Here is a 144,179-nt window from a genome sequence, read left to right on the forward strand (position 1 = left end):
TATAAGTTTACAATACGTGATCTGGGATTGTTCTAATAAAACCCAATTCATGATTCTTGTATATAAAACAAAAACCAAAAAACTCATTGTAGATTTGGTAAAAAATTAAAATATGTAGTTTTCAACCACAAAATTATCATGTTCCTAAAGGATGAATGATCGTTATAATTACAAATTGGTGAAATTAACTTGCCAATGAAAAAGTTTAGAAAATACAAACTTCAAGGTGAATCATAATAAACAGCTGGGCAATTAGCATATAATAGATACCTAGATTAAAAACATTAATTAACGCCAGATGCGCGTTTCGTCTACAAAAGACTCATCAGTGACGTTCGAATCAAAAAAGATTTAAAAGGCTAAATTGAGTACCAAGTTGAAGAGCATTGAGGACCAGAAATTCCTAAAAGGTTTGCCAAATACAGCTAAGGTAATCAATTCCTGAGGTAGAAAAGCCTTAGTTTTTCAAAAAATCAAAGTTTTGTTAACAGTTAATAATTATGAACATAGCAATGATAACTCAAGTCTACACAGAAGCACTGACTACTGGCGTTGTGATACTCTCGGGGAAATAAATCTCCACCAGCAGCAGTTAAGAGAGAGCCATATCCCTTGCACATAAAAGACACTCTTGTAGATTTCGCAAAAGAGCAGGCTAATGCCGCTAAAAGGCAACACTCGCACCCGCAAAGTGGAAAGGGATTGATATAAGTTGTACAACTTGTTTTTCAATCCACTATAAATAAATATGATTAAACTAAAAGGGAAAACGAACTGAAGGGAAACAAAAGAGGGACGAAAGATACCAAAGGGACAGTCAAACTCGTAAATCTAAAACAAACTGACAACGCCATGGCTAAAAATGAAAAAGACAAACAGAAAAACAATAGTACACATGACACAACATAGAAAACTAAAGAATAAACAACACGAACCCCACCACAAACTAGGGGTGATCTAAGGTGCTCCGGAAGGGTAAGCAGATCCTGCTCCACATGCGGCACCCGTCGTGATGCTTATGTGATTACAAATCCGGTAAATAGTCTTATTCGGTAGGTCAAATTCATGAAAGGGAAGGGGATTGTAGTTACGACGTAAGGAACATATCCGATATCATTTGTGAAACGGTTATTCCATAACGGTCAACCAACTCGTGATGGCGTCCGTAAAATTTACGAAGGGATGATTTCAACTTCACCATTTGGAACTCTTGGTTTAATAGCTTCCTTGTGAGCAGTAACCCTCTATCAAGAAAATCATGATAGGAAATGCAAGCACGGGAATATCGTATCAATTGGGAGATATATACCCCGTATGCAGGTGCTGCTGGAATGTTGCTACTTAGAAATGGAAAGTTCACAATTGGAAAGCTGAAATCATCTCTTTTGTCGTAAAGTTTTGTCTTCAACCGACCCTATTGTCAATTTCTAGATGTAAGTCAAGATATGAAGCCGACTTAACTGTATCTGTAGTATCCTTTTTCTCCAATTCGATGGGATAGATGCGATCCACATAGTCACCAAATTTTGAATTGTTCAGTGAAAGAACGTCATCTATATAGCGGAAAGTAGAGTTAAAGGATATTGCTAACTTCTTATCTTTCTTCCTAAGAAGTTCCTGCATGAAGTCAGCCTCATAATAATAAAGAAACAAGTCAGCAAGTAGAGGGGCACAGTTTGTTCCCATTGGGATGCCGACAGTCTGTTGAAAAACACGTCCTCCGAACGTAACAAATATGTTGTCAATCAAGAAATCAAGCATCTTGATAATATCGGTTTCAGAGAATTTTTTGTTTGAATCAGAATGATTCTTTACAAAGTATGATTTATCCCTCCCTTAGACAAGATACTTGTATCTACGTTGGCCATTCTTTTTTATGAAGCAAAGTAATACCAACTCTTTTAATTTGTCTTTAAGTTTTGAATGTGGAATACTTGTGTAAAGAGTAGAAAAGTCAAATGTTTTAATACTGTTACAAGATGAAAGAGAGTTAGATTGTATATACTCTAAAAGATCTTTGGAATTTTTAAGTATCCACATCTGATTCACGCCACCTCTAGAATAGGCAGTTTCACAATAACTTTGAGGCCCGTCTTTGATTGCTGATAAAATGGATGTTAATAATTTTGAAAGGGGTTTCGTGGAACACTTGGAAGACCCAGCAATATACCGTTGCTTGTAAGGACACTTATGTAGTTTAGGTATCCAATACAGTGATGGAAGATTCAGTTCTTCATCTTTGGTTGAAATACCAAAGGAACCTATGATTATCCAGGATTTCCTCTTTGGTAAGTGTCGTGAGGGTATATGTTGGGTTTCCAAGTGAATTGTCTATACCTAATTCGTTTATTAAGCAATTAATGTAATGACTTTTACAGATAAAAACGATGTTATTTGGGGCTTTGTCTGCGGGGACAACAACATATTCATCATGTAGGTCAGCTAGGTGTTTAGCAACATTTGGATCTTTGAAGATTGACGTAGCATGGGCATTGATGGACCCATTCAGTTTCTCAATTCTGATTTGTATTAACGACCTCACTGCCTTAATCCATTCGGATAGAGTGTCTTCGTCTTCCTTCTCGCGCTTAGCCCATTGCCTTGCATCATCCTCGACTGAATCCATCAAAATTTTAAAGTTGTGATTCCAATTGATGGATTTGGGCTCACGATATTTCAGACCTTTCGATAACACGTTTCGTAGAGAAGTGTTATTAACAATGTTAAGGTCACCGGTAATAACGTGGCCAGCAGGATTATATGTGAATTGGGAACTAGCACAAGTGCAATCAGGAGGTTTAGACTTGAAGTTGTCAATATCGAGATCCTGCAAAACGCTTTTGTAATTGAAAATTTTAGTTGCAATAGGTTTGGTATAGGTATAAGAAGTTATTGGTACAGACTGGTCTTTGAAATAAGGAGGTATTTTCGATTGAACTAATTTATGATGAAGGATGTTGCCTAGGTTGAAGCCATCGAGACCTTTGTTGGCAAAGGAAAGATTTAGAAAAGATCTTTTCTCTTTTTCATCTTTTCCAATGCGAACTGGCTTGAAAAGTCTGTGACTAGCAATATCCGAAATTATAGCTTGTAGTTTGTATTGGTTTGAATGAGGGTTTGTAACAGTGGATTCCAAACATAAATTGAACAGAGAATGAAGTTTTGAAAGGGGTAATGAATAAAGTTTCGAGCGAATGTGTTGGATACCTAACGGTTTTTGTATGCATGGCAGCAAGTCATTAATAGAGACATCATGCAGAGAGGGTGATGTATAATGACGATGGCCATGACTACGTCTACGTCGAGGAGTCGAGTTGAAAATATTCACCACATTCACCGAGTTACACGAAGGACTAGATAGAATACCTATACCATCAATTTTGTCATTGCAGCCATACGATGTTGCAGTTCCCAATTGTCTAATCCAGTAGTCTTCTTTTTGTCTACGGAGAGTCGTTGAAAGATTAGGATTGTTCGAGCTATGGTATATTTTTTCAATAATTCGAACTGTCATAGAAACGATGGAATGATCGGTCTGATTGAAATGCTGGTATAGAATGTCGTTAGCATTGAGGTTAATGTCTGATCTATGACCGCACATACGTTTGTTTAGCCTTCCTTTCGTTTCACCGACGTATACCAAGCCGCAAAGGTTGCACTCTAATCCGTAGACGACATTTATCGATTTACAATTCAGATCATCGTAACTTCTGGTAAAATATGACTTCTTGGTCAAATTGCTAGTAAATTCAGCATCTGTAATTAAAATAGCACAAGTTTTGCAGCCTTTGGTCTCACATTTTGAAATGCGAGTGTTGTACTGTGTCATCAAAAACCAAAATGTCTTTAAGGAGAACTGAACAAGAATGTATATGTGTAATATTGCTGTTGTCACTAGGGCGATGATCTGAATGAGTCGTGTTTGGGTAATTTGTCATGTCTGGTGATGAGGGGACACCTGCCGTATTAGACGACACCGTGTCCATGGTGACGTCTGTTGCGGACCTTTTTATACTGGGCGACGTCCGAGCCAGTTTCCTGTTAGTTCTTCGTAAGTTCATGCAATTGTAGTTTTGCTACTGGGCGGATGATGTCCTCGGGGACAAAATGTCCACCAGCAGAGACATCGACCCAGTGGTAATAAAAGAGGGACGAAAGATACCAAAGGGACAGTCAAACTCGTAAATCTAAAACAAACTGACAACGCCGTTGCTAAAAGTGAAAAAGACAAACAGAAAAACAATAGTACACATGACACAACATAGAAAACTAAAGAATAAACAACACGAACCCCACCAAAAACTAGGGGTGATCTCAGGTGCTCTGGAAGGGTAAGCAGATCCTGCTCCACATGCGGCACCCGTCGTGTTGCTTATGTGATTACAAATCCGGTAAATAGTCTAATTCGGTAGGTCAAATTCATGAAAGGGAAGGGGATTGTAGTTTCGACGTAAGGAACATATCCAATAACAACTGTCATACTCCTGACTTATTCAGTAAAATAAAGCATGTTACCATTTCACATCTTTAGTGCAGTTGCAAATTTATTTTGTTTTTCAAGAAACTGTGCCAGCATCACTATGCACGTCTAGTGACTAGTGTACTCCAATTCTGGTGACGAACTTAAATATGTGTCTTAAAAAATAAGGCAATTGAGTAGGATCCCCTAAAAAAAAATTCAAATTATTACAACAACAAAAAATCAGGCCGGTTGAATATCAAATCAATAAACAAAACATAAGGTAGTTGCAAAAGGATTGACTCATCAGTTGACACGAAGTAGAAAAAGCCACCACCATTCAGAGACACAAAATATAATATTAGACTATGTATACGCATCAACCATGTTATTACAAAGCTGGTAGATCAAAGCAAATTTCAATGTGTGCATGAACACTGTGCTTAAACGGCCGTGGGTAAGTTACCCACAGCCCAAGATGGAGCCGCCTGGCATCGGTTAGGAAGTTTGCTCCTATATAATGACAATATCATGAATACAAAAGAAATGTTCAGTAATTAAAAAGTAATATAAATCTTTAAGGGAAACTCTGCAATGTAAAATGTGGTTTGTTACTACAAAATAAATGATTACAGCACGATTTTCCAACACACTTATGATGTCCGTAACTTCAAAACAACTTGTCCGTAACTTTTTTCCTTATACAAATAGGGATGTCCGTAACTTTAGCATGATGTCAGTAGCTTTTAACGAATTTTTATTCGTAGATGTAATTATAGAAAAAAAGAAATGATAAAAAACAGAAATACCGAACTCATAGGAAAATTCAAACGGGAAGTCCTTTATGGAATGGCAAAGCCAAAAGCTCAATTTAACACACCAAACGAATGCAAAACAACAGTCATATTCCTGTCTTGGTACAGGCATTAAAAAGTCAAATTACAAAAATACTGAACTCTGAAGAAAATTTAAAAAGGAAAGTCCCTTATCAAATGGAAAAATCCAAAGCTCAACCGAATGGATAAGAACTGTCATTTTCTTGACATGGTACAGGCATTTTCTTATGTAGAAAATTGTACGGCAAAATTAACGTATCTTACCGGCATTCTACTGGCTTTATAGATTGTTAACTGCTTAAGTTTTAGATGACGAGTCATGACATGCAGGTTATAAATCTCACCATTTCCAACTGTATAAATTACATTAATTGTGAACATATGAACATCACCTTAGGAGAACAAGTTCGGAGCTATAGGTTGATCCTTAGCAGAAATACATAGATAAATCAGTCCAAACCTCTAACGAAGATATGTGATTTGATACCAGATCTTATTGAATCCCTGAGGTCAATGAAACTTTTAGAAGATTTTAAATCTACTTTTGTCGTTACATGTATTCTAAACTGACACCTGTTCAACACTATAGCCTTTCATCTACTCCTAGATATTTGCATTTTTTTCTCACAATCAACAACACACCACACTAGATATAGTGAAGAGACCATACTTTTCAGTTTGGCTAACAATTCAGAAATTTTTGAAAGGAAAGGATATCATTGTTTTCCAAGGCATCATCAGTGAACAAGAATGTTAGATAATTTTTGCCATACCGTAAGATCCCGTTTTATCCCGGGAATATTTTTTAAAAATTAAACGGAAATTCGTAAAACTCTGGCTTGCCTTTTTCTCTTGTTTAGTTTGAAGCATATCGTTATTGTATAAATCTATGTCATAGTTAAGGAGTTTGATAGTGTTTATTGTCCTTTAAGTGTTGAAATTGTTAATCTTACAATTTTGAAAAAAAGTTACCCACATCCGAAAACAAAGTTAAGGACAGTCTGAATATTTTTGACTTATAAGTTACGGACATCTTATGCATTTTTTAAAAGGTTGGCCTTGCGCTAAAGTGAAGTCAAAATTAACAAATTTGTAGTGATGGTAAGTGGTTTCTTTATTCAAAACTCCTATCAATATTTACATTGATCATGCAAAACGTTGCAAAAAGTAGATTTCGTATCAATTATTATCTCCACGAGTTTAGAGTCCGCCATCTTGGGCTGTGGGTGCACGGCCGTTTAAGCACAGTGATGAATTAATAAAAAAAAATATATGTTCTCCGAAACGAAAGACTTACATCTATTTCTGTTGATACCTCGCTATGTGCCATTTTAAACTGACACTGAGGTAATCGATAATTCACACCCCTCTGACCTTCACACCACAATATGTTTATGCTTTCAATTTTTAAACAAAAGATTCCTGATGCTACTGTTATTTCAATATTTCCCCTTAAAATCTAAATGTATAATATTCTCTTCTTTTAAAATAGAATATATTTTTCAGAATAAATACATGTTTGCATTGTGATGCTCTAAGATCTAAATGTACGTTACATATGTTACGTGTCTTTTGTACTTTACTATTTGCATAAGACAATATTCAAATTTGAATATCTTTAAAACATAAAGCCTGAAAATTACAGTAAGTTTGTTGGAGCATTGATAAAGGAAAACATTTAAACAATGATAATTAATGGTTATTACCAAAAGATAGGTTCCCTATTATAAGTAAAATTTACATAACTTAATGTCTGGTATGTTAAACCAAGAAGTAATATATTTCATTTTAATTCCATGGTTATACTGTAATGAAGATTATTTAGGGGCAATGAGAACCCCTGGTCATTCAATGTCTAAAATATTCGTACATAATAAAAAAAAGTAATTGAGGGATCAGGGGATAGAGTCTAGACATCGTCCTGTGTCTTTTGACCAGATTTTTTGTCGATGTTAACAATTTAAGCCCTCCTTAGATTTCGAAGATGACATTATTTTGGGAAAATCTGTTGATACCATCTTGAAAAACTTCTAGTCTTCTATGTTTACCCTCGGTAAACATGCATAGAAGACTAGAAGTTTTTTCAACATTTCTTTTGGTCTCGTGTGTATCTTAATATTAATACTCACCTGTATAATATAAAGAAGATAGCGATATCAGGGATGGGGTCTAAACATCGGTCTTTGTGTGCCCTTTGATCTGTTATTTTGACTATTTTTAGCTGAAAAGTAACAATTCATAATTAAGCCCTTTGTAGATATCAAAGATAACCTAACTATGGAAAATCCTTTTTGATACCATCTGTATATATACATAGTCTTAAACTTCTTTAAAATTTATGTACATTGCTTAACCAGGTGTCTAACCGTCATTTAAGCGGTCTTAGGTAGGTTTTCTACATATAGTGCAAATATCAAACTGGCACTTTGATCACTCCGTAAACATAGAACACAAGAAGTTTTGTCTCGTACAATATTAAGATGATTGAGAGATCAGGGAAGGGGTCTCAGTGCCATTCAAAAGATCTCTTGTATGTGTTTTCACTATATGGGTCATTTTCCAAAAATGACGAATTTTGAAATTGAAAAATTTATTAAAAGTTACTTATTCAAACAACCTAAACAGTACTTAAAGAACACCATATTAAAAGATGCAATCTTAATAATGTCACACATGAATATCTTGAAACATTTTTTGATAGGTGATACAATATTTTGTCTCTCCTGTTACCATTTTCAAAAGAAATTTTGGGTTATTAAAAAAAGGTTTAGATAAAATATTTAAGCTTGTTTTACGTAGCCAATTAGATGTTTTTCAACAGAATAAACTTCTATATTATATATATATTCATTATGTAAAATAATAGATTATTTGCCAATTTTCCAGGTTGTACTGAAAATGCCTCTAAAAATTGGTTTTCAAGATTATAAAAATTACCACAAGCATTGCAAGTCTAAGATAGTAGTTCATAATTTTCGGCATTTTTGTCTCTCTTTCAAATAAAACCAACATCCAGTAAATCTATCATAAGTTAGTTTACTTTTCTCTTTATTTCATTGGAAACAGGAACGTACAGATGGATGCAGTCCTAACCTGTACAGCAAGTTAACTTGATGACCAGTCATTTGGACTGGTCAAAGTTAACCTGTGACCGGATTTAGGACCGCTCTGACCAGTCCTAGGACCAAAATCTAGTTAACTTGAAAAGCGGACTTGGTCCTTTGTCGTTTATGATATATCACTATATAAAAGTATATCGATCCTCTTACCGTTTTGTCTATCATGTTACCGATATAGCTATAATATAAATTCGTATAACATTAGTTTCTGTCCTATTCCCGATCTAAACTGTGATAATTCGAATATTAATTATTCTTGTCTTTTTGTCCAAACTCAGATAACACAATGACTACTGCAATTTTACTGTTAAGTCAAACATATAAAAGTGTCGCCTACCAACATTCTTATTTCAGAAATCTCGCTTATCCGAAACACCTATTGACTTGAGCATATGGAAATGCTCAAAAGCAATTGGAAGCTGTTTATAACACCTGCAAATGCTTAATTGGGAAGAATAAGACGTTTTTAACTTTCAGATGAGTTCAAACAATTCGTATTGCAACTATATGTTAAGATAAAAGATTTAACGACGTTTCCAATCTACAATTGTATATCTTGTTACTGTAACCATAGCAACCATAGTAACAGGATAGACATAACAGGATTGACAAAAGTGATTATGGTTTTCTATTGTGAATTTGATTTCAAACATTTTATTGCACTTTTTACAAGTATACTGGTGGTGTAATTAATCAAAATTGTTGGTACATGTGTTATATTAAAATTTTGTCTTTGGCAATTCACAGTTATAGTAAAATTGTGAATTGCCAAAGACAAAATTAAAAAAAAACCACATGTAACAGCATAGACTTGAAAAAAGTACCCTTTAATTGTTAATAAATGTCTTAAAATGTCTTTTCTCCACACTGTCGTTCAAGAAACGTGGTGTTTTATTAAATGTGAAGGTAACTTTGCACTTTTGAAATCAACATTGACTGATTTGATATATTATTCATAGGAAGAACAATATCACGGCTGATTTAAGTAACGGTAACAGGATGGACATGAACCTCCGGTACGCTGATTGAATTTAACATGTTTAGTTTGTAGAAAAAATGTTACATAAAATGATTAAGATGCTACACGATTTTTCATTAGAGTAATAGTGAACGTTCTAAAAAAATCCTTTTTGCAGATATCAAGGCGATCAGAAAATCGGACAAAAATCCTGTGAAATGTGTTTTTTTCCTGACACTGTACGCACACAAATACCCCTAAATCGGACTTAAATACATTTTAATCTTATCAAAATATATGTAAATCGTGTTTATTATCGATGTTCTGAATTATAAAATCGACAAGCTTTCATTTAAACCCATTACAACTGAAATTTCCTTTAGAAATACAAAACTTTAGCATGGCTGTACTGAAAATTCGACATCTTTTGAAAATGATCCATATAATTCTTTAAATTTTAGATTGGCTTTCCATAACTATTTCTATTTCTATTTTTAAATGCTACTAGAGCGATCGTTTTTTATATTTCTAGAAATATATCATATATATGAAAGTTTATCTTTGAAGTCGTTGTTGCTGGTAAAAATCTATATTTCATGAATGTGCGATTTACATTGAACATGATGATGACGTATTTGAAAACAACGATACTGAATAATATCTTGAAAGGGTACTGTGCTGCATCTTACATTTTTTGTACTTGTGAGTATCAGTCTTTTAAGGTGAGGGTCTTTTAAATATGAGTATCAGGCTTTTAATGATTTTAAATATTTTAATACGGATGATTTTAACTAAATTTGAAAATATAACAGACTTCTAGCAGCCGGTTGGATATTTAATATCAAATATTCAATGAATAACGAACTTGGCACATACTACAGAAAAATATATTACTATTACCATGATTATAGTCTCGATCATCCAGCCGCTTTATTTTTCAAAGTAGAGCGTCTGAATTACTAGTCTCGATGCACCAGAGTTATCGTTCTTACAGCCAACAATAACGTCTGGATCCAATTGTAGAGATGGATGTTATATTCATGAGCCTCGCCTTCAAGATTTTTTTCCTAATACGCGATTGGATGGTATTTACATGTTGAATAATTAACTCCTCCCTTTCTTCAATAACAACAACGTGGTCGAAGAGCACGTGTATCATGCTGTTTTATTTTAAAGAGGAGAGTTTTATCTTTTATTTAGATGCATTTAATGATTTGCGTTTAAAGCGAGATGAACAAAATATTTTCATTGAATGTGTTAAACTTCTGAAAAATCTTGAGTAAGGATTCTATCAGTAATTCCTTATAAATCATTATAATATTCCAAAATGGAAAGGGTCTTAGTAAATAATTAAACCTCATAGATTTAATCAAATGACTTTATTTTGTTTTCATTTTTGCTATTATTCTGACACGGTAGAATTGGACATAACTGCTATACTTCAAATAATGAAATTAAACATCCTGGTGCTTTTTTTGGGTATATAATTAAGTAAGAATAATTCGGCTGGGGGGGGGGGGGGGGGGGTTGCAATTGAAATTAATAAAATGAATACTTTTCACATTTACATTTATCAAGATTTAATATAACACTTCATTTATTTTTGTAAATCTTTATTTTTACACGGATTTTTTTCTTTTAAAAGCTAACATTGTATCGCTGTTTTACATGGCTAATAGTTGCATGCGATGGTAAAGGCCTCTCTATATCTTTGGGAAGAAAGAGAGGGGCATGGATTTATCATCGTACGAAAAAAAGATGCAATTGTTGCTCCTTGTTGACGGCCTCATTGGTTTTGAGAAGAAAACAGTGCTGTCCATTTGTTCGTATATGCGTGTAGTGATTAACAAAAAAAAGATAGAGAAAAAGTAATGATGACCACTAAGGCAGATTAGGGAATTCATAAACAAGGTCAAATAAATTAGTATGACCGATGTGGAAACTAAACTTGAAATTGATAGAAAATAGCAAAAAAAGTTAGTTGTAGTATATTTTAATATGACATAGAAAAACCGGAAAATTTTAGTTGAAAATGTTACGGATATTGGACGCATATATCTAAGAAATGTCCTTGGTTTAAGTATTGAAGCCCACCATACGAAATCAATAAACAAAATTATTACCGTATAGTCTAAACCAGACCCGACATAACCAAATGAATAAAAAATTAACTAGTCTCTTAAGAGCATGTATCGCTCACCTTGGTCTATGTGCATATCTAACAAAAGACACATATGGGTTCATGAGAAAATTGTGTTTTGTTGATGGTGATGTGTATGTAGATAGTACTTTACTGAACATCCTATCTATAATTAACTTGACCCAATAATTTCAGTGGATTTCTGTAATATTTCTTGTTGCACAGTCATAAATTAGACTGTTAATGACAGCTTTACACTTAAGTCAATTGGATGTGTGCTGATTGATACTCTAGTCTTTAGAAACAGATATTTTTACAAGTTGTTCTCTACTTTGAACTAGCTGTCGGTAACTGCCAGTAAATACAAAACAAGTTCAGTCCTAATCAACTGATTTTCATAGTTCAACTTCATCTATGTTACTGTTAAGTCGTTGTCCCAGGTTAGAAGGGGGTTTTGGGCTGACCAACCACTATTGAATTCTGAATGTGCCTCTTCCTAGTCGAGAACCTGTACTTCAGTGGCTGTATATCATATTTGTATTGAATTCATTTTTAACATAAGTCAGACTAAGTTTTCTCTCTGGAATTGTTACACATTTCTATTTTGTGGCCTTTTACAGCTGACTATGCAATGTTGGTTTGTCTCATTGTTGAAAGCAATATGGTCACATTTAGTTGTTATTAAAATAAAATATTCTGCACGGAATAGAACCATGAAAAAAGACATATGATGCATGCCAGCCAGACATGTAAACTTTACAATCAACCTAAATAAAAGCATCTTTGGGGTTTATTATTCATAATTACTTGTAGTGAAATGTAGTCACTTTTATAAAAATTGTAAACTCAACACAGTTTTAATCATTTTATAGTTCATAAGTTTTTTGTTTTGCACCATTGCACAGCTTTTTCTTGTTCAAAGAATTAACTGTTATTGTTGTATTAATTTCATCAATACATCCAAATTTCATCCACAGCAAACTGCAAAAATCACTCTTAGTCCTGAATCTTCTCTCTTCCACTGTTGATAGTAGAATTAGCAAGCAATAGTAGTGTAATGTAATCTTAAGGGCTAGAGTTATAGCTCTAAAGAACATTGTTAATATCAGTTTCATGTATACACTTCATGAATGGTTCTCTGCATCTTATTTCCCTACAAAGATATGACACAAGTTCAGACAACTGCTTTATTAATTGGAGACAATCATTATGTATTTAAAGAATAAATGCATGCATTTACTCTTTTAATTGTTTGGTATTTGACTGTAAGGAGCATTAGGTTTGATTAGACAGTTAAAAGTATCTTGATTTGTTCCTTTGGTTATTCTTGTAGTTGAGTTGCTGTCTCATTGGCATATATACCCACATCTCTTCACACAGTGTAAGAATCTGAATTCTGAATCATATAATGATCTAAAAAAGGTTCATACGAAAGCTTAAATCACAAAGGTTATTGCGTATAAATTATTTGCTTTATTTCTTCCAATTAAAGAAATTATAAAATTAAAATTGAGAAAGGAAATGGTGAATGTGTCAAAGCAACAACAACCCGACCATATATTGAACAATGTTAAAAACAAATAAAAAAGTTAAGACTTAAAATTATACTTAATGTTTTTTTATGGAAACTTAAGACAATACCATATACATATACATTAGTTTCTTAAAGCCTTACAATTTCAGCTTTTAAAGTCTTGAGGCATGGAAAGACTCCTGTCCTTTGATAAATGAAATTATTCTCCTTTAGTTGACCATAGAACCGTGGTAAATTTTGCGACTCCATCATGTTAAAAGGAAGTGCTAGAAAATACAATAATGGAATAATCATTAGTTAAAAACTATTAAATTTCATGAGTAACAATTTATCATTATAAAAAGTAAATTTTAATATTAAAGTATACAATGAACAATGTCTCTAGATCTGTTTTAATTTGCAGGGTTGCAAAATAATGAATAATAACTCACAGCCATAATATTGATAGCAATTACAGTGTATGAATTAATGAAATTATATTCACTCATTGCCAAATATGGTTGTGGTTAGAACAAAAAAAAAAGATTACTATGGTAATATATCTTTAATTGATAAGAGAGGGGGGATAGGACCTTTATCGGGAATCCGAGATCGGGTCTTATTATAAAACTTGGGATTTCGGGATTAACCTTTTCGTGATCCGGGGAATTCTTTTATTTAGGATTTCGGGATTTACTTTATTTAAATTCAGGACCTCGGGATTTCGTTTTTTTAAGTCCGGGAATTTGGGATCCTATTCCCCCTCATAAGATCATCATAATACATGTATCTGGCAATTTTCTATGTCAGGTCTGAAATACCAACAAAATCACTGACCAGTATGTTGTGGAATGCAAACTTGCAGACTATATAGTTCTTGAAAATATTTTCCCCTGATGGTCCTGCAAGAAAACCTGCTTACTATAATTTCTCTTAAAAAAATAAGCAAAGTCAAACATCATTCCTTTAAAATATTTGATTGTCAAATCTTTGGACCACCACTTTATACATGATTCTGTGCTTGATCACATTATGAATGATTAAATCAGCTTGTTAATGAAAGAAACTACATGTACATGTTGTTATGGAAATTCTTGGTTATTACAAAGTTATTTTAAAATAAAGAATTATAGATTCATCATATCATTAAATTTATCAAATAAAGGCAACATGCAGCTGTATACTAACTGCTGTTCAAACAATTTCCACATTCAGCTCTCATCACTTTGCTACATTCCATTTGTTTTCATTTCTCTATAAGATGTGCAAAATTGATCTAAAATAAATATTAAATCTTTAAATGACAAAATTGTAACTTTTATAATGATAAATACAAATACAATTATTTTTATTGGCACAAACTCATTAACAATAAATGGTTAAGACCTATAGCATGAGGGGGAGGACAGGGGGATACCCTTCTCGCTTCTCCTACCCCCATTCTCCTTTCTCCCATTAGAATAAAATATCTCCTTTTGAGATATTTTTTCTTGAAATATTAGATATTTTTTTAAAAGGAGAGATATTTTATTTTTTCTCCTTTCTCCAACTTTTTCTTCTTCTCCCAACCTTCCTCTCCTTTCTCCTTTTCTCCCACCCCCTTTCTCCCTTTCTCCCTTACCCCTGTCTTCCCATTCATAGCATTACATATAACAAAAATAATTGACATGGTAGAATGAAAGGATCCATGATAACATATCATGATCATACTAAATTATGAAAAGTAACAACATGATGTATCATATAAGTTCACTATATCTTATATTTAGACACTCTGATATGAAAGATGAAGGCAGTCTAAGTAATAATGTTGAGCTAGTATAATTTATACTAGCTCAACATTATTACTTAAGACTGCCTTCATCTTTCATATCAGAGTGTCTAAATATAAGATGTATAAACCAATAGAGATATTTTTCATCAACGGTTACGCTGTATTTGAAATATAACATTTATTTTATTTTCTAATATTTCTCGCTTTCAGGTAAATCTATTACATTTTAATAAGAATTGTTGTTCATCCTCAATTCCCCCAGTTTTACAGGGGGTCTCATTGGGGGGTTCCGATCCCAGATCCCGCTTACTGTTTTGTCAGATTCCCGTATCTCTAAGCAATTATCATTTTTTCGTTATTTCACAGGTCCTGCAAGATCTCATTCCCCGTTTTCACGACACAATAATTTGACTTTCACCTGTCATGCTTACAAAAAATCGGCAATCCCTCGTCACGCTTAGACCCCATTGAGACCCACTTTACAGACAGGACAGTATCTTTCCTGTATAGGAATATTAAGATGTCTTCCCCTTTCAATCAATAAAGGATGTGCACTTATGGTTATTTTGCATATTGCTGCTCTATAATTTAAATTGTTTAGTGAATCAACATATACATGTATGATGGTCTTTGACACATTTTGTAGACTTGACAAAAGAAACTGAGCTTAGAAGACTCCTGTATGTTTGCATTTTGATTTTACAAGCATTGATCATAAATTCTCTGTTTTACTTATCCCAAGTGCTGCTTTGTTAGACAACTTTTTCAACAAGTTATAAATATCATATTTTTTGTAAAATGCACCGAGTTTTTAGGATCTAAAAGGAGACTGTAAATAACAAACAGACGTATCTACAAAAAAGTAATGCACGTACTTGAGTATGCAGTGTTTTATTTCTATAAAGGTAGTTCTAATGAAGTATTTGAAAGTATATTTACAAATGCACAAAACTTCAGATATAATTACCTAGCTTTACAAATTTCAGGCATGGTGATTGCTACTTCCCCCGTTTGTTTTTATCTAGTTTTACCGCAAAGGAACGATAAGTCTAGAAACATTTCGAAAATATATCACGCTAGTGTTTGCATATTTAGCCATGCCCTCACATTACAGTCATTCGAAGAGATTGAATCCAGACTCTACATATGCATATGGAGCGTCTGGATTATCGAGACTACTGAATAACAAGTGATATAAAAATGGTAATTTATGACATTCGGAATAGTATCGGATTTTTTAGCTTGTATTTAAAGATAATGTCCAAGACGAATAACCAAGAAGTTGGTTATTGACTTCGGAAGAAATTATATCACGATAATACTATTGAAAAGCCCGAGTGTACCGATTGTTGTTTAAAGCTATTTATATTTTTTGTGACGAAAGTATATCTAGAAGATGCCAATTTGAACATACACCAAACGGTGAAAATGATTTATGCTCGATTTTTTTTTAAACAAATACATTTAGCTTATACAAATAGTTATCAAAGGTACCAGGATTATAATTTAATACGCCAGACGCGCGTTTCGTCTACATAAGACTCATCAGTGACGCTCAGATCAAAACATTAAAAAGCCAAACAAATACAAAGTTGAAGAGCATTGAGGACCCAAAATTCCAAAAAGTTGTGCCAAATACGGCTAAGGTAATCTACTCCTGGGCGTAAGAAAAGCCTTAGATTTTCGAAAAATTCAAAGTTTTGTAAACAGAAAATTTATAAAAATGACCATATAATTGATATTCATGTCATCACCGAAGTGCTGACTACTAGGCTGGTGATACCCTCGGGGACGAAACGTCCACCAGCAGTGGCATCGACCCAGTGGTGTAAATAGTTATCAAAGGTACCAGGATTATAATTTAATACGCCAGACGCGCGTTTCGTCTACATAAGACTCATCAGTGACGCTCAGATCAAAACATTAAAAAGCCAAACAAATACAAAGTTGAAGAGCATTGAGGACCCAAAATTCCAAAAAGTTGTGCCAAATACGGCTAAGGTAATCTACTCCTGGGCGTAAGAAAAGCCTTAGATTTTCGAAAAATTCAAAGTTTTGTAAACAGAAAATTTATAAAAATTTGTAAGGGTTCCGCGGAACCCAGTGTCTCGCCTACTTTTGCTGAAAATCACAGGCTCAACAAAAATGAGGAAAAAAATCAATAAAAAATTTCCTCTTGATACTATCTTTTGATTGTAAGAAGATTCTGTATAAGTTTGGTAAAAATCCAGGATAGTTAATGAATCTAATAAATGTTTAAAAACTGCAGACTGTATGTAATGTTAAATGAAAGAAAAACTAAGTCCATTTATAAGTAAAATACAGATACACAGGTACAAAATATTAACAAAATTTCCTTCTAAATACTAGCTTTTGATCATAAACAAGCTTCTGTCTAAGTTTGGTACAAATTAAAAGTAGTATAAGAAAGTTATTAATTTTTTTAAAAATTTAACCACAGAGTGAATGTGTTGTCTTCTGGCAGAAAATCTAAGTCCATTCAAAAGTAAAATACGGAAAAAACAGATTTATTTTTTTACATAATTTGCTTCTGTATATTATCTTTTGATCATAAACAAGCTTCTGTCCATGTTTGGTACAAACCCAGGATAGTTTAAAAAAGTTATTGAAATTTTAAAAACTTTAACCACAGAGTGAATGTAATGTTTCCCCGCAAAAAAACTAAGTCCATTTATAAGTAAAATATGGAAAAAATGGAATTTTATTTTTACAAAATTAACATTTGGATACTATCTTATGATCATAAACAAGCTTCTGTTCACATATGGAAGTAATCCAGTACAGTTTAAGAAAGTTATTAAAATTTCAAAAACTTTAACCACAGAGTGAATATTTGTGGACGCCGCCGACGACGACGCCGACGACGACGGAAAGTAGGATCGCTTAGTCTCGCTTTTTCGACAAAAGTCGAAGGCTCGACAAAAATGACCATATAATTGATATTCATGTCAACACCGAAGTGCTGACTACTAGGCTGGTGATACCCTCGGGGACGAAACGTCCACCAGCAGTGGCATCGACCCAGTGGTGTAAATAGTTATCAAAGGTACCAGGATTATAATTTAATACGCCAGACGCGCGTTTCGTCTACATAAGACTCATCAGTGACGCTCAGATCAAAACATTAAAAAGCCAAACAAATACAAAGTTGAAGAGCATTGAGGACCCAAAATTCCAAAAAGTTGTGCCAAATACGGCTAAGGTAATCTACTCCTGGGCGTAAGAAAAGCCTTAGATTTTCGAAAAATTCAAAGTTTTGTAAACAGAAAATTTATAAAAATGACCATATATTTGATATTCATGTCAACACCGAAGTGCTGACTACTAGGCTGGTGATACCCTCGGGGACGAAACGTCCACCAGCAGTGGCATCGACCCAGTGGTGTAAATCATATAAGAAGTGGGACACGTTGTTATAAAAAGTAATTTAAATATACTGTTAGTAAACAAAGTCTGGACTGGTCAACTGGACAAAACTTTTTTTGCACTTTTAAAAGGAATTTTTTCCACACTCAAAAAAATTCATAAAAGAATACATGCAATGTTGTCGGTGAATATAAACCAATTGGCTTTCTAAACTTTGAAATAAAACCATGGCATGAGGGAAACACTGCAAATTCGATTTTATGCAAAACAATAGATCCAGCATCAATGAAAGGAGGTGTCAATGAGGCAACAACCGGTGATCTCAGTGATATACATTAGCAAAATTAGACATCAACATGATTAAGAGGGCAAACTGTTGACTTAAACAAATATTGAGAATAAAAGTACCAAAAGGTCAACATTATACAAATAAGAATATGCGGTATGAATACCAATGAGACAGTAAAATATCCGGCCCAAGTTCAAACGAGGTGAATGTGAGCACTTATAGGCAACTGTATGGCCTTCAATAATGATAAAAATTCATGCATTGATAGAGAATACAAACAGGGAATGTGTCAAAGAGACATCAACCCGACAAAAGAGCAGGAAACAACCCAATGCCACCAATGGGTTGTGTCATCAACATAGCGAGATAATCACGCATGCCGTAGCGGGATTCAGCTTGCACAAAGACATTTTAAAATGTAAAATTGAGAATGGAAATGGGGAATGTGTCAAAGAGACAACAACCCGACCATAGAAAAAAAACCAGCAGAAGGTCACCAACAGGTCTTCAATGTAGCGAGAAATTCCCCAACCCGGAGGCATCCTTCAGCTTGCCCCTAAACAAATATATATACTGAGCGACAAAAGAAAGGATACACTTTTATTTTTTTTATAAGTTTTTAAAAAGTAAAGATATAAAAATAAAACCTAATACACGCGTTATTAGGTAAAACTACGTCCCATACATATTGATTTTTCACCTGTACAACAGGTGAGTTCTTCAAAGTTTTTAAATTCTAAATTTGGAAAATTTGCACGTGCAGAGAAATCTGTTGGTAAAATTCGACTTAATTTGATGTTGTTCAACACCTGTTACTGTATCCAGTCGTAAGTTCACAAAATTTCAAGAAAAAAATTCAAAATGACCCGACTTACGCCCGCACTACGGGAAAGTGCAATTGGCATGATTCAAGCAGGCATGGGTATGACTGCTGTGTCAATAGCAATTGGCTGTAAACGTTTGACATTATATCGGCTACATCAGAGATTCCAAGTAACTGGATCTACGGCGGATCGACCTCGGTCTGGGCGGCCACGAGTAACAACAATTGCTGACGATAGATTCATCCGTATACGACATTTGAGGGATAGGTTTATGCCTCCTAGGGCATCAACTGGTGTTGTTCAGGGCAGACGTATCAGTGCACAAACAGTCCGTAGAAGACTTCGTTCTTTTAATATTCTTCCTAGACGTGCTTATAGAGGACCGACACTGACACAACGACACAGACAAGAGCGGTTAAGATGATGTCAAGCTCGTTTACGATGGAGACTCAATAATGAATGGAGCAACATTTTGTTTTCTGATGAGTCCAGATTCACTCTTCAACATTCAGATGGTCGAGCAAGAGTCTATAGACGATCAGGTGAACGATTTTCAGATTGTTGCGTCCAACAGCATGACAGATTTGGTGGTGGTAGTGTCATGGTTTTGGGTGGCATATCTACGCGCAATCGTACTAATCTCGTGGTAGTCAATGGAACACTAAATATCCAACGCTATAGAGATGACATTCTGTCAACGGAAGTGGTTAATTTCATTAACAGATATGGACCTGGAATAACATTTCAGCATGACAATGCCCGTCCCAACACTGCTCGTGTTTCAAATGCCTTTTTGCAGCAACAAAACATCGATGTATTGCCATGGCCATCGAAATCTCCAGACATGAATCCCATCGAGCACATATGGGATGAACTGAACCGCAGAGTTTGTGCAAGGCAACGCCAACCTGTTATACTGCAAGAATTGTCCCAAGCATTACAACAGGAGTGGAACAACATGCCTCAGGCTAAAATTTCCAAAATTGTCTTGTCTATGCGACGTAGGCTCATAGCAGTTATTAATGCCAATGGTGGACACACGAGATATTGACTTTTCAAACTGTAAACATTTAATGAAGCGTACTGTTATTCGAGATTTTTGATCTCATCTGTTGTTTTTGAAACTGTGCCAAAACTGTTACTCCGCTGTACTTTATTGTTTTAGTATGCCTTATTCATTGTAAGTCATTCATACATTTGTTATTGTTAATTATATTGTAAAACCTATTTCTTGAAAATTTGATAATAAATAAGTGTATCGTTTTTTTTGTCGTTCAGTATACTAGTTCAGTGATAATGAATAGTTCAGTGTCAGATAATGTATATTTATAAATGATGTTTTTTTCTAAACATTTTGTTTTTTATATATGCTATGCTGGTTACCAAAAATTAATACGATTTTAACATTTACTTTCTTTTGTAGACAAACCAATGAAGTGTTCTTTACACAGATATTATGTGTATAATGTGAAGAATTAAAAAAAATCTATAATACTTGAATTTTCATTGTATCATAAACAGCTCAAATTTTAAAGAAAAAAAGATTCAAAGATTTGTATTTAATTACTGAAGCTGCCAGCAATAATTATAATCACAGTATAAACAATATTCTGACAGCAACCATAAAGCGAAAAAAGGTACACAGACATTTATTAAGTAAATAAAACAAAAATCAAGAATCACATTATTGTCAGATATGTCAGAGAATTAAACAAATTAAAAATCATATAAAATATTTAACAGTTTTCACGTTTGAATTGTATCTCATTTACATGTCTGGCCCTTCTAAGTTATTTATATGGTATGGAGTTTTCTTAATATTGAAGGCCGAGCAGTGATTATATTTGCGAACATCCATGTCATTTGAACTCTGCTAGGTTGTTGCCTAATCAGCAATCATACCAATCTCCTTATTTTATATAAAGGTCCACATGTACAGAAGAATTTTTGTGAAGCTGCCCTTTAATACATGATGGATATTGGAATCAAATTCGTATTACGTGTGAACTCAGCATAATAGTTTGTAGTAGGAGAATACACTTTTTAGTAAAAAAAAAATACAAGTTGTCATGCAGTTTGGGATAAATCCCATTCCATCTTTTCCATGTGATTGATTCAAACATGTATTCAAAGAGTATTAAATTGGGTTTCATGAATGACTGGTTAACTTGTGTTTTTTCTTTATGGACACGGAGACTGGCAAAGTGGTATTATGTGAAGATTGGTCCCTAAATGGTTTCTTCCCAAAAGGATAAGCCGATATAGCTATAGATTGTTGTGAAACTTTCAGACTATATTCTGTCGTTTTCTATTTTAAGATCAGTTAATTTTGTAAATACAAATTGAGTTCGCTCATTGTATGATCTCACTGATTTGCCAGAAATAAGTTGTTATGGAGGATTTTCTACATTGAAATCTTAGTATTTGTATGAGTTGTTTTTTCTTTCCATAAACGTAACTTGACGTGTGCTTTTCGAGTAAGGTAAGTGCGTCAGATATCTGAAAGATTATATAAAAAGGAAAGCATAAATTATAACAAGGATTTACAGAAATAAGAATAACGAGACAAAACTAAGAAAAAAGGGGGAAAATAAAGAATACAGACTAATGTGTATACAATATAGATATCCCCCATACACAAACAGTGGCTGAACCTTGTTATAAAGAGGGCACTATATATATTTTATTCTGAAGAACCTATGTTGATACAATGGTATACAGAAATATATAGACATACACAATCATATTATAAAACATGGTGAGGTTACAGCAAAAAGAGAAGAAAAGAATGCATAGTTTGGAGGCTTCCATTTTATCAGAGAGAATCCATTTTTGTATTAATGGTTCTAATGAGCTTACGCAGCTTTTTAAGTTTTGATTGTTTTGAAAAATTCATAACTGCTTTAAACTTTAGAGTATTAATGTTAGTACAGAAATTTTCATCTATACATTCTTGCCTTTCTTCAGAAAAATATGTACATTCTAAAATATAATGAAATTCATCTCCAATTTCATTACTATTACATAAGTTACAAGTTCGATTTTCTCTGGGTATGTTTTTCCATCTACCAGATTCTATTGGGAGCTTGTGATTTACGGTTCTAAATCTACAAAGAGTGAAAACGTCTTTGTCGTCTAGCTTGTTGATATAGTTTTCGAAAGCAAAACTTTCTTTATAAATGCAATAGTTAACCGTTGTAATATGATTTTGACTAATTTCTTTGATCTTTTGTGTGCTTTAAAATCTGATGTTTTGGAAAGGAGTGCATTAACTTCCCGATTTGAACGTTGATGCACTGTCGTAGAATTATTCAACAATCTCCCATTAGAAAACCATTGGTGGGAGGAGCCAAAAAAGCAGTGCATTAACTTCACTGAAAGTGCACAGTAAGGATCCACCCTAAAATTCGCACTAAAATTAAACTCTTGTGTAGAACCTCGCATGGAATATCTCTGAAAATAGCAAAAACTGAATAAAATGAAATTTTAATTACTAGTACTGTAATTTATACATTCAAGTGAAAATATATAAAAGCCCACCGTTATGCTTTACATTAAATAAAACAAATTCAAAGTTAGTCAGTTACTAACTCGGCAACATATTAATTCAATCTTCATGACCGATATATAACCAGTCTCATAATCGGTCTTGTATGTTCGAATGCCTTTCGTAGAGCGTTGCCCAGTCCTTTCCATAATCTGTTGCTCATCTGTTCCTGTTTGATATAGCGCAGTAGCACGTGTTCTTTTTCCCCGAGTGGTCGGTAAATTTGCCAATGCAGCCCCCCCCCCCTTATCACACATTTCACGCATAAAACCATTTAATTTGTTCACTCCTATCGCGGACTTTCCGTAGCGATGCTTATCTTGGACATCAGAAATAAGTGGTTTGCGATAAAATACGCCAGATCCAATTGCCTTCAAGTATGTTTCTTAGAAGTCAACTATACATCTTTGACCTGCAAAAGAAGAATTATGAACTTTAAAATGTATTTTCCTCCGCTAAAATAATGTTGCATGTATAGAAACAGAAAGAAATAACAAGTGGTATTTATTAATAAGTTTAAAATTAATATAAAAACTAGAAAATTCGACTGAATAGTTAGAAAGGGTCTCCCACCGGCAAATTTTTAAATATTTTAGTGGAAACAGCTGAAGATTCAGAAAATGATATAGGCCAGTCAGCAACCCCGTCCGGTCTCTTCAGATGAAGCGCCTACAATAACTATCCGTTTGGAGGGGCGGACAGACAAACAAACAAACGGACGGACGGATGGACAAAGTGAAAATAAAAGACAACCACATGATTTTAATATGGGAGTCTTCAGATTTCTACAAGTTTATACGATTTAGCCTGAAACAAATTTGTCACGGCTTTTGTTTAAAAATACATAAAACGTGATATGCTAATTGCCGTTTTAAAAACATGTTTTTTTTTAAATAATTTGAATACGTATACACTTACCTCTTGCATAGGGTTTGATATCTTTATTATCCAGCCGTAAATTGCCTAAACCATCTTTGAACGTCTTGATGTTTCGACCAATGAATCTTATAAATCTTCCAGTAGCATCTTGTTCGGAGATTTGAGAGAGGACACAGATTTCTTAATCGTCGCCTAAAATATCAACCATTGCCTCCGACATTTCAGTTAAGCTTCTAGACAGACAAGAGCTCGTGCAGAATTTTAGCGGGAATAACGTCATTTTAATGGCCACGCCGTAATAATTAACATATTCAATGTCTGTATAATATAGCATTTTCATTGGTCATATTACAAATCATATATAGCCACGCCTTACTCATTAAAATTGTTAATGCACTCAAACGCTACGCGTTTTCGATGCATTAAAAATCTTAATTCGTAAGAGCCGTGCTATATATATAACTTTTAGGACTGTTATTAATATTTGCACTCCAAGTTTGGATAAATTGGTCTTGGAGAATAGTTCTAATCGTATGTTTTAGCCAATCATAATTGTAAATAAGTTGATAACTCCATATGTAGGAGAGACCACATTCATTAAAAATGTTGGAAATATAATTTAGCCATGAAGATTGAAGTAGAATCATTTTCTAATTTCAGCAATAATTTAAACACAATGAAACATAGTTTTTCTTGTTTGCCTTTTAATATTCTTATCCAATATGATATCATTCTGATTTTTATATCAATATTAAGAGGGTATCGACCGAGTTCCCCATATATAACATAGTTAGGTGTAGTAGGTTTTAAATGGAGAAGGAGTTTACAAAATTTTAAATGAACTTTTTCTAGGATGTCAATATTTTCATATCCCCATATTTCACAGCCATATAAAAGAATTGGTTTTATAAGTTTGTCAAAAAGATCAAGTTGACAGCTAATAGAAAGATTATGTTTTCTTCCTTTTCGTAAGACATCGTACATTGCGTTAGTAGCCTTTTCTGCCAAATGAAGTTTGCCCGTTTTAAAACTCCCAGTTCTTGAAAAATATACCCCTAAATAATTAAACTCTTTAACAATATCGATATTTGAGTTATTGTATTTAAACATTATATTCTTTTGTAATCTTCCCTTTGTAAAAACTACTATCTTTGTTTTTTCAACGTTCACCTTGAGACCCCGTATGTTACAATACGTATTAAATTTATCTAAAGAGGCCTGGAGATCAGTCGTTTCGGCAAGTATAATCGTGTCATCCGCATAAAGTATAGCAAATAAATTTAAATAAATATCTAACTGTGCACTATACAGTCATGCTACATTGTTTCTATATATAATCATCCAAATTTTTCCATTGAAAAAAAATCCCGTCTTAATTCTTATTTTTTTTTTTACATGCGCCTCAAAATTCAGGAAAATAGACCACCGCTAATTACAGTTTTTGATCGTTCTTTTAAAATTGCCCATCTGCAAGTTAGGCAAAATAGGGTCAACTACAAAATGTCTTAATAATCACATAATTTTAATACATGTAACCTGAGACTACTATAACACAGTGTTATAGTAGTCTCAGATGTAACGTTACACTGTTTACCGTTTGTGTTAATTGTTTTTAAATATAATGGGGATAACGGAAGTGCTATTTATAAATATGTTCTATATTTAATTAGTTTTTACGCCCCCTATAAATATCTGACCAGTCCGGTTAATCACCCCAGACGCTATATTTAAATATGCGTCTGGGTTATCGAGACTACCATGATTACAGATGGAAATGTTAAACTGTCTGTAGTGAAATAAAAGTGAAAGTAAAAGTAGATGTAAACAAACTTATTGTGGTGTGCAGGTCATGCTAGTGTGTAGTATTGATTGTGTAGTCTAAGAGTAGTCTGTAAAAATGGCACAAAGCGAGATCACAAGGAGGAAAAAGGTAAGTAACATGATGTATGCATTTATTGATATCAGTTTTGTACTAGATTTCAGTAAATATAGTAACTTGGAGTACTAAAAGGTTGATCTTTGTGACTAGTCTTAGTCATATTATTGTTAGTTGCACAGCTGTATGCTTCGTGTCAATCGATATATAAGTCAAGCCATTTCTAACTGTCTGTTATCTTTGTTTTTGTTTGTTCCCTTTTTATTAATCGAACCCTTTTTTTTGAGTAATTATATTGATTTTCGTTTTTTAATCGTAGCCTTTTATGACTATGAAGTTTGGGGTTTGCTTATTTTTAAAAGCCGTGCGTACCATATATATCCACGTCATTTTGAACTCATTGGAAATCATGAAACAATTTATATGTGTAAAAGCCGGTTTCTTGAGGCTTTTAGTAAATAATAACTAAACTTCTGAATAGGGTTCTGTAACTTTTATTTCAGACTAACGAAGTAATGGTAATGTAAATAAAGCCCTGTAAAACATAAATGTACTTATAAATTACAGAAAGATAAATCTGTTTACTAAGTAATAATAATTAAAACTAATGTTCGTAATTCATTATCATGCAAACTTATTTAGCTGCATACATATGTATCTGATCACAAAAATATATAATGTGGATACCATAGCAATTACTTGTCTCAATTACAATTATACCAATTCGACTTTAAGTTAATATAGTACATGTTCTCATATGCTGTCTCATACCAAAGTCTATTGAACAATACTTGTGTTGATAATCTAAACTACACAAAACGTAAGCAGCATGCTTGTTAAATCAAAAAGCAACTAATCACAAAAAGTAACAATAAAAACAAAGCAAATATTAAAAACTAAAGCTAAGCGAAGCAAGTGAAGAATACAAATACACTTAGCTTACCTCACATATCGTGCAAGTGGCACATTTCCATAAAAACCATATTATACACTACATCTTTAGTACAGTAAGGTTTGAATATACCTGTATAACAAAAATGATTATTATAAATCTTGGTTAAGCAATGTTTATTGTTTATAGTGAAAATCAATATCAATCTAGATATCTATTTTTAGTTCTTATATTGATTTACTTAAAGTCATAAGAAACCTCAAATAAAAAAAAATTAATGCATATGATTTTTATAACTCAATGGATAGTTTTCATTATAAAACTTATGTAAATATACTTTTTTCTGAAGAAAATTCTTTAATTTATTCATATTTAGAAGAAGTTTACTTTATTTGAATAGCTTCCTTCCAGCAAGCAAATTCCCCCGACATATTTTCCGTATGCAAGGTGACCTCAGTGTGACCCATCTCGTAAAAATCCGGTGACCACAATACGCATGGATGTCCTTAAAATAAACTATTATCTGAATTTACATGTTAAACACGTGCTCAATTTCCATGCTTTTTGTTTATTTTTCGTCAATTGTTGACAAACAGGTGACAATCGTTAAACTTCATCTTCAAAACACGAACTTTAATTACCTGCCATATTTTCACAACAACACTGACCAATTGAAAAAAAATAATTGACAATTATACGAAATTTACACGAAAAAAATGATAAATTCGAGCACAGAAGACTAAGTTTATGATGTTTGTATGCATTGGTTCAAGAATTGGAAGAACATTATTTTTCACCGGTCACTCGTTTCTTATGACTTTAAATTCGATTTACCTTTAAACATTGCAACATTCTTTCGGTCTACTCGACACTCGCATTCATTCAATTTATATGTAAACTTTATCTTCAAATCATTATACCAGATTTAATAGGTTATTGAAGTATTATTTTATATGATCGTAAAATTCAACTGTTCTTATGTTTTAATATACATTTACGATCTCCTTTGTTATGAAATTTAACTCTCGTTCTCGACATTCACTCTAACATGCATACGTGTAAAATATGAACTATTGGACAGTTACTGCAAATTTAATAAAGAAAGATATAGAACTGACCTTATAAATGAAACTCCAATCACAGAATTGTTATAGATTAATTTATAAAGTTGTTAATTTGCAGGCAGGTAAATATAGGTGTTGACCACAAGATGTCTTCCCATAAGATATAGAACAAAAGAATTAAACCGCCAAAAGTACTGACCAATAGTAGAATTGTCCGAAAGCGGTCAAATCAACCGTGAAAATAAAGTGATAACTACAGTGAAATCAGACTTAACCAAACCATAAGAATAGAATTCGTCCGTCAATAGTCTATGTCAATAGGTCAAAATAGAATAACACATAATACTAATCCTTAATTACAGAATGTAATTAATAAGCTAACAATATAATTTTATTCAAATATGTACTAATATCAATTACTAAGAATAATATGAGGAAGGCGCTACCTTAAATGCCAGCTTTATAATGTCCTAGATATTGATTGGTTGTTGGTGGTTTAATGTTCAGTGGCAAATATTTCATGCATGTTCAGAACGAATGTCCAAGGCTACAATAACGTTTTGTTTATATCTAAAATAAAATTATAAGTTCAGATGGAAAATGCTATTTTTCTTGAAAAAAATATTCTGATTCCCAAATTGATGAATAAAAAAGCATAGGACAAAAAAATATTTTGAATCCAGATCTTTGCCTAAAATGATTTTATCTTTCAGATATGCAAATTAAATTTAACTTTTATATATCTAAAAACATAAAAACTTCCCAAACCGCACATGTCAGTCTGTACACAGTATTTTTTAGGTGATAATAAGACTGTATTTGCCAATTTGTTATGATAAACCTTAATACTAGTGTTAAATTTTGACTAAATAATTTTAAATGATAGCACTGAAGGGCTTCGGTAAAAAAAAATCTGACTCGAATAAAAACATTTGTATTTCTGATCATCTTCAGTTTGTGAGTTCTACATCAATATCTGACATGTACTATGTAATTCAGAGTCAGTTTTATGTCATTTCTTGCATATATTTTTTTTGTTACATGTACATAATGTAGCTTAATTTTCAAGTTCTTATATGATAGCAAAAAAAAATTGAGAATGGAAATGGGAAATACAAGCATGTTAAAAAAAACACATTTGGTTTCAGACAATAACTTGAGTTAAGTAAATGGAATTCCATGAAATTTTACCAGGAGGTTCATACACAAAACTCAAAATGGAAGATAAGAATTGATTTTGGGGTTATAGTTCATTATTGGAGGTATTTTTATTTTTATATTTTGGGTTTTTCTTCCAAAAATTACCTTATTTACATCAATTATACTCATCTAGTACAGATTTGGCAGGACTCAAAATATGGTGTTTTAAACATTTTATCTGTAGTCTGTGCATTTTTCCTATGATGTACATGTACTTCTTGATAATGTTGATGTGAGTATCATGATAAAGAAAATATATTTGGTAACCGTAAGTATATATTCACAATTGACATGCACCAGGGCGAGAAAAGGATCATCTTTCCCTTTAATTCCAAAAATTGAACATGATTTGTTTTCTCTCACAGAAACACATGAGTTATTTGGTAAATAAAACATTTGTCAATGTTTGAAACTTTCAGTAATAAAAATTCAGTTTAGCTTGTTTGAATGTTTCACTGATTGTGTGAAAATTTTAACAGCAATGTACAAAACACTTGAATAAATTACATTATCTGCAGAATTATTGATAACTTTCCTCACAACAAATTCACAAGGACATAGAACTTACACATTGTCTATGCTATTCTGATCTGAGTTTTATACATACATATACTGGCATGGCTGTGCTGTTTCAAGTTGTCTTCTTTTTCTGTTTCCTAAGAAGTATTTGTTTAACCTGTTCAGTCACTATAAAGTGTTACAATTCTTATTTAGACGCAACACATAAATAGTGACCAAAAAGGTTCTGTTTTCACACGAGAGGAGCTAGAAAAAAATTAAATGTACACATTTTCAATAGTTAGTAGGACTTACTTTCATATGGAATTAAGGAGATATGTACATGTAGTTCGAGACTTCTGCTGAATAGAAATATGTGGGTCTACCTGTGCCTGTTTTCAAATTAGTCCATATTGATCTAAAGGATCTAAAATTAAAATATGTTTGATTTCAACTGACATAAAAAAAAAAATGGTGTTATTTATATGCGCAATATACATCTGCAGTCGTATCAGGCTGTGCATGGCAAAGCATTTTATTGCCTTTAGGTTTGCACTTTTTTTTTTGGTCATGAAAATAAATTTGCTAACATGAGAATACCCTAATTTTACCTAAATTGTCAGGTTTTTTTTAACAAACTTTTTTTTATGTACCAGACAAAAGTTTATTATGTGCTTATTTTGTAGACTTCCCTTGTTTACAATAGAGTTATACCAATTTAATTTTGAGTCCATGTACAGTCATTGAAAAATTAGTTTGAAATAACATCCAAACAATCCATGATCCTGTAATGAGACAGGAACCCAAATTCCATACATCTTTACATGTATGGTTAATTTCAAATCCTTTAAACTGGGATATAAAAAGAGATTTTGTTTTATTTCATGCTGTAACTATTATTTTTGGAAGAAAAGGATGTTCATGGTAACACATTTAATTTGCTCATTTTATTGGAACCCAATTGAACCTTTCCATAGATTCACCTGGTAGTTACCTGTCCATTTACATTTTTTGCAGTTCTTTTGTCCCATTGAACAAATACAACAGGTATTGTTCTCTGTATAGTTTATAGTCACTCAGACCTTTAAATTTCTTCTAAGAGAAATCTATCACTTATTAATTAATGTACCAGAGTAAAAAGATGATAATAAGATAATTTCACATGGTGAAACAAAACTTGTAAGTTTTTTGCAGGTATTTTTTGTTGAATAGGTGCAATTTGGTTACTGAGTACAATTTTTGTACTGTGATGTTATATCATAAGTGTGTATTGCTAAATAGGTTGAAATGTGAACCTGATAGTGATATAGTCATAAAGTACTTGGTAGAGTGAAAATGTTTTGATCAGGGATAAACTGATGCATAAAATATGCAGGCGACTGCTGCAGCTTGAATTTTAAAGGATGTAGCCCACATTCTTCCAAGTAACATGCCCTATATACACATCATGGTTTATTCTCATGGGTTATCATAATAACTCCATCTTCCCATAAAATCCAATTTTGGACAATATTGAAGCATACAATATATACAGTAGTCAGTTCTAAATGTACTACTCAGACTCAAGTCTCCTTTTATGATTAAACTTAGAGAGAGAAAACAAAACAGTTTCCATTTCCTGGGACTGTATAAGGTTTGACATAATCAATGAAAAGATGTCTTGAGAGTTTGCCATTTAGAAAGTACAGAATAAGAAGATTGTGAATTATTTGAATGTTTTATTAACTTTTGTTAAGTTTTGAATTAGTCTGTGGACTACCAAAGGATCCAGAGGGAGACCCTTTTCTTTAGGGAAAAAAATATGATTTTATAGGGAATAACTGAAGCATGACTGGAGCGCACCGTCAGACCCCCCCCCCCCCCCCCCCCCATTTTATGAAAAATGCTGGATTCGCTATTGACTACATGAATAACCGTGATCACATCCAACTGTATAATTATCACTGTTCCTTGGTGTGGGGAATAATGATATGTGGCAGATAAACATAAAGGAGTCATGGTCAACCAGTGCACCGGAGTTTACCCCGCATACCCGACATGGTCAATTTGTAAAAAGAAATGCGAAATATATTGCTTGCAGAGTTTTTTTCCTGTGTTCCCATGGCTGGACGGAACTTTTACGCTAAATATGTTTTCGTTAACTATGATTTTGTGACTTTTGAATGAAGTACCTGTGATTATTTAGGACAGTTAATTTGCTTTGACCTCACTGATAATAGAATGTTGAAGCAGACGAAACATGGCGTCGGATGTTGTTGTCATTACTTCGGTAATTTCCGTGGTACAATAAAATTTAAATAAGCTACACAAGTAGCCAACATTTCTGAATTCTTGTTTTTGCAAACAAATAAAAATTCATGTCGTATTTAACATCGAATTTGTTCCGTTCTGCCTGTTTTTACAAGATCGCGATTAAACGAGAATTTTGGCAGCCATTAATAAAAAATAATCGTACGAGATTTAACGAGAGTGACGAAACTTTTCAGATGGGTCGTCTAGCAAGAGTTATCGTTCTTTGTCCCAAAACGATGCTTCTACCATAAGTGCCAGCTAAAGCTGGCATATAAAAATATACAAATTACATAAAATAACAGACTATCACATATGAATAGAATAGAATAGAATATTTTTATTTCCCAAAGTACAGGGATTATAAAGGGCATAAACTCAGATACAATTGATTTACATGATTGGTAACAACAGCAATAATAAAGGCATATAACATATAAATTTGGAATATAAGCATTTGTCAGAATCAAGCTACAATCAACAAATATAAATGTGAATAAAAGAATAATAAAATTACATTATATATGTATTTGTTCTCAAATTATTTACTTGACTAAGTGTCAGTGTTCATACTTGTATGTACGGTGCAGTCCGGTGTATCCGCGCACCTAAGACTTGTGACCTCTCTTCGTTCAACTGATAAAACCTATAATTGGATAATATTGTGTGAACAAATTCATAACATACTTTTATTTCATAAAATTTTCTGTTTGTATGGTTTCATCCTAGTAAGATCGATTTTCTGTAATGTGTGTCCAAAATCCCTGTTCTGAGAGTTTCTCAAATGTCCCGGTGATTTCGCGCATGCCTTCAAAAAATAGCTTATAAGTTTGACTTTAATAAAACAAAAGTTATCTGACGATGTACTTTTTTAATGGAAATTCGGCAAATCACGGGATTGAAGTTATTAATTAACTCTTGAACTTATCAATTTGATTCTTTTTCATTCCATTGAAAGGCTAAAACAATAACAAGAACGATTTTGTGTGTAACTGTGTTAATACATGTATGACAAAATCAGCTAATGCGCGATATCACAGGCCGTGCGGACACCGGCGACTCCACTGTAATTGCATTAATTAGAAGACATCTTACTAGGTACATAATCATTCGACGTGTATGAGGGACTGGATGGGGGGTCTGTTATTCTGTAAACATTAAGTTTATCACCCATTTTTTCTCTTAATTTTCAAAACATTAACGTCTTCTTTCTCTCTAATCTTCAATAAATTAGACCAAGACCACGCATTTCTCTAATCTTCATTTTTTCCCTTTATTCTCTTATCTTCATTTTTAAGGGCATTATTCTTTAATCATTTAACCCTATCCAAACCCTCGTGTATATAGTGAAGTCGGTCTTTTTCAGAAACAAATTTGATCAGCATTTTCATTGAATAGTCTATCTGAAAAAGACACTAAACCATATTTTACTGGGACGGTAATTTACCATTTTGGACATATTAAGACCATTCATCATTCATGAACAAGAATTTCTTTTTTGAAACACGATGTTTTTTTGTTTTTTTACAATAATCTTTATTGGGAAGAAATTATTTTCCTTTTCACTTTTGAAACAAGTTATTTGTTTTCAAGACTTTTAAAATCATGATACATAAACCGACAATAACTGGGACAAAAACGAAAATAAAAAAACATGCTCCACGTTCGGCTTGTGTAAAAGATTGGTGAAACAGTAAAATTAAGAAAATTATTAACTCAAATCAAGTTTAATAAGAAATTCGAGAAACCTATAAAGATAAGCAGAACTTTTACAATTTACATAAAACGTTCTCTTGGTTTCTGGTCTTACTCTGATTTATTAATTCAAACCAAAGAGATTTGGGTCAAATTGTACAAGACGATGGGAGGTGGTGGTTTTCTGGACCCATACTATAAACTAGTGGTCATCAAATGTCTCTTATTAAACCTGATGTGGGCTACTTTTCACATTTCTTTTAACCATAACAAGGGCGTTATTTTGCACCTGTCCTAGGTCAGGAACTTGATGCTCTGTGGGTTTCGTGTGTTGATTTGGTTCATAAGTGTTTCTCGTTTCTGGATTTTTTATAAAATACAACCGTTGGTTTCCTGTTTGAATGGTTGTACACTTTTTTCGGGGACCTTCATATCTTACTGCATGCTAATCATTTTATAAAATCTGTTTTACATAGTTTACACAAACAATGCAATTTAATTGAGAATTTCTATGAGTTAACACATGGCATGGGTAAAATCTTTTTGTTCCTACTGTGCTATAATCTGGATAATGTATAGCAAAGATGTGCATAACTTCCTTAGATATAAAGCAAAGTTCAAATTTATTTTTACCTTTAGGGGCGGTTCCTGGATTTTGAAAGGGGTGTTATTCTATCAAATAAAAAAAATTATCACCGAGTGTAGCAACACTAAAGACAGTATTGGCGATTTTAAGCTAATTTAAAAACACGATACTTTGTCTAATCCAAAGGTTAACGAAATGTTCGCCTCCACCCCCGAATCCGCCAGCTGCCTTGAAATTACGACAAAGTTGAACTTGGTACACACATCGTAGTTTCCAAATAGGAAAACAAGATTTCTCATTCCTCTTTTTTTTATTTATCTAAGCTGGGTTATTATATTTTGTGTACAACGTAAATCTTAAATCAGTGTTTTAAAGTCAGAAAGATAGTTCAAACAATAAATGGTGATTTCTGCAAAAAAAAAAGGAATGCATCTAAGAATATCCGAATAAAAGAAATCTGATTTGGATTAGTTTTAGACTCAATGGAATTTATAACGACTTTTTGAATATCTTTTCCTATTTAATAGTGACGATTTTAAGATTGAATTTAATGACAATCATATCTAAATTTGTTTTAAAACAGGGGAATTAGCTGGAGATCAATCAGATTTCATTTAGATGGACGTGTCTTAAACAGTAATATACATTTTTGTGATGTAGTAGATAAAAAGAAAATTGTGTGTGTGTGTGGGGGGGGGGGGGGGGGGGGGGGCGGAGAGTAAAAGGTTTTGAAAGAAAAACGTAAACGTAGTTTCTGTTTCTTTAACATTCCATATTTAAGTAATATAACATCTTCCTCTCTTTTTTTTCTCTAAGCATATCATAGAGGGAAAGAAATTCAAAAGCAATTAATCTAAATTCAACAACCCTTTCAGTTATGATTTTTTTTCATACACCGATTTGAAAGTACACAATTTGTCAAAGACTTAATCGTCACCAATTAAATTAAAATTGGGAATAAATTAAACGGAAACGATAATAAAAAAAATGCCATTAAATCGTAATTTTACAATAAGTCTAAATTTTAAAAAAATATTAATTTAAAACTGATCAAAGTAGTAATTCCTCCTTTCTTTATCCTACAAAAAACTTTCCTAGGATCCGTGGATTGCGGAATTTCTAAAACGTTCACGTAAACTGATTGCGTCATGTGTTAAAACAGTTATTGGCCAATCAAATCGGTATATGTAATTTAATCTGCACAGCACGAGATGACCCAATAACTCGAACTCCTACGTCATTCGGGTTAAGCAGGGTCACTCGAACTGTGCAGATTAAATGACATATATCGACTTGCTTGTTTAATAACTATAACATAATTGAGAAGGTTTTTTTTACAGAAAAAAGACGACAAATGGAAGCCAGATGTTGAGGGGCATCATGAAGACCATCACTTTAATTTGAATGCTGACGAAGAGGCAATTAAAGACTACCAATTTATTATACATGTTGATGATGATCCAACCAAAGATCCTATGTATGATCAAAAACAAGATTTACTGGACGAATGTAAAAAATTATTAGGAACCACGTTATCAGGAAAAAGGCCTCTGAATATTGCAGTTTTAGGGCCCCCTGGCTGTGGAAAATCTGCATTCCTTAATACAGTGTTTGCTAGTTTAAGCAACGATCGGTGGAGAGAGCATGCCAAACATGGAAGTTTTAGTTCCATTGGTAAACAAGTAACTAGACGACTTAAAAGGTGAATAACTTAAAATTATTTGACCTTAGTAGGCTGTATAGAATTGTTGTTCATAATTTTATTATTTTTCGAAATTGTCTGAAAAGTCTATTGACCGGTAAATAGCTTCAAAAACTATTTACTGGATATGAAAAATAGGAAGATTTGGAATTATTGCCAATCAGACAACTGCGGGTATCCATCAGAGACCAAATGACGTATAGAAGTTTACAGCTTTTATTCATGTAGGTCATTGTACGCCCTTCAACAATGAGTAAAATACTTGCGGCGCAGTCAGCTATAAAAGGCATCAAAACGACAAAGTTAAAACAATTCAAGCGAAGACACCAACGTCCATTTATGAATAAAAAAAATATAACGATGATATACAACAACCACTAAATTAAAGGCTCCTGACCTCGGCACATCCAGATTTTGAAAATATAAAGACACATATTTTTATTTATACGACATATTTCCATTTTTATATATTTATGTATTTATTTTCAATATTTCAGCTATAAAAAGGAAGTCTATTACAAAGAAACGGATACAGTTTTAATGCCTACGTTTATAGATATGACTGGATTCGAAAACGAGGATTCAGAACTGAACAGAGAACTTTTAAACATAATTTTGAAAGGAAAAATGAAAGAAAATGAACTCCTCTCAGATGTCATTGAATACGGAAAGAAATACGGAGGAAATGCCTTAAGAATGAAATACAGTTCCAGACTTGTTTACAAACGGGTAGACCGTATTATAGCTGTCTGTTCGTGTAACCCGTTGTCTAATTTACCACGTGCTTTGTTTGAGACGATAGCTGAAATCGCCAGTAATAAAGGTAGGTTTAATATGTAAGTCAGATGCTTGCAAATTCTGGACGCAAATTATTGCCCCTTTCAATTGGAAGTATAGATACCATGCTTACATATTCTATTCTAAACAGCGTAGGCTAATCCAGGGGACCTGGTCCCCCCCCATTCGTAGAATAAATAGGGAATTACTGAAACATGACTGGAGCCCCCCTTTTAAAGTAAGTCAGTGGACCCTCTAATGAAAAGTGATCCGCCACTGAACAGTCATGTTCATTGAACTTTAGTTCCAATATTGAAGTCAAATTTCGTTTGGTGAACATCACAGTAACAAGTACTATATATACCATGGTTATTACGAGTTAACATATTTAAACAAACGAATCCGAAGGATGAGTTTGTTTAAATATGTTAATGAGTAAGACACATGGTATATAAAATTTGTAATATAAATAAAATGATTGACAGCTTCAAGACCTTCAACTAATATCGGAAATTGATCACGTTACAGTTTTATCCAATGAAATGGAAGCTCGCGCAAGTCACTTTTGCGCCTCGTGTATGATCTTCTGTGTAATTCATGTAATAGAACCCCTGAATTTGCAAAAAGGAAAAAAAATGTCAGATTTTCCCGATTTTTATTTAGTTTTGCGCCCCGTGTATGATTGTATGCGCAGGTAATTTCATAATGTCATCAGACTGAGGTAAACAAAAATATCGGATTCCAGCGACAAGGATTAAATAATTATTCTAATGACGGTAAGAAATGTTTTTATACGACCGCAAATTTTGAAAAAATTTTCGTCGTATATTGCTATCACGTTGGCGTCGTCGTCTGCGTCGTCGTTGTCGTCGTCGTCGTCGTCGTCCGAATACTTTTAGTTTTCGCACTCTAACTTTAGTAAATGTGAATAGAAATTTATGAAACTTTAACACAAGGTTTATGACCATAAAAGGAAGGTTGGTATTGATTTTGGAAGTTTTGGTCCCAACATTTAGGAATTAGGGGCCAAAAAGGGCCCAAATAAGCATTTTCTTGGTTTTCGCACTATAACTTTAGTTTAAGTTAATAGAAATCTATGAAATTTTGACACAAGGTTGATGACCACAAAAGAAAGGTTGGGATTGATTTTGGGAGTTTTGGTTTTAACAGTTTAGGAATTAGGGACCAGAAAAGGGCCCAAATAAGCATTATTCTGGGTTTTCGCACAATAACTTTAGTTTAAGTAAATAGAAATCAATGAAATTTAAATATAATGTTTATGACCACAAAAGGAAGATTGGTATTGATTTTGGGAGTTTAGATCCAAACAGTTTAGGAATTAGGGGCCAAAAAGGGACCCAAATAAGCATTTTTCTTGGTTTTCGCACCATAACGTTAATATAAGTAAATAGAAATCTATGAAATTTAAACACAAGGTTAATGACCATAAAAGGAAAGTTGGTATTGATTTTGGGAGTTTTGGTCCCAACAGTTTAGGAAAAAGGGGCCCAAAGGGTCCAAAATTAAACTTTGTTTGATTTCATCAAAATTGAATAATTGGGGTTCTTTGATATGCCGAATCTAACTGTGTATGTAGATTCTTAACTTTTGGTCCCGTTTTCAAATTGGTCTACATTAAGGTCCAAAGGGTCCAAAATTAAACTAAGTTTGATTTTAACAAAAATTGAATCCTTGGGGTTCTTTGATATGCTGAATCTAAAAATGAACTTAGATTTTTTATTATTGGCCCAGTTTTCAAGTTGGCCCAAATCGGGGTCCAAAATTAAACTTTTTTGATTTCATCAAAAATTGAATAAATGGGGTTCTTTGATATGCCAAATCTAACTGTGTATGTAGATTCTTCATTTTTGGTCCCGTTTTCAAATTGGCCTACATTAAGGTCCAAAGAGTCCAAAATTAAACTAAGTTTGATTTTAACAAAAATTGAATTCTTGGGCCTCTTTGATATGCTGAATCTAAACATGTACTTAGATTTTTGATTATGGGCCCAGTTTTCAAGTTGGTCCAAATCAGGATCTAAAATTATTATATGAAGTATTGTGGAATAGCAAGTCTTTTCAATTGCACAGTATTGTGCAATGGCAAGAAATATCTAATTTCACAATATTGTGAAATAGCAAATTTTTTTTTAATTAGAGTTATCTTTCTTTGTCCAAAATAGTAAGCAAGAAATATCTTATTGCAAGAATTTTTTTTAATTGGAGTTATCTTTCTTTGTCCAGAATCAACTTAAATCTTTGTTATATACAATATACAATGTATATTCACTTTTTACTACCAACTGATAAATTTAAATAATCTTTACCATTCAGTGATAACAAGCAGTTTTTTTTTACATTTTATTTACAGTTTATTTTATGATGTATTTAAATGAGTAGTTATTGTTGCAAACTCCATTAGAATATTTTAATTGAGATTAGTTTTGGAATAAGGGAAAGGGGGATGTGATTAAAAAATTGGGTTCAATTTTTCTCATTTGAAATTTCATAAATAAAAAGAAAATTTCTTCAAAAATTATTTTGAGAGGATTAATATTGAACAGCATAGTGAATTGCTCTTAGAGAAAACAAAATTTTTAAGTTCATTAGAACACATTCATTCTGTGTCAGAAACCTATGCTGTGTCAACTATTTAATCACAATCCAAATTTAGAGCTGAATCCAGCTTGAATGTTGTGTCCATACTTGCCCCAACCGTTCAGGGTTCAACCTCTGCGGTCGTATAAAGCTACGCCCTGCGAAGCATCTGGTTTGTTTTGTTTTCAAGTATCATACAAATTAATAATATTTTACAGAATTTTCATCTCATTGAAAAATGCATATTTATATATTTCTAGTTTTTGTACAAACTGCTTTCTTGAGGGAATAGGACCTTTATCGGGTGTTTTTAAGCTCGGGATTTCGGGATTGACCCTTTCGGGATCCGAAATTCTTGTTCTCGAATTTCGGGATGTCGGGATTTACTTTATTTAAATTCGGGACCTCGGGATTTCGTGTTTTTAACCCCGGGATGGCGGGATCAGGACCCATCCTATCCCCCTCTTTCTTCCGTTATTTTATTAATTCGATTATTAGATTATTTTTTAAAACACAATTTTAATGATAAAACACTGTATTTAAACAGTAGCGGATCAAAGGAGCGTAGATAGTGTACCCGTTCCCCTAATAGATCGAAAAAAAATATCATGTTTTTTTCAGAGATATTTATAGCCGATATTTATCCCCTTTTCTATAGGAACCCCCTTTTAAATCGAAATTTGATTGGATTTTCGCAAAGGAAATGATAGTTTCACATTTCATTTTTTTCACAACTTAAAGAAGAAACATTTAGTAATAATATTTTTACCGAAATTAGGGGAATTCGTAACAATCCTATATAATTTGAAAAAGGTTTCTTAAGATGTGGGTACACATAATTTATTGCTTTTTGTTATGAAATAAGAACAAATGAAGGTCTTGAACTTTTAGTACGTTTAACAGTTTCCTACATATTCAAGAGGCGGATACATTTAAAAAAAAAGGTGGAGCTTCAGCCATGGAATAACATAAACATGAATATGTTATACCATGGCTGAAGCTCCGCCCTTTTCCCTTTAGATTCTAGTTGAGTTGCATATTTAATTAGCAAAGTATGGTACAACATCAATTTGAATATAATATACCATGGTTTTCCCTCACCACACTTTTTAAGCAAATTATTTCATAAAAACATCAAAGGAAAAAATCCAATTTATGTTACAAATGTTTTTAGACCTATACACTAGGCATCACTAGACTGATGAATTCATAGACATGAAAAATACATGTAATTTGTGTTCATGATTATTTTTTCGAAGAGCCACACAATAGGGAAAGAAATTGCTTATTGTATCTGACTACTTCAAACAATTTACAATACAAACATTCTTCTTGATTTTGTTAATGTCACACAACTATGATAATGTACAAATGGTTTAACTTACTAATATGTGTTTCAATATTTTTAGACATAACCGTGTATGGTGTCATGACACATGCGGATGCATTCTCAACAGAGGATACCATTACAGAAAAAGAGGCAAACTTTCGACATTTACTGGGTATACCGGATACAAGGTTTGTTCGGATTAAGAACTATTGTTCTGATGTGGACCCTACTCATGCATTCCTTAAAACTGTAATCCCAACGTTGGATGTTCCAGTCCTTAAGCTGATGACACAGGTATATTTATCCAAAATTATTTTACATTAGTTGAACATCAAAAAAAATTTTAATGTTCGAATAATATTAAAAGTAATACAATTTTGATTTATATTAGTCATGCCCTTGAGTTGTTTATATGTGCAAATTTATATGAAGATGTATGGTATGATTGTCAACGCGACAACTATCCACTAGAGACACAAATGTTGTAGATGATATAATAAATGTAGGTCACCTATGAGCAAAACCTATACAGCAACGCAAACTAACTCAATCATGTAAAAGGCCCCAAACTGACAAACGTAAAACAGTTTAAATGAGAAAACTTATTTTTATGGTCCATTTACTGCTAGTCTCTTCCTTTTGTTCAAAATGTTTTTAGAAAAAAAGCGATCTACTTGTTTATTTTCATTTATACCTTTTACATAGTTTTCGTATTCAATAAAACAATGTTAAGTTTAGAACGAAAGCAATTCACGAAAATTATTCGACTCTTTTAGGTTTTACCACGGGAGGACAATGATGACGTTGAACCCGAGCCCGACCCTGAATATATTAACCTAGACTACGTTTACAGATATTGGAAGCATGCATCGTTACTCGTAGTAATAATACTAGTGTTTCTGTTTGGAATTACGTTTAGCATTAAAATTATTATTTCGCTGATAATTATATTATCGCCAATTGTATTTTTGGAAATGAGTTATCGAAGCCTCTAGACACACCATAAGTGATAAACAGTGTTTATTTCTGCTTATATTATTGTTAAGGGTAATATGAATGGGGGTTAACAGGATAGAGAGTAAAGGGAAAAACATAAAAAGAAAACAGAATTATAATAAATTTAAAAAAATAAAGAATAGAGAACGTATAATACAATTGAATTGCATGTCTCTATGAGGATAATTTGGTGCTTGAATATAAGAATTAGAGAATAAAAGGTCAAAAAAGTAAAACGAAAATAGAAAATGGCATAAAAACTAAAGAATACAGAATTAAGAAGCCGTCCATCCAGACCCTCTTTGTTGATCTGGTCGAAATGCCATTGTCAAAACATAAAATATCCATCGGTATTTGAATCAGTCAGTCATTAAAAATAAAACCTCTCAGCGCTCCCGTTTCTGATATATGTCGCGTGGAATATCTGTTCTTTGTTTTTTGTTTGGCTGTTGTGATAGTGGTCGTTTGTTTCGTAATTTTGCTTTTTACTTTCTGACTTTGTTTTTGAACATGTTAAATTGTAAGCCTTTCGCACACCACTTCTTGTGTCATTCGATTCTTTCTGTAACGATCTTACCATACAGCTCTTCCTGTAGTTTTAACACTTTCTCAGTGTGTCTATAACATTTAATGCATATGTAAAAAAAAAAAATGTTCCGGCGTGACATTTGTTTCGCCGGAACAAATTTCATAGGAAATATGTTCCATCGGAATTTATATCACAGAAAATTTGTTCCAGCATTGTAAAACTGATTTTTTTACCAAATGTAAAATAAGTTCTAGAACAAACTCATAGCTCCTTTAATTATGTTCCAATTAATATCAAAAGTTTAAAAAAAAGTTTGTTTTTTTTTAAATTAGTTCCTATATATATGACCTATATACTATTAAACGAGAAGACCTCATTTTGTGTGTCGCTTCTCTTCTTTCCACAATAAATTCATCAACACGCCTCTGTGTCCTATAGGTACAGTGCATAGTCGTATTTGTCATCCATTCATATGATTATATTCAGATTGAGTTATTTTGGGAAAAAAACGAGAATAAAGGTGTCAGACCACCAATTAAAAATCCCTATCTGTTCAACCAAATTTTGCAATTTTCACAGCTTTCTAAATTTTTTACCTTAAGTTTAACTTCGAGGAAACCAGGTATATCCTGAATTGTACATGTATCACCTTCCTACATGCCAATTTTCAACCAATGTTTAAAGTCTTGTAACAAATTTCTGATTTTGAAAAGACAGGTACTACCAAAATAGCTCCCGGCTTTTTGGAAATCTTAAATTAGTGTACTATGTAGCGCATTAATCCTGAATTTTTAATGCAAACTCATAGACAATATTTACTTACTTAAATGTTCATAACATACTAAACGTATGTTCATATTGAAATTGATAGAAAACCAAAAATTGGGAACTTTGGAAATAAAGGTGGAGGGATAAAAAAAAACATTTTCCTGTCCCAAATAACCTATGAATTATGATACTTTTGCTGAAATTCTCCAGTCATTCAGTATTTTACAGTTACAAAATTCTTCCAACAATACTTTACAGACTTTAAACTACGCTCTGAATGCCCGTGACTTTTCGGGTGTGTTCTAGTTAGTTTTAAATGAACATCTTCATATTTCATAGAAATCAACGAATAAGTCCTGCTCAAACCTATTTCACAGAAAATAAGTACCTTTGCAATATATTGTAAAGAAAAACATTTTCTTGTTCCTACACTTAAATTATGATGCAAAGTAAATGCTGTGCTGAGTGACTGTGCTCGCATGGGATCCATTTGCAATGGAAGACATGACTATAACTAGGATGAAGATACGAAATAAAATAAATGGTAATTTATCATACTTTGTATTTAAATGTGTAATGTGATATTTCTCCTTGGTCCCTGTTACTGTGGATTTATTTCATTAATATTCGTTGGATACCAATTTTCGTGGGTTTCGTGGGTTCAGGTGAACCACGAATTCAAATGTTCAACGAATACATGTAACATACTTTCAAAAGACCTTGTATACAGAGATTTGCAAAACGAAGAAATCAAATATCAACGAAAATGAAAGTGTTCAGCTTTCCACGAAAATTGATACCCACGAAAATAAATGAATTCACAGTATTTGGCATAGCCCTGTGTTCTAGTCATACATGTATATATGTGTTATGACGAAATTGTGTGATGCATTGTGAGTGGAGTGTGAGGGCCTCAAGGGAGAATAGCGTCTTTACTAATTGAGCATACTACCCTCTTTTATTATTATAACTTAGGTCTTGGCACAGTTTCAAACGAGTGTTTCGTTTGTTCTACATGTCTTTTGAGATAATTGATCAGTCACTTTGTCATTTTCAAATTAGAATAGTGCATATGTTTATCTTAAACTTTACAATTATATGAATGATTTTTCTTATTCTTCTCTTTTCTGACTCAGAAGTGTCATATTGATATGTTTTATAGAGTATATAATTAATCATTTGCTATACTCCCCATGATCCCGATTGGATGATTTACACTTTTTGTTTAGTATGTTACAAGTATAATCGTTCATATAACTATACAAAGTTGATTTCCGATGCTTTATGTATCTTATATTCTGTACATGTTGTAATTGATTACATTAATGTTCAAGATTTATGAAAGTCAACAATAAATTATGCTTTTAGTTTTCTAGTTTGAATTGTTTTACGATGTCATTTCGTGGCTTTTTATAGCTGACTATACGGTAGGGGCTTTTTTCATTGTTGAAGACCGTACGGTAATCTTTTATGGTTAATTTCTGTGTCATTTGGTTTCTTATTGAGAGTTGTTTCATTGGCAATCTTACCACATCTTTTTTTTTATAATCATTGTCATTTTACTTATAATTATTCTGACATTGGACTCGAACTTCTTTAAACTGAGCTCTGCTGTGGGTATTGCTGTGTGTTTGTTTCTTTTACATTGGCTAGACGTATAGGAAGAGGGTTGATATATCACAAATAAAAGTGAGAAATGGGTAATATGTTAAAGAGACAACAACCCGACCCAAAAGCAGATAACACATGTTAAAACCCGCCGCATTCCTGCGCCTGCTCCAAGTCGGGAGTCTCTTGTTTTTTGTCGAGTCTGTGGCTTTTGTCGCAGAAGGCTCCACATAGGGGAAATGATCATGCGGCGGCGGCGGTGGCGGCGTTAGCTAACTTCTTAAAACTTACGTGTTTTACTTATTTTAGAAGGTGGAAGACCTAGATGCTTTATACTTTGTATATAGATGCCTCGTGTTACGAAGTTTACGTTAGTCACATGGGTTAGTCCTTGATCTCATTTCCATGGTTTCAGTGACACCTTGAAAAAAAGTTAAAAACAATTTTAATATTAAATTCTCTCTTATTTTAAGGAATAGGATAAATATATTTGGTATGCGCGTACTTTGCAAGCTCCTCTTGCCGGTCAGACAGTTTTCACTTGAAATGGACCTCATTTCATGGATCAGTAAACAAGGTTAAGTTTTGGTGGTCAAGTCCATATCTCAGATACTATAAGCAATAGGTCTAGTATATTTGGTGTATGGAAGGACTGTAAGGTGTACGACATTGTCCTACTGTCAGGTGTCATCTGACCTTGATCTCATTTTCATGGTTCAGCGGTTATAGTTAAGATTTTGTGTTTGGTCTGTTTTACTTACACTGTATTCAATAGGTCAACTATATTTGGTGTATGGAATTATTGTTATGTGTACATGCCTAGGTGGCAGGTGCCAAGTGACCTTAACCTCATTTTTATGGTTCAGTGGTCATAGCTAAATTTTTGAGTTTTGGTCTTTTTTTCTTATACTATATGCAATAAATCAACTATACTTGGTGTATAATAATGGACATATTTCATAATCTATATATGCCAGTCGCTCATGTTTCATTTGACCTTGGCCTCATTTTAAGTGGTAATGTTTTGTGTTTTGGTCTGTTTTTCTTAAACTATAGGTCAACTATATTTGTTGTATTGAAGAATTGTTAGCTGTTCATGTCTGCTTGACATGGTTCATCTGATCTTGACCTCATTTTTATGGTTCATTGATCAATGTTTAGTTTTCTTGGTTAATGTTAAGATTATGTGATAGTTGTAGTGAAGCTTTGCATTTAGCAATTTCAACATAATATCAATGATTAGTAAAGAAGGCGAGACATTTCAGCTTGTGCACTCTTGTTGAAAGTCTTGTATGTTCTTAATCGTAAGTTAATTTTAATGTTTTGGAGTTTGAACTAGTACAAGTTTTGTTTATGGGCCATCTAAAGCCCACCTCCGGATGAGGGATTTTCTCTCTTTGTTAAATACCCATTGGTGGCCTACGACTGCATGCTTTCTGCTCTTTTGTCATGTAACTATCACTTTAAGGTAGCACAATACAAATATTTTCATCCCCAATCAGACATCTTTAAACTGATGTAAGTCCACTCATCTTTCTTTAAATTTTATAAATGAGGTACCAAAAGAAAGAAGAAGGATTAATCTTTCAAATTGTGACAATTTCATTATGACATAATTATTACATAATTGATTGTTACGTAATTAGTTGCCATATTGTGATGTCCACACTTGAATGAATTTAGCGTCTTTATTCTTCATAGCATCCCAACATATTTTATAGATTCTTGTTCAACACAGCTTGACCTCCAAAACTGTCTACGTTACCGCTTGCTCATTATGGAAGTGGGATATCAAAAGTACAATTACAAATAAAACAAAACAAAATATTTGTGTACATATTATTTGTACTAATTAAAAGTTGGCTGGTAGAATAATTAAAATGGAGATATATATGCAATTTATAAGAATGCATCACTATGATCTGGACAATTAACGGCTTAAACCCAAAGACATCAAGAAATTCGGGACTAATGCTAATTGGACGAGTAACTCTTAACTTCTAAATTGTAGTTTTAGTACTACGTTAACGTTGGTTCCCTAAATTGGAAAGTCAGTTGGATAACTTTATGTGTAGTATAGTTACCACAGTAAGATTTCAGTCTCTTACTACATATTTGTTTAAATCTTAAAACTTTCGTTCTTCTAAAGAAAATTCAAACCATAATGAAAGAAAGAGATGTCGTGTAATTGGCAATTAATCAACTTTCCACCAAAGACGAAATGTCGGAAATGTTAGCTTCCTTACATTGCTATTCCATTTAAGATCTCCAAATTACCATTTCATTATATGAATTGTATATTCAAAGATAATTATGTATTGTCACCAAATTCCTAATAGAGCATGTATCATCATATTGTTTAAGTCATGTTCGTTCGACAATCAACCCTGCACTTGTTACAGCTGTATATACTAGTACATAGGGTTTATACGGCTATTTACATGTATTTATGACTTCAGTAGTTTTGCTTCAGTTTTTAAAATATGTTCTTGGTGTTACTGCTCATTTAAAAGGTGCGCATATCGTCTGGATTTTCTTTATTTGTTTCATAACAGGTTCCTGGATTAGTCATTTTGATAAAATATAAAGGCAATCAGAGTACAGACGCCGACTTACATCTCCTTCATATGGAATGTCAAGCTGGAACTTTTATATTTTGCAGTTTGTTTTACTTCTTTGAAGAATGCATACATTTGTATATGATCTCAAGATTTGTTTTGTAAATAATTTTTCACAAGTGACGGAATGTTACACTTTGTGAAATTTTGCATAGTATTACAGTTTGTAAGGTTTGTCCGACTTGCTGAACAGACAACTCGCACATTTTCACCACGCAGAATACACTATACTAATGTATGTATCAAGTCAATTTTATGGCAACTGATTTTCATTTTGTTTATGATTTTGAGCTTATGATTTCGTCATTTGATAAGGAACTTTTTTTTTTAATTTTTCTTGGAGTTTTGATATTTTATTTTTCCAAATGTATATTTTATCAGGATCTTTATTTTCCCTCATAATTTTCACAACTTACAAAATGTTCAACCTTTTTGACTGGTGCATCAAATGTGTCTTTTATAAACTGTATTCAAAATTGTTTTGTATCGTCCCGAAAATGCATGAACTATTTGCCACTGCACTTTAAACAATCATCAAACCGACCAATTAAAAAACTGTTAACTGAATCAATTTTTTTAAGTACTCTTTTTATGCATGGATGCAGCCATGACACCACCATTGTGTGACAAATCAGTAATTTGAATGAAACTCGCGTAAAATTTTTCATGTTATTTTCACGTAAACTTGACAAAACTATGAAGGTATATTTGATTTTAATTAGATATTAAAATAAAGATATTATCTAAATAATTATGTTTCAAAAAGTGACGTGAATTTAACGTGTACAAAATCCGGTGATTTATGCATGAACTATTAACCTAAGAACCGCGTGGAAACCAACCAGTTCACTCAAGTTTCAAGTATATGCTCGTTGATGTGAAAATCAGACAAAATAAAAGTTATCTCGTTAGAGTGAGATTTCCCTTTGCAGGACGAAATAAAATTATATCGATAGAATTTTACATTGCATTACTTGGAAATATACCAACCCAAACAGCAAAAATGAAGACTGAAAAAAAATCATTCAGATCCCGACACATATTTTGTTTTCCATATCTCTTAGTAGGAATAACGTTATATTCTGTATGCTATTTTTAAAACGTCACACGTTTTCGGTCAAATTCTAGGCGTATCGATCAACTTTGTAGCCATTTATCTCAAAAACAAGGATGGTGACATATGATTTTCTATACGTGTATGGATTCAGTATGCAATCCTGGATATTATGTTAGCTTTTTGTTTTCCTCCGTTTATAAGATCATAGCCATTTATTGGAAAAAAAATTAAAAGTTGGCCGAAAAAAAGGCATTTTTCCTATTTACAAACATTACGAGCATGATTCCTTTATCAAAATTTGGCTTCATGTCCTACAATTAATATAGGAAAACTAATCACAAGTACTAATCAAGATATCTAAAAAAAAAACTACCAACAATTTGTTAAATGAGAATCAGTAAATTTTTGTTATCTAAAAAGAAATCTAAACCGTAAGTGATTTTCATACAAAGCAAACGATGATTTGTAGATGCAGTATGATTAGTCTGAATAAATTGGTCAGTGAAGGCAATGAATGATTGAAAAGTATTTCTTGTGTTTAGTTTAACACCACGAAAGGGCTACTTACATAATTCAGACTCTGAAAGCTAGGTAGAAGGAAACAACTCGAATCAGTTAAATAGGACTTTAATGTTATTCATAGGTAAAATTTACAAACATTATTAGTCAAAGAATGGCCCTCTAATACACATATTTCTGAAGCGCCCACTCACCCTGGACCCGTAACTGGCATTGCAAGATACATGTTTGGACACGAAGTAATGTCGCGTGGGGAAATACCTCAACGAAACAACAACCAGGTCTACAACACAAATATATTTGCACCTGTCATTTTATCAAACTGTAATTCCGAGTTCAGAAAAAATGTTAATTAATAAAATACTAGACAACCAACTATCTTCCATAAAAGTAATTTTTCTCATCACGTTCGTCGTCGTAAAACTTTTACAAAAATCTTCTCTGAAACTACTGGGTTAAATTTAACCATAATTGGCCACTATCATCTAGTTTTTAGTTTAAATAGATGACTGACGTGGCTAAAAATAGAACATAGTGCTAAAATGCAAGTTTTATCTATTATTTTTAAAACCATTATAAATAGAGTAAATCTGATGGAGCAAACATGTTTGAAAAAGCTCCATATACAAATTGTTTTCATCTTTGGCTATTATCTTGAAAACTATAATATAATCTAAATACAAAAATGATCAGCAAGACAAGATATATAAATAAGTCAAAATCAGTCAGTCAACTCCTTACTAGAGTTATTTTTGCGTTTTTGCCTTATATCATAGAAATTATAATAAAGTTGAATATAAACTAAAATAACCAAAAATTATCAGCAAGACAATATCAACAATTAACAGTCCCGCGATACCTTATTGGAGTTATTGCCCTTGAATGACGATTTTTACCATTTTTTGCGTTTTGTCACATATAATGATACATTTTTAAAAATGAAAATAGATAGATAGACGCTTTAAATCACAAGATTTATCAGGACGGGAAACTCTAAAATATAGTTCAATTTTGCCAAAAGAGAGAGTAGACTATACATTTACCTGAGATCACCCCAACCCAGTGTTTGGTGAGGTTCGTGTTGCTTAGTCTTTAGTTTTCTATGTTGTGTCTCGTGTACAATAATAATTTTAATTATTTGTCTGTTTGTCGTGTTTTCTTTTTAGACATGGCGTTGTCAGTTTGTTTTCGATCAATGAGTTTGAATGTCACCCTGGTATCTATCGACCCTCTTTCATAAGAGTGATTGCCATTAAAATATCGAAAGGAAATCCTCCAATATAACTTTGCACATGCATAAAATGTATTTACAGGAATGTTCATATCATATACATCAAGCACTCATATTACGTTGGCCAATATGTAAAAAATGTAGATTTGATATTAAAAGCAATGTCTAGCTAACTACAATCTATAAACTGTCGGCACTGATTTTAAGTATAAGTATCTGGTTTCATTTTCAAGGCGATGCTGTAAAACTGGATGATAGTGGCCAATTATGGTTAAACATACTATCCACACTGATCTGTGTCAACACTTGTACTACATTTTATTTTAAATAAAAACGAATTCAAAACTGTATTTGCTGGAGTATGCTATTTTTTTAATACATTAACTGACATTCTGATCCGAGCATGCTTCAAACTAAATATTAAACGAATACCCCCCCCCCCCCCTTTTATGCAATTTTTACATGTGCTTGATACTAGTATATTCTTCAATCTTCAAGTTGACTCTCGTGAAATCCTCACATAAACAATCTGACGTTTACATGTACTTGACACTAGTACAATGCTCCCCTAAACAATATATTATCTACTTGATATATTTTAAAGTACAATCCTGTATACAATCGGACATTTACTTGACACCAGTACAGTCCTCTCAAAGACAATCCGATATCAACTTGACACTTATACGGTCCTCTCCTTTACAATCTGACATTTACTTAACACTAGTACAATCCTCACCTAAACATTCTTACATTTACTTGACACTAGTACAATTCTCCCCTAAACAATCTGACATTTACTTAACACTAGTACAATCCTCACCTAAACATTCTTACATTTACTTGACACTAGTACAATTCTCCCCAAAACCATCTGACATTTACTTAACACTAGTACAATTCTCACCTAAACATTCTTACATTTACTTGACACTAGTACAATTCTCCCCTGTACAATCTGACATTTACTTAACACTAGTACAATCCTCACCTAAACATTCTTACATTTACTTGACACTAGTACAATTCTCCCCTGTACAATCTGACATTTACTTAACACTAGTACAATCCTCACCTAAACATTCTTACATTTACTTGACACTAGTACAATTCTCCCCTAAACAATCTGACATTTACTTAACACTAGTACAATCCTCACCTATACAATCTTACATTTACTTGACACTAGTACAATTCTCCCCTGTACAATCTGACATTTACTTAACACTTAGTTTAGTACAATCCTCACCTAAGCATTCTTACATTTACTTGACACGAGTACAATGCTCCCCTGTACAATCTGACATTTACTTAACACTAGTACAATCCTCGCCTATACAATCTTACATTTACTTATCACTAGAACAATCCTCGCCCAAACATTCTTAAATTTACTTGGCACTAGTACAATTCTCCCCTGTACAATCTGACATTTACCCGACACTTGCTTGGTACTACAAGATTTACAGACACAAAGTTTATTTGTTTCAGCTCCCTTTCAGGTTCTAACCTACTGCCATAAGTATCATGATTATTATTGTACTGAGTACAAAAATCACAGTAAAGAACCAGAACGAAATAAAGTCGATTGCAGAAGAAACATCATTCCAGTCAAATGCATGAACTTTTTTGTCAAGGTCAATGTTCTCCTTTGTCTGTTTGCTCGATTCGTTTTGTACCTGGTTTTCATTTTTACAGCAACGCCTTGAAAATGAAACCAGATACTTGTACGCTTTGTTTGGCCCTCTGTCCGGATCTCTGTGACGAATACGCAACTGTATCGATGAGACGACAAGAGCGAATATACCCAAGCAAATTTGGATCTGTATATAAACGGACAACATGGAAATATTATCGGAATTTGCTGGTAACTGAGTACTTACTAATGTCAGGAATACCATAAAACCAAGCGCGACGGTAATGGAGTAAGACATTTTTTCTCCTGCATCGGCTGGCAAAACAAATACAAGTATATTTAAAATTCCAAGAAAAACAACAGGTAAAATAATGGTGGAAACATAGTAGCTTGGCTTACGTTTGATATTTAACGTATATGTAATTAAAGAACGTGATCCCGTGTTATCAACGTTTTGGGAGGTTGACTCTACCGTCCACAATGCGTTTGACGTGTATTCATTCATTATTATGTTATCTACAGTCGGATTAATACTAACTTGAAAAGTAAAATGTGACCACATTGTAAACACAATATCACAGGTTTGGGAATCAAAAGGAAAATAAGTCACATCTAAGGCACATTTGGTTTCAAATACTTGATAAGGATTCCAGGCCACATCTCCATCGACAGTAAGAATGACGTTATAAAACGAACCTCCTAATTCCTTGAATTCGGTGAATCCGTTGCGCAGTACAAAATCTGGTTTCCACACTAGGGTCTGCGGAAGTGTAAATCGTCCTATAGGATAAGTCGAATAATCCCATGTCAAGAAATCATCACTCCAAGCAAGACCAAGAAAAGCCGTACAAACCAATTTTCCCTCCAACTCGTCAAATTTATTGATACTTAGGAAATTAAATTTGACATCCAATGATATATTTTGCGACTGATCATTTCTTGGACGTAACGTCTTGTCATACGATTTGGTTTGAAATAATTCAGTTGTTAAATTTGACAGAAGTTCAAAGGAATATGCTTGCACATCGTGAATGTCATATATCATCAGGTACACTAAGTACAGCATGTAACATTTCGCCATTATAACTTATTCCAAAGATTTCCCCAATACCATTTAATCAACTGTAATTTTTGTATTCCAATAACTTACTAAATGTTTTCTTAAAACTGAAAAGGTTATCAAATATATGGATTTAGTGTCAATTTCAGTGGTTCGTTATAATGAATCAAACTTCTTTAAATTCTTCACCTGTAAATTAAATCCATTTGTTTTGTACAATACAAGTCATAATGCCAGTGATTTAAATGAAGATTTACAATGGAAAGGATTAAGAATAAAAAATATAATTTCTTTTGTTTTTTGTATCATAAACGTTTCATATTTTTTAACATGTTAAAGTTACTTTATTAAAGGCAATAAGTTGACACGCTAACATAGATAAACTATAATATATACCACTTTTGTTTATCTATATCAACTGAAAGTACATGAGAACTATTTATATGAAAACAAATGCACCAAATTGACCAAATTCCTGTTCCTCACATTATTTGATACCACAAATTATCTTCATTCTAACTGTTATATATAATTATATATGTTCTATACTCAAATCATTTATGAACGGTCGTCCTGCGCTCAATACATATTATTCCACTGCATGTTGATTTTGATGGTGAAATCAACATTTGATTGGTTGTAACTATCACACGTGACGTCGAACAAAACTTCATATTCCCCTCTGAATATCATATTCCCCTCTGAACATCATATTCCCCTCTGTAGATCGGGACCTCGAGAAAACAAACGTATACAAATTAATATAGTATACTCAGTAAGTAAACGAAGCATAGACAGTGGAATAAAACATTCATTTCCCTAAGCTTCGAGAGATATGAAGATTTGTTCACCCTCGAAAAATCACATTTCCCTCGGGCAAAGCCCTCGTAAAATATGAATATTCTTGGGTGAACAAATCTTCATATCTCCCCCAGGAACGGGAAATAAATGCATATTATATAGTTACAAGGCTAAACCACATAATCCAGGAAGAATACTAGTAGTAATGAAATATTTTATATCGGTTAAGAATTAATTATTTTCTCTTATCTGATAACAAGGGCAACATGACATTCTTTATTTTTAGTAAACAAATTCATTAGTCTATTACAATAAAAAAAAAAGCGGGCAAAAAAAGTGGTCCTTAACGGACTTTAACATGTTCATGACCAGTCAGTGGGGCGTAGTTTCTGTGTTTAGAGTGATGGCAATTTTGTATTTAAGTTGTTGAATTATTTACCAAATTTTCTTTAATTGTAAAATTACAGAAAACATTAAATTGTATTCATATACTAAAAAATGGCAGTGACTTATAGTTATCACTATGACTAGTCTTAACTCTTTCCTATAGAAATCGTACCATAATAACTCAACTTTCAATTGCTTTGGACAATTTGAATTTATGAGAATTTTTAAAAACATGGTTCCTCCCATCTTCGTTAGCCAATGGTTACGATCCACTCCCTCCTCTCCACACTTGGAGGATTGAGATAGAATTTCGGATACACAAGGTAATGATTTGCATTGGCTGCAGTCGAAACTCGCCGTGCATCCAATCAAAAAACGCTTATAACATGATCACGTGTAAATGTAGAAAGTGTATGTAAACAATTGCCACGTGTGTATTGTGCAACAAGTCTTTACATCTCTAAACATAAGACTATATTTAGTGACAGTTTGAATGTTTTTAATCAACTTATAGAAGTTCCTGTGTATGTTTCTTGTACAAATGCATGAATGTCAACGTTATCCTGGTTCCCGGGACTACGTTCCCGGTATTAACTATTAGCATACTTTCTCACTCACGAGGTTATATTGGTATATGTGTAACATACTTAATATTGCGATCGGGAACCAGTCAATGTCAACGTTAACATGTATGTTCGTTTCCGGTTCTACAATGTCAAACTCCGAAACAGCGGTTACGTCCTCTATGCTAGTTTAGCGAAGCAACGTCACCACTGTTTCGGAGTTTGCTACAATATGTGTAGAATTTAGACGCTACCGTGTTTTGACCTCCAAATTGAAGAGTTCAATTGCTACCATTGAGCAATAATAATGTATTCGGAATGGACGTGACTTTAATCTACCGATAGATGGCACAACATAGTTGTCACAAATGTTGGCTTAATCTGCCAAGGGTGGGGAGGAGGGAAGTGGATCGTAATCCTTGGCTAGCGAAGATGGGTTCCTCCATGAAATAAACATAATAGTTATTGGAGAACAGGTCATTATCGTGATACATGGACTGCACTTTGAGCAGTGATATTATCTGCGACAGCGATAATGACTAGTTTTCCAATAACTATTATAGCATGAATAATTAATATTTTAACGTTCATCATTGATTAACAGTTTTGAAATACTGTAAAAGTAAATATGACAATTTTAATTGGATATTTGTGGCATAATAAACGCGAATTCAAATTAAAAAAAATACTTGTTTACAAGCAACCATTACATTTTAATGAACTCGTCGAGCCTTTAGAATATAGCTGCATTGTTTGAACCATTACTATATCGTGTAAATATCTGTTTGTGAAAGACCAACGATTTTTACAATTAAAAAATGTATATATCTCATGTTATGAATGACTACACAACTGTTAAGCCCTTGAATGCCAAGATGAAAAAGTATCATAAATCTATTGAATAAACATCATATAGAGGTTCAGAAGACATATTGGTATTTCAGATAACAGTAACATCCTACAGATATGAAGGAAACATAACAATAACATTCCTATAGATGTCTCGGAGACATATTGGTATTTCAGATAACAATAAAATCCTACAGCTGGTAAGGAGATATATTGGTATTTCAGAAAAAAATGATATCCTATATTTGATCAGCAGACATATATGTATTTCAGATAACAATAACATCCTACAGATATGAACAGCAGACATATTGGTATTTCAGATAACAATAAAATCCTACAGCTGGTAAGGAGATATATTGGTATTTCAGAAAAAATGATATCCTACAGATGAAAAGCAGACATATTAGTATTTCAGTTAACAATAATATCATACAGATGATCAGGATATATATAGGTATTTCAGATAACAATAAAATCCTACAGATGTTCAGAGAAATTTTGGTATTTCAGATAAAAATGATATCCTACATGAACATAATTTATGATCAGCAGACATATTAGTATTTCAGATAACAATAACATCCTACATATGTTCAGGTGACATATTAGTATTTTAGATAACAATAACATTCCTACAGATGATCAGGATATATATTGGTATTTCAGATAACAATAACATCCTACAGATGATCAGGTGACATATTGATATTTCAGATAACAATAACATCCTACAGATGCCTAGGAGACATGTTAGTATTTCAGATATTAATGTCATTCCAATAGATGTCTATAGGAGACATATTGGTATTTCAGATAAAAATGATATCCTATATTTGATCAGCAGACATATTGGTATTTCAGATAACAATAACATCCTACAGATATGAACAGCAGACATATTGGTATTTCAGATAAAAATAACATTCTACAGATGATCAGGTGACATATTGGTATTTCAGATAACAACAACATCATAGAGATGTTCAGGAGACATATTAGTATTTCAGATAACAATAACATCATACAGATGTTCAGGAGACATATTGGTGTTTCAGATAACAATGAAATCCTATATATGTTAAGGAGACGTATTGGTATTTCAGATGAAAATGATAACCAACAGATGATCAGCAGACATATTGGTATTTCAGATAACAATAATATCATACAGATGTTCAGGAGACATATTGGTATTTCATATATCAATAACATTCCTACAGATGTCTAGGAGACATATTAGTATTTCAGATAACAATAACATTTCAAAAGATGTCTAGGAGACATAATCTGATGCACAGAAGTTGTCGTTTGTTTATGTAACATATACGTGTTTCTCGTTTTGTTTATATAGATTAGACCGTTGGTTTTCCCATTTGAATTGTTTTACTCTAGTAATTTTGGGGCCCTTTATAGCTTGTTGTTCGGTGTGAGCCAAGGCTCCGTATTGAAGGCCGTACTTTAACCTATAATGGTTTACTTTTTAAATTGTTACTTTGATAGAGAGTTGTCTCATTGGCACTCAAACCATCTCTTCCTATATCTATGTATTGGTATTTCAAATAACAACGAAATCCTACAGATGTCCAGAGACATATTGGTATTTCAGATAAAAATGATATCCTACATATGATCAGCAGACATATTAGTATTTCAGATAACAATAACATTCCTATAGATGTCTAGGAGACATATTAGTATTTCAGATAACAATAAAATCCTACATATGTTCAGATGACATATTGGTATTTCAGATAACAATAACATTCCTACAGATGTCTAGGAGACATATTAGTATTTCAGATAACAATAACATTCCTATAGATGTCTAGGACACATATTAGTATTTCAGATAACAATAACATCCTACATATGTTCAGATGACATATTGGTATTTCAGATAACAATAACATTCCTACAGATGTCTAGGAGACATATTAGTATTTCAGATAACAATAACATCCTACATATGTTCAGGAGACATATTAGTATTTCAGATAACAATAACATCATATGAATGTTAAGTAGACACATTGGTATTTCAGATAAAAATGATATCCTACGGATGATCAGGATATATATTGGTATTTATACTTACAGTAGTCTTAACTGTTTGCTCTTACCTCACAGATTTATATGAGGGTTTCAAAAGTTTTGAATTATTAAAAGCTGCAAAAAATGCAGATTTCATTTTGAGGTCTTAATTGTTATATTTTTTAATACGTGTAAAAGAGAGGCAAAAGATTCCAGGAGGTCATTCAAACTCACAAGTCGAAAACAAAATGATAACCCCATGGTATTAGAAGAAGGCAAGAAAATAGTCATCGAAAAAAAGGGTTTTATCAGTTTTGAGAATATATAGGAATTACATTTTCCTGTAGCGTAAAATGGATTCGTAACTCATATTGCCCAGCCATGGATTCAGCCACTCATATTTAGAATTTATTCGTTTGGTTTTTAGCTGTGTCAGCCACTCATTTTTAGAATTTTTTTGTTTGGTTTTTAGCTGTGAGTGACAAAAAAATAATATAAAAAAAGAGTAACTGAGGCTAGGGCTGGTCTATCATATCTTTCACTCTAAGGATTGGGTAAAGGTGGAAATCAGCAATACCATTAGCCTTTTTCGATATCACATTGTAGATCATACATTTGTTGAGGGTGAAACTCCAATACCGTAAACAATAATATATGAACTAGAGCCATTCGGAACATTGAAATATTTGGTAGATATAAGAAGATGTGGTATGAGTACCAATGATACAAATCTCCACCCAAGTCACAATGTGTAAAAGTAAACCATTATAAGTACGACTGTTAACACCGAGCCATCAAAATTGGTTCACACCAAACAGAAAGCTAAAGGACCTGAACAATGATTAATGTAAAACTATTCAAACAGAAACACCAACATTATAATCTTTATAGAAAACAAGATAAATACATAGGAACTACATCAACAAACGACTACCACTGAACATCAAGCCGATGTGTATCCTGATGCCCCATCATGTCGCACTTCGTTTCAACGTAAAGCGATTATCTTTGCGTTTACTCCTTTTTTTACGTCTGCACTTAATTTGACAATTCAAACATGCTGTACGGAATGAACTCACCCTCGAGCTCATAAGATAACTATGACCGCCAAATAACTATGACTGCCAAAACATTCAAAATTCAAAAAGAATAAAATATAGTAACAAGCAGTTATCTATAAATAGCTTTTCGTAAAGTTTGATTCTGTACCGGATTGAGGTTGGTCTGGTTTGGTGCATTTTTAGGACAAAACAAATTCATAATTTTCATTTCATTTTAATAAAGGTGCAATAAAAATAAATTCAAGAACACATTTTAGCTTAAACCACATAATTCTATTGTGTATGATTAAACTCAATGTCTCACTCAATCAACTCACTAGACTTCACGATATGTGAATGTAGCTACAAATCATAAGCCTGTTGCACATTTATAAAAAGTAAATCTTGTCTTAACTACAAAATGTAGCAAAAGAAGTAAGATTATGCAACTGATACAAACGATGATATAGATAAGTACTGGTTGTTCTGGCATGCCTGTTGAAAAGAATAAAAACAGGAATTAAATGCATGGTTTACTTAATACAATTGTATGTTTAAATTATATAATTTTTGTTACACATTATTTCAATCAATTAAAATCCTCATTAAGACAAGGTTGTAAAACCAGAAACTAGTGAAACGATAAAAGCGTTTCAGAAAATGCATAAGCATGCATATGTCTGTATCCACCCAACCGGGAGAATATCAAATTTCTACCCATTGAAATGCATACTAGTCTCGGCTTTCTTACGTTTGCCTTTAATTGGGAAGGCATTTATTTACCGTTCGTTTCTGTAATTCGAAATATTGGGATGCCACATTTTTTTTTAAATAAAAGAGTTGCCTAGTTTCTTACTAGTAATAATCAACGCTTTTGCATGTTTAGAATCCTTGCGATATTGTTTTAGTGATCCTTAGGTGGTCTGTATAGCAAGGTTAAGTGCTTTCCATATCAAATATACTCTACCTTTTTTTAACTGGAATTAATATTTTTCGCCATTCATTTCTTTCGATTCGCTATTGAGGAGTCACCTTAATTATTGATAATACAAGATTGCTTCCCTTAGAACATGTGGTAGATATTTAATCAGCGAAGGAAATACTTGTTTAGCTCAGTCGGCTATAACGCCTTGTAACACATGTACAGAGGTCTGAAAACTGTACCTATACGCCTTATTTTTAGTCCAGATTTTTAGTATTCATATCGTTATCTTAGAAAGTCTTACTGATTAAAATACTACAATAGGTAACAATTTGACAATGTAGTAGTGTCAACCCTCTGGTTATGACCCGTGTATATAGCATATTAATCCTGAATACACCGTTTGGTGGTGCGCCTGTTAGATGCGGAACGTACAGATAAGGTAATAGGTAACAGGTGAATTAATATACTATTGGTACCGGTATCGGACTCGTCCCGGAACTTCTTAATTATTGGCAAAATTAAGTACGTGGAAAACAAAAGGACCTGGAGTGGTGTAATTTTTAATCTACACCTTTGTACTAAATTAGTTATAAATAAAGTTGAATTCTTTGATTCGTCGTTTTTACGTGATGACGGCTGACATATTGGACCTCGTTATTTTAGTATTATAGATTTGAACAAAGAATATTGGATATCCATGCATGACACAAAATCAGTACATTCACAGGAAAAAAAACCGACATAAAAGCAAAAGAGCAATGATTGGCTGAGAACAAAGTCCGTTTGATATGTTATTATAACACATCGTATTGATTTCAACCAAAGGCCATAATTGTTATATAATTTATCAAAACCTATTGCAAAAACAATGTCAAATTGGGGATTTCTAGAATGTATATTTACCAACATGTTGTATGTCTTGTGAAATATTCTGTTTTTGGCATACGTAAAGCTTACCACAACAGTATTGGCGTACAATCTTAGTAAATACAAATGTACTTGTGATAAAGTTTTAACGAATCACAAATCCTTAAAAAAATTCTACGATTGACATACATTTATAAAGATTATAACCTAATTCAATGTCGCAACCAATAACATATAGACACGTATTTACAACGAGTGTTTTAAGGAACGGCACAAATATTGTAATCATGTTCATCATCTTTCTCACTTCTTTTTAATGTCTGATAAGGATTAATATAGTCATCATCCGTCTGAACTGTTTGTGTGTCTTCATTGTCGTCTGACGAACTTGTTTCAGATAATTCAATCAAGTTTGACATCGATTCAGTGTTTTCTTTTCTTTGGACGAGTAAACGATTGTTTTCGTCGACTTCATATCTTTTTAAACATTCTTTGATATCTTCACCTACACTATACTTGACGGATATATCGTCTGCCGGATCAATTTGAATTTTGATATTCATATCTGAACTTTCTTGAACTTTAACTTTGTTATCATTGTCACTCGACTGGTTCCGATTTTGTCCTGCACAACAAATAGTACCAGTATCTGGTGATGCTACTTGATATTCCGGCGAAGAGATTTTCTTCAAATTATCCGTTTGTTCTTGACCTTCAGTGGTATGACACGGATTTAGATAAATGTTGTCACCATCAAAAACTTCGAAGTATGGCTTATCTGAAGTTGGAGAGTTGTTCTGGAACTTCTTTTCAAAAACAAGAGATTGTTGTAACGCAGCATTCGAATTGAGTTTGATTTTTTCAAATGGAAGCATTTCACTCTCGCAGATTAACTCGTAAGTGGATGTGCTGTCTTCCGGTTCTAAAGAAGGCTCTTGTATTACAGCGACGCTGTTTACATTCGGAACATTGTTTTTTGTCGCCAAATTTTCTGTTCTGCATTTTCGATTGATACAAATATTACACACAATAGACAAACAAAGCACCAACACAAGACCGGCAGCAACAAGTCCATAGAATAAAAACTTTTCATCTGATGAAAATCCTGTTGAAACATGATTGATTATAAAAATTAATTGCTTGTCTAATTTTTATTCTGATTTTATAATTAGATTAAGAATATAACCAAAAGACAAAATCAAGACGATAACTTCTAACACCCGAATCATGAAAACTAAATGTTTGTTACTGTATTCTTTTTCACTTATTTTTGCAGATATATATAATTTTTATATATGTACGAGTCTAAATTGAAAACTACGTTCAAACCTATGATTGCGTTGGATAAAACCCGCAATTTATATACGTGGGCATGTAAAACAAATTTCGTTGTAGAAGGGTCTAAAAACAGCACAAACAACATTTTAAATATATATATATATGTATATATATATCTGTATTGCAATTGTTAACAGAAAAATTGATATGTAAATATTGCCTGTAACCATCGGATGAATAAGCATATGAGTTATGTATTGCCTTATGCTATGATTTTAGACTTGTACAACGCCTTCTTCTTTTTTTTACAGTGAATCAGACACGAGTGGATAACTTGAGCCTTCGATCCATTAACTATTACTAATCCATATACATGTATATGAATTAGTTCTTTTTGTCAGTAAAACTTGTCGTTTTACAATGTTCGAACATATGGGAGGTATATGGTTCGGAAATAGCAGTTCCATATGGTACTTTGATTTTCTTTTTCATAAGCTTTAAAAGGAAGTATTTGTCGTCTTACAATGTTCGAACATATGGAAGGTATATTGTTCGGAAATAGCAGTTCCATATGATACTTTGATATTCTTTTTCATACGCTTTTACATGAAGTATTTGTCGTTTTATAATGTTTCGAACATATGGGAGGTATATGGTTCAGAAACAGCAGTTTCATATGGTACTGGATTTTCTTTTTCATAAGCTTTAACATGAAGTATTTGTCGTTTTACAATGTTCGAACATATGGGAGGTATATATGGTTCGGAAATATCAGTTCCATATGGTACTTTGATTTTCTTTTTCATAAGCTTTAACATAAAGTATTTGTCGTTTTACAATATTCGAACATATGGGAGGTATATATGGTTCGGAAATATCAGTTCCATATGGTACTTTGATTTTCTTTTTCATAAGCTTTAATATGAAGTATTTGCATGCCCATGTCTCATAAAAAAAAAGTTGTATTTTTCATTTTTTGTTAAAAGATAGACGACAGGCGAAAGATAGCAGAGGGACATTCAAACTCATAAGTCGAAATTAACTGACAACGACATGGCTTAAAAAGAAAAAGCTCAGTAGACAATAAAGGCAACAGTAGTATACCGATGTTCAAAATTCATATATCGATGGAGGAAAAAAATCAGGGTTACAAACTAAAACTGATGGTAACGCATCAAATATAAGAGAACTAACAATACAACACAAAAAATAACACAGAAAACTAAAAAAAGCGCAACACAAACCCCACCAAAAACTAGGGATGATCCTATGTGCTCCGGAAGCTCAACATATGGCAACCGTCGTGTTGCATTTTTTTTTGTAAACTGCAACAGACCGACAGATATAAACATTGAAATTTTAGTCATAGTATCAGTATATCAATATTCATATAATAAAAAAAACTTTTCAGATGTGAAGCGTTTATCTGGACGATTTAGTGGAAATAATCTTTCAAATTTGACTCGCTGACACGAAAGAATTGTAATTTGTAGCAGTAGATTCTTCTGAGACTCTGATTAATATCTTTATATCAAGAGTTATGCTATGTACATGATGTATGAATAAAATCAGTGCATTGTCTTTTATTTACTAACGACATGACCATTGGTATATTTTGCCACTTTTTTTGCGAGGTCGATCTTTATAATGGCGAGATATTTAATTATATTTTCTTTTTCCACCTTCTCCTATTTTCATGTTGTTAATTGTGGTATGACTTATTTCGAATATTTAGAGAAGAATGGATTCGAATCAATGCACGTTATATTATTTCTCTTATGCATTTTTGTTTTGACTGTTTTCTTTTACGTATTTGTTATTAAATATGTAGGACTTAAATCTATGGTGGATTCAAAATCTATTGCAGATCCCTAATCTATGACAAATGTGACGGCATGCCATCCCAAATCTATTGCAGATGTTTTTACAATACTAATCTTTGGTAAGTTTTGTAGTTTGAATTGGTGTGCCCCGTAAAAATAAACATTTTATGATCTAATAAGTCCGTTAACCAACAAAAAGATTTTCTTTTTTATTTAAGAAAAATAAACAGTTTGAATTTTCAAATGATATTTATTTCAATGTTGATACATCTGTTTTCATTTGAAGACGATTTAAATCTAATTGATATCCGGTAATTTTATCTTTCACTTTACAAAATTTGACAGCCGTAGACAGTTAACTATAACTCCTTTTCTAAAAATATCATGTACTGAAAAAGAGGTACCAGTGTTAATTGCGGGGTTCGGACGGCACAACACATGTTGTCCCTCTTCCGGATTATAGGTCACATCTTCCTGTAAACCTTCCTGAAATTGTTTTCGAGGGACATATGTTCATCTGGAATGATGCTAAAATCTTTGGGTTCCGCCATCGTTAGCGGCAGCGACGATATAATATGGCGTTTTTCAATTGTGACGGTTATGTGTTAAATCTACCATAGATTTGGAGAAAACAAAAATCCGCCATAGATTTGATGTGTTTGGCGTTTGTAACGTCATATTTGCCAAGAAAGATTAGTAATCTGTCGCCATAGATTGGAAATATAACAAAAATGAGCAAGACAAACGTTTCTTAAATGGTTATTTTAGTGATACAATTTTGGTTTCCCCTTTCATGATAAATCAATTTAAATATTTATTCTAATCTGATGCACTTATCATTATTTAAAGTTAATACCTCTGTCCGGTCTTGTGTCTTCATTTTTCTTGTCGATAGAGCTTGTTGATGAAATCTCCATTTCTTCATAAGAATAAAATTAATCTATTTGTTCAAATATTGTCTTGTCTTTGTTTACTTCATATTATATTTGTTTAAATGTATTATGCTTTAATTTGAATATATATCATATACAATGGTACATTATACTATTCCTTTGTCTATATTTATCAATGAAAACCAACAGAGCTATCATTTATAATTATGCTATACCAAATTTGTTTAGGATGAAAATATGTAGAACGATTAGTCCAATGCTTGAACATGCCAGAATTTTGTGATGCCATACTGGACGTATTAATGATAAAACTTCTGATCACATTCTTAAGAAAAAAGTAAAATCAAAAAAATATTAAACTCAGAGGAAAATCTAATCGGAAAGTCCATAATCACATGCCAGGGGGATTTAAAATTATGACGAATTGCATTATCAGCAATATATACTGTCTGAATGATTGGATTTAAAAATGGATGGTCTTATTTCGTTGCACCTTATGGAAAGCAAATATGTCGTTATGAAACAAACAATCATTGTGTATCACTCTTTGTGTACGGTCATAGATATAAAACAACAGATTAATTTTTAATGCCTTACTTTCTCCTTTCTATTATTATAAAAGAGAGGCGAAATATACCAGAGGGAAATTCAAACTCATAGATCGGAAATAAACTGACCACGCCATGGAAAAAAGAAAAGGACAAGCAGACAAATAAAAGTACAAAAGAAACAACATAGCAAACTGAAGACTAAGTAACACGAACACTACCTATGTTACCTATTTTTCACTTAAACCATTTATTGTACCTCTTTAATAGAAGAAATGATTTACCATACACATCACTTGATGAGGAGATGTGGTATGATTGCAAAGAGTCATCTATCCACCAGAGTTCAAATGAATTGATAATAAGTTATTACTGGCCACCGGAAAAAATAAACAATGAGAAAACCTATCCCGGATAGTCGACTAACTAACGTAAAGTATACTTCAATAGTAGACAGGTACATTGTACCGTACGTTCCAATTCTGCCTGTGCATGACATTCATATTCACAGATATGACGGTATCAAAAACTGGCATTTTCAAGAGATATCTTGTTTTAAATACGATCAAAATAAAAATAACGCTATATGCACTTCATGCGTTAGAAGTGTTTCTCTGGATTTATCTTTATCATGAACACTCAAACCATATAGTTTTAAATAGGATTAAAATAAAAATAACACTTCAAGCACTTCACGCGTTAGAAGTGTTTTTTTCTGGATTTATCTTTATCATGAACACTCAAACCATATAGTTTTAAATAGGATTATATAGAATTTAAGTTCATCACTATCATAAATTAACGATGAAACATATAATCAAATACAAAATTAAGTAACTGTTACACACTTCGGCATTACTTTAAAGAATAATCTTGTTACATGTATCTACAAGGGCAAGTTATATATCCTAATCAAATTTAACATTTGTTGAAGGGAAATAAAAAAGAAAAGTAATAACAAAAAGACAAACCAAACCCTAGTTATATAGAATTAAAGCTGAGCATTATCATACATTTACGGTGAAAACATATAATCAAATACAAAATTAAGTAGCTGTTACACACTTTGTCAGTACTTTTGAAATGAGCGTTGTTATCTTCAAGGGCAAGTTATATTTTCTTACCAAATTAAACATTTTTTTAAGAGAAATTAAAAGTAAAATAATAAAATTACCGAACTCCAAAATTAGAAAACAACTGTAATATTCCTGACGTGGTACAGGTATCCCTTATGTAGAAAAAATGGTGATTAAATCTGGTTGTATAGCTAAACATCTCACTTGTATAACAGCCGCGCACAATTCTGTTATATTGACAATGTGTGAACAAAACAAACAAGACATGATAGGTAAAAATATAAAAAAATATAACAGTCAACATTCAATCTGTGTTATAATGTTAAATAAGTACTAGTACTATAAAAGCAAACAAATGACATATAGACAAAGCACATAAGCCAAAAAAAAAAAAGAAGTCAAGACCACATTAAAAAATTACCACAGCAAAGCGCATTTGCGGAATGCATATGTATGCCAAAAGATTATTACAAAAAGTTGTTTAACAGTAGGATTGATAATTTATAACGACAAAGAAAAGAACACCTTAGCACTAAAACTAGCGTCTAAAGAAACACTTTGTGACATCTATATATTTAAGGTAATTTTGTAGATAGTATGTTCAATGTTGCCTGGCTGTTTATGACAAGTACTGCTGTGATAGGTGACGAAGTGAACAATTCAATTTCAATCAATAGATATATAAAAGGAAAAAATAACCTTCTGATGATTCAGGTTAATCTCCCAGCTGATAAAGAGAGTAATTCAAGGTAAATACGACAGTTCTGCTATTTTTGTATAATTGTGTTTATAAGAGACGTGGGATGTAATAAGATTTTTCAAGCTTTATGTTGTAATAAGAAGGCGTCTCAGAGAGCAGAAACTCTAATCGGCTGTTATAAATTCACCATACGCATGTGAAATAAATAAATACAGGTATGGCTATTCGTTCCTTTTGATTTCATAACTGTACATTACAAAAGTGTAGTTGTTATAACGTTTTGAAAACTACCATTTAACCATAATGTAAAATTAAAATAAGTGTATTTATTTTAAACTAATTAAAGACGGCTTATTTTGAAAAAGAGCATGGGTCAAAAATATCTGAAATAACTTTGAGGCTTTCGTTTATAATTGTTCTGCAAATGAACAGATTGCGAAAGTCATGACAGGTAAGGTTATTAGTTTGTTTTCAAATATAAACGTTTTGCTTTCCTCTATATAATGCAATCTAAATATTTTGTCAGAAGCACATATTAACTTTAAATGTACTTTGCTTGAATTTTTCAACACATCTAATGATATTGTTTATGATCCTGCTTATATGTCTGGATATATTATCATTCGAGACCTTCCGGGAATTACAAAGTACAAATAAACAATCAAAAACAATTACCCTAAACTATGTTTTTTTATTAAATATTTCCCGTTTGAAATTATTTAATTTCGATACAATTTATGTAATGACTGCTACGAACCTGTTGACATTTCCGGCTGAACAGACAATGCTGATTCTTCATTTAGATGGTTTGTACTGATCACACCTGAAAAATCCAATAAAGGGATTCAATTCTCTCATATAAAAACCCACTTTTTCATGAACTTTCTCAAAACTCTTTTACACGTTTACAGCAATTGTTCAATTAAATGTTCGATATAGTACTGTAAGAGAAGGATGCCAATTACGTGGAAAAATTGAAAATAATTCACTGAAGACAAAACACAAAAGACGAAAAAATACAACAGCAGGAAACAAAGTTTACAGTTATATTTAACTATAGACGATTGACTTGAACATGTTGAATATTATGATGATGTGATTCATAATTCCGTTCTACTGTTCTCATCCGTCATTTTCATTATTAGACAACCAATTCCGTGATTGGTTATATTCTGTAGTTTTGCTGGTTGACAATTCTTTTTACACTGCTATTTTACATGAAGTTATGTGCCTTATGTAACAGTTTTTCCCCCATTTTTCTCCCTTTTAAGATAATGAGATTGATAAAAACCAAATCATGAACTAAAAGATTTTAGAATGGATTAACATCGATACACTTTTACTCCACGTTTTGGGAATGCAAAATTGAAATAAAATATCTTATTTTGTGCATTTTTCCTATTTTTTGTGGTATTTTTTCGATTGAGATGGAAAATACCGGTTGAAACTAAGGAGGCACGTGTCTTTGCTAATGAAATTGACATAAACAACGTCGTCATTGGTAAAATAGCTATGAACATATTATCATTGGTCATCTCATTTTTTTTTTCGCCGTACCGGCTCCAGCGAGAAAATCAATCAGTTGAGATGATCAACGATAATCTATAATTATTAAGCCATATGAACCTCGTGACATTGTCTTCTTTGCGGATGATACACTTTATTAGCAAAAAGGGAAGATATTCAGTGCAAAACAATGTTATTGACATCACTGTTGTTAATATTAGTTTTACTTAAAATCAATACTCTAGAGCTCATTTCTGTAAATTTTGTAGTAAGTTAAGGGAATTATGAGGTAAAAAAAGAGAGATATACATTTTATAAAGGTAACTGTAGGTGGTGTTGGATCGAATCTCTGATACTGGTCATAACTATAGATGACCAAACCCGTAATTCATAAATGCAATTGTAAATCCCGATATATAAAATATGTGCGAAATGAATACATCTTATATGTCGATTATCTTTGAATCGACTGAATTGTGCTATTAATACAATAACATCATATATTCAAAATAATGAATAATACAAACTCAGTGGTGTTGTAGATTTGGCAGTCGAAATCGTGAATGTCACAGATACATAATTGGTAGACACATCATCTAAAAAATAAATAATCCATTTTTTTAATGTATATGAATGCACATACGAGATTTATTTTTTAAATACATATACATTGTTTTCACATGTGCATTATATTTTGTATCAGTTGCTGATGTAATAATTTCTCGACATTGACAGTTTAAAACTACAACTGTTGACAAACCGGCTAATGATGTCACTGAAGGTGGGGTGAGGAATTTCTATTCTACGGTTTCTTCTCTTTTCTTTTTACTAAGTTTCTGTGACATTTTGGTGTCCACTCGGAACTAAATGAACACTAGTTGATGGAACTATAAAATCATGCTAACAACCATATACAAATGTGTAATTGGGGGTTGATATTTTCAAAATTGCTCACATTGCCATGGAAACAGCAAAAATGCAAAGAAAAGGGAAAGTGTTTCAGACTAACTTTAATCTTACAGAAATGATAATTGACATGTTTAGAGTTGTAATTTGACTTTATTTCTTTTAAAGACTTCTAGTACAATGAAAACCATGAAAAAGTATGCGAGGTGCTGGAGATTGATTAAATGTTAATTTTTGCCGTATTTGGCAAAACTGTTCCGAACGTTTAGTCCTCAAAGCTTTTCAAATTCGTACTCTATTTTGGCTTCTTAACACTTTTTTATTCGAACGTCACTAATGAGTCTTTTGAAGTCGAAACGCGCGTCTGGGGCAAATACAAAAAACAATCAATCCTGGTATCTATGATTGGCTAATTTGCATGTGTAGATGTGATATTTGAATGCGGAATTTTAAAAATGGCAGTCGTTACCATGAAAACAACAAAAGAATTAACAGCCTTATCATATATTAAAAAAATGAAACATTACTTCTGGATATTATCTTATGATCATAAACAAGCTTCTGTCCAAGTTTGGTAGAAATCCATGCTATTTTGAGAAAGTTATTAAAAGTAAAAAAAAAACTTTAACCACAATGTGTCTTGCATGCTGAAAATGATTTTAGGAAGTTCCAAAACCAAAAAAGTGAAAAAGTATATTTAAACAAAACGCATTTGACTAACAGGTCGAACAATTGATGTTCTTTAACCTTGCTGACTGCCATTGGCGATTGCCAACTAAAATAGATCACAACATGTAACAAAATGGATCTTAATTTAAATTTTATACTTAACAGAAACAAATTTAACTTGTGGCCACGATGTTATGCCACAAAAATACGGTGTCAATATTTTTTTAGTACACCAGATCCGGATATATTCCAGCGTTCGCTTAAATTGTATAAATTTCAAGATTTTGATAGAGTCTTAACTTGAATTGACATCATTCATTTGTCATCGTACAATTACCGAGGAAGGATATCTGTTATGCGAAATATCTAACATATTGTTCGTTTTATTGTGTTTTTGGTGATGTTGTACCCTTTTAGACTTGTTATTTATTATATTTTGTAGTGTTCTGAATCATGTTTATATGATCCATCGTTACGTAAGATTTATCGTTGACTATTTATTCGGTAATTTAATATTTTTACCTTTTTTGTGGTTTGCATTGAGTGTGCTCACTCGATCCGATATTCTTACTGCTTGTTCCATCATGCATTTGCACTTTTATTTTAAGAAATTAAGATCTTTTACTATCAAAATTATCAAAACAGAACATCATATTTCAAATTAAGAAACGTCCATTGATCAAGGAATTATTCTAAAAAGGGTTATTTTTAAAAGCTTCGCCACTTACAACAGGCAAAAAGTCAAACAGATTTTTACATACAGTAGATGGAACAATATTCTATACAACAGTTCCTTTAGCCTGATGGATCTTTTACGTCAAGAAGCAGTTCATCAAGATAATAATCTATACAAACTTAGTGATAACTTGCACTACCGATCTCGTGACCATTTATATGGTCTTGAACTTGACGAAATTCAAGTACGGCGTAGTGATATCAAACGTATTGAATCACATAAGCTTCACGTCAAGCAGATAAACGTGAAGGTATGAATGTTACCCACTCTTTAAACAGACCTTCAAAAAATTCTAGTAAAAAGCCTCGCAAACGTAGATTTCGAATAAAAGTTCATATTACGGCCAATCCCAACAACACAGTTGTCAATTTGTCAACAGTCTCTTTAACTGAGGATGAAATTAAAGTCTTATATAAGGGTTTGATTTTTTGCCCTACTCCAAGTAACATAGATGATATAAAACTGGAGGATGACCTCAATAACTTTGCCAGAACCCTCAAAATTAAAGAATACTTTGGTAACAAGGATTCAGAGGGGGATGATGAGGAAGACACAGACACGTCCAACTCGGAGGACGAAATCATAATTGGCGTTTTAAAAAGAAGAGTTAATGGATTCCAAAGCCAAGCAAATCGGCTACACTAGAAGAGGTTTATTGACATAATCAAATCGGATGTTGTTCATCTAGCCAGCAACAAGTACTCGTCGTTTTATAACACCTCTTCTGACGAGGAAACCATACAATCGCTGAGAAACCGAGATGACATTGTTATAAAGCCAGCAGACAAGGGAAGTGCCGTTGCGATATTGGACAAAGTCAACTACACCGCGTCAGCTCTCTGGTGAGAGATCTTATTAAGAAACTTAACTATGCCCCTACTTCCGAGTTTAGTTTTAAAAATTATTACTGCGTTACAAACCACGCACAATGACGGTCACATAGATGAGGATACAATTGGATATTTAAAACCAGAGAACGCCAAGCCTGGTCGACTGTATCTTCTTCCTAAAATACACAAGGTTGGCACGCCCAAGCTGATCTTAAAAAACTTACCATCACCATCATAGATCACAACGAGGATTGGTCGAAGGCCGACAGACTTGCTCGGGAAAGCTTTTGGATTAGAAAGCTCAGGAGTTTCCCCAGAGAGCATTAATGAAAAAACATAAAAGAATCACTAATTTTCCCTACCATCACTAATTTCCTGCCACCACTTGTGTCCAGTAACTCCGGCTTCCGTACTGGACTCTTACACTTTTCAGGAATTTCTTAATTATACTGGATGTTTTAATACGTAGTTTCTGTTGAAATTGCTCTACCGTTGTCATATTTTAAATATACCAAATTAGATCGGTCAAGACTGTTTATTGGGACTGTATTTCCACGCAGTTGTTTGAAATCTCAACTGTCACTACCTTTGGGAATATAGAGTTTGTGACAGTTCACATCGTAAATAACTATTTTTATTTTGGCATATCTTTGTAGTTTTTGCGCCGTGGTTGGAAATTTTAAAATTGTTCCAGTGTTCGCTTAAATTGTATAAATTTCAAGATTTTGATAGAGTCTTAACTTTAATATACATGATTCGTATGGCATCGTGCAATTACCGAGAAAGGATATCTGTTATCCGAAATATCTAACATATTGTTCGTTTTATTGTGGTTTTGGTGATGTTGTACCCTTTTAGACTTGTTATATATTATATTTTGTAGTGTACTGAATCATGTTTATATGATCCATCGCCCCGTAAGATTTATCGTTGACTATTTATTCAGTCATTTTCTATATATCTGTTGTAGAGTTGTCACGGACTCAGACATACTTATAAATATAATTATTTTCTGTGACTGTATCTTGCATTAAGTTGTAGGATCCTTTACTATTGATAATTGAGCTGATCTGTAACAATAACATCTCCATGCCTTATATATCACGATATCTCAGAAGCATGGGTTCGAATCCCGGCGAGGGAAGAACAAAAAGTTTGCGAAAGCAAATTTACAGATCTGACATATAAGAACGTCTGAGCCAGTGACAACTCTACAACAGATTTATCCATCGGAATACCACCAGTGATGGTGAAAAATGGCTGTGTACATTATGTATATACAACTCGTCTAAACATCAACGCAACAATGTTAGATCTGTTAATTTGCTTTCTCAATTTTTGTTCTTCCCTCGCCGGGGTTGGTATCCATGCTACTGATATATCGTGACACCAAATCGCCTGCACTGTAGCCGTCCCGATAGACCTCACGGCCATCTGGGCTTCATAAACATGAAGCTTCCGGTGGCCGGGTGTTACCTTTCCACGTCAGTTTTAATCTAGCGTCGTACTACAGTACATGCTATATATGGCATGGAGGTGTTATTGTTACAGATCAGCTAAATTATCTATAGTAAAGGATCCTTCTAATTAATGTAAGATAAAATAATATGTATTCATTTGTTCAATACTTACCAGTACCTTTATCTGTGCTTTGTTCTCTGTATACCTCAGTTACAACTGTGCTTTTTGCATCTGAAATATGAACGATATGAATGTTAAGACATTGTTAACCTTAAGCTGTATTTTCTTTTTTGCCTTTCTTCTGGTTGTTGTCTCTTTGACACTCTCCTCGTTTCCATTCTCAATCTTATTTAAAGTCATATGACACGAGTGAGTGGTGAAAAATAATGTTTGTCCAATTCTTGAACCAAAGTATACATCATAAACTTAGTCCTCTTTGCACGATTTTATCATTATTTTCGCAAATATATCATATACTAGTAATCATCATTTTTTTTCTCTCTGTTTGTTATGATTTAACAAATATGGCTGCTCATTAAATGCCGTGTTTTAAAGTCGAATTTTACGGATTGACACCTTATAGTAAACAAATCACAAAAAGCATGGGTATTGAGCACGTGTTTAACATGTATAATCAGATATTTTTTTATGTCAACGACAGATCCATGCGTATTGTGGTCACCGGATTTTTACGCGGAGGGTTACGCTCGGGTCACTATGGATACGGAAAATATGTCGACGAATTGCTTCCTGGAAGCAAGCAATTAAAAATAAGTAAACTTCTTCTAAATGTGGACAAATGAAAGAATTGTCCTTAGAAAAAAGTGTATGTTCATAAGTTGTATAATGAAAACTATCCATTTAGCTATAAAAAACATATGCATATTTTTTTTCTTTTTTAAATAGAGGTTTCTTATGACTGTAACTTGAAAAAAATGCAGAGATTCAATAAGAAAAAAAATATATAGGATATTGATTTGATATGTCAAGCTAGCGTTAGGACGACAGCATACTAGTTAGGGCCTCGAATCAAAACAGTTGAAAGTTCAACTTATAACTAAAGATGAACATCATTAAACCCCATATTTTTTTATAGGTTGAACCAATTCAAATAAGGCGAACTATGTACATGATGTAGACAACTAAATTTCATCACTAAGTGACTATCTGATTACAGTCTGAACTGAAAATTCTAGCTTTTTTACGATTAAATAAAATTCTTAAATTTAACAGCCAAAAAATAAACTACCAAACAACCTGGCATTCTTTAATTAGATCAATTTATAATTGAAATAGCTCTATATATAGTTTTATGATTTGAAAAGCATATAGAGATACTCAAAGACGACTATTTGAATTTAATCAAAACTGCATATTTTAGCTTTTTTGTTAGACATATTAATTATTAAATCTTTAACTTGTTAGATGAATTGAATTAGACTAGTTGAGACTAAATAAATTTAAAGGTCAAGACTGAGATAAGATAGGTTAAGATAGGTCGAGACAGGAAAGGACTGGTTGAGACTAAGTCAAAACTGGTCAAGACTGGTTGAGATTTAGTCAAAACTGGTCGAAAGCAAGTCAATACTTGTCAAGACAGGTGCGATGAGTTGAGACTGAGTCGTGATTGATTGGGACTGAGTCGAGACTAGTAGAGCATTTGTCGAGACCATTTCAGACTATACCAGTATCAAATACGACTTTTTAAGTAAAGTGGAGACCAGAGTCAATTACATTTTAGGAAAGTTAAGATCTGTCGGGTTATGTTGGGTCTTGTCAAGTAACATAGTAATATTTGTGCACAAAATAAGGTCTATTCATATACAGGGAAGCACATCCCCACCCCTTTAAAAAAATTACAATAGAGAATGAAAGTTGTCCTTTTTGTCATAGTTTGTTGCTTCGAGTTTTTCGAGGACATGTATTGCTATCTAAATAAGATTTGATAAAAGTAAGTTACTTTTTGTTTAATGTCTGCAGTTCATTCAGAAAATTCTTGATAATATAACGAATTCATTAAATCAACGCAACAGTAAGTTGTGATTAACTTATCAATGAAATGTAATTTACACGGATCCGTGGTGAGTTTCGCTATAAATTTGTATTCATAACTTCACAGAATTCTGCTATTAATGTGGCGCAATTGCTGTTCATGAAAATACCGACAACCTGTCGATACAGTTTACACTGTCATATAGAGATTATCAAAGTGTAACTTACAGCTCTAATCTTTACTCATGCTTCCAGTTAGAAGATGTTGAATATTGACCCTTCTTACTTTAGTAGAAAGGCCCATATGAGTTCAATGTACTTATTTTTAATACATTATTTTTTTCTTTTACTGCAGACAAATATTATATGCTTCCCAACGTTCCACACAAAATTGGAAAGTGCACATTAAAAGTAACAAAATATCATTTGTTGCTCACCTGCAAGCTTCAAAACAACTTTTCTCTGTACTGCAGTATTTTGAATCTGATATTCACACCAGTACAAGCCCAAATCATCCTCTGTTATGTTTGCAATTTCCAAATTGTACTCTCCTATACTTTGGTTGCCAATTATTCTGAATCGTTCTTTTTCGTTGATGTTAATGTTAATGAGAGAACCATCTGATATGATAATATTTTCATTCCTTTTCCATATCAATGTGGATACACGAGAGTCTTTGAATTGAAGAACTGCTGAATCACCAAGACTTGCATAAACCGTGTGTTCTTGATAAAGAACACAGTTAGAAATGTCTAAATAAAATATATATCAGAACGTTTCAAAAATAATATTTGATCTTACATAACTTACGAATACGTTTTGTTCGTATCCTTTACCCTTTGAAAATATCAAATCTATCTTGTTTTTTTAGATTCAAATATGAAAAGCAAAATTTGTATGTGCAACATTCAAATGTAATTGCTTTTGCATAACTACAAAGACATCAAAAATTTGAAACTACTTTTTGTATATCTTTCGCTGTTTTTAATGCAATATAAACTCCAAATGCTACATATGAATAGCTGTCTATCATGTTTATTGTCTTTTCGTACAAAGATGGAAATAAATTGTTAACTTTTGTCCACAAATTTTGTATATATAAAAGATAATATTTGGTATGCTAGCAAATGATACAACTCTCCACAAGAGACCGAATGACACAGACGACAATATCAGCTATATGTCACCATACGGCTTTCATCAATGAGCAAAGCCCATGCCATTCATTTAGATATAAAAGGCCAATAACAAATATTTATAAATTCAAACGAGAAAACTTACAGCCTGATTAATGTACAATGTAATAAACAAAAAACAAATATGTCATACAGCAACAAGCGACAACCTCGAAAATACAGGCACCTGACTCGGGACAGGCACATATATACAGAATGTGGCGAGGTTGAACATGTTAAGGTAACAGATTCATCAATATCAACATATTCGTAAAAGAATTTGTAAGTATATATATTTAGAGAAACATTAATCTTAGTTGCCGATTTTTGTTCGACAATCACGACATTTGATTTTTTTATTTGGCCTCTTCTATGTTCCTAAAAATTGCATGTCATAACATCCTATGGAACTGCCCTTTTTTCTTAAAGGTATCTTAAATTCAGGGGTTCAGTTTGAGATATACAAAAGTCAAATATTTAAGGGTTGTATGTTCTTCACATTTTTGTTTTTGTTACATCTGCGTATGTCTCACAAATCTTTATTCATATTAATTACCTTGCATCCAAACTAATACGTTAATCAACAAAAAGCATTTCATTTCTCTGATTGTTTTCTGTAAGTATTAAAACATTGTATGCAATAAACATAAAAATAGGAAATGAATATCGAACCACTGCAGTGACATTCGGTTGTTCATTAATCTTGTTTTCCCTCGAACCGACGGTGGCTACATTCATAGCAAATTGCTTGGTGGTTTCCTTTTTGTTCACAACCTTAATTCATCATGTTGCTAAAATGTAACTTTTTCTTTGCTTTTGCAACTACTCAGGTTAAAGTTATTAATATGTCACTGTTCATGTTACTGTTCATAAAAATAAACCAATTTATTTTTATTATTGTTGGTTTATAATTATGTTTTTTTCGATGCATATTTAATTTGGTCTAAAAAACAATGAACGAAATTAGAGAATTAGATTACATATTTTCTTTTATGAGTTTGAAGGGCATACTATTATGTAAATTGTTTTCGATCTAAGAGTTTGACTGTCACTCTGGTATCTTTCGCCCCTCTCTAGTAGAAAATACGTTAAAATAACCTTTATCTTTGTCAAAATAGATTGATGTATGCATTATATTGCTTAATTTATTAGGTTCATATGATTTCATTTGAATGTTCATCTACGATCAAAATTGTTGTAAAGACTAGTCGTTGGACATTTTAAAGAATATACTGTGGTGTTTTTCGCTTACTAATACAACGGTTAAATTCATAAAAGAATTGGTAACGTCTTCACAGCCAAAGTATAAATACTAGACACAAAGGAACAAGGTCACTAACCACCAGAAGGCAAACATTTAAGGTTTAAAACTCACATATATAATCATTTAACTTCGGATTTCAAACTATTTTAACTTGTATCCTTCCCGGTCAAGACAATGTTGTTGTTAATATCCATAATTTACAGGACCTGGTATAATAATTTCACTCGTTGTAATGTGATTTTATAAAGTTCATGCTATTGTACATACGCAAGAGATATCATATCTACGAAAGAACAATATGGATGCAAAGGTATTTATATTTCTCATTTCGAGCTTAAATAAAGCCAACCGTAGTATACCGATGTTCGAAAATCATAAATAGATAGAAATATATACAACGCATATTGTAAACAAAACAATCAACATACCTACAGGTTTTTTTTTTACATATATAGATTTTGCTAGATTCATATACTAAACAATTTCCACGATTACGTAGATATATGAAATATGATATGTACAAAATGAATATGTAAAGTGTTTTCACTTCCGATTTCAAAGTACAAAAGCTATTGTCTGTACCATTGAAATACAAGGAAAATATTATAAAATTTGTAAATGACCTATCTGCCCACATAATTCATTTGAGAGATCAATGTACCTACATGAGATAAGCTGTGCCATCATTTCTTCCTGGTCAAATATATTTACACTATTCTACTTTTTATGTTTTTGTTTTCTTATGTAAATCAAAGAGTGAAAAAAAGACAAAATAAGAATGTGCCATTAAAGTTCAAGTCCAGTAGATAATACAATGCTATATAAATATCATAGTTATTCAGATGAACAAACGCATTGTATTAAACCAGGGGAAATATAATTTTGATATATGATTGGCATCTTTGCATATCCACCACACAATATAAGATTTTAAACCTTCAGCCTTCTCCCTTAACCATAACACTAACCCATAACCAGGACATATATTGTTACGTATACTTTTTGTTTGGTTGATCTACTTCTGACATTTTAAGATTTATTAGTTCAAAAGGTGTAACAGGTGCTGTATATATAGGCAGGTTTCATACAATGGCTGTTCGACAACCAACATCAGATGTATGATCACCAATGATACAACTTTCTTCCAGATACCAAAATGATTTAAATATAAGCTACTCTAGGACACTTAACACAATTATAAAACTCAATTCGTATAGCAATCTATAAAAACAACGACTTGATAAAATGAATAATTATTCAAATAAGATAACTCATTGGTATTTGGCACAACCTTTTTGAACTTTTGATCCTCAGTGCTGTACAACTTTGTACTTGGTTCGACTTTCGAACTTTTATATCTTGGTGTCACTGGTAATTCTTGTGTGGACGTGGCGCTTCTGGTGCATTGAATTTCAAATCATGTGCATTTTGTTAGCTATTATTCATGTGTTTCTTTGTCTAATATGTTCTCCTATTTATTTGTATTGCAGTCCTGAAATGTTATGTCGTCATTTTAATGTTGTATTTAACATTGCAATTAAAGCGGGAGGTTTGGCATGCCACAAAACCAGGTCCAACCCATCATATTTTTCTTTTTTAATGAATGTCCTGTACTAAGTCAGTAATATGGCTATTGTTATATTATAGTTCGTTTCTGTGTGAGTTACATTTTAACGTTTTGTCGTTTGTTTCCTCTTATATTTGAGTGTGAATTCGCATTACTATAAGACGTGTCACGGTACTTTTCTATCTCGAATTCATGTATTTGGTTTTGAGGTTATATTTGTTATTCTCATCGGATTTTGACTAATGCTAAATCCGTTTCTGTGTGTGTTACATCTTAATGTTGTGTCGTTGTTCTCCTCTTATATTTAATGCGTTTCCCTCAATTTTTTACCCTGATTTTGTTTTTTGTCCATCGATTTACGAGTTTTGAACAGCGGTATATTACTGTTGCCTTTATTCAGTTTAGTTAAGCATTGAGGACCTTTTTGAAATACAGCTAGGGTAATATATTTCTGAGATTGAAAGGCCTTAGTTTTCAAAACTAAAAAAATGTATTTAACAGTAAATTTATAATATGACCTCATCAATAATAACTCATGTCAACACAAAAATGTTGACTCTTGTGATACCTGCGGGGAATAAAAACTCAACCAACAGTTTTATAGACCCAGTGGTTGTAAATGAAGTCATTATTGATACAAAGATTGAAATTTACATTTGCATCAGACACGCATTTCGTTTACAAAAGACTCACCAGTGACGCTTGAAATCAAAAAAGTTAAAAAGGCCAAAAAAGTACGAAGTTGAAGAGCACCGAGAACCCAAATTTGTCATTAATACAGAAGCCGTTTGGTTTTCTTTACAATCGCACAGAGCTTATTTCCTATCCCTTTCAAAACTGTGTTCGCTGTATAACTCATGTTTGGAAACTACTGTTTAAAATCCGATTCAAACTTTTCAGACTTATACTTTTCATTTCGGAACTTGCCGGTAACGGCTCTTCAGAATTGTTCAAGTCTGAAAAGACGAAGGGAGAAAATGTATTTCCTTTGCTTACAAAAGTTTTGATGCCGCATAATCCTTATGGCCACCTTTTTTCGATTAATATGTACATTATCAATAACACTTCTTCAAAATGTGTTAGAAAAGTCCCGACATACCATGATTGGGAAAATATTTTTTTTTTACATTTTGCAACACACAATCACAATTAGCACACTATATGTTCTCTTTTTTCTTCCGTTTTGCTCCTTTGTTCAACTTTACTTCTTATGAATATAATGACAAGAAGCTACTATTACCCTTTAACGTATTTTTTTTTTATTTTACTCTCATATATTGTTTTGATGTCCTATCACTGAAGAGAGCCGTGGTGTAGTGGTTAGGGCAAGTTATGCTTGATCATTTTCACACTATGCAAACTTTATATACAGGAGTGTATTGCAGAAATAGCTCCAACAGAGTTATGAGGAGGAAGATAAAAATGACACTTCGTAAATTTTATAACACCTTCACAAATTCGTTGATCTTTACGATGTGTCTGCTTTAACTAAAACGAAATTTTAACTAAGTTTAAGTGTATATGGTTTAATCTATTATGTCTGTCTGATAAGTACCGAATGTGACCTAATATGATTGTTTTGTCGATAGAAGTAGGAAGATGTGGTATGAGTGGCAATGAGACAACTCTATATCCAAGTCACAATTAATAAAGTAATCCATTATAGGTCTTGGTATGGTCTTCCATACGGAGCCTTGGCACACACTGAACAACAAGCTATAAAGGGCTCCGGATACATACTAATTTAAGACCATTAAAACGGGAAAACGAACGGTTTAATCTATATTTACATTGCTATACACCGTGTATTGGTATGTATTCATCCATACAGTTATGATGTTTCTTTTGTAGGTGTTGATGAATATTATGTTACGTCTTATCGTTTGTTTTAGCTACTGTATTTCCGGTACATTTCGCATATAATTTGTTTTATTTTTCAGTATAATCGAGTGAATTTTCAATTTCACTGGACAGTATTATGTTAGACGACGTGTTTAATCATGACGTGTTTACATCATTTATTTGAAATAGCCTTTGAACACCGTCCTAACCGTGATAATCGTTTGAACTAGTATTGTGAAAATAATTGTGAATTTTGAATCTTGTTCCATAATATTGTATAAATTTCAAAGTAATGTATACACAAATGTACGTCACTGTTTGTGGTGTCCTGTGCTGTATTGAATAGAAGTTGTCCGTTGTTATTCTGTAGTTGACATGTTGTAATGTACTATTGTGTTATTTATTAATAATGCGCTTCTCTGTGCTAGTTTTCTTGCGTTTATTTGTACTGTATTCCTGTTTCTTAGTGTTGTCATATTATCGAAATAGTTTTTAAATTGCCATTATAGCCCATATAAGCAGAAGGTTTAGCAAACATAACAATCACGTTCAACCCCCTTTTTTTTAAATATCCTGTATTCGAAATTCGTACCAAGTCAAAAAAATTGAAGCAGCTATCAAACAGACTATTTCTGTGTATGTTAGCGTTGTATTTGTTGCATTTCAGTGATTTGTTTTCCTTTTGTAGCTGATGTGTTTTCCTTGGTTTTAGTTTGTACCCCTGATTGGTTTTCTCTCAATCGATTTATGACATATCTGCAGCGGTATACCACTGTTGCCTTTATTTACATATCGTAATTCAAAGTGAGGGTACTTTATAAATGGTTGCTGTTTACAAGGAATTTTTTAAACCAAGAGTTCAAAGTGGTGAAGTTTACGGAGCACCTAAGATCACCCCTAGTTTTTGGTTGGGTTCGTGTTGTTTATTCTTTAGTTTGCCGTTGAAAAGAGAACGTTAGTACAGATACGGACAGAGCAAGCATGTTAAAAAAACACATATAAATACCTCGAAAGCAACATCCGCACCAAAAAAATATATACGAACATCGTTCATTTTGTGTCCAGTTAAGAAGGGAGTTTCAACTGCGAAACTCAAATATCAAAAACCAAGAAAACAACAACAATTGCTTTTCATATTTGATATAATTGAATGTATAATTTTATGTAGCAATTTTCATAAGAATAAATTAAGAACCTTGCTTAAATCTGATTCTCTATCTTTTGGTGTTATTAACCATTTTTCTTTTAATATTTTGGCTGTAAATTGTCATCTATTACAATAAGTCAACAATTCTGCTTTTGCAGGGGTGCTTATAATATAAGTCTTTACACTTTATCACCAATGAAATGTAGATAAAGCCATGGAGAGATTAATAGTTTAACGCATTTCATTATAGTTCGAGTAGGTATATACCGGTATAGCAAATGTACATTATGTATATGTTTTAATAACAGATGATAGCTTACAATAACTTGCAGCAAACACTATTGCAGTATAGTTTTCTGAAGGATTCATATCATTATTTAGAAAATGCCAGTTACATACGATCGTGGGAAATTCTAGTATAGAGCTGATAAGTCATAAACTATTTCTCATCAATTGCGTTATAAGTTTGATATTTGAAATCAGATGTATATATTAAAGTATCGCACGTTCGAAATCACCACCAAAGAATAACGTCAAACTTGCTAAACAATTTATGTACAGAGATATATTACATTTAGCGTTTAACATGATTTTCGTTTGTATGTCAACCAAAAACTTTTCAAGGTAGTACCAAAGCATAGCAAAAGAACTATCGGACTATATAGCTAGTGTGATTTTACTAACTTCCTCCTTACCAGCGCTGGTATAAAAACATGTACCCTTATTTGATACAAAATATCGAGTTAAAAATTTGCAAGATAAATGAATATTGTAATAAATTACGAAGCAAGAAATTTCAAATCATAAACTTGAAAAGAACATTTGTTTGTCGTGTAAAAATTTTCGTAAATTATGTGATTCTTTTTAACATCTTAATTTAATCATTTTTTTTCACAGATAGCTGGAATGTCTTTTTATCGGTAATTCGTATATTTTCCCTTTGATCTTACTGCCTAATATTTTCGAGTATCAACGTACTGGCTGTATCACTGAAAGTATTAGGCAAAACATTGCGTGACGTCATAGTTACCGACCAACAGAATAATAGGTAGTTTCGTTTTTTATACTGACTATAATATGTTGAATATCTTAACTCGCCCTAAAGGGCTCGTATAGATATTCCACATAACATATTCAGTATCAAAAACGAAACTACCTATTATTCTATACATATTCAGACCTGAATATCAATAATATTTAAAATCCCACGAACCAAAAAAAATATATATTTTTGCAGACATATAACGAAGATCAAGAAAGAAAAGTGCTGCCAACGTAACGCTTTACTGGATGTTAAACCAGATAAATCAACTTCATTTTAGCCTATGATTGAATGAAAAATAAATCTAAAACATTGATAGAACTACACAACTTGATGAATTTATGAGAAATTAATGTTCTCCAAATGCTGATACCACCTCTGTGATCTCGTTTAAGTGTGCTCGCCTTGGAGGTAGATTGCTTGATCCCGAGCTGGTTAAACCAAATATTTAGAAATTGGTATTTACTGCTTCTCCTAGTATTCATGACGACTCAGAGTCAGAATAATATGTCTTGGTCCGCTGACATGTCATCCAATGGACTCTTGCCTTGAAATCTAACACGTTGAACATTCGTCTCAGCATGTCAATTAATAGTACAAATCGAGGTTCATATTCATATTACAGCATTAATTTCATCTTCTGAATATGCATAATTTCAGTATAGGAATCACCCATTCATCAAGTACTGTTATACCAATACCGAAGTAAAGCACCAAACTAGAGGAACACGCTGGGATTCACAGAGTAACCAACAATTCCAAAAAGCAAACACAAAATTACAACATACAAATGGTAATTAGCCGCTTTATATGCGCCCAGATAAAACAAAATTATGATAATCACGATGTCGAAAGATTGGAAATTATAACAATAAAACATCTACAACTGCAACTATGTATTGATTTCGATTATCATAATATTGAAAAACGTCAATTAGGTATACGCAGGCGCATATTCACTTTTAAAATTAATTTGAGATTCCAATTCTATTCCGATGACAGATTTTGTCATACTGTTAGGTGTGATAATTTTGAAAAGTAAGCGTAGTTGAAAGACAAACATATCCATCCTTTTACATCCTTATTAACGAAGATACAATAAATACAAGGCTCAGTTCAAAACATATTCGTGATATAAACAACAGATATTCATTTTTCAAAAATAGTATAAGTAACTAAAAGTGTTCTGCAAATGTTCATTTTTTAAACTGGTTTCTGAAGGTATCTATAAATCATCAGCTATGTTTGCATTTATAAAAAGTATATCTTGCCGTTTGTAGCAAACACAGAAAACATATGCAACTGATACACACGATGACGTAAATTAATACTGGATGAACTGGTATGCCTGTTAGGGAGAAAAAAATATATTTGAAATAAGTACAATAAATATGTTGGTTTTCAGACAGAGGAAATTTGTCTAACAATAATAACAGTGTTTTTGTGATACATGTGTCTATTCTTATTCCTCTGTAATCACAAAACAGTTTGTAAAACGTTTAGTTTTAACTATTATATTTGGAGTCTATAATAAATGCACCAAACACTTGCGTTATATGAAATTATATAAACAAAAAGATAATTAACGTTTGAGTCTAACTTTAACTAAATGTTAACTGGTGATTTGTTCAAACCTTCCAGTTGATTTTGCAAATATTCGTGAACAGCATTAAATAGAAGATAATTCTCGGAATTGCATTTCCAGTAAGTTTAACTTAATTGATCACCATATTGACAGATTTCATGAACGAGGTTAATTTAAGTTCTCAGTTTTTATAACTAAGCTATGCACACTTTTTTCAGCATAAGGCACGGTAAAGCTGTGGCATTGAAATCAAAAAAGCAAATGGTTAACTGACTTTGTTTGAAACACACGTTTTGCATCACTTGCTCAATTCAAATTCAAGATCAACAAGCACTCATAAATTTTATAATTGCATATGAGAGTTTACTCTTATCACCCTTAAATGTATAAATATGATGTGCAGCTAATTGTAAGTGAAAAACTGAAATCAAAAACAAAGGAAATAAAAAAACCTGCAGGACAAATCGCCTGCAAGATTCATAATTTTTTTTAATTAAATATCGAAATTGATTAATGCCGTACACGCACATGTCAAAAATGTATTTCTTATTAAATGTGTTCAATATTTACTGTAGGACATTTGATAGTACTTAGCTATGAAGAATATCTTTCAAAGAATAGATTGATCAGAAACAATTTTTCAACATTGAACATCAACATTTATCTATTTTGTATTTTTTTCCGTTTTTACATTGTATTGTCTCCGTTTTTCATAATTCAGACATATTTATGTCTAATTGTCTAATTTCATTGATAACAGCATGACCTTGCTAGTAAATATGTAGGAGTCAAATCTAAAGTGGGTTCCAAATTTATTGCAGTTTCATAATCTTTGGCAAATATGATGTCAGGCCATCCCAGATCTATGTCATATCTTTTTACAATCCTAATCTATGTCAACTTTTGTAATTTCCTTATCTATGGTGGATTTTTGTTGTTTCCAAATTGATGACAATTATTTTACAAATGAAGAACAAGGTCGAGTACATATACACTCACTGACTTGTCTTAAATAAGTTGAAATGTACGACAACGGGAGCATTTCTATAAACATTTGTGAAATACAAATTCCATAATGGTCAACCAAATCTTGATGTCAACCATAAAAAGATGTAGAAGCGATATACCATAATACAGAAAGCAGGATTTATACGATCTTCTCTGGAAAAAAAAAGCATTACCTATCTGTACATGATACCTGTTAAATCCATTAATTAAAACGACTAGACAAAATTGAAGTTCCTTATTAAACAAGAAAGCAGTTTCAAAACACAGTTTGAATTTTCACATAATATTTATTTCAACGTGCATATCTTTTTAACTGGTGACGATTTAAGTCAAGGTGGAATCTTGTAATTTCATTTTCTCATTTTAAACAGCCATAGACGCTACAATATTTATTTTAAACTCCATTCCCAAAATATCAACTTCTATAAACTGTGCCTTTCTTGGTTGCAAGATTCGGACGGTACATCACATAATTATTGTCGCTCTTTTCTGTGTATAAAAGAACACACCTTCCTTTAAATAATCGGTAAATTGCAATTGTTCTAGAGGGAAAGCGGAAAAGGTGTTCCGGATTATTTTAAAAACAGGACCTCAGAAGAGTTTAGAGAGTTAACTGAAGTCGGCGATGACTTATAAGGAGTTATGTTATTGTGACGTTATAGTTTACTCTTTTCCCTGGAAATATACGTACTACCTTAATCTGTCATAGATTTGGAGAAAACTAAAATCCGCCATAGATTTGATTTGTTTGGCGTTTTTTATGTCATATTTGCCAGAGATTAGGAAGCTGTCATAGATGTGGAACCCACCATAGATTTGGGTCCTACATATATGTAGGAACTTCGTCATTCAAATCGTTAAAGGGATCTTAACAAAGACAAAAAACAATAATAAATACACAGTAGTTTCAAATTAAAGTTTTTCGAACAAACCGTTTTTCATTTGATCAATGTGAGCATGTCAATTTCTCAAAACTGATACAAACCTGCTGATATTTCCGAGTGCAACCCCTGTTTACTTTGTGTACTTATATCATCTAAAATAAAACATATTCTGAATAGATTAACATAATTCGTTCTAGATATATATAAACGTTTTCGTGCTTTACTATCTTACCTGTAAACTATGTGTGGCCCTTTCGTTATTGTATATACTAAGTTAAAAATCGATGAAAACTTCAAAAGATAATTCAAGTTACAAGACAAATATTAAAGGCGTGCAACACAAAGGTCCTGTGCAAAAATATTGACAAATTACAGTCAATACAATTTTACACAGACATCTTAAGCTGATGCAATTGGAATCTCCCTTAGAAATTTAGTGCACTAACAAAAGGTGCTTCGGACGTTATACCAGATTCTTCCTCACTATTGTCACCTGCCATTTTACATTTTGATGCATGTTATCATGAATATGAAAACTAACACTGAAAAAACACCGTGCTAAGTGTGCTAATTATAGATAATTTAAACTTAAGACCACAGTCTTGCAATATTCTTGTAACATTCTTTTTATTTATTTTGTATTACTCGTGTTACTTGAAACAACTAATAATACAAACTCAGCAGTGTTGTTGGATCAGCATTGTTAGTCTTGGATGTAACTGATACATATGTTTTGGACGCATCATCTGGAAAAGAAATAGCATTCATTAAATATAGTTTAAAATACCAAGAATACCAACTTTAATAAAAAATCTAAAAGGAAAGTTTTTTTAACATTCAAACCAAAAGCTCAAACACATTAAACAAATGTAAAATAACTATCATATTTTTGACTTGGTACATGCATTTATTAATGTAGTATATGGTATAAAAGAGATACGTTTTATCAAATAAATATGAGTTCTGTACACATGATCACAAGATTCGGTATCAATCACTTATATATATAATAACAATATTGTTTTTTTAGGAAAATTCCATGTGTGTACAGATTTTTTTGCGAGCATGATTAAACTTTATTAGGTTGTTGCAGCACTCGTTTGCATCGTTGTTTTATCTTAGCCATTGTGTTAATCAATGAAAATTAAAATAAAGTTGAAGTCAATTTTTTTTCATGTTTAAATCCGGGTTGTTTGTATGTTTTATTTTTCATGTTGTTTTTTTTAACAAAAGCTGCATAGTTTAAATAAAGTAGAGCATTAGTTTTATACATTATTTTTTGTTCTAGCATTTTGAATAAACAAAATATAACATACAGTTATATTTTCCTGTGTAAGAAATTTTATGATAATTGTTCAAATATCATAAATCCATTAGGGAGATATAAATTGAATTAACAAACAACGAAGGGCTTCAAAAAAACTCCAAAAGGAGTGATACTGGGTGTTTCTGCAGGGTAACCTCAATGAATATCGGGACACTCCTTTTTTTCTAACTTTTCGTAAATAAATTAAACAGATGCGCCGATTAAAAGTGTATGGTATGCCCTCATTGTGCTTAAAATTGGATATTTCAATTGAAGATTATTATAAGCCAACAAAATGCTACTGCAGAAACACAAGCCTTACGATATCGCTTTTTAAATCGAACAGTTTTTTATGTTTACTAATTCTGACTGCAACAATTTTACTGAATCGATCCGAGCAAACTCAAGCAATGGTTCAATATGAGAAAAATATGCTTACATTTGACACTTAGAGTACAAAAATTATGAAGCGATAAGCCGGAAAATTCAAAACGCAATACAGACAATCCTTGAATCAATCCCCACAAATAACGCAAACTTAAGAGTAAAGCAATCAAGGAACACTTGAGTAAGTGTGATATTTGTGAACATTTGTCTTAACAGTAAACATTACATAACTCTGGAACAAAACACCAGATAATCAAAAAACAATCACATGGTAGCTTATTCTATGAACATATATCGTTTAAGGAAATCCACTTCAATAATACTGGATTTAGTTTGCGATTTGACAAAGTAAATTGTCAAATTTTCGTCACTCTGAAATGACAATCACAAATAACATATATTAGAAAGTATTCCTTATAATACCTTTAAATGTGCTTTGTTCTCTGTATACATCTTTGGCAACTGTACTTTTATTGTCTGAAATTTATGCAGTTTGTATGATAAACCAAGAATCACCGAACCGTAATTTAAGAATTTACTAGCATAACATTGAGAAAGGAAATGGTGAATGTGTCAAAGCGACAACAACCCGACCATAGAGCAGACAACAGCCGAAGGCAGCCAATGGGTCTTCAATGTAGCGAGAATTCCCGCACCCGCAGGTGTCCTCCCGCTGGCCCCTAAAATATGCATACTAGTACGGGGATAATGGACGTCATACTAAACTCCGAATTATACATTAGAAACTAAAATTAAAAATCATACAAGACTAACAAAGGCCAGAGGCTCCTGACTTGGGACAGGCGCAAAAATGTGGCGGGGTTAAACATGTTTATGAGATCTCAACCCTCCTCCTATACACCTAGCCAATGTAGAAAAGTAAACGCATAACAATGCGCACATTTAAATTCAGTTCAAGAGAAGTCCGAGTCCGATGTCAAAAGATGTAACAAAAGTAAATAAATATAACGACATAAATAACAATAGACTACTAGCAGTTAACTGACATGCCAGATCCAGACCTCAATTAAACTTATTGAAAGATTATGTCTTCATCATATGAATATCAGGCACAATCCCTCCCGTTAGGGGTTTAGTATCATACTATCATAAAATATATCAGAAGAACATAACCCGTAGAATGCATATTTTAGAAATTATTATTATTAAAATTATAAATTATTTTATATTTGTTATTCTAATAGGATTTTGTCTAATGCTTACTGTTTCTGTGTGTATGTTACATTTTAATGTTGTGTCGTTTTTCTCCTCTTATATCTCATGCGTTTCCCTCAGTTTTAGTTTTTTACCCCGATTTTGTTTTTTGTCCATGGATTTATGAGTTTTTAATAGCGGTATACTACTGTTGCCTTTATTTACGGAAACAAATGTTGGCAGATACAAGACATAAGTTGAAAATGGAAAATGTTAACCTACGTACATATTTTAACCTAAATGTTCATTTGAAGTGTGAGAACTATTTGAAGAAAATTCAAGAACTTAAATTTAAAAACAGACAAAACTAAAGTTCAGAATAAGTGATTACAAATGAAAAAGTGACACTGCGATATATTAAGCCAAATGTGCCTTATAGGGAAAACATATGTGACAGATGTTTTTTTTTTCTGGAAATGAAATAACCTACTTACCTGTACTATAATATTAAAAAAAGGGGAGGATATGAAATTCATCAAGTTCTTAATTGAGAACAAAGGAACTAACGGAACAAAAAAAAACATTATGGTTTCATCCCGTCATGAAAAAATAGTTGCTTTGTAAAGAACCACACCGATTAAAGCAAAACTTGAAGGATACTACCATTAAAAATTTAAAATGCAGGACTTGTTTTATACAACATATTTGTTTAGGACGTTTGATTTAATTAGTATTCAAATTGTGCACTCCGGCTTTTGTTCTTATATGAAGCAAAATGTGTGCAAAACTTTATCAAGACTAGAGTCTTTTTTGATGTTGAGATGTACTTCGAATTGTATCCATCTGATGAGTTAGTTTTTATTTAACTGATTTTTATAGTTTGTGCTAATCTTTTACTGTGACATCACTGTCCAAGGATGGAGGAGGGTTTTGGAGCCAACGAATTTGTTAAACCCGGCCATATTCTGTATGATCCTGTCCCAAGTCAGGAGCCTGTGATTCATTTGTTGTCGTTTGTTGCTTTGTTACATTATTGTTTCGTTCATTATTCTGGACATGAATAAGGCCGTTAAGTTTCTCGTTTAAACTGTTTTACATTTGTCCTTTCGATACGTTTTATAGCTGACTATACGGTATGGGCTTTGCTGATTGTCGATGGCCGTACGGTGACCTTCAATTGTTAACGTTTGTGTGATTTTGGTATCATATGGAGAATTGTCTCATTGACAACAATAACACCTCTTCATTTCTTGTATAAACAATGCGGGTTTTTTTTAAATTTACTCATATATATATATGTTGTAGATATAGAAAGATCTGGTATGAGTGCTAATGAGGAAACTCTACATCCAAGTAACAATTTATAAAAGTAAACCAGTATAGGTCATGGTACGGCCTTCAACACGGAGCCTTGGATCACACCTAACAGCAAGCTATAAAGGGCCCCAAAAATTACCAGTGTTAACCCATTCAAACGGGAAAATGAACAGTCTAATCTATATAAAAACGAGAAACAAGAAACACGTATGAACTACATAAACAGACATCAACTACTGTACATTGTGTACATTTTATTATTTTGTTTAGGTTATTACATGTAAAAACTTTTTTTAAATAATTACGTGTATGATGCAATCATGCAAGTATTATTTTTAAAAATATGATTGTACCAGTAATTACTTGTACAGTTCGTATTTAGAAAAAGATAACTTGTACAACTCATTATTCTACCATGGCCTAGTTGATGTTCACAACAAATTATTACATTGACCTGATAATGAGCCATTCCAGTTAATATCTGCTAAAGGGGAATGGGTGGTCCTTTCTTAGGGGTGTAAGATCTATACATCTTAGGGGTGTAACTTGGGTTTTTTTTCATCTGACACGTACAATTAGTCTAAGGTTCTTGCAGCAGTAAATAGTTCTCAAGGTAAAAGTCATTACATCTAAGGAAACTATACATCTGATAGGTCTTAATTATAAGATCTGATACGTAGTTTTTCATGATTTGCTTTTTCTGATACGTATAAAAAATATCTCCCCATCCACCCCCATCTGTCAGAAATTAATTGAAATGGCCCAATGTATTTGCCAACTATTTCTAAGCCTACCAAATCCAAATAGTTTGACATTGGAAATAATGGTGGCATTGTAGTATTTCCAGGACAATAGGGATAATGATAGCTTATCTAAATGAGAATTGTACAAGAGTAACTACTGGTACATTTATATTTGTATGATGCATTATACAATTGTTTGTACAAATAACAGACTGTACAAGACAAAAAAAAATGTAAACGACATAAACATATTAATATTATGTCGCTCAATAGCCCATATAGCAGTGAGTTTTTGCATCTCATCGATCTTATTTAACTGATAATAAGATAATAATATTATCGAAATTAGAAGGTCGTCTATATGTCTTGGTGTCTTCCAAGCATATTAACACATGAGCTGCATCGAATTGAAATCGACCTTATGCAATTGAATATCAGTACACATATTTAATTGTTTTGGTTTGAAAAAATTCTCAATGCAAAGTCTTTAACAGTTGGAAAATCAAGGCGATATACCTGATATAAGACCCCTAGCTTCCCAATTTAATTTTTTCCACTTTGTCAGTAGTAACATACCCTCTGCCCATCGTATGACTTTTATATATCTCAATTGTTCAGTTACAATAATGTATGTTCGCACAATAGATGTTATTAGAAAAGATGCGCTTCTTGTACAAAAAAACTTAAACATGAATATGTGTATAAACGACTGAAAATGGACATTATTTAATTTTAGTGCCAGTCTTTGTAAGAATCAGGCAATTTAAAAAAAAATCAAAACTTGGCTGTAAAAAAAACACCTACCTAAGCATCCTACTTTGAAGTAACACTCATTCTGAGGTAGAAATGGTAGGTATTTAGTGTCTGTGTGTCTGATATTTAGAAAAACTTTGGTAAGAATGATAGCAAATAAAGAGTTCGCTCCCCCTACTTGTTAATTTATAGTGCATTGTAACCAAATTGTATCTCCAATTATCAGAACAGGACAATGAAACGAATGGTATATTTTTGCACAATTATACATTTTGAACTTACATTAATGTCAACCTGAGTGAGTTTTTGTTTGTCATGTTTTCACCACTGTCTGATTCTTTAGGTAGACTAGCACTTTTTAAATAAAGTTCCACAGTCAACATAACGTATCGGTTAACCTATACGATTTATAAAGGCAATAGTAGTATACCGCTGTTCAAAAATCGTAAATCAATCGGGGTAACAAACTAAAACTGAGGGAAACGCATTTAATATAAGAGGAGAACAACGACACAACAGTAAAATGTAACACACACAGAAACGGACTACATTGTTATATGTGTGTTCAAAATTGCATGTTTTCGCAGTGTTAGATTTTTTTATGCCAGAAAACTCGATCATACCAGATATTTTCCGTGCAATATTTTGACTGAGTGTGTACCCATACGTGTCAAATTAATAATCATTAAAATCTTTCATTGAAATGGTAATAGTGAAATGATTAGTTATAGCTATAATTATCATGTGTAGCCAGGCATAGCAACATTCATATAAATTTTTTTTCTCGTTTTATGACCTACAGCGGAGTATTTTAAATAATTAAAGGATGATATATGAAGTAAATTTTAGTCACTTGATTTGATATTCACAAAATATCATAAACGTGTGAATAATTTTGTTCATTAATAAGAAATTCGTCATCCGAGTGTATCATACACAATGGAAACACTATAACGAAATTTAATTCCTGTCTTACCTGCCAGCTTTAAAACAACTTTTTTCTGTAGTGCATTGTTTTTTGCTTGAAATTCACACAGGTACAGGCCAAAATCACTCTCAGCTATGTTTGAAATTTCCAAGTTGTACTCTCCTTTCGTTTGATCGCCTACTACTCTGAATCGTTCATTTCCGTTAAAAGATTTGTTAATGGTAAACCCTTCCGATATAAAATACTCATCCCGTTTCCATATTACATTGGTCACGAGTGAGATTTCGAATGGAAGTATTGTTTTTTCACCAAGCCTGGCATAAACTACATGATCTTCATGGTTGTCGCAGTACGAAACGTCTAATTAAATATAAATCATAAATTGTCAACAATATATGTGCAAAATGACTATTATTATAGTTTCAATGAATTTTCATGATAATATAGGACACAATGTTGATCATACTTTTTCATATTAAACATATCGTATCTAGATTTTACTTGACATTTTGAAATATGTTCAGATTGTATAATTCCTCTGTTAAAAATTACGTTTTCGTATAGTTTATTTTATGTGTGCTGCATTGTCGTTTGGTTTTTTGTTGCACTTTAGTGTTTCTATTGTTTCGTTGTTTTCCTCCTATATTTGATGTGTTTCCCTCTGTTTTAGTTTGTAACCCTGATTGTTTTTGATTTTCGAACAGCGATATACTACTGTCGCCTTTATTTTTCATGACAAATGTTTGATATGCCCATAAACCAAGGTGAGCGACACTTGCACTTCAGATCCTCTAGTAATATTAGCAAATTAAATACACGTGTTGTAATTTTGTTAGTGTCTTTGTTACTTCAAAATTAACTACAAAAGTTACAATTAAACATTGATTCGAGCGTCACTAATGAGTATTTTATAGTGGTATCTATCATGAGTTTATATGATTTTTGTTTTCATAGTAAGTCTTTACTTCACAAAATAAACCAAATAGAACAATCTACAGATGGAAGTGCAAATATTTGAGATGCATGTACATGCAGATATTGCTAAAATATCGAAAATTTTGATTCTGAATTGTTCTCTCTTACTGATAACTGTTAATGTATTCATCATTCGAATGTATGTTATCTATTGTACTAGTATTATATATTAAAACAATCCATATGGGGGATTTCGATGTACAATGCAGTCAAAGTGTTTCGTTCGCTTAACCTATTTGGTGTTTTCTTTTCCACTGTACAAAATATTCAAATTCTAGTGTCCAATAATTTGTCCTTTTCAGATAAAATTCGTAGGATGATATTTATAAAAATGATAATTAAAAAAAAATATTTGCTGATTTTCTTATGACAAATTTACAATATTTCGATATATTTGTATGATCTGTAAATGTGTACTCTTATTTGGATCGCTCGGATATTATTCATTTTAAATACCTTGAATCCATACCAATAAATTCACAATCAAAAAGCATTTCATTTCACTGGTTTTTGCTGCAACTATCAAAATAAATATGTTGTACATGTAAGTGTCATTAGAAATTAAAAATGAATATTAAATCACTGATGGGTTAACAATTGGTTCTTAAATCAATGGTTGAAATCATATTCAAATGTTTGCTTTATATGTTTGATCAATTCAAGATTGGATTATCTGATTTGCAGATTTCTACTTGAAATAGGGATAAGTATTAAAAATTGTCAACCTGATTACGAATACAATGACGAAACCTATCGGCTTTTAATCGGTTTATATCATAATGGCGAATTTTTTAATACTTCGTGTATATCAATATAATACGGTACAAAACGATGTTTTAACGCAGATATGGTGCCCAAAGTATGGACTTAACGTTTTAGCAATTCTGTACTTTCGCAAATATACGGTACAGTGACTAAACGGTATAATTTTTGCATACTGATAAAGCCCGTACAGTGATCTAAAGTTGTTTAAATCCGTGGTAAATTGTTGTCTTATCGGCAATTCTTTTCGTTATTAATGCTGCTTCGATATTTTTGCAATAAAAATATATCACTATGAGTATTTATTTGATTATAATCGAATGTTTGATCTTTCAACCTAAACATTGCTTATGTGATGATTAAGCATTGGTATCACTACAAAAGTCAAAAAGTCTGAAAAGACCAGTTTTTGTCTGAATCTGCATTAATTTTTACTTGACATTCTTAATTTGTCTGCATAATTTTTGAAAATTCTTGACATAGTATTAGTTTGTCTAAAAAGGTTCTTGATTTTTCTTGACAAGTGTCTTGACAGTATTAACATTGTCTTAAAATTTCTAAACACTTCCTGTATCATCTGCTAAGAGTCTGGAATAGTCTCGACCAATTCTTGACGGTCTTAAATTTGTCTCGATATGTCTTGACATATTCTTGACATTCTTAATAATGTCTGAATTTGTCTTGACATATTCTTGACATTCTTAATAATGTGTGAATATGTCTTGACACATTCTTGACAGTATTAAATATGTCTTGACACTATCTCAACAGTATAAATTTCGCCTGAACGGTTTATGAAATCTTTTGGGTTTGTGTGGCTAAAAAAAGAGGAGGGGGGCTTTCGTGTTGGTCAAAGAATTTGTTCTCGTCTTGATTCAAACTCTATATTTTAGAACAACCCCAAAACATTTTTGTTTAATATTTGGGTGTTGAGTTTTATAATTTTCTGTCAACAAAAAATTGTGATAAAGGGATCCTTCCTGAAAAAAAAAATGTTTAGATCTATATTATGTATGTTTGTTTAAGACCAATGAAATTATTGATTAGAAATTATAAAATTCAACACTCAAAATTGAATAGTGAAAAAAAATCAGTGATGGGACCCATTATGAATACTTTTTTATTATTATTCCTGGAGTAGATAATAATTTTCTTTTAATCTTTGGAATGTTTATGGCAGCTCAACTGATAAGTTGTATGGCTGATTACAGGTAAATTAGTAATTTCTATTTGACAGTTGCGTGTATTCTGGGGTGTGTTATAACTTAATTTCATGGGGAACATCCTGTCCATGTATAATACTTAATATATATTCCAACAGATGGCATTATACAATTTTTTCTTCTGTTAAATGAATGATTTTATATCATCATAATTTGCTATTTATATAAACCTCATTTTTGTACAATAATTATTTACCATATTAACGTTGGATATTATGAATGTAGAGTGAAATATGTCTACCATATGATTGGTTTTAATAATTTAATTAATAATTAAGATTTAGGAATCAAAATTTGTATTTTTTACAAAAAACACATTTAAATTGTTTTATATCAACACAACCTCATTTAAATTATTTTATACATTAGATTTCGTAGCCATATTTGCATTTGTGAAACTATTTAAATACCCAAATTTTCAATTGTTTTGCATGCGAAACTTCATATTTGTTGTAAGGAATGTAACTTAAAAACAACAGTATATTATGTAAAAAGAAATAAAGATTAAAGTTATATTATGAATATTGGTCATGATTTGTAAAACTCAGAACTGTCAAGTAAATTTAAGACACAATTCAAAATGTTCAGACTATGTCAAGCCAAACTGAGAAAGAATAAGAATGTCGAGAATACGTCGAGAAATTTCAAGACAGTATTCAAATGTCAAGAATTTGTCAAGAAATTTTAAGACCATATTCAGAATGTCAAGAATATGTCGAGTAAATTTCATACAAATTTGATATAAATGAGAATTTGCCAAGAAAAATTTAGACACGAGTCATACTTTTGGAGAATGTCAAGTAAAAGTTCATGCAAATCAAGACAAAAACTGGTCAGACTTTTTGACTTTTGTAGTAATACTTACTTGTTCATATAATACCATGAAAGTAAATCGAGAACTATAATAAATTACTTTTCTATCAGTTGCATTATGTAATAAATAGAAAATAAATTCGGTAGAAAATACTGCTAACAGCAATTCGGAATGCTGCGAACAGCAATTCGGAATACTGCTAACAGCGATTCGGATATCTGCAACTGTTCTCCCTAGTTTCTACACTAAAACCAAAACATGCAAAAGAAATTTAGTACTTTTTAATCACAATCTGTATTATCAAAATTTTATTTGCGTAAAATTATATGTAAATAGCTTATGTGCAGAAACTTTGATGAGCATAACAAAAAAGAAGGGTCTAACAAATCAAAAAAAAATGTAATTTTGAAAAGTCTACACAGCAAAACTTTAAGTGCGAGACCAAGGGACCATGTTAAACTTTGTTGACATCAGCTTAAAAAGACATACAGATTTGTAACATTAATAAAATAAAAAATCGTTTTCAATTATCTTCCCATGTCCGGACAATGTTGCAGCGTTGAATTGCTATTTTCATTTTCTGGTTAATTTATCCAATTTTTGATAGACATGATATATCATAATTTGAAGAAAATCAAACGGTTATACTCTTTGTAACATTGCTCGTTTGTTCCATATCTAAAGCCGAATGATAACCTTAGCTCTTTTCACTAGTGTCATTTTGGTCTTAGGGCAATATTGTCTCATTAGCAAACACACACCACTGACCATTTTCAATGCGTCTGCCGTAAACAATTGTAAGCTTAGCTGGTATCTTTGATATGTTTAATTGTAACAAGGAATGCATTTAAAGTCGAAAATAAATTCCTTAAAAATTTTCAATTGTCATTCTTTTATTTCTAGATTCTTCTATTTTCAACAGGACTTTCTTTGCGCATTGAACTGGATTGTTTTCAATTATATATATCATTATTTGTGACGTAGCTAGAACGGGAAGAACTCAATTTCGATATTTAAATATTGAAGAGAACATGTGAATGGAGTAACCATAGAAATGATTGATATTGCTTTATAATCAGTATTATGTTTTGTATAGTTGTCACTGATTTGCTTTGTGCTATATATATATTATTTATATAATAAATTGTTGTTGGGTTTTTGTCTGCTTTGATTTTAAATGGAGTTTTAAGTGTTTAATTCGAACTTGATGCTGTCGTGCATTTGACATTAGATTGAAAAATTAGAAACAGATTTTTAAAAGAAAAAAATATGTTTACAAAAAAACGAAGACTTTATGAAATAACACAATCCAGATTGCATTTAAGATACATGTAGCTGCATGTGTGTTTTCTGTGAAAGTATATTTCCATATACCGCTATGTGTAAAAAAAAATCAACATACCTAAAGCTGTGCTCATATACAGATGATAATATAAGGTCAACATTCTTTATTGGTTTATCTAACAATGTGAAATATAACAACAATTCAATTGTTTTCATTTCCGATTTTGTGGTACAAATACTATTGTTTGTAATTTTGACAAACAATTGAATACAAGGAAAATATCAAAAGAAATTTCATTGTCTAAAGCCTCGGTCACACCTTACCGGATAGCACGAACGGACGCCTAACGGATGAAAATAAAAGTTGTCCGTTGACAGAATTGTTATCCGTTGGGAGTCCGTTGATGTACTGACCGAATATAACGGACGTGTAACATATGCATAACGGACACACACCGGATATGCAACGTACGAGAAACGGACACGTACGGCCGGACAGAACGGATGTCGAACGGACAAGTACCGCATAAAACGGACACCTAACGGAAGCGTACCGGATAAAACGGAAAAATCAAAGGCGACAACAATAATACATGTAAATCGCATAAATATTCAAAATTTTCTATATAACTGGTTTTGGTTTGTTCTTCAAATTCCGCCAAATAGCAGTGTCTGACCTGAATAAGAACTGCTTGATTGTGAAACTGACGTGTTATACTCAAAGATCGATTCTGAATAATAAGAATTCATGAATCTATGAAATTTAACATACCAATAATTGGCATTTCTGACGCTAAATTTTCAATTGGCATTTATCCGTTTCAGCTCCGTTCATCATCCGTTGTATCCGCCGCTATACGTCCAGTGGAAGTCCGTTTCTCATCTGTTTTATCCGTTAAACGCCCGGTAGAAGTTGGTGTTGGTGAATTTATCTTCCAGACCTCAAACGGACGTATAACGGACACGTAACGGATACAAAACGGAAACGAAACGGACGAGTACCGTACAAAACGGACGCCTAACGTCCGTTCAACGGACATTTCATCCGTTGGACGTCCGTTCAAAGTTTTGAACATGCTCAAAATTTTCCACCAGACAGAACGGACGTCGACGGATAAAACGTACGCTTAACGGAAATGCAACGGATATGGACGGACGTCTAACGGATAAGAACGGATGCCTAACGGACATAAACGGATTGAAAAAAAATTATCCGTTAGGCGTCCGTTCGAGCTATTCGGTAAGGTGTGACCTAGGCTGTATCCCCTCATCTTATTGATATGAATAAGGATGAATTTACAATTATTTCTTGAACTGTGCCATCAGACCTTCGCGCTCAAACATATTGGTGTTTTGAAATCATAGACCACTTTTTAGCTCACCTGGCCCGAAGGGCCAAGTGAACTTTTCTCATCACTTTGCGTCCGGCGTCCGGCGTCCGGCGTCCGGCGTCCGGCGTCCGGCGTCCGGCGTCCGGCGTCCGGCGTCCGGCGTCCGGCGTCGTCGTCGTTAACTTTTACAAAAATCTTCTCCTCTGACACTACTGGGCCAAATTCAACCAAACGTGACCATAATCATCAAGGAGTATACGCATTTACACAGCTTAAACAAAGGTAATAATTCCTGTGAACTAATAAACTATTTTATTGAGAAAAGTTAAACTTTAAATTGGCTTATTGTAAAACCTTAAAAAAATATGAATTTAATAAATCACTTATTAAACAATGTCTCCGAAACAGTTTTCTCGAGAATTGGAAAGTAATCACAGCTTATTATTTACAGGATAAAGGTAGACAGAGTATTTATTTCAAATTTAAATTCTCATTTGGTAAAGAAACCTATCTATCATCCAAAAAAATGGCAAGTGTCAAATTCTTACTGAATTCAAATTAAGTAATTACAAATTAAGAGTTGAAACTAGTCGTCATGAACGCAGGGTGAACATGTCAGGTAAATTAGAGAATATCTCACGATGTAAAAGACTTTGTCAATATTGTAATTTGAATGTGACTGAGGATGACCTTTTTTTTTTTGTTATCATGTCCTCTATATGTTACTTCGAGAACCATTTTACTTGATGATTTATTTATTAAATATCTAAAACTAAGAATGCTTGATTCGCAAAATTTGTTTATTGTAATTGGATTATGAAAAATGATGATGATAATTTTATTAAAACTTATGCAAATATTTAACTTCAAACTTAAACATGTTAAAAAGTGAGAAATAATACAAGTAATAATTAAAAACCAATTATTCAGAGAACAATTGCAGGTCTCCTCTCCACCTCGATAATAAGAATGAAATTTAAAAAACGATGTTAGAAAATGTCACTCCGTGTTGTTATAAAGTGGTAAATCAAACTGATATAAAAATATCTGTCATTCAGATTAATAGGTTTATGCAGAAGACTTTTAAAATTGGTTTTATAATGAACCAGAAAGAATTTTTAGCAAAGTTCAAAATCTAGAACGTCAAATTGACCTTAGCCTCAATTTTGAGGTCATAGTTCAGTGATCTCAAATCAAAAGACCCCAGGTCAATCACTTTTATGGTTGTGGAGAAAATTTATACTGATTTCAAAGACAAAAGGGGAGAAAATTCCTACAAGGGTTAACTAAAACTCTTCGACTTGAATAGGGTGAAGTTGCGCTTTTTTGTAAACAGTTATTTGACAAACACATCATATCATTTACTGTCACAGTTTCTTTGGAATTACAATAACAAGCAGAATTAAAAAATTATTACATGACCTTGACCTTTGACCTTGACCTTAATTTCCCTCAGATGGATCAAGGACTTGATATCAAAAGACTGTAGGCCTCTACGACTTATAACGTATGAATTTATCCAACAAATTGCCTATCTTAAATTTTTCAAAGGGAAATAACTCCCATAAGATGTTTTTATATCACTCAAGACAAAATTAACCAAATCATTCGTAAGAGTAGACAAGCAATTTGGTGAAAACAGTTTGCTAAAATCTTTTAAGGTTTTAGAGATAAAGCGATAACAAGAAAAGGGGGCGCGGGGAGATAACTCCTATCAGAATAACTGTTCAGTCACACAGGGTGAGTTTTGAAACCCCCATTATATATACTGTACAACATCATTGGCCAAAAATCCATTCGATATGTTGTAAGACAAAAAGCATCTTAAACGGCTGAAGAAAAAAAATAATCATAAGAAAAACAAAAGGTCTTTCCACGAAATTGATACAGATTTTAATGATAACATTTGGTGAAGAGTTATCTTTCTTTTGCCGAAATTGACGATGTCTTCTAAACTGTTCTTTTGTTTTTATAAGACTCATATTATAATGTATTGAATTTTATTTCTAAACATGCATATATTTATGTGAGTCTATTATGAGTTATTTGTTTGTAATTGATATGCCTGTATTAAAGGGTCCATTGATTAGGAATTCTAATATGACGTTCTTCTTTAGCTTTGTGTACAAAGCCATGTTCTAATTTGAATAGAACATAGGCTTCACGTGATTGACGTCACAATTGAAATTGCAACGTCAGGTGAATTTTGAATAACGCCAGAGATCAAAATGGACATTTTTTGTGGTGTTGCTCGCTAGGAAATTAAATAAAAACATTCTAAAAGTGAGTTTAAATGAATCTGTTCTTTTTTCATTGATAAACTGTTGATTTTTCTATAACGTTTGTGTTCATCAAATCAATATGGCGACATTTCGAGCGTCTACTATAGGTCCGCTTCGAAGTACAAAAGTTAAAAATATTCCTATATATATAACGCTTGGTATTAAGATATTAACAAATATAATGCCTACTCATGTTAAAATGAGCATAGAGCATGGCATGAAAGAATTATTTCTTAAATAAACATATTTTGATTTGATTTGATTTAATTTGTACGTTCAGAAAAATCATCACATAACGTTTGTGTTCATCAAATCAATATGGCGACATTTCGAGCGTCTACTATAGGTCCGCTTCGAAGTACAAAAGTTAAAAATATTCCTATATATATAACGCTTGGTATTAAGATATTAACAAATATAATGCCTACCCATGTTAAAATGAGCATAGAGCATGGCATGAAAGAATTATTTCTTAAATAAACATATTTTGATTTGATTTGATTTAATTTGTACGTTCAGAAAAATCATCACATAATTTCTTATCTTCCAAATGCCCTTAAAAAAATTGTGGATACAGTGGCAGTGAAAATTTACTAGTATGTCGATCGCTTTTCAATGATACTGACTGGAAACTTAGTCAATAGATAAGATATTCAGTTATGTTGTTGTCCAAATTATTTTACACATATTGAATTTTTTTTTTTTTGGGGGGGGAGGTAACAGGAACGGACAAAGGCAGTAGCATGGAGGACAATGTACGTGTTAACAGTAGAGACAAAACATAATTTAGGTCACAAAAATTAATAACCAAAACACTCGATTTTGAATTTCTTTAGTGATGCATTTTTTTTTTTGTACAAACGAGAGATATAAGTATTTAAACATTATACACTAACCATTTATATACGTGTATTATTCCTGTCCGGTCAGTGTCAAAAGATGACATACCTTTCTGTAAATTACCGCTTTTAAGATCAGGTTCAGCATGTTGGTTGTTATTCCTTTATTATATTCTCTACCTGAATATGCCTGTTAGTGTCCATGCACTTGAAGCTAACCAATCAACAGAAAAACCACACATCGCAACGTCTTAGAGAAGGTTGAAGATGTAGGCGTAAAAAGCAAAACTAATTTCAGATGTTTAAAAACATGAGGATAATTATGTTAAAGAACACAACAATACAAATAAAACATGTGTTATTGTCAATGATTCTGACACATTTTAACACTGAATACATTCATTCTTGGATTTTCAGATCAAATCCATAAGTTCACAAAGAGCTTCTGATTTGTTTGGATTCGGAATGATATCCAATTCTTCTCGAAGTTGTAGCAGCTTTTGTTTTTCAATGATTTTGGCAAATAAAAACACAAAGGCGTCCAAAAAAAAGGGGGGGAGGGGTCTGTCATTATAAAAATGAATAACACACAGAGATTGTCGCTGGTGTGTGTATTTATATTTGTAATGGGAAAAATGGCAAATATATCAATGACTATAATTGGCACTTTAACAATATATCAGTAGGAAGAAATTTTTATCTCAATTGATGAGTCATATGTACATGATGTGCACCTACAGTAGACTAAAATTTGTGTTGTAATCTCTTTATCTCCTAATATCATCTCATTTAAGTAAAATAGAGGTAGCTGTGAAATATATTTGTTAAGGAGAAAAGATTTTCACATTATTAATTTATAGAAAGGATAGGGGAGTTCAAACCACAACCGGCGGGGGTATAACAAACCCACATTTATATACTTATAACTGTACATCCCCCTTTTTGGCCGGAATAAAAGACATTATTTTGTGTCATAACTCGCAAGGTCTGTATCTCTACTTTCCGGAAACAATAAAGTATCATTTCTCCAAGAAATCAGTGCAAAAGATAGCAAAATATGATGATATCTTTACAACCAAAGCAGAACAAATTAATAGATCAAGGAACAAAATGAACTAAATTAGGTTCAGCTACAAAAAAAAATCATTTAAGAACAAATTGCAATGGGTAAAGCATTCAAAGAGTATTCAGTGAAAAGAAAGCATGGGTATTCTATTTGAGACTCTTGAATAGTAGCTTTACATAACAAGTTAAACATGTGGAAAAAATATTGTTGAAAGTGAATAAGTGCTTTGGCCAAAATGAAAGTAGAGTAGAAATTAGCCTTTAATAGTCATTTATACAAGATTCAAATCCTAGCTACCATTGACAAGTTTTATTTTAAAAAATGTGTGGTTATTTATATTACTAAGGTGCATCAATGTGCCAAATATGAACTCATTTAGCAAAAAAGCACCGATGGATTGTCCTAGAGGCATATTTTATTCGATTAATAATGGTCTATATCTATAAGCAGATACATTTATTTCATGTTTGTAGCGGTGCATGCAATTTTTTTAATTTAGTTTGACTTTTACCAATAAAAATGCATTGTAGCAAAGGGGAAGAATAATTGTGGTCTGAGGCCAGAAACGTGACAATAATGGAATTTAACAGAAAGAAGACAAATTAAAGGACTTTGGAAAAAAGGGGAGAGAGTTTTGATACCTTTTTCTGAAATTCTCCAGTCAGACATAAAATCTTTTACAAAAATTCACATTCTTCAACATTTAACAAGCTGTAAATCACGCGATTTCGCGGGTGTATTCTAGTATATAAATATTAATTATGTTTTTAACAAAAAATCAATGATTACAGTACATGTTTAAAGATTGCCGGTTCGGCGAATTTCCTGAAAATTCCGGTTCGGGTTCGGGTTCGGGTTACACCTTTTATATCAACCATTCTACTTTCTCTTTATAATAATAATTGTGAAAGTAATCTAAAAAATGGACAGCAAACTTAATCTCTTGCCAGGATCTAAGGGTATGTTAAAGAATACGAACATACATTTATTTGATAATACTTCTTATTAGTGTAGATGGAGTCTGGAGTCTAGTCCAAATAATTATATCGTCTGGCAAGGCTATTTTTCTTTTCTTTCTGGGACGCCTTAATTAGTCCAAATAATTATGACGTCTGGCAAGGCTATTTTTTTTCTTTCTGGGACGCAATAGCCTTGCCAGACGTCATAATTTTTTATACTATCTGGAGTCCTGTCTGGACGTCAAAATAAGGTGTAAATTAAATAAATGATTCATTTGATAAGTGACCTGCAAAGAAGTTTAAATGGTAAATAGAAGTAAAAATATATTTTGTAAATGACGGATAGCGTTTATTCCAACCCAAAACATCCCTTTTAAAACAAGTAGGAAAATGCGTTGCATTCCTGTCGCTTCTCTCTTCGAGAGAATCTCTTAACTGTGATAGTCGACTTTGGTATATTTTTACCCCCTTAATTATTGCATGTATTGATAGGATTTCAAACTCCTGTCAATAACGGTGTATAAATATGTCAAACTCAACTATTACAGTAGAGCTTCTTTCGAAGAGAGAAGCGACAGCAATGCCACATATATTCCAACCAAAAGGGATGTTTTGGATAGGAATAGTTTTAATTTAACTAGCCACTAAAACTACTTTGCGGATCACTAATCATTCATCTTGGCAGCTTCTGTTTATTCCATGCAATGTGAAACAAGCAACAGGGTGTATAAGTTTCGTGGAACAACATGGACCCGTACTCAGGGTTGATAATTTTGGATAATCATTAATTCCTTTGCGTCATAATTGTATATTGTTACATTACTCATAAGTCAGTTTGTTAGTAATTAATCGGTTCCTTACCCAACCTTGCATTCCGACAATTGGTTTCCAATCTAACAATATTTTATTTATATTTTTGTTATATTTCCATGCATTTATGCCATGTTAACCTTAATTGACATTTTTATGACCGCACCTTGGCAGAGGGGGCATTAAGTTTCACACTTCAGTCTTGTCCATCTGTTACGTCTGTATGTATGTATGTATGTCCGTCTGTCCATACTTCCATATCTTCCAAAGCTGGTTTCTGTTCTCTAACTTTAGTTCACCTCAACCAAATGCTTTGAAACTTCTACCCAATGCGTATTACCACATAACATAGATCTAGTTTGTAAATGGGTTATGCGTCACTTTTACTGTTTGAAGCTGTGCCCCTTAAATGTAAACATCAAATTGCTGATTTTTTTGTTTCTGTTCTCTTACTTTAGTTAACCTCAACAAAATGTTTTGAAACTTATACACAATGCATATAACAACAAATCGACAGAATGAGTTCGAAAATGGATAGCAACACTTTTACTGTTCTTGAGTTATGTTCCTTTATTACTTTATATCATATTTGCAAGTGGGGCATCATCATCCTATGGGCACATTCTCTATTAATTTCCTCATAAGCTACTGTCAAATTCACTGTTGATTCATTTTGTAACCAAGGAGTCGCCATGTTGACTTGTTGATGATCAGATAATGTGCAAATAATGCAATAGAATAGAATAAAGGAACACACCCGTACGAAATTATAAGGCGTATTACGCCTGGAAATAAGACGTAAACCAGGTGTAAGTGGTCATGGTGGTAGTTATGTGTCTAGATCCAGGCTTAAGGGAGCAGGAAATGTAAATTTGTAATCCTTACGGGTGTAGAAAAAGCAATAAACCTAGCTGGTCATGCTGGAATAAATTGAAATAAGCAAGGCATAAATTTCCTTATGGGCATAAAACTGTTGGTATGGCCATAAATAGAAAAACCCATAATGCTTTGTTTAAAGAGTCATATTTTTTTTTCTTCAAAATTTGGCTCTTTGGTTTTAGTTTGCAAGGGTTGGACTTATGGCAGCTTCATTATATTCAGGAATAATTAATTTTAGCTTGTTATTTGATTTTTGGAAGAATTCATGGAATTTGAAAAATTAAATACTGAATCAAATTGATTAATGAAAATTGTGAAATAAAAGGAAAGTAGTATACATGGTACATTGTGGTAAGTTCATTGAAGTTATAATAATGTGAGTATAACTAAGTTTTATGTTCTATCAGAAATTTTGAAATGCCAATTAAAACCTTTATCCTTGGATAATAACATTAAAATCTTTAACTTTAAGGGGTTACCCAACACTAAACACCCAAAAAAACCTGTTGTTTAAATTTTCTTGTTTTTATCCCATTGATAAACTAGGTTAAGCTAAACATTTTATAAAAATTTCGAAGGATTTGAACCATACGTTACAAAGATTTGGCAACTGGAATATGACATATTCTACATGCTAATATAAAGCATAATTTTGAGGTTTCTGAAATATGGGTATAGGGGTATATATATGTTAAAAAAAAGGAAAAATGATCCTAAATTGACAAAAGCATAGTTAATCATGTTAATAGTGAAAACTAAGGCACCAGCTCCTTTTGCTTGTAATTTTCTTGTTCTGGAAATAAATTTTTGTCTGAATTAAAAAAAGGGGGGTCTTAAATTCCGCCCGCAAAAGTGACTTTTTTGTGTCCAGTATTTGAAGACAAAATTAAAAAAAAAAATGTGTCGTTTATTTTTTTTTTAAAACTAACCATTTGTACTGATTAGTTTGTTAAATTTGTGAAATATTATAAACTTTTAACCACCAGATTTTTTAGCTCACCTGGCCTAAAGGGCCAAGTGAGCTTTTCTCATCACTTAATTGGCGTCCGTCGTCGTCGTCGTCCGTCGTCGTTAACTTTTACAAAAATCTTCTCCTCTGAAACTACCAGGCAAAACTAAACCAAACTTGGCCACAATCATCATTGGGGTATCTAGTTTAAAAAATGTGTGGCGTGACCCGGCCAACCAACCAAGATGGCCGCCATGGCTAAAAATAGAACATACGGGTAAAATGCAGTTTTTGGCTTATAACTCAAAAACCAAAGCATTTAGAGCAAATCTGACAGGGTTAAATTGTTTATCAGGTCAAGATCTATCAGATGAATAGGACAACCCGTTGTTGGGTTGCTGCCCCTGAATTGGTAATTTTAGGGAAATTTTGCTGTTTTCGGTTATTTTCTTGAATATTATTATAAATAGAGATAAACTGCAAACAGCAATAATGTTCAGCAAAGTAAGATCAACAAATAAGTCAACATAACGAAAATGGTCAGTTGAGCCCTTTAGGAGTAATTGCCCTTTATAGTCAATTTTTAACCATTTTTCGTAAATCTTAGTAATCTTTTACAAAAATCTTCTCCTCTGAAACTACCTGGCCAAATTACTCCAAACTTGGCCACAATCATCATTTGGGTATCTAGTTTAATAAATGTGTGGCGTGACCCAGCCAACCAACCAAGATGGCCGTCATGGCTAAAAATAGAACATAGGGGTAAAATGCAGTTTTTGGCTTATAACTCAAAAACCAAAGCATTTAGAGCAAATCTGACAGGGAGTAAATTTGTTAATCAGGTCAAGATCTATCTGCCTTAAATTTTCAGATGAATTGTACAAGCCCTGTTTGAGTTGCTGCCCCTGAATTGGTAATTTTAGGGAAATTTTGCTGTTTTTGGTTATTATCTTGAATATTATTATAGATAGAGATAAACTGTAAACAGCAATAATGTTCAGCAAAGTAAGATCTACAAATAAGTCAACATGACCAAAATGGTCAGTTGACCCCTTTAGGAGTTATTGTTCTTTATAGTCAATTTTTAACCATTTTACGTAAATCTTAGTAATCTTTTACAAAAATCTTTTCCTCTGAAACTACCAGGCCAAATTACACCAAACTTGGCCACAATCATCATTGGGGTATCTAGTTTGAAAACTGTGTGGCATGACCTGGCCAACCAACCAACATGGCCGCCATGGCTAAAAATGTAACATAGGGGTAAAATGCAGTTTTTGGCTTATAACTCAAAAACCAAAGCATTTAGAGCAAATCTGACAGGGGATAAAATTGTTTATCAGGTCAAGATCAATCTGCCATGAAATTTGCAGATGGATTGGACAACCTACTGTTAGATTGCTGCCCCTGAATTAGTCATTTTAAGGAAATTTTGTTGTTTTTTGTTATTATCTTGAATATTATTATAGATAGAGATAAACTGTAAACAGCAACAATGTACAGCAAAGTAATTAAGACCTAAAAATAAGTTAACATGACCAAAATGGTCAATTGACCCCATAAGGAGTTATTGTCCTTTATACATTGTTATAGTGCATTTTAAACAATTTTCATAAACTTTGTAAATTTTAACTAACATTTTCGACTGAAACTTTTAGGCCAAGTTCAATATAGATAGAAATAATTGTAAGCAGCAAGAATGTTCAGTAAAGTAAGATGTACAAACACATCACCATCACCAAAACACAATTTTGTCATGAATTCAAATGCGTCCTTTGTTTAATATTCACATAGACCAAGGTGAGCGACACAGGCTCTTTGGAGCCTCTAGTTTCAATTTTATTTTTTTATAATACCACCACCCTCAATAAATAAGAGCAATTTCATTCTGATAGAATATTTGGGGCATAGTTTTCGTCTTTTTACCTAGGGCTTAGATATTTTGTATGTTGATGTATCATCTGATAGAGTGTCACATTTCATGATGACTTCATGTGACCTTGTACTTTGACCTCAAGGTCAAATAAATGTATTTTTTGATGGAATTAAAAAGACAAGGCCATATGCGTTTTTTTGTCTTTTGACATAGGTCTTGCATCTTTTGTATGAGGATGTATAATAATGAGATGGAGTGTCCTATATTGTGATGATCTTCATGTGAGCTTATATTTGACCTCAAGGTCAATTTTACTTTTAAATATAAACACTTTACCATGCCTTGTTGTCATTTGACCTTGGCTTTAGATCTTTGGTATGTAGATGAATCATCATCAGATAATGTGTGTTGCACCATGATGAGCTTCATGTGTTCTCAATTTTACCATAAAGTCAACTTTACGTAGTTTTATTGGCATGAAAATGACCGAGCCATAACTTTTGACCTTGACCTTACATCTTTGGTAAATCAGATGGGTTATCATGAAGTGGTGTGTTCCTTGCAAATTTGACCATAATGAGACTTTAAATTTTGGTTCTTATCTTTTTTAGTAGCTTCAGAGAAATAGTTTTTGGCATATCTATATGATAGGGTATAATATCCAACCACTAGTAATAAGAATGTTTGACTTTGGCCTTCATTTTTTCTGCAGACGAAAAATGGCAAATTCTTTATTATTCAGTGTCAACTGAACTGGGACAATAACTCAAAATATAAAATTATAATGCAGGGAATCATTTTTTTGTATAACTTTGTTCTATGTACACCATTATTGCATTCATACCACCTTCGAAGTTTCATTTAATTCTGTTTTGCCACTTTTAAGAAGTTGAACTAACAAGAAAAGGACAGACAAACTGACAGACTGAAAAATCTTATCCCTGGCAAATTCATTGTGTTGGGAGAATAATAAAACAAGTATAGGGTAGACACAGTCAGGTTATAAGAAAACGCAGACATATATTTATTTTTTGGCCATACAATATTCATTCTTCAGGCTGAAAGTAGTCCTGAATGCATTTCACACTTTTTGGTGGTATCTTATAGTCCTGTAAGACAAATTTCAATCCATTTACATCTCGTACAGATGCCAGTTTGAGGTGTTTCAACGATATACCATCTTTTGCTAGTTGCATGCAAACTGGCCTTGAAACAATTTTACTACTTAGTATGTCAGAGTAGGAGTCCATGCAATTGTGGTATGAAATGGTAAATACATCATCAGATTTCACTAGTAAAGCAAGTTTAACCCACCACTTTTATTCCCCATTAAAAGTGTCCTGTACCAAGTCAGGAAGATGGTCATTGTTATAATATTGTTCGTTTCTCTTTGTGTTGCATTTTAACGTTGAGTCGTTTGTGTTTTCTCTTATTTTTGAGATATTGAGATAAGACGTGGCACGGTACTTGTCTATCCCAAATTCATGTATTTGGTTTTCATGTTACATTTGTTATTCTCGTTGTGTTTTGTCTGATGATTGGTCTGTTTCTGTGTGTGTTGCGTTTCGGTGTTGTGTCGTTGTTCTCCTCTTATATTTAATGCGTTTCGCTCGGTTTTGGTTTGTTACCCTGATTTTGTTTTTTGTCCATGGATTTATGAGTTTTGAACAGCGGTTTACTACTGTTGCCTTTTTTTACTGTCATATAATGTTTTTAATGAATCCATATCCTCTATTGCATTGTGGGCGAGGTAATTTTCTCCTACAAACTGTTGGACAAGAGTCTGCTGCTTATAATTTTCTACATCATGTTTGGGAATATACTTTCTAGCCACTTTCATTGTGTCAATAAAACCTTTCACTGTTTCAGCAAATGTCGAAAACAAATTATAGTCTTTCAATTTGTTAACAATTACAGGAATGTCAAAGTTACAAATGTTATGACCTAATATTATTGGCTGATTCTGTTCCTTTAAAAATTGTTTGAAATCCAGTAGAGCTTTATGAATTGACACCGGTTCAACTATTTGGCCTCGAACGTACATTTTATTCGTTCCGTGGCTGTAAGTAATACCAATTATCTTACTGGCCTCAATCTGTATGTCCACTCTTGGAACAACATACCTATTAAAATTATTTGAATATGACTTAGCTGCTATTTGAATGATGTCGCTTCCCTTCCCAAGCCGGTTGTTTCCAAATAAAAAAAAACTTTGCATTCAGTGCCATCGAGATTGAAAGGAAGAGGAATTTCTGTGGTAAGCTCAGGGTCCTGCTGTTGATCAAACTCCATTTGAGATCCATAGGTTTTACCCTCTCTTACAAGATGTTTACGTTCATTTGTATTACGGTTCCTTTTCTTTTGTAAACGGTTGACTTTGTATTCCTTTGAATTTTTCTTTTCTTTCCTTTTTTCCATTTTTTTATCTCTTACAGCCGAAATTGCCATTGTAAATTCCCCTGGAGAGAGGTTTGCTGCTTCATTGATCTAAAAAAAATTGCAACATAAACAAAATATAATACACAGATCTTCTTTAAGGATGTATTCTACTGACTTTTCAGTCTCGTTCAGTCTCGTTGAAATCTCGTTCTTAAATTATTTCCAAAACATATGATAGAAGTGGAAAATATCAATGAACTTTAAAAATATTATAATCAAACATAACTCTGTGAAAAAATTGTGTATTTACCATGAGCGGTTTTTGAATAATCCAGTTTTCAAATTTTACGACCATTCAAGTCAGTATTTTTATTCAAAATTTTGAGAAAATGGATGAGGGATACAAAAAATGATTTTACAAGAATAATATACATCCCATCTCATTTTGGTCTTTTCTAATTTCTTAGATATGTATTTTTTCAATCATTTATAACAAAAAAGTTGAATTAATATGCATTTTGTTCTTTAAAATGAGTAAAATCATAAAAATACAAAATTGGCAGTATGGTAAATTTTACACAAAAAAAGCATCAAAATATGATAAAACTTTCTTATATTAACACCTACCTATTGTTTTTGTAAGTTAAATTTATTCAGATTGGTCCACTTCATCTTAATGGAAAGTATGAAAAAAAGTTTAATTGTGGAACTGTGATTTTTTTCACGATAATAGCCCAAAAATAGGTAAAAATCGATGAAAAGTGAGAAAATCATCAAAATTAGGCATTTTCAAAGGGCCGTAGCAAAAAAAGAAGCACACCACCATATGATTTTTTCTTTACCAATTGTTTTGTTACAGTCTTATAAACCTAAAAATCAGGTTAAGAAAAAAAGTTTAATTCTAGAAATTTTTGGCTCCTCAGAGGTGTACATCCTTAAAACAACTTACATGACATAACTAGTTAAAATGCTACTTTTATTTCAAGAAAAATTAATTGTCATAATTCTAATTTAAACTTCAACTTATTTGAGCCAGTGTCTGTCTAAAATGTATTTATTTATATATTAGCTTCTTAAATGGTTAATATTCATGATATTTCAAGGTTTTTGTCAAACGATGAGAGATAAAAGCAACAGTTCAGAAGTCTTACATAATTAGAACCTTCAATATATATATGCAACTCCAATATATACAAATATCTTACCTCATATGTACACAATGTCATAATTTAATACACAATGTATATATATACAGTCCTGGCAATTACTGAAAACTGTGATATTACATTAAAATGTAATAATACATTTGTAAATCTGTAATATTACTTTTTTCTGTAATACAACATTTTTTAAAAGGAAGTAAGAGTTATCTCCCATCCGGTACTACAAATAATTACATTAATTTTATTGCAGAAAACCATTGTCTTGTGGTTTATTTTCTGTCTTTCAAAGACTAAAAGTGTTAAGAGTAAAATTAAGAAATTTTATCAAATTGAATTTATTATGTTCATTGTTTACTTGACAATGAAAGATTGAATTAATTTATAATACATGTATATATATATAGAAAACACACATGTTTGTACACATGGACAAATAGATTAAAAAAATGTCACTGATTTATTCCAAATGGATAAAAAAGAAATTACAAATGTTAACCAACAAAAAATTTATTTAGGTTAAGCCGGACGCAGTTTTTCTTCTCTTTCTATACATAGACTGACGCACATATTTTAAATCATTCTTTTCTAAATTTTCTTCTTCAATTTTGAAGATCTCTGAATTTATTATTTTTGAAGGTCGCTCTAAAAATATATTGGTTGCTTTTCTTATGCTTGCAGATCTCAAAATTTTACGTTCTAATTTCTGAAGACTGATTTAATTATATTTCTTTTTACAAATGAAAATGTGGTATTGTTTACTGCCAAAATTTGCTATGAAATTTTCATAAAGCGAAAATGTATTTTATACTCGTGAAAGTTAACTGTACTTGTCTGCTTGTATTATAATTTTAAGAAACATTGTTTTATAGTCTCTCAAAACTCTTTATAGAGTGACTCATGTTGTTAAGCTGTATATTTTATATGTAATAAGTGGTGAGACTTTCATAAAGTATTTGTCTTGTCTTGTCTTGTTTTGTCTTCATATAGATAAACATGAACAGGTATGCTATAGGTAAAAAGTATTAACAGGTAAATGTGGCGCAATTTCATTTGTTGGCGCAATTAATACCATTAAAATAAAAGACAGTGGCGCAATTAATACCTTTTCAAAACTGCAATTGGCGCAAATTAATTCTACCCGATATACGGATGATAGATTTATTTATTGCCTATTACTTTTACAATACATAAAGTGATTCTGTAAATTATGTCAATGAATTAACAAGATCTTTTATAAAAATGAATATAAATATGAATATATATAAAAGCTATTCAAGTAAGGCCTATAATTTACTTGATTAATTTCTAATAATCATCTGTAATTAATTAACAATTTAGATTAGTTCACTTTTTTATCATCAGGAATTGACTTGAAAAATTTTAAAACTTTTAATTTAATAAAACAAACATGATTGTTTAGTAATTTATTCCCCATGCATCAATCATTATATGTCTATTTTAGTCATTTGAATTTTTATTAAAAGTGAATATATATTTTTTCAATCAAGAAATAATTCAAATTCAATATAAAAAAAACTTTTTTTTAATTTGTTTACATCGAAAAAAAGTACATTTTCACTGCCCTATTTTGAGAAATTTTGCCCCAAAACAACTTATTTAGATTTTTTTGTTGACACTTTAAAGTTCTTTAGTATATATCTGTTGGTCTAAATTTTATGTTTAACAATGATAGTTGGTAGCATTTTGTAGAATTTTTTATTTGCATTGTAATTGTTTTTAGCTCACCTGGCCCGAAGGGCCAAGTGAGCTTTTCCCATCACTTTGCGTCCGTTGTCGTCCGTTGTCTGGCGTCGTCTGTTAACTTTTACAAAAATCTTCTCCTCTGAAACTACTGGGCCAAATTAATCCAAACTTGGCCACAATCATCTTTGGGGTATCTAGTTCAAAAATGTGTCCAGTGACTCGGCCATCCATCCAAGATGGCCGCCATGGCTAAAAATAGAACATAGTGGTAAAATGCGGTTTTTGGCTTATAACTCAAAAACCAAAGCATTTAAAGCAAATCTGACATGGGGTAAAATTGTTTATCAGGTCAAGATCTATCTGCTCTGAATTTTCAGATGAATCAGACAACCTGTTGCTGGGTTGCTGCCCCTGAATTGTTAATTTTAAGGAAATTTTGCAGTTTTTGGTTATTATCTTGAATAATAGATAGAGATAAACTGTAAACAGCAATAATGTTCAGCAAAGTAAGATCTACAAATAAGTCAACATGATCAAAATTGTTAGAGTACCCCTTAAGGAGTTATTGTCCTTTATAGTCAATATTGAACAACTTTTCGTCATTTTTGTAACTTGTACAAAAATCTTCTTTTCCAAAACTATGAGCCAAATTAAACCAAACTTGGCCACAATCATTACAAGGGTATCTATTTAAAAAAAGTTTCTAATGACCCCACCTCAACCAACCAAGATGACCGACATCAGTAATTACAGTAACAGGTGAGCGACACAGGCTCTTGAGAGCCTCTAGTTCTAAAATTTTAGTATTCTTTTTAAAAAATCTTCTTCTCTGGAACTACTGGGCCAAATTTAATCAAACTTTACCACAATCATCATTGGGTTATATAGTTCAAAAAGTGAGCCTGATGACCCCGCCTACCAACCAAGATAACCACCATGGCTAAAAAGAGTACATAGGGGTGAAATGTAGATTTTGGATTATATCTCTGAAACTAAAGCATTTAGAGCAAATCTGATAGAGATTAAATTGTTTATTAGATCAAGATTTATCTGCCCTGAAATTTTCAGACAAATCAGACAACCTCTTGTTGGGTTGCTGCCCCAAATTAATAATTTTAAATAAAATTTTGCAGTTTTTATACGACCGCAAAAATTTAAAATTTATTGGTCGTATATTGGTATCATTTGGCTTCGTCGTCGTCTGCGTCATCGTCGTCTCAAGACGTTTGCTTTTCGCACCGTAACTTAAGTATAAGTAAATAGAAATGTATGAAATTTAAACACAAAGTTTATGACCACAAAAGGAAGGTTGGGATTGATTTAGGGAGTTTTGGTCCCAACATCTTAGGAACTAGGGGCCAAAAAGGGCCCAAATAAGCTTGTTCTTAGTTTTCACACTAGAACAAAATGTATAACATTGTATATTAACTTTAGTTTTTAAGTAAATAGAAATCTATGAAATTTTGACCCAAGGTTTATGACCACAAAAGGAAGGTTGGGATTGATTTTGGAAGTTTTGGTTCCAACAGTTACGGAAAAAGGGGCCAAAAAAGGACCCTTTAAGCATTATTCTTTGTTTTCTCACAATAACTTTATTATAAGTAAATAGAAACACAAGGTTTATGACCACAAAAGGAAGGTTGAGATTTATTTTGGGAGTTGAGGTCCCAACAGTTTAAGAAAAAGTGGCCCAAATAATAGATATTAGAAAGACAGTTGTCAATTGGTTCAAATCAATATTTTCACTAGGCTCAAACGGTTCTTTCTGTAAAAATTGTGTCTCAAAGATCATCTTTAACTACCTGAACTAATAATTTATTACTGTTGAAATGTTTCCTTGTGACAACTGAATTATGTTCCTATCTAAGTTTTGATTTAAAAAAAACACATGCATTGCAGTCTATAATTAACTAGTATGTATGTGATGCACATGATGTATAAAGACATAATACAGCCTTCAACAACGAGCAAAGTCCATACTGCTTAGTAAGCTAAAGTAAGTTTTACAAGCTATATAAATGGCATCCAAATATAAAACAATGCAACAAGAAAACATTGGCCTGATGTACAAAACAAATATGATATATACAGCAACAAATTACAACCACTGAATTACAGGCAACTAACTTGGGACATATGCAGGCACAGAGTTGTCTCATGTGAAATCATTCTATATATCTTTTTATTGGGTAAAGATTGCATGAAATGCAATCAATACCAATATATGTTACTAACTTGATATCTAAATCTTGCAAGGCTTAGACACTACCTTAATTTTTGAGGCACAAAATATAGTGTATTGATCAAACAATTTTTACATCCTATCCATGAACATTTCCAGAAATTTATCATTGTAATATACAATATATATGCTTAGATATTCAAGTCACGAAATGAGGTTACACTGTTCAAGAAAATTACATAACTTTTTTGTGAATTAATGGATGGAGAGTTGTCTCATTGGCATTCATACCACATCTTCCTATATCTATTCATTAGACAGATACTGAGCACAGAAAAAATTACACAAACACAAAAGACACACAGTTACTAAATTTTAGTTCAAAGCCAGTAAAAAATAATGCAAATATCTAAGATTTATCATGCTTATGTTGTTGAAATAACTATGTAAACTTTGCAATTTTATATTATAAAGATGACCTATTTTTTTTCAGAATTTGATACATGCATTTGTTATGACATGAAAAAATGGTAGAAAACATTCTATTGGTTTTTGTATTGATGACTTTCATTCCATTTTGGTCAGAAGCTAAAGGTATGTTTTGAAAGTATTCACTGTGATTTTTATTCACTAGATACCTGTTTTTCTGGATATGAACGCTGGTATGCAGACATTTGGCAAAATCATGAATATCAAACATCCACAAATCTACATTTCTTTCTCAATCCACGAATATTGGTACCCACAAATTTATATAAATGAATCCATGGCACAGTATATGTATGACACGGTTATATATAATTGAATTCAGTGGAACCTTTTGTTTAATGTTTTATAAAATCCCGTGCCAGCCAGATATATTATTTAAATAAGCTATCTATTTACACTGATTTACAGCTTGAAAGTATACCAATGCAGCTTTATTATGCTACCAGCTTTTTATCAAACTTTTTGTATAAATGTTAGTGTTGTCAACGGTTAACCGGTGAAACTCACCCCAGTGTTAGAACAAAGGAGCTGGGATGTAAACCTACATCTAAGGCTTAGACTTACTTTAAACAAAATGCTAACTAAAAAATTGTGAAATTCTTACCAATGTGAATATACTCAATGTATACGTATTAGTACAAGTAACATGATAAAAGAAACATTAATTAGCAAACAAAGTCATTGTCTGCGTCAGTTTTGTCGTCTGCGTCGTCGTTTGAAAAACGCATTTAATTTTCAGACAATAACTTAAGTTTGAGTGAATGGACCTCTTTAAATTTTTACCAGAAGATTCAATACCACTAAAGAAAGGTTGGGATTGATTTTGGGGGTTATGGTCCCATCAGTTTAGGGATTACGGGCCAAAAAAGGGCACATATATGCATTATAATTTTGTAGTTTTCAGACAATAACTTGTTTTTCAGACAATAACTTGTTTTACTGTTCTTTGGTATATTTCAGTTGTTTAATAGTAACTTGTGTACGTCTGTGGTATATTTAGAGTTTTCTGTGGAGTTTGGTAAAATGAAGATCTGCGCTATCTGATCTCAATTAGGAGCCAAGTCGGCACTGTGTGAAAGCCGCATTAGTCTCAGCAGTATAGAAATGCAACGTTTTTGTAAATGTTACAAGTGTGGTTAGAGATTAAATGAATTGTTTCACGACAAAAATCATCTAAAAATCGTTTACTGGGTTCACATTTTCGCCTTAAGACCTTTGTGCAACTTAATAATCCGGTATGCTCAATTACCTCATGTAAATCAGGTATCAAATTGTTCCAACCATGGCATTAAGAAGTATGGAAAGCATGAATAGTAGATCTTTGATTGAGGATCAACCATGATTTGGTAAAAAAAATTCACCAAAATATGTATTGCGAGTTTGGCAGTACAGTTTCATGATAACCTTTCTGTGATGGTTTTACCATCTGTTACACTAATATTTTTATACTATTCTGTCTTAAAGGGTATCACCAAACCAGTATCTAGCAATTTGGTGTTGATATGAATTAATAATTATACAGCAATTTTTATAAATTTAACTGTTTGCAAAAGAATGAATTTTTCGAAATACCAAGTATTTTCATATCCCTGCAGGTATAAATAACCTAAGCTGTATTTTGCACAACTTTTTGGAATTTTGGGTCATCAGTGCTCTTCAACTGTTCACTTGTTTGGTTTTCTCATTATTTCGATCTGAGCGACAATGATGAGTCTTATGTAGACGAAACAAGCATTTAGCTTATTAAATTATAAGCCTGGTATTCTATATGCATTTTCTACAAATGAGAACATATAAAGCAGGGATTTGTTTGTGAAGCAAATGCTTGAGATTTCAATGGCAAAACTTGTAAAGATAATTGAGAAAAAACAAAAGATCAAGGGAAAATGACATGAATTTGCTGGAGTCTCATGCTACTGACAGCACTGGTAAAGTCTATATGTTGTAACTGCAAAATTGAACAGTAATCATTTTGATTATTATTTCAGTTGAATGGGAGGTAGAGAAAACAATATCAGAATATGGTCAAGATTTGGAACTGTTTTGTACGGCTGATGATTATGAATTGTCATCACAAAAGAGTAAAAGATGGTATAAGGGATCTAAACAGAAGTTGCTTACATTCAATGATGGATCAGAAAATATTACAAAGTACAAGGCTTCCATTGAAAGTAATGGATTCAGGTTGCTCATCAAAAACTTGACAAAAAATGATGTGAATATAACATATATGTGTAGTTATTCTTTTAGCAAATCTGAAAATTTGCTACTGCTGGTTAAAGATGTTTTTAAAAATGGTATGTATTAAAATCAATCTTTGGGTAATACAAGTAATATTAACAGATTTAAAGTGGACAAAACTGACACTTACATTGCAAAGAAACAAAAAGACAACAGCAGTTATAAAAAAAACTACATTGAAAATTGAATGAGAAACACAAACATCACCTCAATATCATGTGCTCCATATAGCTAAGCATATCCTGCCTAATTAGATATGCTGCTCAAGGTAAATTGATGAGCTGAGAGTAAAATATATATCCAAAATGCTGTACAGTATGTTTTTTTAAAACTTTCACTATTGTCCTTCGATCTTCACATTAAATGTATATAATGTATACATATTTTCTTCATTTTCAACAACTTACCTATTCCGATAAGTAACAATGTGTTATTCAAATTCTTTAATCCTCTGTCTTTTCATTTTCTTTCAAGTTTCAGTTCATATATTAATATAGAACCATATGACAGGTTTATATACATGTGAGTTCATTTATTTTTTTTAGATTTACCTGAACATAAAGGGGAGCTTCAAGAAAGGGATGGTAAAATTGCTGTAATGTAAGATTCTGATATTTAAGGACATCTGCATGGTTAATAGTATTTCATTCAAGTAAACAAAACAAAAAACCTCTTTATACATGTATATATATATATAGACTTAATTTACATTGATATTTAAACAAGAAAATGAAGTACAACATATATAATAATATACCTACACTCAGAGAGAGGGTATTCCTATTCATATTTTGTCTTCAGTCTCAAGTAATGAACTAGCCTAACTTCTCTATGAGGGACGAAGCTAACATGTAACATCTCTGTTTAAAGAAACAAACTATAACCACCAGACCATAGCTGGCCAGTGATGTTGACACAAGTATATAAGCACCTGTTCCATAAAAACGTCATTATCTTTCTAGAGGATGTGCAGTGAACACAACATTTCACTTGAATTCTTTTTATTTTATTGTTCATATAAGATTTAGGGGAAAGTTACTTAACTTACATTTATCTTGTCTACGATGTAAGACAAGTGCTAAATTAATGTTAATCAGACATAATAATTTCTTGTTGGACAAGGGTTGATGGAAATGAATTAGAAATTGTTCTGTTATTAATATTACTCTTACTGTTGGATTGTTTTCTGTGATATACATTTTATGTGGCTCGGTACTTATACATCCTATCAATATGTTTGTATTATCTTTCATTTTTTCCTGGGGTATTTTGTAAATGCAACTTTTTGTGAAATGGATGAACCATTTGTGGATTCTTATAAATTCTTTAGAACTTTTGGACTATTATTAATCTCGGACTGTTTCTTAAATTAATCTTACATACTTTTGATGTTTTAACCCTAGCTGTATGCTAACATTGCCCACGTGAAAATTTAAAATTGTTTGTATATACATTGAACTGCAAAAATATGTGACGTATATATTTTCTGATGTCAGACACAGCAATGAATGTGTTTTTAATTTGATAGATGCTTTTGTGTTCTGTTAAATTGTTTCTTTTAAAATTGTAACACTATGATGACTGCTTTGCACATATTTTGACTATTTTATTTGTCTGTTTAGTTTACACAACATTGTATATGTTCAGGACCATATGAGTATTTGTACCATACGCGCATGGTCATGACCATATTAGTATACTCAAATGGTCCGACCATATCGGTCGGACCATATGAGTATAATACTCGTTTGGTTATTAACAGGCTGTACCATATAAGTATTTAGACCATTCAGGTATTTTTTCAAATTACATTATAAACGTTTCAATAATACAAAAACTTTATCTAAAAAACAATGATGGTTTCATGACAGTTTGTTAATTTTATAATTAAAAAATTACGTAAAAATTAAATATTGATGACATTATAAGTTAGTTTTCATCACTAGTTACATTCTTGCATGTAGACTTGGTTTGACATTTACTGCCACACGGTATCATGGCTTTTTTGCATTTGCAAGACTTGGTAGTGATCGATCCTTTTCAGTTGCACCTTTTGTTTGCAAGTGAAAAGCTAGCCTTTTTGCAGCTGCCTACAGTGATATCGAGGTATTTGGTCATTCTGATCTCTACAGTGTTTTTAGAAGCTCTTACTAGATCAGATAAATAAAAAAAAAGTCAAATATCGCAAAATGACTGCAATACACCATATGAAAATTAAGTTACTTTCTAGTAACTTCTTGTGTAACAGTTCATTAAGAACTTTTGGAATTTAATAATTTAGGTCGACATATCACCATTTATCAATAAAAACAAATCGGCAATGGTCATCGGTAATGGTCATTGGTAATGACCATCGGTATAAAATGTGTTTATTATAGTCTTGACAAGTAAGTAAATATAAACATTGTGAAGCTTCTAATGTTTTTTTATCTAATCTTTTTATCATAATATTATAATAGAATTACCTATATGATAGCGTCTTTTTAGTGAAAGGTCATACCCAATGAAGAGTTTAGAAGTATTAAAAGTAAGCTGTAACAACATGCGTTTGGTCGGACCACATGAGTTTATATCCATATGGTCATGACCATACACGTATGGTCCAAATACTCGTATGGTCCAGATCATAAATATAATGGTATTTGAAGACACTGTCATACAAAGTGAGAGGTTTAGCACTATAAAACCAGGTTTAATCCACTATTTTCTACAGTTGAAAATGCTTGTACCAAGTCAGGAATATCACAGTTGTTGTCCATTCATTTTTTATGTATTTTGTCATTTGATTTTGCCATGATTAGGGACTTTCTGATTTGATTTTCCTCTGAGTTCAGTTTTTTTGTGATTTTACTTTTTTCTATTGAAGACATTATGACAACAGCTTAGTCTGGAAATGTGCTAAAACTTTTATTCTATTACATGGAAGTGAATAATATCAGTAATTTTGGAAGTTGTAATTACTTGATGATCTTTTGATTTTTTATGCTTTATTAAATATGGCATTTGGTCCGAGACCACAATTGTCATCCCTTAATTTTTGTTGTTCTCGAATATAGTCCCTAGTGTTGACAGTGGGTTACCTGTCATTAATTGTTATGCCCCTTCCAATTTTATTTCTCCATGTTTAATGCCTGAAATTGCAAGATTTGGGGTGAAATTACACTGTAAAAAAATTTGTGTCCAGAATTTTAAAGGAAAGTATTGATTGGTTTGGTACAGCTGAAAAAGGTTAGAAATTAGCACTCCGGAAGCTGTCAAAAGATTTCAAGACGCCCTAAACATAAAATTGTCCAAATTTTGAGTTAGAGCAGATAAAGTTTTCTATAATTTTGATATGATTTGTCCCAAAAGTAGTACAACACACTTAAAAAATTTCATTGAGAAAGCGCACATGTTTTTTTTTAAATTTTCATTTATGTTCTTAAATAAGATGCACTACAAAATAATTGTGGTCTTGGACCATTTGTGTAAAAGTTTGTTTTTAATTTGTGTCTTCACTTTAAACAAGCTTATTTATTACTTGAGACCAAAGGCGAAATATGAATAAGAATGATCCTTTATCCAAGCATATCTTGGATCATCAGGATGAAGGTCATTCTTAGAATATGAGACCGAGGCTCAAACGTCTGAATAATAGTCAACGATTTTTCCCACGAGGGCGCTGGATCGTTACAAGTAACGATACATGTACACAATAAAATAAATTATATAAACGCCTAAAAAGTGTACATAACAACACCAATAACACAAAAAGGAACTATAAATGTAATTATTTATAAATATTTCGGATAACAGATATCCTTCGTCAGTCAGATTCTGATGTTAAATGAATCATCTTTAAGTCTTCTTAGATTAAACTTTTACTAAATCTTGAAATTTATACAATAAAAAAGGCAAACCGAACATCAGTTAAGACGCTTGCACCATTCCAAAAATATGTTGAATATGAAATAGGTTATATGACTAACTACATCAGAGAGTTCAAATAAATGTTTTAAATAAAAATAATAATGTGCTATATGAACTAGCACAATTCTAAAGCTTTTACAGTGTCGCTAATTATGATGTTACAAGAAAGATTGTGTCAATAAGAATTCCAAATAAACAGCATTGCACGGTCTTATTTCTAAATAAACAGCACTGATTGGTCTAAATTTCAAAATATTTCAGATTTGACAACTGTAGTGTAGTTACATTAGAGTCTGCGATGTTTAAAACAAACGGCCGTTTAAAAATAATAACAAATTTTGACTAAAGTAAAATAGTTGGACGTGGCTTGGTACTTATACATCCCTCAAAAAATTAAGCAATTTAGATTGTTATATTCAACAGATATATTTTAGAGATGAGTAAGGTAAAGAAATAAAAACGGAGACTGTAATAATAAGTAATATAACCCAGATGTGAAGCACTGCATGGTGTCGAATTACATCTTTTCATTTATCCCATTTGGTGCCAAAGTTGTTAATTTTCTCATCCAAAATCTTTCTCGAGTAAGTCTATCCTCCCTAGACCAAGCAGAGTTGTGGTCAATGATAGTAATGGTCAGTCGATTGAGATCTGCCTTAGTGTGGCCCGGGGATCTCTATATATATATATACAGCTTATATTTTCTGAAATAGAAGATAGTTCCAAAGGACACATATTGGCATATGTATATTTATCATTAATCTTTGTTGTTGTTTAAACCAGATGCAATTTAGTAAACAGCCACAATCTGATATGCAGAACTGCACATTCATGTATGTTAAAGTAAAAAGGTCATTGATATGGTATAAAAGCCAATAGGACAAGTCTGCTCCAGAGACTAAAAGACGTAGACTTAGTAAGCAACTATATAGCTATAAGACACAGCAAATCTTGATACCAAAATAGACATGGGTTTTCAAATCTATTGAATGTCTCATGTCGTGCTGGATTTAGGGATTTGACTCTGTAATTGTTTATGTTTATTGCTTAGTTTAAACCTTTGTTTTTCAGACTTGGCATAGTTATATTTATTGTTATCATGGTTATATTGATAATTGTATTTGTAATATTGTACAAAAGAGGTCGACTTGGGATGGTAACTAAAATTTGTTTCAATAGAGACCCTCAGAATGCCCCAGGTAAGTTTGTTTGAGGATTTTTGGTACCATATAAAGCACTGAAGCATGGAAACTTTTGAAATTCCTCTTTTATTCACAATATTACCAATCAGATTACAACGGTTTTTTTTAAGTGAAAAGATAGATGTGGTTTAATCAACATGATCAAATAAATAAATTTGGTGTATTTACTGTCTTCTGATTGGTTAAAATTATTAGTTTTATTTTCAATGTTGTCAATTTTTATGGCGACACGCCCACTCTGACGTTGTGTATTCATACGCCAACATGTGTGTACGTTGTTATTGTTAATATAAATAATATAAAAAGTTCTTTGAGCTTTATTATTGATGAAAATTTATTTATAATGAATGGCAATAATTAATTTTGATTTTATTGAACCATAAAACTAATTTTTGACTCTTCACATGTTACATAATCCGCTTTGCGGATTATTCAATGTGAAGAGTCAAAAATTAGTTTTATGGTTCAATAAAATCAAAATAGATAATAGCCATTCATTAAATATAATGCAATCAAAACCCTATGATACTGGCTTGATTTCTAATAATACCAAGGTTTATCACCACTTTTGAGATACACAAAATATAATACATTGATCATAACATTCTAAACATCCTATACATGATCATTATTGGAACATGAAGCACTTAATTTTCCTATACTGCTGACCAGGAAAAAAATGAAAAGTTTTTTATGGTTTTGAACTTTTTACATATGAATGATAACCAATTGCTATTAACATGATTAAGGAGTATTGTGGGTACAAAAATTTAAGCAAAAATTTAAACATTTGTTTTTTTCATTAGACATTTTATTTATTACACTATTAGTTATTACTTCATGCTAGTATGATACAAAAATTAACCAAAAAAAAAATAGATTCAGTTTAACCCCAGATGACTTAAAATGTTTATATAATTGAAAAGTTCCAAATTATCTCCCTTTGGTGCAAAAATGCTAGTTTTTGGCATTAGAATTGAAATATCTTTTTTTTAATCATCATCTTCAGTGTACTTCAAACTTGGGGATTCCATTGTTTTCATTTTTTTCCATCAAAATAATAGCTGACACAATTGTTTGTCTGTTTATGAATATGCAATTAATTTATTGTTTCTTGTAGCTGATACAGTTACATTTACTGATTATGTATATTAACGGCTTTAAAACTAGGATTTGTTTGCTGGGTATATCTCTGAATGTTGTGTATTCAATTTTTTACAGTAAAAATCAATGTTACATTTATCATATGTCCATGAATAATTGTTTATAAAACTTATAATGTAAACATACACCTTTACCCCTCTTTCTAAGCCAAAATTCATGTAAATAAAGCTGATGGGTTGTTTTATAATTCAAGTACAGCAAACAAACATGTGGTGTTTCATTGATGTTTGTTTACTTAAAATGCACATGTGTGTTACTACATACATAGAAATAACAACTTTGTTATTATTTCAAGCTACCAAGCCACAACTCCATTATGTTATGGTGCCTGGAAACAATGAACCGGTTATGTTCATTGTTGAGGTTTAAAAAGTGCCAACAGCCTCATTATATGGACTCTGGTGGATAGTTATCAGACTGATACATGTCCTTTCATATTTTTTTTTTTATCTGTTCATTGGTCCATCAAATATATTTCTCTGAAACAGTAAACTCAGGCAAATTGGATACCCAAAATGTCGGCAAAAATATCTCACTCCCTAATACTTATAATAAGACGATAAATGTAGATTCATTGAATATTCTGAAATAACGAGTAGACCTATAAATACAAAAGTGTGTGGTATTTCAGATCCATATGGTGAGGTACAATATGATGCTGTACCACCTAATGAGACAAATGGTAATGACAATCAACCAACAAATATAGGTAAGTTTCCCTGTTAAAAGTATCTTAATTCTTGATTCCTCATATCTAAGAAACTGTTCAGTTTAAGATCCAATATGCCGAATTTTATTATACCCCCGCTTTAAAAAGGGGGGGTATACTGTTTTACCTCTGTCTGTCCTTCAGTCAGTCCGTCCGTCCCATGAATATTTTTCGTCGCATTTTTCTCAGCAACTAAAATACAAGGATTTCTGAAATTTGGTTTCAGGGTTTATCTAAGTCAGCTATACCGTGTGATGCGTTTTCAGATTGATAACTTGACAACTTCCTGTTTACCGAACACTTGTATGATTTTACACATGATAGCCAAGTTCAAAATTTTCGTCACATTTTTCTCAGGAACTACATTACAAGGATTTCTGAAATTTGGTTTCGGAATTCATATAAGTCAGCTATACCGTGTGATGCGTTTTCAGATTCATCACTGGACAACTTCCTGTTTACCCAACACTTGCATATTATACACTATTAATATAATCCACTTGCATGGGGGTATCACCAGTGAGCAGTAGCTCGCAGTTTCACTTGTTTTAACAGAATAAAAAAGAAAAACAGAGGATATAAAGTATCAATCCAATGACATCAAATCAGTACATGCACAGCACATTAAAGAAAAAAGGAACATGCAGTTAGTCTTTCAACTAGGAACACAAAAAACTCATCTCACTGCAAGTTTAAGGTGTAAATATCAAATACTAAGTAGAATATGTTTTTGTAATTAAGATTTGCATAGTTATATAGATTTGTATTAAAAGGGCCCAGTTTTAAACTTTTCAGTTTATATACCCCACTTATATTATGTATCTTGTTCTGTGCATTAAATCATCTTCAAACTAAGTACACATATTCATTATTATTAGTTTGAAATACCTTTGATAAATTAATATTTTTACCTAAATATCACATATGGTTTTGTTTAAAAAATTGTGTGTCTCATCAACTTGAACAAAAAATAAAGGCAGATGTATCATATGATTTCAAATAACACTATCCACTAAAGTCAAATGCATGTGACGTAAATAGCATATAGCCTTCATAAACAAATACTATAAAATAAGCTATTAAAGGTATTGTGTAATTTTGTGGTATTTCAGATCCATCTAATGGGGTACGATATCATCATGTAAAAAATGATGTACAACCTAATGAATCAAACGTTACTGACAATCTGGAGACAAATATAGCTTATAGATTTTGTCATCACCCCTCAAATGAAGGTAAGTGGTCAAGTTTTATAATCATATTAAGTTGTGGGTGTACACTCATAATTGTCCATGTCTTTGTGGATAATTGTAAACTCCTGTTCAAAAATATAATACTTAATTGATAATATGATAAATAAAATGCCTCCATAGAGTGACATAGTTTTCTTGATTTAATTCTAGGTGTTAAAAATTCTTTTTCATTAAAATCACACTGTGTTAAAGTAATGATTAGGACACTTACTGAAAAGTTACAGAATTTTTCAAACTTGGCACTGACAAATAGTTCCATGCAATTTTAAATATCAAAAGTAACAGGGAATTAATAAAATAAGTAAATTGCTAAAATAATAACAATCACTTATTTTGATATAATCCTTATATGATTTGAAACATTAGAGAGTATGTTTACATGATTATACAATTGGTCAAGAAGACTTCTGGTAGTGGCTCTTGACCTTATTTATTTTTCGATTAATGATGTGGACTGAACTACCTTTTGAAACCAATGTAACCTAAATGGCGATGTAATAACACTATGATTTCACAATATGTGGCTCAAAGTTAAAAATATTTATTTATCACTTCATATTTATTGTTTAAATAATAATATTACACACAATACATTCATTTGAACGATGATATGATATTTTTGTAGTTTACTTTTTTTTTTATCAAGTAGCTGATTAAATGCATATTATTTTTTTCTTTTTCCGCAAAAAATATTCATGTGCCAGGCCATTTCAATGACACAAATATATAATTTACATATGGTAAAGTGGGGGAATTAACTTCATAATCTCCATTTGTTTGTTTAAATTATAAGAAATAAACACATTTTTAAAGGTGTTTAAACTGAACCAAGTCACTTTGAAACATATCATAAAAGTCCTGAAGGACTTTTACTTGTTTATAAGTAAATAAGTCGGGTTTAAACATCAATAAAAACCTTTAAAAAGACTATTATTTCTGTTAAAAAAGAGAGAACCATTAAAGTTGCTTTGATTGCACTAGATTTCATAAATGATTCTTTTGAATTTTTATCTCAGTTGTTTTATCTAATATTATTACAGTACCATCTGTAGATATAGAAGCAACTGGTACATCACAAACATCTGATAAGTCTTTTCAGCCAGTAATTGCCACAAGCTTTTCAAGGATTGGTGCTTGTAAAACACCACAACCACAACAATCTGATGATGCGTATAATGAAACATCTCATGCAGCTGATACAGAGAGATCTATTGTTACCTCCCCACAGGAGGAGGTTGTTATTTCAAATAATGACTCTCAAATTTCAAATAATGACTCTCATATTTCAAATCCAACATTTCCAAATCAGGAGGAAGAAATTATTATCAGTTCAGCAAAATTCCCAGCATATTCTAAGAAAAGAGTTAGAGAACAAAGTTTTACTGAATGGTCCCTAAGGGAACCATCCAAACAAAAGATGGCCAGTGCTGGATTCTTCTATAAAGGTATAGCTATCATGATGCTTTGCTCATTTAAATGTTTTAAATGATTTAACGTTTAAGTTTATCTTGTGGATAGTTGTCTCATTTGGAAATATACCACATTTCTTTATTATTATATTTTTGACTGTCTTATGTTTATATATCCATCAAGAACCTTATACTTTTCTCTTCCATTTCAGATTTACATTTGATGACTTGTCGATTAACATTGTTTCATTCTACACAAATTATACTGTCTTATATCTGTTCTTTGAATTTTAGTGGTTTTTTAATTTTTGTTATCTTCTGCCATTATTATTGTGGATTGTGTTCAAATATTTTAACAAAAATCTTCTCTGAAACATAACAAGACATATTGCAACCACACACTTATTGAATAATACATAGGTTATGTAGTATAATTTTGAGTTTGTTTACATGTGGTACTGTTACACCACCTTATCTACTGAGGGGAGGGTAAGAATCTAACTAACATGTTTAATATAAAAAAAGAAGATGTGGTATGATTGCCAATGAGACAACTATCCACAAAAGACTAAATGACACAGACATTAACAACTATAGGTAATCGTACAGCCTTCAACAATGAGCAAAGCCCATACCGCATAGTCAGCTATAAAAGGCCCCTATAAGACAATGTAAAACAATTCAAATGAGAAAACTAATGGCCTTAGTTATTTAAAAAAAATAACGAAAAACAAATATGTAACACATAAACAAAAGAAAACAACTGAATAAACCCCATCACATTCTATATGTCATAAGTCAGGAGCTTGTAATTTAGTTGTTGTTATTGCTCTATAATTTATTTGTATTATGTTCATTGTTTTTTAATTAACATACGTCAGGCCATTGGTTTCCTAGTTTAAATGGGTTTACATTTGTCATCTTGAACCCTTTTATGTGGTAAGGGTTTTGTGTAATGTTGAAGGCTGTATGGTGACCCTAAGTTGTTAATTTCTATGTCATTTGTCTCTGTTGGAGAGTTGTATCAAAATCAATTATACAGCATCTTCTTATTTTCATATACATTTGTATATCTTTTTTTGAGTTAATGTGTTGGTATTTGATTGCTTACTTTGATTATTTCCAGGATGCAATACCTATGCACAATGCTTCTGTTGTGGATTCAATAAGAAGTGGAGAGAAAATGATGATCCTTTAAATGGCAGTTCACATAATGATAATTGTTTATATGCTCAAAAAGTAAATGTCAGTTCTGCCAAGGTATGTAAATTCATTTTAAAATATTGAAAAAAGTATTATTATGATAATTTTGCTTTTTGAGGTCATTGATTTTAGTTGTAATAGTTCAAGATTTGCAAACGGCTTAAAACTCTGTTAACCTGATTTTATATGTATTGATATGGGTTCAAAGATTTTCTAGTAAGCAGATGATAGAAACGGAAATTCCAACTTAAAGTAATAGAAAATAATTTAGACAAGTTTCAATTGTTGAAAATCAAAATGTTGCTTGACAAATGAAATGAATAAGCTGAGTATACATATGTATAATAATTAGATAATATATAAGATTAGAAAACAAGCATGTTGTCTGTCCTTTCTAAAGAAGCCCTAGTCAGTTAAAAGTAATGTTTTTAAAAAATATATCTGCTGTCTGTTGATTTAAAAAAAACAAGCATGATTTTACTGCAATAATGTAAAATATAACCCAGAAATAGGGAGTAAATGTTGAAAAATAAAAAATAAAATTAAATCATATTTTCAGGATAGTAACTCAAGAAGTCCTGCTAATGAAGAAACAAATCCCAAGTCAATGGAATAATCTCAAGTTTTAAGATGAGTTCAGAGAGATTATTGGTATGGCTACATGAAACCCAATTGACTACATCATTATATCTTACTACTGTGGATTCATCATTATTCATTGGATACCAATTTCGTTGACATGGTGTGTACAGGTGAAAGTTAAATGTTCAATGAAGAATGAATTTTTCTACAGACTTGTTTGCAGACTTTGACAAAACCATGAAATTAAACTTAACTTTTGTCCATTTAATATAGGAGAAAATTGGTACATGTACCAACAAAAATAAATGAATCCACAGTATTGATTTATGATATTCACCTCACATTGTTTTTATCAAAATTTGTTAACCTGCGTTATATAAGATCTTACTTTTGACATGATAGCAGAATTGTTAATGAGATTATAGTCACCATTACTTAATTTGGATTATAACTTGTTATTTTTAAGATAATTTGATAATGACATATATAAAAAAAATGTTTATCAATTATGAGTAGAGTCATGACAGTTGAAAATAGTCATAAAACAATTGATTACAAGAAATGCTTGCCAGGGCTTCCATGTTATTTTTTTAAGGTCATATGTGTTATGCAATTTTAAATTTGTTACTGGGTAAAAGTTGTCCAAGGCCAAATATTATGCATGAAAGGGTAAAATGATTTGATATGAAATATACAAGTTATTTAGTCAATTTCTGCAATAGGTTCAAAAAAGCATTTTAAAACATAATACTCAAAGATAGCTATTTTAGATTAGCAAAACAATTAACTTAGGTTCAATACCTATGCATTTTAGTTGAAAGTTTAACAAATAGTTGTTGTATCAAATGCCTATCAAAACTATATTCATTAAACCTCTTATGAATTAAGACAGAAGAGCTGTTAACATGATAAACGTATGGCATTACAAAATGATTAACATTAAAATACAGCTGATAAATTGAAAGAAAGTTTTAAACTCTGTAAAAGAGGTTTTGAAATTGTGATTATAAGCTAAATTGTTGATTTTTTTATGCCTTACCTAGGGCATTATGTTTTTTTGGTCTATGCATCCATTTTGTAATTTTGTTCATCGGTCTATCCCACTTTAGATTATAGTTTTTGGTCAAGGAAGTTCTTGAAGTAGTTTAAGTCCAAACAACTTGAAACCTAGTACACATGTTTCCTATAATATGATCTTTTTTAATTTGGTAATATCAATAGCAAATTAGAGTTTTGACCCCTGTTTCACAGTCAACTAAACATATAAAATGATAGTGCGAGTTATGCATCTGTATGTGTGCTATGGACACATCCTTTTTTTGTACTTTAAGTCCTTGAATGGACTAAAAATGCAGTTCCAGTAATCACAGTCTTTCAAAGGACTATAAACTTAGTTATAGAAATTTTAAGGACCTTAAATTTAGATATTGAGGAGATCCACACGTAGCCTCTGGCTGTTGGAAATCCTCTTCAAATAAATAAAGAATTAAATTAAATTTAGATATGGTCTGTGACTTTCACAATAAAAGATCAAATATGGTGTGCTAGTAAACTTTTCCTGAAACTCTAAACTTATAATAGGAAAAGCATATGCAGCTTAGGATTTGCAACTATGATATGTGGTAGATATACATAAAACCGTCTTTAAGTGTTTTTTTACCATTTGCCCTTGGTATATAGCTGTTTGTTATCTTTATTTGGCATTAATAACGTCCATATTTATTTCACAATAATCAGTTAGGGGCGTTACTTTAACAAGTTATTTTTGTAATTACTTGTATAAGTAATTTTTTATTGTAAAACTAATAAAATTTCTTAATAGAGTTATTTTAATTTTCAATAGAAACATAGACTAAATGTAGTTTTCATGATTTTTAACACCATTTTATATGATAAAATAAAGAATTTATCAGATTTGAGAGGAGTATAGAGATAAAGGGTTACTTTGAAAATAATGACAAAAACATTACTTGAATAAGTTATTTTAAACATTTTTGAAAAAAATAGCAATTACACTTATCTAAGGCACATATGTAATTGAATTAGGTTACAAATTATAAATAACTTCAGGTCTTAATTAATTCAGAAGTATCTATATATATATATCAGTCTGCCTTCAAGATTTTAGAGGAAAATGATAATTTGATAGTCCCAAGAGACCAATCTTTGACCCAGAAGCATCGGTATGAAAGGTAAGTGCGTCGGAAAGTTAATTAGTGTTTCTGAAGAATTAGTTTTTATATACCAAGGGAAAAATAACCAGATAACTGTGAAAATTATGTAAAGCTAGTAAAATCTGTATTCTTAAACACCTATAAAAATAATATTTAGAAAAATAACTTGTATAAGTTATATTTAAATTAGCCTCGTTTTCAACATTACTTGTATAGGTAATTTTAATTGTTACTTGTTTAAGTAATGCCCCTGACTGATAACAGTTAAAGCATCAAACTTCATCATGTTCATACTACAAAAGTCTTGCACTTAAGTACAAAATGTAGAACTATGTATAAACTCTTTTTTCACTATGCTATTGCTGAAAGAAACCATGAAGAAAATTGCAATAATAATTTTTAATAATTTGCAATACAATGGATCATTTTTGTATTCCATTACAAATTACAGTTTATTTTTATTTTGCTTATACCTAATAACACATCAACCTGCCATACTGAATATAAGGATTGATATATATATAAAAAAAAATGAGATGGTTAAACATATAAACTCTCTTTGAAATTTCAGAGAATGTCTTCAGGTATTGAAAATAAGCAGAAAATTTAAATAATCAGAACTTCAGAGCATTTGAAATGATCAATAATGTAATGGTGCTATAAAATTTAAAAAAAAAAAGGTTTCAAACAATTTTTTGGGAAAATCAGAAAATCTGCTTTTATTCTTTTAAAGGTAAAATAATATTAATAATTGTAAACTAACATTTTATATTGTTATCTACTGTTGTTATTTGGATTTTGTGAAAATTTACATTTTGTCTTTGATGTGTACTTCTTCCTAGAAGAAAGTAAAATCAACAAATACTGAACTCTGAGGAAAAAATTCAAATCGAAAATTTCCAAAATCCAAAGGCAAAATTAAAAGCTCAGACACATCAAACACATCAAATGAATGGATAACAACTGTCATATTTCTGACTTGGTATAGGCATTTTTTTTTTAATGTATCACTGTCAGAATTGTCAATGAATTTATAAAATATAATGTATTTTCAATAATATACACATGATACATGGAGGAGGTATAGTTGGATTACGATTGTTGACCTAGTCACTGCAATTAAAGTCAGATTGGTAACTTTTCATAGTAAGCAGATTTTTATTTAATATATATATTTTTTTAGTGTATTCTCTTTTTGACAAAATGTTTGAAAAACTAAAATTTTGAAAGACTTGTTTTATTTCAATCAATTTATTCATTAGTTGTGTAAAGTTGTTTTATATATGCAAGGATAGTAATATTTAATGATGCCAAAAACTAAGGTCAGTATTGTTTCCATAGTGTTGACAAAGTGTGATATGAAAATGTTATCACAAATTTAATATTTATTCATGAAAGCAAATGAGTGGTTTTAAAACCACATTGGAATGTAAAAAATTTACTGTTGTGATTGTTTTTGCTGTGCATTTTTCATTTGGAGAGTTGTAAGCTATTTCTATACAAGGGCAAAAATAAAAAAGTTCATTATTTATTATTGGTATTACGTCACCATTGTCAGCGTTGTCCGAAGACAGATGGTTTCCAGATTGAAATTTAGCATAAGTAAACAAAAATCAAAAATAATTTTAACACAATGTTTAGGAAGTTTGGGATTGATTTTTAGGGTCATGGTCCGAAAGGGAAAAATGAGACCCAAATAAGCATTTTGTAGTTTCTAGTCAATTACTTGTGTATAAGTGTATAAATCTCTCTGAAATAATACCACAAGTTTCAATACTATAAAGGAATGATCAGAAAGGTGGGGGTTGGAAGGCTCAAATCATATCAATAAGGGGCAAGAAAAGGGGGAAAATAAGGGTGTAAGAGAGGTATTCCAATTCCATTTAAAGAAAACTGTTATTTAATATGTTTGATTAGCTCCCTTACACTGCTTTAAAATAAGGTATAAAGAAATGATGATTGTCTTGGGATGATAAGCTGTAGATTAATTTTTAGAAGTTACTATAAATTAATATTAGTTTTAACCATGACTGGATGTCATTTTATATTTTAATATTATATGATGTTTTTAAATGAGTAGTTTATTTTGGAATAAGGGAAAGGGGGGACTGAAAAAAAATGGGAAGGGGGTACAATTTTCTCATTTCAGATTTCAGAAATTAAAAAGAAACTTTCTTCAAATATTTTTTTTTAAGAAGATTAATATTCAACAGCAATTAAAGAGCATTGCTCAAAAGCACACACAAATTAAGTTCATTACACCACATTCATTCTGTGTCAGAAACCTATGCTGTGTCAACTATTTAATTACAATCCAAATTCAGAGCTGTATCAAGCTTGAATGTTGTGTCCATACTTGCCCCAACTGTTAAGGGTTGACCTTTGTGGTCGTATAAAGCTGCGCCCTGCTGACCATCTGGTTTTATGATGCTTTGGAATAACTTTGTATTTTATCAATGTACTAGAAAAAACTGTTTTCAACAAGAAATTGCTGGTTCCATTTTACAAAAGGGATATCATGATTATTATTTTAAGTTGTACAGTCAGATATTGCAGATATTATAAAGCAACAGTGTTACTGTGTTGATAAATACACATTTTTGGATATGTTTATGCATGTATGTAGTAATGCCAAAAATTTAGTTAATATTGCAAACACCAAAGATTTAAATTGCTTTCTGAAATTTTTTGTCCTGTTTCCAACTACCAATTTATCTTGGAACTGATGCATTATATTTGCAATAAAGACGATTAATATCAAAATCTATAGAATAGGGTGTACATTGTAAATGTTATGAAAATGGTTTTTTTTTAATGACTCAGTTGTATTTTTCAACTTGTTAGTTACTGTAAATTCAGAAATTATTGGGTGCATTTAATATTGCGATTTTGTCATTTTAGAATTGAATGCGATTTTATTTTTTACGATTTTGAGAAAAATCTGTTTGGATTCATATAAAACATTTCAAAATGCGAGTTTAAATCATTGGGAATTACAACTCTGTCGCATGTTTCGCAATAATAAAAAATTTGCAATAATTTCTGAATTTACAGTAACTAGAATACACATTAGAAAACTACCTCAAAATTTTTGACATCGAACTTAGCCATAAGATTTGACATAAAATTTTGACATCGAATCCTAGCCATAAGATTTGACAGATTGAAATGAGTAGTTTTGAATTTTAAAGGTTGAACTTTATTGCTGATTCAAAAGACATGCCTCTCTAATGGGAGATTTTAAACATTGAAAAATGTTTTTTTGTTTACCTGTACTGACTCAGATGTACTTGTTAATATAATTATTTTCTGTGACTGTATCTTGCATTTATTTGTAGGATCCTTTACTATAGATAATTGATCTGATCTGTAACAATAACATCTCCATGCGTTATAATCATGTTCTGTAGTACGCCGCTAGATTAAAACTGACGAGGAAAGGTAACACACGACCACCGAAAGCTTTATTTTTGTGAAGCCCAGGTGGTTGTGTGGTCTAGCGGGACGGCTGCAATGCAGGCGATTTGGTGTCACGATATCTCAGTAGCATGGGTTCGAATCCCGGCGAGGGAAGAACATAAAATTTGCGAAAGCAAATTTACAGTTCTAACATTGTTGGGTTGATGTTTAGACGAGTTGTATATATAAAATGTACACATATAGCTACTGGTTCCAAAGTATAATTTCCATGTTTATTCTTATGTTTGCAAATGTAACAGCACTTTTTTTATACTAAGTTCTGTGCTAAAGAAACCAATACTATTTCCAAATTAAGATTGTAAATCAATGTATATAATATGAATCTTTGTAATAACTTTTTATCCCTTCTCTAAGAGTGGGTTCTTTTTATACTCTGTTCGTCCATTCTTCTTTTATTCCTTTGTCAAGTATTTTAAAGTTGCAACTTTCTTAGTTGCAACTGAATAGAATTACTTCATATTTTGTCAACAGCTTGGTAGTGATTTGTGCAGCAGGTGCACTTTTGTCAGAAAAATTCTCCTGTTTGTTGATCTTTTACGAGTTACCATTTGCGAAATATATTGTTTGCCATACATTTCTAACATGTCTAACATTATCTAAGGACTGAACAGAATGACATTAAAAAGTTCTTAAGTATGATTTCTGTCTCGATCTATCAGAAGTTTACCCTCTGTTTTCCAAAACTTTTCAATATGCATTCAACATACATTTCTCTGTAGTATTGGGCATAATTATTTAACATTTGGTCACATGTTTGACAGCATGGATTTTAAAGGTATGATTACTTATTTGGTCTGTCAGACAACTAATACAAGAATTTTTTTAAACTGCTTTGGTCAAGGAGGGTATTAAAAGTGTTACAATGGATATGTTCTTTTAAGAGTCAACATTGTACTTAAGGTTGTTATTGAGATTTTAGAAGTTTAACTTGTGTATGTCTTTGTGTATTATTGTTAATGGGTTTTTAAAGCTAAGCATGATGTTAATGATGTTTTTAAGAATAAATGTAAAGGTCAGAAATTATTATATTACTTAGTATGGAAGTATACGAGGGGCATATTGTGTGTTTGATTCTCAGGGTTAAATTTTCCAGGTACAAGGCATTTAAAAGGGATCAATGTAATAGTCTTTTTTTACATGACTTTTCTTTAGAGTTGAAAAAAAGAGGTTGAAATATAACAAATGGACATTCAAACTGATAAGTAGAAAACAAACTGAAAACGCCATGACATGAAGAGAAAATAACCAAAAGATAATGAACAGTATACAAAACACAATTTATGGAAACATTAAGACTGAGCAACACAAACCATACCAGTGCAGCGAGATATCAATATTTTACCTTATTTATTTATTGATTTTTAAATCATTTAATTGAATGGTTGAGTTACTTTGGAACTTGCATTATATTCATTGCTACTATCAATACAGGAGATACTGGTTTAGCAATAATAAATCAAGGTAGAAATATCATCTTTCTAGAAACATATAAACACCTAAGATCCCAAATCTGCAGGTCTTTTCAAAAACTATTTCAAGAGTACATATACTTTATTTTCAAATACAATTTTAATCAGTATATATTTTGTGAAAAGATTCTCTGGCTTTTTACTTTTGAAATCTAGAGTGAAATTTGAAACATTTAAAGGCATTAAGAGTGTTTGATTTGTAAATTTAGATGTGAGATTTAAATTCCTGCAACTTATACTGAAATTGCTATCTTAGGTCAGATACAGTACCATTTAATTTCATACACAAATTATTTTATATTGTGTGAATATTTTCTAATATGAGAGAGTTTTAGTGGACATACTTGAAGATTTCAAGCTAAACCATAGCTATCTCACATTTTGTGTAGTTGACATAGCAAAGAATATGTTAAAATAGTGTTTTCATCACATTGAATTCTAATTGTTTTCTGAATAAAATTATGTTTTCTTGTCTAATCAATGTTTTTGAAACAAAAGGTGAAATACAAATACAGTCAATAAACCTATAAGATAATTACATAAAACTTGTTATCCTCTTTTATGTATAAAATTATCATTACATCTTGTTTGGTAAAACTGATATGTTATCGTACTGATCATGTCATCTGTTAATGATCTTATTTTCTTTTAATATTTACAATTTCATGTTTAATGTCCTATTTTGTCTTTTAGTACATTATGATCCTGGTTCTCAATATGTATTTTAATTGTTTTTAAACTTAAAAAAAGTTCAATAAATCAAATTTAATATTTGTTGTTGTAAATTTACTTGAACAATTTACCTTCTATATAAAATAAGGAGATAAGTGACGATTGTCAATTTCCAACTATCCATCAGAGACCAAATGACGTAGACATTAGCAGTTATGGGTTGACAGCTAGAAAAACCAATACTTCATAGCAAGCCATAAAAAGCCACACATTTACAAATTAAATGAGAAACAATCTGTCTTATTTGTGTGCAAAGCAACTAAAGAAAAACAAATATGATATACAGTAAAACAATGACATTTTTTTAAATAACAGATGTCTTACTTTTTGGGACAATTAACATGATTAAGACCATTGAGCTATAAGCACAACATAGCATCACAAATAATTCAGAACACTTAAAGGTTAGACAACATAAATCAATTCAATTCAGTTCTTTTATTGCTTTGAGCAAATAATGCTCATCATCACAATGCTATGTAAATAAACTCATCACAGATACCAGGACTAAATTTTGTATATACGCCAGATGCGCGTTTCGTCTACAAAAGACTTATCAGTGACGCTCGATTCCAAAAAATTTCAAAAGACCAAATAAAGTACGAAGTTGAAGAGCATTATAGACCAACATTCCTAAAAGTTATGCCAAATACAGCTAAGGCAATCAATGCCTGAGGTAGAAAAAGCCTTAGATTTTCTAAAATTCTAAATTTTGTAATATATTGCAAATAGAATATCTGATAAATAAATGCATATTGCATTGATAAGTGATAAATAATACATCCAAGAAGAATAATGATCTATATTAAGTATTGGTTAATAACATATATGTTCTACGTTTTACGCATGGAAAAGAAAATTAACAAAGATAACATATGACTTTTACATTTTCTGTTCTCAGCAAAGGTACTCCAAGCTTATATGACGATGGCCGCCTATAATGATACAAACTAATATACTGTCTCAATATTGCAGTATATCACTTACACTGCAGAATGAAATGAAACTTGTCATCTGTCGTGTTTAAAGAACAGAGAGTGCATTCTAGTTTTGATTATCTTGGTTATACTAAAAAGTCATTCTGACCCAAATTAAATAACAAATATTTCGGCTGATAGATCCAACCATTTCTGTTATTACATTGATTCATTTCCAGTTCTTGATAACAATTTTTAAGAAAACAATTATTCGTTGATAAAAGTTTAAACCAGTATCTTATAAACCTTTACAATTTAAGATATATCAAAGGATATCTACCAAGTTCATAATACACCATTACATTCGTGGTACATTGTTTCACAACTATAATATTTTTGCAAAAATCTTACTAATGTACAGAATTTTTGTCTCCAAACACATATTTGCATAATTAATAAAATGAATGTTCAATTAGAATGTCGAGACTTACCACATACAATTTTTAACTTAAGTTTGAGTTGTTCGTGAGAATCAAGAAAACGTATAAATAAATCAGGACAATTGATCAACTAGCTTTAACGGTGTTCAACAATAAGGTTATAAGGTCATTTATCATAAAGTTTAAATCATGGGACAATATATTTTGCAAAATGTATGTTAAAACCATGAATTGCAAAACTAACAAACTATCTATAAATATGAATTCCCTGGTTATCCAGTGACTAATTCACAGGGATACTCGGCCAACTGCTGTAAGTTGGGTAATTTGTCATAACAGCAAAAAAGTGCAATAAAGATATTATTTTAATAACAAAATCTTTTCACTTATTTATTTTCAATATTCTGAGCTTCATGCAAGCCCAATAACTCACTGACATAGGATAACATACTACTTATATATGTGATAACATTCAAATACAAGGATGATACGTTTGATAGAGTAAATGCAGCTTTCCTACTTTGCTCAACTAATAAAAGCAAACAAAGAAAGGTAATCAAGGTAATTTATATTCCTTATTAATTACATTGAGTGAAAAGCTATTGAATGAAAGAGATTATCAACATTTCAAATGTGGAGGAGTTAATGCATTGCCTCAATGCATGCTCCTCCGTTTGTAATAAACAACCAGTGAACAGATCAAGAATCATTCCAGATGAACAATACGTTGGTCTTTGCTTTTGTGATTTGTTATAGTTTTTTTCTAAAGCAACACGATTAATCCATAGTGAATAGTATTTGTTTAAAAATCTTACTCTGTATCAGTAAAGGAGAACGCAAAAGAAATAAAACCTCAACCTAAAATTGAGAATGGAAATGGGGAATGTGTCAAAGAGACAACCCGACCAAAGAAACAAACAATAGCAGAAGGTCACCAACAGGTCTTCAATGTATCGAGAAATTCCCGCACCCGGAGGCGTCCGTCAGCTGGCCCCTAAACACATATATACTAGTTTGCCTGTTTACAAGTTGGTAATCACTCATATGTTGATATTTATAAACAAGGAATTTGTGCAAATTCGGATACACGTGAAGATTTTTAGTTTAGGAGGGTTAAGCAATTTGTTTCTTCGTGCTGTCAATTGTTAGGAAAATTAAGTACTGGTTTAAAAAAATGAAATTTCCTGTCATGAAATGTAAAACTTCATAAATACAAAACTCCGAGGAAAATTCAAAACGAAAAGTCCGTATTCAAATGGCAAAATCAAAAGTACAAACACATCAAACGAATGGATAACAACTGTTATATTCCAGACTTGATAAAGTTTCTTATGTAGAAAATGATGGATTAAACAGCTAAACCTCTCACTTGTATGGCAGTCGCATAAAATTTAATTATATTGACAAAGATGTGTGAACAAAACAAACAGAAATCATCTTTAAAAATATCATAATTTAGGGTTCTGCAGTGAACTATAATCACTATAAATACAACTAGGCATGATATAGACAAATCATCGTAGCCAAACGTACTTAACATAACCACGCCAAATCAATAGAGTTGACGTCAATGAAAAAAGGAGAGACAAATTTGAAAACTTTGATAGCTTTCTTATAAAATTCAGAATTTTCCAAAACACATCTTTTGTTCTAATGTAAACTCAAAGACCCAACAAATTTTAATTCGTCTTTATTATTTGTTTCTTTTGTTCATTCGTCGTAATCAATTCGATTTGAATATAATGCGACTGTCATACAGGTGAGAGGTTCAGCTAACTTAAAAAGAAAGTGCATGTACGAATAGTTATCAAAGGTACCAGGATTATAATTTAGTACGCCAGACTCGCGTTTCGTCTACATAAGACTCATCAGTGACGCTCATATCAAAATATTTATAAAATCAGGATTTGAAAGTTGTTATCGAGTCGTTCGATGTGTTTTAGCTTCTAGTTTTTGTAAAAAAAAACTCAGTTATTTCGGAAGGTTCAAAGGTGGCATGTTTGTATGGTAGGATTTCTGCCTATTTCTTGCCTCTGATCTTTGTTAGTCTAGTATGATGTGAGGTTTTTGTGTATATTTCGAAGTTTAGTATGACGTCCATTATCACTGAACTAGTATACTTTTTGTTTAGGGGCCAGCTGAAGCACGCCTCCGGGTGCGGGAGTTTCTAGCTGCATTGAAGACCAATTGGTGGCCCAATATTATATCCAACAATTGTTATCGCAAACTTTAAAAGGTACCGAACTAAGGTTTGCAGAAAATTGTAAGTTTCGACGTTCCAATACATTTGGGATCAAGTGCTCTGGTGACTTTCTATTGGATTTATATACCATCATATATTCAAAATAAGCTGCTGAGAATGATTGTTGTTTAACCAAATATATTAGACATCGAAATTGAAGAATGGTCAAAGGTAAATTAAACATTCATGATTTTGACCTTTGATATAACTTCATATAGGAACATAAGGTGTATAGCATTTTTATAGGCGACATATGACCTCAAAGGGGGTCAACAGGCTTGGATGTTGTGCAAACCAGGCATTGCTTTATTGCAGTTTTAAAATGTAAAATACCCAGAAACCATAATTTTTAGAAATAGTACGAACTTATAATGTGACCATTAGTACGATTTTGTAAGCCAGGGGTACCAAATTATCTCCGTTATTTCAAACAGAAGTAGAGGGAAACAGACATTTTTCGAATGATTGTAATGAAAACTAACATGACATTTTATAAACCGGATGTACCCAATTATAAGGTATATAGATTTTGTTTTCGAATATGTGTAACACAAACTATCATATGACACCGAAAGTTGTATTTTGTACACTTGAACGAGTCAATTGTCTCCATTGTTTCACTGGTAAATGCATTGAAACCATATATTTTTTGGAATCAGATAAAACTGAAAGTGACTATTCTAAACCAGAAGTAGTTGACCCTCTCTCATATTTCAAAGAAAAGAACAAGAAAATCTTTCTTGTTGGAATCTGTGCGAGATATGTTATCTTCTTGCACCTTTATTGTCTTGTTCAGTAACTAGGCCATAAATGCCTTAATTGTTCAAATCCTTCCGATGACATTCAGTTGTTAAAACTAATATTTTATGTCATTTTGTTTCTAGTGGATTGTTGTCTAATTGGCAACAACACATTATCATTTCTTTAACATTTGTATTTTATCCATTTTTCTTATTTTGCCATGTCGGCCAATTTTAGTTGCTAGCATGATTTGTAAACTAAACAGAAGACGAGAACATTTGTGTACGAGTGAATACCGTTGTTCAAACTCGCCCTTTTTGGCTAAGTAACCAAATCAGTTTGGGTTATTGTTTATTAAGTAACAAACCGTAGTTAGTGACTTTTAATGACCAAATTGTTCAATCATGACTTTCTATCTTTGAATCCTCAATGCTCTTAAACTTTGTACTTGTTTGGCTTTATAAATATTTTGATATGAGCGTCACTGATGAGTCTTATGTAGACGAAACGCGCGTCTGGCGTATTAAATTATAATCCTGGAACCTTTGATAACTATTTGATAATAAAAAAAGTACCGTTAGCCCGAATCTAAATTCACCTAAAAAAAACTGGTTCGAAGTCAAAACTGCTGGATAAGTAATGCACAAAAACTGTCTCTCTCCTAACAAATCTCAACTTGTTAATGGCATAAAAGGCATATAACTGGTTCTGACCTTATAACAGAGTGATTCATTGTGATAAACAAAATAAATCGTATTCTTAACAATCGTATAATATACAATGGGCGTCAAGTTGGTTACCTATTCCCTATTCCCTATTCGTTACCTATTCCCTATTCCCTATTCGTTACCTATTCGTTACCTATTCCCTATTCCCTATTCGTTACCTATTCCCTATTCCCTATTCGTTACCTATTCCCTATTCCCTATTCGTTGCCTATTCGTAACATATTCCCTATTCCCTTTTCGTTACCTATTCGTTACCTATTCCCTATTCCCTATTCGTTGCCTATTCGTTACTTATTCCCTATTCCCTATTCGTTACTTTTTCATTACCTATTCCCTATTGCCTATTCGTTGCCTATTCGTTAGCTATTCCCTATTCCCTATTCGTTGTCTATTCGTTACCTATTCCCTATTCCCTATTCGTCACCTATTCGTTACCTATTCGTTACCTATTCCCTATTCCCTATTCGTTACCTATTCCCTATTCCCTATTCGTTACCTATTCGTTACTTATTTGATTTTTAATATCCTTCCCCCTTTTTAATTATGGCATGGAAAAGTTTAATATGGCTGCCATGGAAACGGCACAATTGTGAAAAAAAATCTGTTTTTGGTTTTTGTTGAACTGTTTGGATATGCTTCAACTCAGAATCATCATATTCTAAAACAATGTAGGTGCCCACTATATTCAGGTGTTGGATGACTTTGGCGATCATTGGAACTACTATGTTGCCATGGAAACTACACCAAAATTTTCAAAATTCTCCAAATGCTCAAAACTTCATGAAACTTCACAGTAATGATGAGCAACAATGGTAGATGTGGCATTTGGAGTTGGAATTTCCATAATAGGCCTTGTTACCATGGGAACAATGCAAAAAGGTCAAAAATTTCAAAAATAAGAATTTTGAGTAAACTGGATGAAACTTTACAGGAATGGTTACTGGCATAGGCAGAGTTGGATTTTGAAGTTAGAATTTTCAAAATGGCCGCTGTAACCATGGAAACATCAAAAATATCAAACATTTCAAAATGTTCAAACTTAATGAAACTTTGCAAAAATGTTACTAGACATCTGTAGATGCTCTCTTTGACTTTGGAATTGTCAAAATGGCTGCCGCTCACCTGGTTATAGGGGGAAGGGTGCCATCCGTTATTGCTAGCAATTACAAATCTAGTTGTTAATACTCTTACATATGATAATAGTTCTAAATTTGTTGAGGTAAAATGATCTTTTTATGACCTATTTATATGTGTTTGTGCTCAACCGATCCTTTTACTTCATGTTCGATACGCATTTGTTCCTTACTTGTTTTTTATACGTTCTACCTTTTAACTGTTTTATGTCCGTATGTTTGAAGATGGATCTTGGTTCGACGGG

General features: G+C 32.0%; 6 protein-coding genes and 3 long non-coding RNA genes across 9 annotated transcripts; 3 read left to right on the forward strand and 6 right to left on the reverse strand.

Annotated features, from left to right (window-relative positions):
* Positions 1-12,364: 12,364 nt before the first annotated feature.
* On the reverse strand, positions 12,365-13,310 carry LOC134723483 (uncharacterized). Its single transcript, XR_010108087.1, has 2 exons — positions 13,188-13,310; positions 12,365-12,665 (listed from the first exon to the last, which is right to left on the reverse strand). It is a non-coding gene; the product is annotated as an uncharacterized LOC134723483 (long non-coding RNA).
* A 6,026-nt stretch (positions 13,311-19,336) lies between these two features.
* Positions 19,337-19,723, forward strand: LOC134722764 (uncharacterized). The gene has a single exon (XM_063586390.1). It carries the CDS (start codon positions 19,337-19,339, stop codon positions 19,721-19,723), a length of 387 nt encoding a protein of 128 aa, XP_063442460.1.
* Positions 19,724-25,471: 5,748 nt separating this feature from the next.
* LOC134721459 (uncharacterized) lies at positions 25,472-43,775 on the forward strand. The gene is made up of 5 exons (XM_063584504.1): positions 25,472-25,655; positions 35,166-35,527; positions 36,025-36,350; positions 40,311-40,525; positions 41,008-43,775. Exons 1-5 carry the CDS (start codon positions 25,623-25,625, stop codon positions 41,224-41,226), a joined length of 1,155 nt encoding a protein of 384 aa, XP_063440574.1. The 5' UTR covers positions 25,472-25,622; the 3' UTR covers positions 41,227-43,775.
* A 7,224-nt stretch (positions 43,776-50,999) lies between these two features.
* Positions 51,000-52,251, reverse strand: LOC134723484 (neuronal acetylcholine receptor subunit beta-2-like). The gene has a single exon (XM_063587083.1). It carries the CDS (start codon positions 52,236-52,238, stop codon positions 51,063-51,065), a length of 1,176 nt encoding a protein of 391 aa, XP_063443153.1. The 5' UTR covers positions 52,239-52,251; the 3' UTR covers positions 51,000-51,062.
* A 7,728-nt stretch (positions 52,252-59,979) lies between these two features.
* Positions 59,980-67,170, reverse strand: LOC134722765 (uncharacterized). Its single transcript, XM_063586391.1, has 4 exons — positions 67,155-67,170; positions 66,795-66,860; positions 63,677-63,739; positions 59,980-60,824 (listed from the first exon to the last, which is right to left on the reverse strand). Exons 1-4 carry the CDS (start codon positions 67,168-67,170, stop codon positions 59,980-59,982), a joined length of 990 nt encoding a protein of 329 aa, XP_063442461.1.
* Positions 67,171-68,081: 911 nt separating this feature from the next.
* On the reverse strand, positions 68,082-74,867 carry LOC134723485 (uncharacterized). Its single transcript, XR_010108088.1, has 3 exons — positions 74,575-74,867; positions 72,323-72,376; positions 68,082-68,139 (listed from the first exon to the last, which is right to left on the reverse strand). It is a non-coding gene; the product is annotated as an uncharacterized LOC134723485 (long non-coding RNA).
* An 8,342-nt stretch (positions 74,868-83,209) lies between these two features.
* Positions 83,210-92,360, reverse strand: LOC134723486 (uncharacterized). Its single transcript, XR_010108089.1, has 5 exons — positions 92,289-92,360; positions 87,768-87,821; positions 86,329-86,397; positions 85,753-85,803; positions 83,210-83,522 (listed from the first exon to the last, which is right to left on the reverse strand). It is a non-coding gene; the product is annotated as an uncharacterized LOC134723486 (long non-coding RNA).
* An 11,368-nt stretch (positions 92,361-103,728) lies between these two features.
* LOC134722767 (uncharacterized) lies at positions 103,729-130,706 on the forward strand. Its single transcript, XM_063586394.1, has 10 exons — positions 103,729-103,775; positions 116,211-116,311; positions 118,195-118,503; positions 118,993-119,047; positions 123,428-123,555; positions 125,354-125,431; positions 126,544-126,666; positions 127,725-128,129; positions 129,220-129,353; positions 129,856-130,706. The coding sequence occupies exons 2-10, from the start codon at positions 116,245-116,247 to the stop codon at positions 129,910-129,912; spliced, it is 1,356 nt and encodes a 451-aa protein (XP_063442464.1). The 5' UTR covers positions 103,729-103,775; positions 116,211-116,244; the 3' UTR covers positions 129,913-130,706.
* LOC134722766 (uncharacterized) lies at positions 109,968-111,894 on the reverse strand. The gene is made up of 3 exons (XM_063586392.1): positions 111,874-111,894; positions 110,577-110,776; positions 109,968-110,412 (listed from the first exon to the last, which is right to left on the reverse strand). Exons 1-3 carry the CDS (start codon positions 111,892-111,894, stop codon positions 109,968-109,970), a joined length of 666 nt encoding a protein of 221 aa, XP_063442462.1.
* Positions 130,707-144,179: the final 13,473 nt, after the last annotated feature.

The sequence above is a fragment of the Mytilus trossulus genome, chromosome 6, assembly GCF_036588685.1.
Source record: "Mytilus trossulus isolate FHL-02 chromosome 6, PNRI_Mtr1.1.1.hap1, whole genome shotgun sequence".
NCBI lineage: Eukaryota > Metazoa > Mollusca > Bivalvia > Mytilida > Mytilidae > Mytilus > Mytilus trossulus.

Bases quoted from the DNA above. Each gene is read 5' to 3' on its own strand.
- LOC134722764 (XM_063586390.1), top strand. From the start codon at position 19,337: ATGACCCGACTTACGCCCGCACTACGGGAAAGTGCAATTGGCATGATT.
- LOC134721459 (XM_063584504.1), top strand. From the start codon at position 25,623: ATGGCACAAAGCGAGATCACAAGGAGGAAAAAG. The intron at 36,351-40,310 runs GTAGGTTTAATA...CAATATTTTTAG, and splicing joins TGAAATCGCCAGTAATAAAG to ACATAACCGTGTATGGTGTC. The intron at 40,526-41,007 runs GTATATTTATCC...CGACTCTTTTAG, and splicing joins TCCTTAAGCTGATGACACAG to GTTTTACCACGGGAGGACAA.
- LOC134723484 (XM_063587083.1), bottom strand. From the start codon at position 52,238: ATGATATATGACATTCACGATGTGCAAGCATATTCCTTTGAACTTCTG.
- LOC134722765 (XM_063586391.1), bottom strand. The intron at 63,740-66,794 runs GTTCGTAGCAGT...ATTCTTATGAAG, and splicing joins TCAGCCGGAAATGTCAACAG to AAATGGAGATTTCATCAACA. The intron at 60,825-63,676 runs GTATTAACTTTA...ATGTTTCAACAG, and splicing joins AGACACAAGACCGGACAGAG to GATTTTCATCAGATGAAAAG.
- LOC134722766 (XM_063586392.1), bottom strand. From the start codon at position 111,894: ATGACATTGTGTACATATGAG. The intron at 110,777-111,873 runs GTAAGATATTTG...AATTTTTTTTAG, and splicing joins TGACATTGTGTACATATGAG to ATCAATGAAGCAGCAAACCT. The intron at 110,413-110,576 runs GTTTGATCAACA...TAATTTTAATAG, and splicing joins ACCTATGGATCTCAAATGGA to GTATGTTGTTCCAAGAGTGG.
- LOC134722767 (XM_063586394.1), top strand. From the start codon at position 116,245: ATGGTAGAAAACATTCTATTGGTTTTTGTATTGATGACTTTCATTCCA. The intron at 116,312-118,194 runs GTATGTTTTGAA...TTATTATTTCAG, and splicing joins ATTTTGGTCAGAAGCTAAAG to TTGAATGGGAGGTAGAGAAA. The intron at 128,130-129,219 runs GTATAGCTATCA...GATTATTTCCAG, and splicing joins TGCTGGATTCTTCTATAAAG to GATGCAATACCTATGCACAA.